The sequence below is a fragment of the Urocitellus parryii genome, chromosome 6, assembly GCF_045843805.1.
Source record: "Urocitellus parryii isolate mUroPar1 chromosome 6, mUroPar1.hap1, whole genome shotgun sequence".
In the NCBI taxonomy this organism is placed as follows: domain Eukaryota; kingdom Metazoa; phylum Chordata; class Mammalia; order Rodentia; family Sciuridae; genus Urocitellus; species Urocitellus parryii.
The window spans coordinates 8,805,498-8,949,676 of NC_135536.1; the positions used below are offsets into that span (position 1 = coordinate 8,805,498).

The window sequence follows — 144,179 nt, forward strand, 5'->3', positions numbered from 1 at the left end:
GCCCCCGGTGACATGACAGCAGCACACGGTGGCAGGAACTCTGCAAGGGAGTGGCTGTGCCCCACTCCTGTGCTCTGTGGAGCTTTCCTGATGCCGCTTGGAAAGCCGCACACTCATTTTCCTGGGGCTGTCACTGCTCCAACCTCATTTGGATTCTTATTTTTAGAATTGCCACTGGAGTCCATTTGTAAGCCATAGAATGGTTTTGTTTTTATAGCAATGCATTGTTTTTGATCCCAAGTGCTATATTCCTCAGCACAAATGCCCATTTTGTTGCTAGATTTGGCTCCAAAGAATTTGGAACTATTCCAAGCATTAAATATACCCTCAAAGGTTGATGATGGCCACTTCACTGAGCATGTACAAAGAAATGCGCTCTTGTAGAAGGAGGAGACACCTCAACCTGCTGCCTTTCTCACCCCTGGCCAGGGAAAAGGCACCTCTATCAGACAGGTCAGCTGCCAGGACACACTGGACTACTCTGGGCAGACAACTGGCTAGAAGGCCAACAACCTGTGTGTCCATAAATTGGCTTTGTCCCCATGTCTGCTTTGAACTTTCAGCCAATTTATCCCCTCTCATCCCAACATGTCTATACTTCAAACTGGTGTCGCACCAGGCCAGCCAGAGGAGCCTGACACCCCAAGGTTTGGATTACGGTGAGGAGGAGGGTCGCTTACCTTGGTAAACGATGTATTTATGAAGTCACAAACAACAGGAGCTGGGGCTGGGGCTCGGGGCAGAGTGCTTGACTAGCATGTGTGAGGCACTGGGTTCGATCCTCAGCACCACATAAAAAATAAATAAATAAAATAAAGATATTGTGTTTATCTATAACTAAAAAAAAATATGTGTGTGCTTAAAAAGAAAGATACAAACAACATGGAATGCTTATCTTAAAATATCTGACCATTAATTAAAAGACACACCTTATGAAAAAAAGCAAAGGCCGAATGTTTTCTCTGATAAGAGGATGATAAACCATAAAGTAGGGGGGTGTGGGATGAGTGGAGGAACTTCTGATGGGCCAAAGGGAGGGTGGGGAGGGGAGGCGGCATGAGGATAGGAAAGTCAGTGGAATGAGACAGACGTCATTACCCTACTACATGTATGATTGCACAAATGGTGTGAGCCTACTTTGTGTACAACCAGAAGTGAAAAATTGTGCTCCATTTGTGTACAAGAAAACAAAGAGCATTCATTCTGCTGTCATGTATAACTGATTAGAAGAAAGAAAGAATAAACTTTTAAAATCATAAGACTTAAAAAAAAAAAAGACACACCTTATATCCAGTCAACACCAGAAAGGTGTATTCCTGTTAAAAGTGATTACAAAATCCTTTCCTTGAAAGGAGCATGATCTGAACCCAGATGGGGACTAGGGACAAAGAGCCCGTTTCATGCCCAGCGTGCCAGCCACAGCTTCTCTTCCAGGCTCTGTGCATCTGTCCTCACACAGGGGAGCCTCCCCCCACCGGAGACTGGTGTGAAGCCCCCACCCAGAGGCCTGGCCCCAGGAGGAGATGGACTACGCTGCCCAGCCAGCACTCAAAATCACATGCTGTGAACTATTGGAAACAGACCCCCAGGGCCACACAGGGCACCCGAGAGGAGGACTGGCATTTCTAGGTGGGAATTGCAGATCGAGGCTCCACGGGGGGAGGTTGGGGGTTCCTACTCCTGAGGGCAATCAGGGCACCTGGCTGCCCTGCTTTCCACGGGTGCTGGCGAGCACTGTGACACTGTCACTCACTAAGAAAAGTCACTTCCCAAAATACCATACGCTGCAGGTAAATGGAAGAAAGGTCAGAATGATGTCGGCTTGCGTGTTATAAACCACTTCGCACATAAAAATTGCCTAATTACTGGAGGATACGGAAGAGGATCTAGCACTCTGTGAGCAGCTAACCCTCAGGCTGGCTTCGATGGGGCCACGTCTTGGAGCAGCTTAACCCATCAGCTCTCAGGCTTGCTTAGCTGCCGAGAAAATGCCAAAATTCTATATGCCCCCAGCCCTGCCGCATTGTTACGTAGAAAGCAATCTGTAAAAACAGCATGAAAACATCATATGTATTTGAATCTTTGTATTCATTTCATACTTAAGTAATGTGACTAATCATTGTTTTTTTACCCTTTGTCCTTGGATTTTCATTATGAAGATTCAAAAGGTATGAATTTCATCTATTAGGTTTGGGAGCATACATAGTATGTTATTTGAATGAATTAAATTTTGTTGACGTCTTTCTGCTCAGCCAGATTCTGAAATAACGTGGGCAAGCCTCGCATCGGCCATCATCTGTTTATTTTGCTTGGTATCTAATCTCTGTGCCCCCAAATCTACAAATGGGGTTATTACTCCCCCAAATCCCTTTCAAAGCAACATAGTTCATTAAAAATTCACTTTTTTTTTTTGGCTGAGTTTTCATTATATTGTAGGTATCAAGGACCAAGTTGGACCCAATATTTCTATGAGCTTGTTGAAAAATACAAGGGACAGATATATAGTTGTAAAAATGGCCATTTGTAGATATGAAACAGGGAGAGAATGGGAAGGACAGCTAAGCCAGACAGTAACATCAGGGGAGGCTTCCCAGAGAGAGCCGTGCAAGACTCCTACATCAATAGGAGTTAGCAAGGTGGAAAGAGGAGAGGCTGCCGGGTAGAGGGGGTGCCACATGTGAGGACATGGGGCTTGACAGCGGCGGCAGCTCATCTGCAGAGGGGCAAGCAGCTCTGGAATGTGCATGCCGGACAGGCATTCTGAGCGGCAAGACCATTGCTTCCAGCTGGTTTTCTGGGCAATGGATGTGGGACCTTCCTGAATCTTCCTTCTTTTTATGGAAACCCTCAGGGTATGATTGTAAATCCAGGTCATTAAGTTTATACCTTTGTTTTAGGTAATAGGCAATATTAGAGAGAACACATAAGCCAAGGTAACAGGTTCCTAGAGACACAGAGGAAAGTTAAGGGACTGAGAGAGCAACGAGACCATGTCTCTGAGTGTGTGTGTGTGTGTGTGTGTGTGTGTGTGTGCGCACCCTAGGGGACATCTGGGATAGCTCTTGGGTCGTTTATTGAGGTAGAGGGTTCACTAGTGACAGTGATTACATGACTTAGGAAGAAAACCTCAGAAACAAGAGCTACTTCATCAAAAAGGAATAATAATTACAGAGCAGACACTGAGTTGTGTACATCCCAGGAATTGCCTGGATGCTGGTCACAAAAGCAAGGATACCCCCAAGATCCTGCCTGCTCATAGGAAGGAAATGACTATAACTATGGTGTGGAGGGAACCACTTTGATCTCTTGAGGTCCTGCAAAAATATTGCTTCCTTGTGAACCTCACCCACCAAATATATAATGCAAATATCACCCGGTACGTTCCCTTCACTGGAGTTCCTTAAGCGTGTAGTTTCCTTGCACTGTTTTCTAAATTTCCAATACTCCCATTTCCCCAAAGATAACAGAAATATATCAACCAGAACTCTTCCCAAAAGTCAATCACACAAGAGAAATTCCTTATCAAATGCACTGATCATGCCAACACAGAGGTTCCCACTTAATCAGCCTTTTCATTGGTGCAATAGCTTCTGTGACTACAGACACGGAGGGCATGGGCCCAATGCCGATGAAATTATGGCCCTAGTTGGGAAAATTCGATTCACTTAGGATGTAACAGCATACACCAGAAGGGAGCCAATAGCCTGAGACACACGTGCAGAATGGGAGACCAGTCTCCAGAACTTTACTGAGCATTTAATCATTGGCTCACCCTTCCATCCAATATCCTATGTCTACCAAGCACCTTGCAGGTGCCAGAAGCTGTGGGGATTCCAGGGAGAGAAAGAAGTATGTTTCTTGCCACTAAAGAGCAAGCTGTGAAGACATGACTACAGTACGGGGGCTCAGCCTCAGAGGGCTACACCTGCACTGTGCAGGATTGAGAGGAAGAGTGGTACCACCTGCCCTTCCTTAAGAGCACCATGGGGCCCCCTGGGCAGGCTTCAAGGAGGTGGAGCATTTTATCCAGACCTGGAAGGACGGGGAGGAATTGCATACACCTCCAATTCTCAGGGGGTGAGTCTGGGACTCTCATGTGCCCCCAGTCTAGATGCTTATGCTCTTGTGCCACCTTAGCACTGGAGTCACCCACAGAAGACCTGCAGACTTCAAAACGTATGGGAGCTGCTTGTGCTGAGAAGAGCCATGGACTCGCTGTGGTGGACCTTAGCTGGATTCCAGATCTGCTATTGGCTTAGTGACCTAGAAGTGACAATGACCACCCAGATGCTCCTGCAGGACTGGGGGACCCTCCTCCCAGCTGCTCCCAGCACCAGTGGCTGGTAGCTGTGGAGAGCTGCCCACAGTGTGAAACAGCCGCCTGACCCTGGGGCAGCCTGTATCTTATAGTCCACGGGGAGTGAGGGGAGAAACTTCAGCCAGGTGTCTCCAGCGCTTCCTAGGACTGCCTGAGGCTTTTCTTGTGACGGCTGCAGAGTTGAACAACTTCCCTGCCTGGTCCTGCTTGCCTCACCCCCACCTGCAGCTGGCAGCCCAGCTGGTAGAAGCGGACACCATGCCCCTTTCCCCACTCTGCACCCACTGACATCAAGCTCACGGGAGAATTTACACCAGGAACCAGGAGCCCCCCCACCCCCACCCCCACCCCATGGCTGTCAATTGCAAAGCCTTTTCAGGAAACCTCCTGGTCACAAGACTCCTTTGTGTCTCAGAATCTATTTCTCAGGGACGAACTCAAGACAATTGGTGACTTTAGGAGGGGTACATCTGCAAACCAGTCAGGCCACTGACTTTGGGCATTTCAACTAATCTCACCCAGCCTGTTTCCTCATCATAAAATGAAGCGCTTGGTCTAGACCTTTGAGTTTGGGGCTGTGCTACATGGAGCTCTTGAGGGCCCAGGGTGTCTTAAGGTCATGAAAAGGATGTCAGATCCCTGAGAGGTCTGAGACCTGAGTACTAGAGCCTCATCTACAAAATGGGGACAGTCTCAGGTTGTGAGACATCCAAGACCACTGACCAGAGAGCTCCTAGCAACACCAGCCTACAGGAAGCTCCGCAAAGGAATGTCAGGTTGGACAGTGCTCCTGGACAGCGTCCCAGGAAAGCAGTCGTCACTCACCCACAGCCTAGGGCCTCAAACACGTGTCAGGCGATGACAGGAAACAGCCGAGACCGCAGAACACAGCATGGAGATAATCACCGACCAATCCAAACCCAAGATCTTCACTCCCATTTCTTCTTCTCTGTTAGCGCCATAAACAGAAGACAGTCGGAGAATTCTAGGAGAGGTTTTCAATGGCCAAATGGTCTGTTGGAGCCACGTCTTTAGAACTGCATTTTGCTTCCACCACTAGGCTACCTGCTACTGCCTAGGAAAGTGTCTGCCTTGGGCTGTGCAGGGCCCTGGTGCTTCACAGCAGAGATCACGGTGTCCTACCTCCCTTTGTCCAGCCACAGTCAAGGCTAATTGTTACTGTGGAGTGGTTGCGGCTGTGCTTCTCCCTAGCAGAGGGCAATGGAGAGGACGTCTGGTAGCACAAGACACAGCACCATACCTCCCCTGGAAGCAGATGAAAGCCACTGTCTTTGACATTCTGTCGAGATCCTCCCTGATTCCCAAACTACGTGTTCAGGAATATAATCTGAGACGTTGCTACTGCGTGGCTGCTCGGCAGTGTAGTTCCTGAGCTCTGTCTCATAGTATCTGAAAATTAGCAGCTGCTGTGTCTCAGGTGGGGCTTAGCAAGTAGAAATGCAGGATGCCCAGCTGAATTTGAATTTCAGATAAATAAGGATAATGATTTTAGTATAAACATATCCTTGGCAATATTTGGAGCATATTTTTGCTAAAATTCAAATTTAACTGGACATCTGCTATGGTTACAATGTTACAATGTTTGTGTCCTTTCAAAATTCATGTTGAAACATAATCCTCACTGTGGTGGTATTCAGAGGTGCTGTCTTTTGGGAAGTGATCATGTCTTGAGGGATCCACCCTAGTGAAAGGGATTGAATGTCCATTTCAAAAGCGGCTTCAGAAACCCTTTTGGGGTTGTCCAGTCTGTGAGAGGCACGGGGTTTGATTCTCAGCACCACATATAAATAAATAAAATAAAGGTCCATTGACAAATAAAAAATATTTTAAAAGAGAGAGAGAGATCCTGCCCTTTTGCCTTCCTGCCATGGGAGGACAATTGGTGGCTTTGGGAGGGATACATCTGCAACAAGAAGGCAACATCTTAGAAGCACAGAACTAGCCCTCACCCCATGTGGAATCGGCCAGCACCCTGATCTTGTATTCCCAGCCTCCAAAACCATGAGAAACAGACTTCCAGTACTCACTTAAATCTTACCCAGTCTAAGGTAAGTTATAGCAGCAGAAATGGACTTAGGCAGCATCTTATATTTTATCTGGCAATCCTAACTCTATGGACTTCCAGAAATAAAAAAATGCAAGAAAAATTGGTGAAGTTCCAATTGAAGCAGCTTTAGCCATTTCTTATATTTCTTATTCTGTGTTCTGAGGGCATCACTGCAAGTCATCTCCTCTTGTCAACTCTAGCCTCTCTAGTAGAAGGTCACAGTTGAGAGGAATATGGGAACATGCTAATGAAGGAGACCCAAACGCAACGTGTGGCCCAGGACTTGCCCTGCAGCTATAGACCGAGATCCCAACAGTTTCCTGCCTTCCTGGACCAAAGGCAAGAGCACAAAAGCAGGGCCCATCCAAAAGGCTCTATTTCTGTTGACTGTAGTACAATGGGATCACAGCTCACCTGTCCACCAAGACTTACAGCCATGGGGGTTACTGAATGAGAAAGTCCACTAGTCATCAAACAACCCTTCCGCAAGCTACAAGGAAATTCAAGTCTCATACTGAACATTTGTGCCATTTAGGCCATGATCTGACGTCAACACTTGACTGTGGTTTCTGACTTCCTATTGCAGAGGTGAGAAGCCACTCGCATTGGCCACCAAGTCGCTCTGGTTCTCCTGCTGCAGCCAGGGTCACAGAACACTGAAGAGAAGCATATCTCTGGTTTTTTTTTTGTTGTTTGGTAAGATTTTATTTTTTTAAGAACAGTTTTGAGTTTGTAGCAGAACTGAGAGGAAGGAATAGAGTAGGGTTTATTATTGGTGTTATGCATTCCATAGGTTTGAACAAATGGGTGACTTATTTCCACCATTATATTACCATCCTTGTGATTTTTATAGTACTGAGATTTCAGGACCCTGTGACTGCAGCATGACTTAGCCCATGCTAACTAATGCAATCAAGGCTGAAATATTTGGGTGGTTGGTGCAGGGCCCAGAGTGTGCAACTGTCATGTTACTCACAAAGATTACAGCTGCAGGGATTTGTAAAACTGAGGATTTTGAGTGATAATGATCTGTCAATGGAACCCCTTTGCTTTGTTTAAATAAAGTTACACTCTCTTTAGTCCTCCTTAGTACTAGCAAAGTAAACATATAGCAGGGCGGGTGGGGGAGGGAGAAAGAGAAAAGAAAGAAAACTTGTTGTAACAAATGTGTCACTTTGGTAGGGAATATTGAGGATGGAGAGACTGTGTGTATAGTGACAGGGCAGTGGCTGTAGGCAACTCTGTAGGCTCCAGAACCAGGGTTGGGCTCTGATGCTATTGTACAGCTCATTAACTGTGATTCTGGGCAAGCCACTTGACCTCTTTAAGCATGAGATTCCTGGGAAGTCACAGCTCTCTTGTTATGAAGATTAAATGAGACAATACCTACCAAATGGCACAGCAGCTAGCCACAGTGAGCACTCAACAAGTTAATATTAATAATTTTATTTTATTATTAATAAAAGATGGTGGTTCTAACATAAGAATTCCCACAATGCATTTAGCAATCTCCACTTGAAGTTTCCAGAGGTGAGGAGTTTATAGCCTTGGGGTCTGCTGGTTTCATTTGGACTTAAATTGCTATCAGTCATTGCTTGTGTTGGGCCATCTCCCTTTAACTTCCACTTCATTGGGCCTAGTTCTGCCTTCTCCATTGACTCAGAAAAGTCTTATTCTTGTTTCACTTGACAGATTTTCAAATACTCAAAGACACTGACCTTCTCCACCGTGCTCCCCATGATCACCTCTGCCCTCCTCTCCAGATTAAATGATCCATTTTCTATTTCCTCATGTAACATGGTTCTTAACTATGCCCCATGCTGACCCCCTCATTTGGAAGCACCTCAGTTTTTCCAGGCCCATGTAAATGGGACACCAATATGAGAGGTCTGTGGGTGCCAAAAGGAGTGAGTCTGCTGGGTGGCCTCCAGTGCCACTGCCCTCAGTTGACCTGGCCTAGGAGGGTGTCCAACTCCAGCCTCCTGCTCCTTCCCCACTTTGCTGTTTTGCTTGTCTCCTGCCTGTTCGTGGGCAACTGACCTTTTTCCATTAAAATATTTTGATTTAATTTGCTACTTTCCATCATATTCTAACCATTCATTCATTCCACATGCATTTCTCTGACTCCAACCATGGGGCTGACACTGTGCTTCATACTAAGGCTAAAAAGATCTAGACAAGAGATCTGAGGGCTGCTGAGACGGCAGGCCACTGGTGACTCCTCTGGGTGAGCTGCACCAGCCGGCTGACTTCACCTAAGGGCACTGTGTCCACGTGCTTCCACTTTCCCCAGGCCCCTTTGCTTTGTTTAAATAAAGTTACACTCTCTTTAGTCCTCCTTAGTACTAGCAAAGTAAACATATAGCGGGGCGGGGTGGGGTGGGGGAGGGAGAAAGAGAAAAGAAAGAAAACTTAAAAAGTGAAGAAAGAAGAAAAAGATTGAGCATAGCATTATCTACTGAAATAATTTCATGCTACGGTGGAACACTGACATTTGAAGAGGAGTACAACACTTGACCATTTCACGTCTCTGGAATTTTCCACAATCATTCAGAATTCCCCAACAGTGCCTCTGCCACCACCCACTAGCACATTCTAGCTGTCCCCTGGCGTGCACTGGTCAATGCTTGGACACTTGGATTTTTGAAGTGTGAGATTGTTCCTCTGAACTCCACACTTCTCTTGAGCCTTGAGCATGCCTTAAGGAAGAATTTTCCTTATTAGGAGAACTGAAACAAACACGGAAATAGTCCTGCCTGTTCTTTCATCTGCAACATGAACACAGAGCCTGGCAGAGTACGAATCCAATCAATATGTTAAATGAGAAAATTTTCTGCAAAAGTAGAGAGGATGTAGGCAACTGACCTACAAAGCAGAGGAAGTCCTTGAAGCACCCCCTACCCTGAGCAGCTCAGGATTCCACTTTCCTCTGGGAGCTGGGAAGGAGGTGGAGGGTTGAAGATGAGGAGGCCCCTCTACTACTCAGCATAAATATACTTATATACTTAAGAGCATAAATAAATAAATAAATATAAATGGTGAAGGATAAATATGAATAGCTCAAAAATTAAAAATAAAAATAGTGAGGGTTTCAAAACATGGCGCCAAAAGTTCCACTAGGATCGTACTAATATGAAGCAGAGAAACTAGAAAAGAGGAAGAAACCCAGGAGCAGCTCCTCATACCAACAAGCACAGCACTCTGGTCTTTGAGGGCCATTGAGTCAACACCACATGGTGTGACAATCTGAATGACCTCCTTCCTCAGGGCTCAGCCTGCCACCACTCTTGGCACTCTGGAGCCTCCTGTCCAGGGCTGCAGGGAGATTCTGGAAAGTGAACAATGAAGCCCCATTGCTCCCTTGAGTCTCACTCTCCAAGGCACCTCCCTCCTGTTGGCAGTCCTACGTGATACGGCTTCCGCGGAGCTCACCCTTCATTTCCTTCGCTCTATCCTTTGTCTGTCTCGCTCCAGCCACACCATTCTCCATGTTCCTCCAACACACCAAGCTCAGGCTTCCCACTTGCTTTTGCCTCTATCCAGACTGCTTTCCTCCTCCCCTCCTCCAGGCCTCAGCTGTAACCTCACCTCCTGGGAGAGATGTCCCCTGGGCACCCTAACAGAGTGTCTACCATCCAAAAGACAGTCTTCAGCTTCATCTTTCTGTTTTATATTCTTTGTACTTGTCACTGTCTGGAATTGTATTTATATATTTCTTATCTTTTTTCCCTTACCAGATTATAAGTTCCATAGAGTACAAATCTTATCTTTCATATTCACTACAGTATCTCTGGAGTTTAGAGCAGAGCCTGGGACAAAGTAAGTCTTCATTATTTGATAAAACTATTGAGTTCCCAGGACAACAAATGACAAGAAGTCTCACCAAATCACATCACGATGAAATATTATAGCACCGAATATAACAAAAGGCTCCTAAGAGTCTCAGAACAAAAAACAGAATCAGAATGGATGAGATTTTCCCCTCAGCAACATTAAAGGCTAGAAAATAATGAGTATTTGACATCTTAGAAAATCTGAAGAAGATAACTTCCAACATATGGTTCTATACCTAGCCAAACTATCTATCCAGATGTAAAGGTGGATCAAAGATATTTTCAAACATATTAAGACTAAAAAACAAAAACAACAACAAAATTCTTCCCATTCACGGCTTTAAAGAAGATTTTGAGGTGTTCTGGTGCAGAGCAGGAAAGAAATCAAGGAGGAAGCTTTGATAACCAGGAACGGGAGATATGACACCGCAGGGTGGTCAAGAGAGTTCAGAATCATGTCAAGGAGGAATGCTAGGTAAAGATGTGTGCTGAACCCAGAAACTTTTTGACTTTGGAGGGAACGAGGAAGAAGGTTCCAGAAGAGTGTCCCCCAATTAAAAGAGAAGAAAAATGAAACTGAAAGCTACTGGTGGTATTCTAATGGATCTGGCAAAATATTTGCAAATAATAAAATATGTGCAGAAAACTTAGAAGTAATAAAAAATGAGTGAGATAACTTAATTCCAGAAGAGGACTTTACAAAAAAATGGAAAATATATCACAGTGCACTAAAATAAATAGGATCTACCAGGTCAAAATAATTTAACTCCAGATTATTGATTTATCTAAAAAATTTCAGTACATAATTGTGCTGAAAGGATGGAAAACAGAGTATAAAGAGAGCCAAATTCCTATCTACATAGCAAGACCTCAATACTAAATTGATAGTGGAAAAAAAAAGTAATTTTGTAGAAAGCTATTTAATGATGTAGAAAAATTTCAAGCTATGTAAAGTTAAAAATAATATCAGAAAATACATATATTATAATCCTCTTTATAAATGCATATATGCATGCAAAAAAAATGACAGTGAATTCGTCAATGTCCTGGGATGCAAGGTCAAGGCAAATAACTTAGTCCCATATTTTTAAGCTAACAATGAACCTGTGGAAAACAAAATTAAACACACAATATATTTACAATTACTTCAAAGAAAATTAAATACTTAGATATACACTTAATAAAAATAAGTACAAGATTGGAATATTGAAACTTAACAGAATACTGATGAAAGAAATCAATTAAAAGCCAAATAAATTGTCACATATATGTTCAAGGATTAGGAGAGTCAACATGTAAAGATATCAATTCTCCCATAATTGATTTGTCATTTTAATGCTATTTCTATCAAAATACCACCAAGGTTGTTTTGTTTTGTTTTTAGTAGATATAAATAAGCTTATTCTAAATTTTACACAGAAAGACAAAAGTTCTAGAACAGCTAAAACAAACTTAAAACTCAAAAGTGGAAAGAATCAGTCTAATGTGAAGACTTACTATATTGATATTTTAAAAGTGTGAAATTGGCAGAAAGGTGGACACATAGAAGAGAATGGAAATCCCCAAAAAAGACTCATTTATAAATATTTCTAAGTAATTTTTTTTATAAAGGTGCAAAATCAATTCAACAGAGAAAGAAAAGCTTTTCAGAACATTGTCCTGCAAGAACTGGACACCCATAGGTAGGAAACTAAACTTTGACTTAACAAGAGATAAAAATCTTTTGTAAGGAAGTCGACCAGTTCAGGATGAAAGACCCTAAGACAACCACATGGCAGGGAGCAGGTTACCTCTTGTGCACTGATTCAAATTGGCTCTCATTCCAGCCCACTGGCAAAGCCCAAACCCATAGCTTCCCCAGTGCAACCCATTAGCCCTCGCCCCTCCTTGTCTGCAGGTTGCACTGCCTGCCAGGACCAGTGGGCACTCCACAGGCTCAACTTAGAAATGTGAAAAGTTAGCGCCCAAAGACGGGTCCTTAGGTGCATTTCACATGCTCTTAGGAAGAGCCTGCATAATAAAGAGTGCCAGTCACCCTGAGCTCTGGCCAGCTTAGTGATGCACCAAGTGATTCTCCCCTCTTCCCTGCTATTCCACCCTGTCTCTCACTTCTTCCGGGGACTACATTCACAAGTAAACTACATACATGCCTTTGTCTCAGGCTCAGTTTTCAGAAGATCCTGGGTTAAAAGATGACACTCTTCTAGAAATAAATAGCCACCCAAGGAGTTGGGGAAAAAATAAATAAATGACAGCTCCAAGTGACCTCCCCTCACACACAGACTCAGAACTCCCCATCAACTGGTTAAAGGTTTACTTTTTCATATCAAGATAGCCAAAGATTACCAGGCATTTGAGAAAACCAACTAAAATTGAAGGCAAGACCAAAACAGGACCAGCCACCATAGCACACACCTGCAATCCCAGAGACCCTGAAGCCTGAAGCAATAAGATTACAAGTTTTCAGCAACTTACCAAGACCCTGCCTTAAAATCAAAAACAATAAAAAGGTCAGGGGATGTAACTCAGTTATAGAATGTTCAAACCCCAGTACTACAAAATAAATAGACAAAACAAACAACAACAACAAAACAAAGACCAAAACAAATAGCATAACTTGGAAAAATAGAAACTATGAGGGACAATGAGGCTTTAAAAATTATAACAAAAATTCTTAAGAGATATAAGAAGAACCTGCATCTGTGAACTAAGATCAGGATGATTTTTTTTTTTTTAATAATGGGGATTGAACCAAAAGTGCTTTACCACCAAGCTACATCCCCAGCCCTTTTTAATTTTTATTTTGAGACAGGGTCTTTCTAAGTTGCAGAGGCTGGTCTACTTGCAATCCTCCTGCCTTAGCCTCCCAAAGTAGCTGGGATTACAGGTGTGTACTACCATACCAGATAGAAAATTTTTTTTTTAAAAAAAGAAAAATTAAAAGGGGTGAGGATATAGCTCAGTTGGTAGAGTGCTTGCCTCGCATGCACAAGGCCCTGGGTTCAATTCCCAGCACCATTAAAAAAAAAAAAAAAACCAAAACAAAGAGTTCCTAGAAATTAAAAAACATGATGTCAGGGAAAAAAGTCTTCAGTCCAAAGATCTAGAAGAGGACATTAAGGAAACTTCCCAAGAAGTAGTGCAAATGAGACAAAAGAGAAAATGTATAGAAGTTCCAGAGAGAACAAAGAAAAGGGAAGAAATCAACAAAATCTTCTGACAACAATTCCCAGGACATGTTTTCTGATTAATAGGATGTTCCCATCAACATATCTTTGCAAAACTGAGGTCATTTGGGAAAAAAAGAAAGCCCTTCAAACATCAGGAAAAAAAAATAAGCCATGCGCAAAGACCAGAAATCAGAATGGTTCCAAGTCTGCTCAACAACAGTAATGGAACCAGAGATAGTAAGCAATGCCATCAAAATTCTTAAGTGAAATTATTTCCAAATTAATAATTCTATACAAGTCAAACTATCAATCAAGAGGAAAGGAGGGACAAAGACATTTTCATATAAACAAGATTTCAAAAAAATTGTACCTCCCACACAACTTTTCCTTAAGCAAGTAATGGTGGATGTGCTCCCAGATGAAGAGGGTAAAGCAACAAGTGCACACCAGATCAGGAAGCAAGTAACCCAGCATGGGAGAAGCACAAGGCCAGGGGGAAGAGTAGGGGCGTCCCATGAAGACCACCGTGCAGATGTGCAGCAGGCAACCGCTGTAGGCCAGCGGGGCTTGGGAGACCGGTGCCTGCCTGGGTAGGCTTGAGTCGGTCACTTCCCTCTGGATTCCACTTAGAGGTGAAGCCAAAGTATCTTCCATTGATGGAAGTAATTAAGAAATCTTCAAAGGTAATGTACAATTGAGACCAAATATATTCCCTCCCTTTATGAGTTAACGTTCACATCTGGCGTTTGAACCCATAGCTTGGTGAGAAGCTCTATTAGTCGGTGTTCTCTAGAACAGAACCAATAGGCTGCAAAGCAGGAGAAACCAGTAGCTCTAAGAAGCTGGAGCCTCGGAACTGGAAGGACCAATGATCCCAGACTAGGAACAAAGGCTGGAAGCTCCCTGGAGTCTCTGGTCAGAGTCCATTTTGGAAGAGTGAAGGAGTTGGAGTCTGACGACCTCAGAAGATCACAGAAGTGACTGAAGCACCACTTAGAGCTGTGTCTGCTGCCACTTCCTCATTCTGCCACCTTTTGTTTCAACCAGGCCCCCACCAAGTGAACTGTGCTGCCCATATGTAGGTGGGTCTCCCCCTCAGTTTGTTGTCCCATGTGCTAATCATTCCTAGAAACACCCTCACTGACACACCCAGAATCTTCTTAATCTTACCCCCCATCTCTTAATCCAATTGACAATTCTGATTAGCCATCACAGAGACTTTATCTCAATAAATTGCAACATAGAAGCTATAGGGACATTAATTCCCTCTCTCAGGCCATTATTTTGGGCTCCTTGTTGCAGAGGTTCTGCCCATGCTTGGCTGACTCCAAGTCAGAAACACCATGGGAGAAGGGTGTGATGAAGAGAGATGTGGGAGACAGAGAGACTGAGATAGGGAGTAGGGGACCCCACTGCCTACAATTGCCATCCAATAGTCCATTCAAATTATTAATTCATCAAATGGACTAATCCACTGATGAGGTCCCAGCTCTCCTAGTCCAATCTTTTCCCCTCCAAACATTTCTGCATTGCCTGACACGTGAGCTCTTTGGGGAGTGAACTAGATTAGAATTTAATTTTTCCCAAGATTCTTTTAGTTTTTTAACACAATATGGTCTTATTTTCTACCCAGATTTCTTGGAGGTCCATGATCTTCAGTATAAGATCTTTCACTACTTACCTTTGTCCCTTTTGATTTTTGTGTTCTGTATTGAGAAAACAAAACTTTCCTAAAGATCAGTTAAAAATGAGGCAGGGGTAGGTGAGGGTTAACTGCACTTGGAGCCCAAAACCCTTATCAACTAGAGGGGCCTTTTAAAAACCCAGCAAAGTGGTTGCTGCTTCAGTCTGCAGAGAAGCCATCAAGCCTGACCTCTCAGAGAGTCTGCGACCTGATTTCCAAAGTCAGTTCTATTTTTATCAAAGGCCAATTAGTTACACATACATTTTTAATAATGTATTAATTTCACTTCATATAATCTAACAGTGAATTAAATGGCCTCTTTTGCCCTTTTCCATCAGCTTCTGGTATAGAACAAAAATCACCACAGAGACCTTCCAGCATTTTTGGTCCTTTGTTAAGACATGTGAAGCCCTTTCTCTACCTGTGTCAGGGAAGCCACATTCTGGCTGGCAGTGCCTCAGCCCTCTGGCGAAGGCTGCAGAAGCAAATGGGATGAAAGATGCTGTGTCACTGTGGGCAACTACATGTGTTTTAATCGGAAATACAACGTAATGAATGTTTGGGTTTCTCTAGAATTACTTCCACTCAGGTGTTGTCTGCCCAGTGGCCTTCTGTAGGGAAGACACTTCAGGTAAGGCTGAGGTGGCTCTGGGGATGAGGGACAGCTAATGGGAAGAATGGTCAAATACAGGGAGATTAAAATCACTCAGACCAGTGTGGCACTTTAGAAACTGTAGGGTTTAATTACAATTCCTGGTTGTCTTCTGGATGGGCCAGCAAAGGACATGATTTGGAGTGGTTGTTTTCTTCTGTACATTTTGAAGCAGAAGAATGATTCATTTCAAAGCCGGATGGTGGCAAAACGGAGCCCTCTGTGGAGGGAGCCTGTTCGGACTCAGCTGAGCCAGGTGAGGGGATGTCTTTGCCTTAAGTTTTGCTCAACATCTTCATTCCCAGGGTTCTCTCAGTTGGAAGATGAAATGTAAACAGCACACACCCTGTGCCCCTCTGATCTGACAGTCTGTATCACAAATCATAAAAATGTGTGAAATTGAGTCTTTTTAAAAAAGTGGAAACCTGACCCAGTGTTCTAACTTGGAGAGAGGATGACTCAGCACAGAAACTGAACTCCCGGTAAACCGACTCGCCCATCATGGGCATGTCAAAATGGGCTTCTGGATTCAGCTGTAACAATGGGGACTATCAATTAGGCAATGAGCGCTCTGAGCCCATGTGCTGGCTCTGCTACAATTTTTTTTTTTTTTTTAATGTCTGGCAGAATGTTTTACAAACTGAACCCAGCAAGACTACAATCCTACCAGAAGGTGCCTCAGATGGTTTTGCTAATAATTTTGATCAGCTGAAATGGAGAAAAACATCATTTCAATTATTCACTTTTCAACAACCGTCAATTTTAATTTGGAATATTAAAGGCCTCTTTCTTCCTCCCTTTATCACCATCAACCAACTAAATCGAAACCCAAAAGCACCCTCAGAGAAAGGAAAAAGGGGCAGGCAGTGACATTTTTGAGTATGGCAGCATGCTAAAAATCTTGTTCACCTGCGTTTCTCACCACTGTGAAGGTGGGTTCCGCCTATGTGTAACTTGTGGATGGAAAGTAAGTAGGTTCCTTTAGGAACTCGGGGGAGGCTGGCACTGCTACTGCTGCAGAGATGCAAGTGTGAGCCACCATATATTGGCTTTTGTTTTAATAGCCTTTTAACCAACTTTGTTAATGGACTGAATGCAATTTAGATATGGAACTTGGCTAAAACGTAGCTTCAATTGGCTATTAAAATTTAAGAGCCAACTAAGATAGCTAATTACAAAAAAAGCTCCAGTGATAATGCTGAGCAGAATTAGTAATAGCAAATGACAGTCTGTCTAGTCTTATTCCCATAGGGAAAGAAACTCTTAACTGAGAAGTCAACCAGACAATGTGCAACGAACCTAATTGCATTACTGGTATTATGGCATACAAATCTGGCAGCTCGCTGGGACAAAACAGGGAGGAAAGTCTGTCAAACTCAAGTCAGAAAGCAACTGACCCTCTTTTACATAGCGGTTAGAGCAGATTTCAGGATATTTTCTTTTTACTGAGTTGATGGGCAAATGCTCTTTTACTGAGGAACATTCCTATAAAAGCCTAGTGGGGAGGAAGGGACAAGGAGGGAGGAAACAGACCTTCCAGGACGCACATTGCTGAAGGATGCTTCACCTGGCAGAGTCCCATTCTCCCTTGGGATATTTAGGTCTAAAAGAGGCAACAATAAATATCTGACTGCTAAAAAGTTGAGCTTAAAGGGAAAATGTTCTGCTCCTTTGCTTCGTTACAGATGCCCTCATCATGGCATGGCGAGTGCAGCCAAGCTCTCCTGTGAAGATTTAGCGTGCATGGTGGCCACTTTGAATCGAGGTACTGGAGTCTTTTAACATTCCCTCGTCAAGTGTCTCCCTGCTGTGCCTGTAAATGTCAGTCCAGTTTTTTCACGGCTGTGCGCACAGATTAGAAACAGCAGGAGAGCTGGGAGCATGACTACAATACCAGTAAGGACACTTGTCTTCCTGGCACTGCTCAAGTGATTCTTGGAATGCAGGGCCCTGCTGTTTTCTAATATTTACACACAACTGGAGTCATCAAGAGCAGTAAATGCAGTCTAAAGGCAGCTCGATTCTTTTGTGTTAGGGACTTTACATTCAAATAGGGATATCAACAATAACACCAAAAAAAAAAAAAAACCCTCCCATTTTAAAGTTTCATATTTCCCCTCAATTTTGTCACTAAAAGACCAACCAGGTATTATCATGACTGTTCACTTAGCTTGACCCTCCCTTCCAAACACTTTCTATGTGCATCACACAGTTCATTGGGAACAGCAGGTGTTTGGGATTCTTGACCTCAAATTGTGTTTTTGTAGGCTGTGGTTTCTCTGACCTCTACAGGAACAAGACAGGGTCTTGGAAACCATTTTGATGTCATTTCAGCCACCTGTGTTTGCTGAACATTTTGCCTGACATATCTAAGACTTACTTTGAGAGTGCAGCATCCAGAACATAGCTTCATTCAAAAGCCTGCTTCAGAACTCAGAAAAAGGGGAAAACTCACCACAACTGTGTATAAGAAATGTCTAAAGGACCCTTCTGCAGATTATAAATGGTTGGGTAAATTATGTATTTTTGTCACAAGCTTTTAGATATCTGCCAAGGATTGTACTTGAAACTTGGGCTGCCAGGGGTTGGGGGGTGACACAGAGCCCAGATATATACCTTTGCAACTCAATGTCAAGCAGACCAAGATGGGGACATTTCCCCAGTTGAACTGACTCCTGTTAGCACCAAAATATTCTACACCAGTTAATGTAATAATAAAAATAAAAATAATGATGTAATAAATGAAGACAAGAGAACGGAGTTTGTGTAGGCTTTTGTGGGGGCTGCATGTCTAGAACATGAGAAGTCTTTGTAGAGATCTTCAAGACACACCTCGTGTGCCATCCCTCTCTCTGGCATCTCCTTCACCTTTCAAACACCTCCAGGGACATCAATCTATAGCCAGCCCTAAGTGTGCAATGGATACTGTGGATGAAGAGCTTTCTGTGCTTTGTGTGCTGGTGCTAGGGCCCAGTTACCTCCAGAAAAGATCAAAAAGTAAACTATTACTCTCTACTTTCTTTACAGGCAACTTAATAGAATCAATATGTACTTCCCGATTGTAACTTCCCCTGGGCAGTCACTGTCCTAGGACTTCCCAGTCCTCAGGGTTAAGAGGCCCTTTAGTTAATATACTCTTAAGCACTAGCCCATATGGGTGTGATTTCTGTAGTAGTGGTGAGACCATAAGTGAATTTCTTCTTTTGTGATTTCTGTTAATGCAGTTTGGATAATAAATGGGTCCCTTATAGGGAAAGCCTGAGGAAGTATGCTGGGCCTCTTGGATCTGAGGATTATACCATGGACTATCATGAATTTCTGTACTCATTTTTGGTCAAGTGGAGGTCAGAGAGAATATTAAGCACAGCAATTTTTCCCATTTTAAAGAAACAATTGCCCAAGTGTTAAAAGCTGCTTGTTTTACTCACTTGTAATCACCCTTCACTACAGTTCACCTTACCACCCCTTCTACTCTGGATTCACTCCTCAACTTCCTGTTTTTGTATGATAAGCACAAGCATTATCTTACAGATCACCCCCACTCATATTTCTGATATTTCAGAATACCATTCTAATTACGATCAAACTTAGATAAGTTGTGAGGCTCTATTTTTTTTAATTTATTTAATTTTTTGGTACTGGGGACTGAACTCGGGCACTTAACCACTGAGACACGTCTCTGGCCTTTTTTATTATTATTAAAATTTGAGTCAGGGTCTAAGTTGCTTAGGGCCTTGCTAAATTGCTGAGGCTGGCCTCAAACTTCTAATCCTCCTGTGTCGGCCACCCAAGTCACTGGGCTCATAGGTGTGTGCCATAGCACCTGGTATAAGGGCTGTATTTATAAAGACCTTTTTACAGCATTTCTTCTTTAGTGTGCCTTGTATATCTCTGTATCATAGAGCTCAATGAATGAGGGGGCTCAGAATAACCCATGGATCTTTAAAAAAAATTTACAAAAATTTTATCCATACAACTACTATACTATAAAAACTTATAAAGCTAGAAACTAAGGTAGGAATAACCTAGCCAAAGGGCAAGAGTGTGATTTTTGTAGTAGTGGTGAGGCCATAAATGAATTTCTTCATTGTGATTTTTGTTAATGCAATTTGGATAATAAATAATAAAGTAAATGGCCTTAGTTAAATCAGTGTGGTACTGGCCCAATGAAATGAAACAGTCCAAAAACAAACCCTGATAGAACTCAGGATGAACACAGCAGGCACCACGAGCCAGTATGCAGGAGGGTGGGGCAGATGGTTTATTCCTGCAGTACTGGTTTGCTCCTTTCCATGTGAGCCTTACCTCATGGCATACACACACCAAAATAAATTCCACACAGGCTGCAAAATTAGAATTGTTAGAACAAAAAGTCTAAAAAAAGTCACAGTAAATATTTCTGATTTCAGGATAGAAAATATTTTAAAATGGTGGCAAAATTATGATGAAAAGATCAATAGATTAAAGCCATAAAACTAATCTTCATGCTGGGTGCAGTGGCGCATGCCTTTAATCCCAGGGTCTCAGGAGGCTGAGACAGGAGAATCACAAGTTCAAAGCCAGCCTCAGCAATGGTGAGGCACTAAGCAACTCAGTGAGACCCTATCTCTAAATAAAAATACAAAATAGGTCCGGGGATGGAGCTCAGGGTCCAAGTGCCCTTGGGTTCAATCCCTGGCACCAAATAAATAAATACTAATCTTTATAAAAACTAAAACCATATCCAAGAGGAAATAAATAGGAAAAAATAAGTCAGCAACAAATAGGACAAAGGGTTAATTAAGGTCATTATCATATAAACAGTATACTAACACAACAAGGAAAAAAAATAGAATGATGGGGCTGGGAGTGTAGCTCAGTGGAAGAGCACTTGCCTAGCACATAGGTGTGAGGCACTGGGTTCGATCCTCAGCACCACATAAAAATAAATAAATAAAAGAAAGGTATTGTGTCCATCTACAACTAAAAATAAAAGTTAAAAAAAAGAAAACCTCTAAAAAAATTTACAAAAATTTTTGTAATGTCTAGTATATAAATAAAGAATCGTTCAGGTTCACTAGCAATCTAACAAAATTTACCTTATCAAATAAAAATAACAATGTCTTAGTTCGATCTGGTATAACAAAGTATCAGATTTGATGATTTAAACAACAGACATTGCTTTCTCACAGTTCTAGACACCGGGAAATCCAAGTTCAAAGTACCAGCAGATTTACTCTTGAGGAGGGCCATATCCTGGTTTTTGCAGATGGCCATGTGTTGAAGAGAGATCATCTGTCTTCTGTGGGCACTAATCCCTAGAGGGGCCCTGCCCTCATGACTCAATAGGCTCCACCTCCTATTACCATCACCTGGGAATCAGCCTTAAACATGAATTTGGGGAGGACACAAACATTCAGTCCACAGCACTTAAGATAAAACGTAAGTTTTAGGCTCTCCAATTTACTGGTCAAGGCATTAACGGATAGACTTTTATAAAATAATTTGAGAACATGTATCCATTTCAGTCTTTGACCCAGCAGTTTACTTTTTTAAATCTAAGGAAATATTCATACATGTTAACAAAGATTTCTACCCAATTTTGTTCAAGAATTATTTATAATGTATCAAAAATGAAAATAACTTCAATGTTAAATATTAGGGAAACAGTCATGAAAGCATCATACACCCATGAGAAAAAAAATAAAACATAGAAGATATATTCATAAAGCATCTGTAACTACATGAAAAGTATTTCATGTTAGTTTTAAAAAGCAGAATATTAGCTTTACATAAAGTATTTAAAGTAGATAAAGTGTATAGAAAAGTTTAGAAGAAAATGTGTCAAAATACTGACAACACTAACAGTGGTTGCCTGTGGGTGGTAGTAAAGCTGTTTTGCCTCTTGACACTTGTCTATATGTTTTCAACGTTCTACGACAACCACAGATTGTTAACACACCATGATAATCAGAAGAATACAGAACACTGAAAATAGGATTTTAAAGAATAAGAACGCTCAATGGCATATAGATAGATTATACACCAACACATAAATTACTTATATTTCAACACTAATTTACTGTTATGGAACTTAGGTCTTTAGATGCACACTTAATTAATTCAAAGAAATGATCAGGGTTTTATAGCTCTGCTGTACTGGCATTTTGTCTTCAGAAACACAAAGAAGAACTGTTGAAGCTACTTTACACTGGGCTTTAGTTAGTTATCAAAGACTTATCAGCTGCTTTCTAGAAAACACACAGCACACATAAATTCTATCATGTGGGACAAGAGTTTGGAACAGGTGCTGATCCTCAACAGACTAGAAAACATCAGCTCACTAAGGACCCAAGAAAATGGCAGAGAAAGCAGGACACAGTGGTGTTATGACAGGTTAGAATATGGAGGCTAGACTGCGGGGGGGGGGGGGCACGGGGCAAAAATAGAAATCCACTTCTTAGAAAGAAAATAAAAATAATGCAGGATATTGGGGGTGGGGGGAGAACTAAAAAACTGAAAAGGGCAAGGAAAAACGCTTACCACTGAATGCCAAGTAAGTTGCTTGGCCACTTCTTAAAAATAAAGGGTGGAGGAAAATCCAGTGCACAGTAGGGAATAAAAGAATAGCAGAACAGGGGCTGTGGCTGATACATCAAACTGGCTAGCATGGATAGTAGTTTTGCATTAACTTCTGTAGCCCTGCCAATACAGTAACATTCGAGAAAATGTCAGCACTTGTTTAAAACAATATGTGATGAAATATTTGTTTTCTTAATGTTTAACCAACACGTTTTGCTATGTTTTTGTGTTTTGAAAAATAAAAAGGGCTACAGCATATATACAAAAACACATCACACACATTTTATCCTATTTTAAGCATCAATGTGTTTAAAACAGAACTTGAGAGTTGATTTAGGTGTTACGAATAAACTTGGGCCCATAACACTGAACAGTACTAAAATTCAACATTCTACAGGAAGTAGGACTCCCTGCCCAAAATTTAATTCTCTCTTCTGTAAAGACACATAACTCGATACCTTTGAGAGGCATTAAAAAATTGATTTTAAAAAACTGTGCAGATCTGTTTTGCATTGAAAAATATCTGCCCATTATAGGGACAAATACTTCACATGACAACTTCACATGACAGTTCTACACTGGAGAACCAAAAGTTATTGTCTTTGTGTTGGTTCAGTTTCTCAAACTTGGTACACCTTGAAAATTTTTGGTATGCCGTACCCCACCTGTATTATTACAAACTTATTATGTTTCTATATCAATTCACTTTTTAAAAACTCAAATATCTATTTTAGGCTTGTCCTAAGCTATAGAGAAATCAACACCTTAATGTGCCAGTAATATTTTGAATACTTGTTAAAATACTTCAACATTTAAATAAGACTGCGTCCACATACTACTTTAAAACACTGAATATGCTACAGGTGATAAGGTGTTCTACCCACTGGAGAATATGTCTGATCCCAATTTTCTAACAAAGTAAACTTTGAGAACTATATCTTGGAATTATTCATAAATATTAAAATTCTGAGGTTCTGTTCCCAAGACAAGTTAAATATTCTAGACCTTAAAATCTCTAATCACTGAAATTTTATAGTGCTTGGTTTGATGTACAAATATCATTTGCTGCACAAATAAAACTTGTTAAGAAAATCATCTCCTGTGAATGAATATATCCAGTAGACAGGAGTTCCTTAAAGGCAACCAGGCTCTACACAATCTGTGACAGTGTCCCATGTGATCATTTATCCCATTTTCTTGTCAGACGGCTTACATACTCATACCATTCTTCTATAATCTAATTTTCAAATATGTGCATTTTCTCTCTCATAAATACAACTGTGCCTACTGCACGTTTTTATAGCCCTTGCCCTTGTGTGCACCTCATGTCTCATACAGCAGGTGCTCAATAAACATTATGGAGAACAACAACAACTAAAATCAATACAAACCACACCTTACCACCACAAAAAAAAAAAAAAAAAAAAATTTATGCCAAGCAAATAATGAGACCTTTATTTTAAATTTTCCTTAAAAATGAAGACTCCAACAAACATTTCTGTCCACTCTGAGAAATGCACATGATTAGAAAAGTGTATTTTCATGGTAATTTTTCTTCTATGTACTCTAAAACTTCATGCACACAGAGACTGAGATAGCTTAAAGAGCAAACCTGAAGATTTTGGAATTTCATAAACTAGTCTTTAATAAACTGTACAAGGGTTCATTTTAATTAAAAAAAAAGTTTGTTTTTCAAAGACATAGGTATTTAATTATTATTCCCACCCCTCAACACTCCCATGAAAATAAAATTTAAAACAGAAAAGGAGAAAAAAAGTCAAATGAAAAGGGAAAAAAAGTTGGTTCACTGCATTTGATTTACTTCTGGACTTTCTTTCTGGTTCTTGAACCTTGAAGAGAAATCAAAGAAATTTGAATCATTAATTTATATAAGCAAAAGAACAAACGTACAAATACTTCTATCTACAGCTATTAATACTTTAAAATCTAATCGACTCTGATGATCGGTTTGTGGATGAAATCTCCACAAAAGGTACTACTCAACATCATAAAAATCTTACAAAATTATGTTAATTCTTTTAATATGTCAAAAAATATGCTAGCAAAGTCTATCTGCATTAAGAACTCCTACTGGTAAAAACACATCCAACTTACATTGGTACTAAAATAGTTCTCCCCCAAATTTAAAATACTGACCCCAAATGTAAATAAACTACAGCAACAAACACCCACTGCCTAGGGGTAAGTGAGAAGGTGAAGCATGCCAGGGATTTGGGGTTTAAAGTTTCACTTGTGTTCTTTAAGCACCAGACTAGGTTAGAATAAAAACCTTTCCCACTGGGAATCAAGTGGGAATCACACGGCTCCCAGTCAAGTGGTTTCCTAGACAAGCATCATCTTTGATGCTGTTCTAAGTCTCCAGTGACAATCCCTGGCCCTCCACCCCAGCTGAAAGAAACAGGGCTGCTGGAGGCTTGCTGCAGCCAGGCCACACTGCCTAGTGCTGCCATTTCCTTCCCAGGCCTCCTACTTCTCCCTAAACAGAGCAATGGCACCAGAGCGAGGCATAGCCTTGCAATTCCTAATTTATCAGTGAACACTTTGAACTGCAAAGAGATCTACATTTCTTTTCTGAAAAGGACACAACATGTTCTAGTCTGGGACAAAATTTCTACCATGTATATAATAATAGTCTCTTACTATTAAAGGTTTTCTTACTGTGGGTTTATTTACTTACTTAACTGGAAGATCAATTTAAAAAGTAACATGTTACTTCAGCAAGTTACAGTTTATTCAATTACCATACATTTCAATTACAGCAAACTTTAAATTTATATAAATTACCCTTTTTCTTGTCACTTAAAATACACAGTGTTTGAATTAAGAACTTGAGATTTTTTTTCTTAAGTTTTTGTGATATAGCCTTCTATTAAAATTACACCACAGCAGATTTTTAGGTTTGTATTTCAAGAATTTTTAAGTTAATTTTACATCAAAACTTGGAAGTATTCTGGTTGCGAGATTGACAAAATGTCACAAAAATCAAGGTCAATTGATTAATCAATACAAATCAATTAAAAAATTTCCATAAATTTTGAATTTATGGGCATATTACAAAGAACAATACAGCTATATCCAAATAGCACTATTCTCATTAATGTCCTAATTTGACATTTTGCTCTTAAATATTACTGCTTACCAGCTTCGGTCTAAAGTTTCTCCCAGCAAATCAAAATGCTATTGCTACCCTGAATTTATTATGTAATTAGTATGAAGCACCTTGGAGACTCTGTTGTATTATTAATTCAACATTTTCCCTAATACTCAATTCTGATTGTTACAGAATAGTCTGTTTTCTTTTCTCTTTAAGTTAAAACATAATTATTTTCATAATACACTATTAATGACGATAGGTCATAAGATCTGTGTAAAATCTGATATTTGAAAAATAACATATGTTAGTTTAGAATACTCTTCTATAATTGTATAATTAAGACAGTAAAAAAAACAAGTGGGAAACTTCTTCGTAGGGTGCCTTTAAAAACATGTATTTCTTGACCAGTCATTCCTTCCCGAAAAATCTCAGGAATGGATAAAAACCCATGATAATTCAAAAATAACACCAAGAGTAATTTCCATTTCATGAACAGGAGGGACATGGTATACTAGCCATAAATATCATGGTTACATTAACTAATTTTTAGTACAATTCTAAAATATTGGCATGGTTTTGAAATGCCAGAATATGCACTTTTTTTTTTAAGGTTTATCATTCTGTAAATGGGGAAAATTACTTGCAGCAAATAACCAAATTTTCTCAATTGGTAAAAATTATGCCTTGCATAAAAATAAAAGGATTAGAGGCCTCTGTTCTTCTTGAAAACCACCCCATCACCCCTCTCTTTTTCTGAGAAAGCCCCCACAATGCCCGTGCGGAAAGCTTTCAGAGTACGTTCTTACACAATGGACCTCCAGCTATTCAAAATGAGCTTAGGTGTATCAAGAAAATTATACATGTTTTTAAAATGGTCTAAATAGATATTAAAGGAAAGTTGCTCCCATTTTGCTAGGCACAGCATTCTGAAAGATCACACAGTGAGAAAAATCTCTTACCATATTGTAAACCATAAATTGTGTTTGAAAATAAAATTGTTAATGAAGAAACTGACATTTCTAAAGCTGCTGTTAGAGGTACCTATTCTTGAAACACGATTACGACACAAAATCTTAAAGCCCTAAAACACAAAATTCACTGAATTGTATTATATATTTCTTCAAAAATTTTTTTAAAAAATCAAACAGACTTACTCCTTCAAGTTACATTAAACTGAGAATACACACACACACACACACACACACACACACGCACGTTTATTTATATGAGCCTATAACTTTTTTTTCCTTCTTTTTGCTCAAAAGCAATCACATTTTACCATTCCAAATAATATTTCTCTTAAATGAGTATTTTTAAAGTAAAATACCTTGACTTGCACTTTAGGCGAAAAATGAATTACAACGGGAAAATTTTTAAAAAATTAAATAAAGCAATTCAGAGTTTATATGAATAAGGGGAAATTTGAACATTTTTTATTATCTTAAGTTATATAAAAAAATCTAAACTGGGCTGGGGATATGGCTCAAGTGGTAGCGCGCTCGCCTGGTGTGCGTGCGGCCCGGGTTCTATCCTCAGCACCACATACCAACAAAGATGTTGTGTCCGCCGAGAACTAGAAAATAAATGTTGGAAAATTCTCTCTCTCTCTCTCTCTCTCTCTCTCTCTCTCAAAAAAAAAAAAAAAATCTAAACTGTTCTCCTTAAATTATCTATGAGTCTAGTCTCTTTTCTCATTAATAAAATAAAAATATTAATATATTTTCTTATAGGAAAAACTATCAATGTGAGGAACTTATATTAAAATTTCAGGCACTAAAAACATTTTTCATATTTTACTAGAATTTAAAATCACTTATCTATCAAAACAAATACCTCTGGTGCTCATTAAGCCAAGTTCAGGTAACAATGGCCTGCAGGCGGTTAAGAGAAGCCTGAGTCTTCCCACTCCGCCTGCAAGCCTAGGTCTTACTGGGCAGCAGCCTTAACTAGAAAAATGCACCCTTCCTAAACCAAAAACACCAGTCTTAAAATGTAAGGGATTTTGAAAAGTAAGCATATTACCCTATCTTTATCAGTGCTCCTTAACTTGGTTCTCACTCACTGTCACAGGGGCTGCTGCTAGCCTCTAGCTGAGACAGGCTTCCATAAGTTGCTCCTTGGGGCGCCTCACTTCCTAACAACAAAATGAACAAGACAGGGGAGGAGGGAGGAAAAACAACAAATAACAGAAAAAAAGGGGGACTACTTCAAAACCTTTAGCCTCCAGAGTGAAGTTATAGACTGCCTCCTCAGATACCTCATGGTTCTCAGTTAATGCAGATATGCAGATAGGCTCTAAGCACAACATATAATAAAGAATATGTTTAAAAAAATCAATCAGGACAAAGATGACTCTCTCTGAAAGTTGAATATTTTGCTTTCCATACACAGACACCAGGGAAACTATCAAAGGGAAAAGTAAAATCCATCACTGCCTTAAGTCAATGGGACATTTATACTATAATGAATTTTTTTACCAAAAATAAGCCTTTGCATTAGAAATCAAGAAATAGTCCAGAATCAACAAATAATAAAAAGGTAATGAGATAGGAGATAAATCTTGAAAAAAAAGTTTTTCTGGGCAGAACTGACTCTCTTCCTCCCTTACTCAGGCAAACATCTCTCCTGAAACCTGAAGCACACTGACTGCACATGTGAGACAAAGTCCACTGAGTCCTGCCCTTGCATATGCTGCTCTGCGAATGTCATTTCTGGAGGTACTCCATTATCAGAAGTGCCTTCAGCCCAGTTTATCAGCCACCTAAGAAATGACTTCAGACCTTGCCTTTTGCCTCAAGGGCTTTGAAAGCTGACAATGTAATGCTTCTTCCTTGCCTCCTAACTTGAGAGAGAATTGGCAGGCTTCATGGGGACTAACCAGGCAACTCATCAAGAAGTTTGCAAGTGTGCTAAGCCAGTACTGACTCCTGACCTTCACTTTTCTCTCCAGGTATGTGGATCAGTGGGAGGGAGTGGAAGTTACTGGTCAGAGAGTTAAAAGAGTTCTGGCCTCTACCTCCTGCCCTTTCACAACAGTTCTGCCATTTAATTGCTTGGTGCCAACTCCCAGTCCCAACTTTATGACCAATGTTAAGAATAATAAGATAATGTGTGCATAGAAGACACTGTGATACGTGCTATGCAAATATAAGATTTATATATTTTGTAATAAAATCAAAATGTTATATAACCCAAATAACGCATCTTTGTGCCTAATATAGAAGGTATGCAAAACTGTTCAACTTACGGGTTTGTGCGGCCTCCTCTGTCTGTATATTTGAGCATTCCATATCTTCAACACTAGATTCAGTGCTTTCCTCTATTTCTTTCTTTCTCTTCTTACATATAAAAATAGAGAGATGCAGTCTGATTAACTAGTAAATATACAAACCTATCATAAATTAGTATTTACATGAATGTATTTCAGTGTGGCTATGTCAAAACATGGGAAGAATCTTTATAATTTCAGGGTAGTTATTACTTAAGAGAAGGAATGGGAAGTGGAACAAAAGGGGAGTAAGAGAACTTCCGGCTACACAGTCTGGATGACGGAAATACTTGTTCTAGCCACCTCAAAGTTTTCATATTTAATATAGTTCACCGTTGAAAGCTATGTTTGACCATCAGGATGATCAAAGAAACTCACTTTCAAAATGAAACGTTTTACAAATTTGCTGTCACCACTCAGGCCAATGATAGTCATGCTTTTCACTTTCAGATGTGGCAGGGGTAGGTAGCTACTTGAAAATGGAAGAATACACACCTTACCTCATATTTTGTGTCAGAGGTTACACAACACCAATACTGGTGATAAAATCATACTCATGAATCAATAATGACAAACTTCTAATAAATTCTCTTTTTTAGAGTACTTTTTATTAAAAGTTTAAATATGAAGGTCCTAAGCTTTACTGTGAATGAACAACCTTAAAAGTATGAAGCTTTCCTAAACTTTCAAAAACCACTATTCATCTTCCAGGTTGGGTGTTACTTAGGAGTGTTACCATCCATTCTTCCCAAATATTCATCCAATTTCCTCTTATTACATTCTATCATTAAAACATTTTTAGCTAATCCAGATCTATGTCAAGCTTTTAAGTTACTTAATATCTCTCTATATAATTAACAAGGGACATTTGTCATGAGTATAAAATGTATTTTTTATAACTTTGTCCCATGTAGTTTCAAATTTAAATGAGTAAAAATCCAAATTTTAATTCAGAGCTTCTGTAGGTTACTTAAAATAAGTTTGTACCATTTAGGAAATTATCTGATATGTCCCAAATTTCAGAGAATCACGATGCACCAGAATGTCCTCACTTATATTTCCTAACAATTAATATGAAGTTAGACTCCCTCTCAGAGCGTTCCTTGCTGCAGGCCATTTTGTATATCGCTATAAAACAAGACAATACCTGCTGACAGCACATTGTTCTGTCTCCTAATGGCAACAGTGGGTTCTTTTCCACAGAGAACTATATGAGAAAGCTGAACTCTATTCAAGCTACATCATCTTAAACCCCACAAATGGTCAGAACTGTTATTATCTAGGTATTACAATTAATCCCACTGTTTCAAAACATGCTTAAGGTGGCTGTGGAAAAAGATCAGAACTCAGAGACACCCACCATGTCCCTAAAGAAAATTCTTCACAGATACAAAAACAACAACTTGACTAATCTTAAACTTTAAAAGGCATTCATTTAGCCGATTTGTATATGGAGGTATTGTTTCTCAAAAATAGCTCTAAGAGTGGCTATAACTTCACATAACTGATGAGAGAAGGAGAGAGTGCCTTACATCTTTCTTTTCCAAAGTGTTGCTTCATGATTACCATCTAAACCCTGCTGGGCTGAACAGATTGGTTCGATAATTACATACAATAACTGCAGTGGGCAGGTAACCCTCGGCTGGCACAGGGCAGCTCCCCCGTGAGAACTTCCATATGCAAGCTGCACTGATGGAGTGCATTAGGTGCATCCTGCCTGCCGGTGCACAGGCCTGATTAACGCCAGCCAAGACTCCAAGGTTAGCATGTCAGCAGATTTGTGATGCATTAGGCAGGAATAAACACAGACACTTTTGTTCGTTCAGACCAAAATTAAGGAGGAATATTTCAGTACTATATTGCTTTCCACACAAGAGAGAATGCATTTTCCAGTTTGGGGAGGGCAGATTTTTAAATACTCATTATAAAGGGAGCTATCCAATATTTTCTACCCAAGAACCTAGAGCATTCATCTTATTTTCAAGCTTATTTAATAAAAAGGAGCTTTCTTAATCTCCGAGCAGGTAAATTACACAGGAATGAAAATCAGACAGTATTCAACTAACAAAAGGAACACCTGTGCTTCAAGACTGGATCTACATTTTGGCCAGGTATCGCCTGCCCAACTTTTCTGATAACATATGTAACATTGATAGCAAGAACCAATGGTAAAAGACCAATGGAAAAGGCCAAAGTTCTTCAAGTTTAATAGTATTTAAGTATGTTATTCATTTTATAAGGCAATGAGTAAAATTCCAAAAACTTGCTGTAGGCTTTCTTCCGAGTATCCCCAAATGCCTCTTTTCATGATGTGTCACCATGCTTAGGTTTCCAGTAGTACACAATATTGTTCCCTTCAAATGGAAGAACAGCTTCACAAAGTGACTATACCAATCTCTGATTCTGTCAGGCCTCAAAAGTGCTTTTACTTGCATGAATAAATGAAACCAAAACATTGTATGATACATAAGAATCACTTATAAAATACACTCAGAATAGGGTATTTTGGGAACATCATATCGTTAAAATTAGGTTTATTTCAAAGGGCATTAATATACATATTACACATTATATTTCTGAGTATACAAATATTCTAGGTTAAAATTTAGTTAATTAGGAGCTTCTCACTTCCCATTTAGAAAAAGGAAGAGAAGCCAGCTAAATAAATTTAGACTGATAATGTACTGATGGTCTCAACACTGACTGGAGACCAATAAATCTGTTTCAATGGAAAAAAGAACAAAAATCTTCAAAAACAACCCCCCAGACCAATTCTCTGCTTCCCAAGTCAAGCACCAAAAGATTACCTCCAAATGCTCTTGGTACAAGTCTATCAGACCCACAGCTACATCCAAAGGAGACTTGAGTGCCCTGGCAGTGTTGTTGGGATTCCCCTCCCCTTATTCCAAAATCATACATATTTATTTTTATAACAGAATTGACAACCTAATATTTATAAATGTTTGGTATTGCACATGTGTTAAAGAACTCTGAATATAAATTATGTGACGGCTCTAATTATTTAATCTTATTTGATTAAGTCCATTTGAAATCATCATGCAAATATAGACAATTTACAAATTATTACTATATTCCTTAATAATAACTAAAAATAGGATATTCATTGCCCAAAAGTATCTGAAAACAGTGAAAATACAGGTTGTATTTTCGATGAAGGGAAAAGCAAATCCATGATTTAAAACACAATATTTACAAACTAGAAGATTTAGTTAAAGTCCACTGGACAGACAGGAAAAACTGGGGAAAGAAGAAAGCCAGAGGAAATTTGCTCAGAGTTTCTTAGTTGGCGGTGGCAAAAAGACTAGAACTCAGAGCTCCCTATGCTTTCCACAGAGCTATGCTGCCTCCCTATGTGACTTTTTAGTATGGAGCAGCAGTTTCTCATTGTTGTGACTTCAATGCATTTTTTCCAAACAGGTACAGTGCACAGATGTGTGTACTTCTTGATGATCTTCACACCTCTCTGTAGAATCTTCCTCCTATGTATGGCTCTTCTTGGGAAAGGACTGTTTTGCTCATTTTTCTAATCCTTGCTGAACTTAGCACAGGTTTGATACATAAATATCCATGGATCTTTACCCACAGAGCAACTAGTCAACTAGTGTTTTAATAAAGAGATGATTTCAATATCTTACCCTGAATCTCACAAAAATTGTTATTATTTGAATGAACATTAAATAATTACAGATATGTTATAAGAAATGCATGGAGAGATTAAATATAATTATAAGATATAAAAAGATGCTAAGCAGGTTAGGAAATAAGTGACTTATAAAGAAGGACATGTGAATTTGAAGAATAATCTAAACATTTTGCTAGAAAGCATTGAAGTGCTTTGCTCTTTTAAATGAGCTCAGTGATGAAGACTGAAATATTAAAAATTTTCTTCCAAAATAGTACTGATCTCCTTCTGAACACAGGCAAAGAGTACAATGTAATCCCACTTACATAAAATTTCATTCTGTGAGTATCAATCCATGTATAAATGGACCCATACATGGCTTCATAGTCAACCCTTGATTTTGTTTGTTTCATTCGTTGTTTGTTTACATTTAGATCTTTGTCCTGGCAACACTTTTAGTTATCGACTCTGGAGGTGGGAAGAGAAAATGTAACTCAAGTAATGTGCTAACTATTAGCATTTCTGGGGAAAAGAGTTTAGTACTTGAACTAATAAAGAAAGTTGATATTCTAAACTTTGTTGTAAGTTTAGAATATCAACTTTCTTTATTAGTTCACCCTATCTCACTCTTTAATACCATGAAGAATTTACTATAATTATCTGAAAATTGTACACCAAAAATTACCACTAATCCATATGAGAGCAGCTAAAAGTACAGATGCATTTGTAAAGTCTTTCAGAACAAGTAAATGAGAAGACACGTGGGTGGCTGTCGAACTGCCTGGTCCCTCCATGGATGAAACACTGGTTAGTAGGAGCACTGTTTTCACATGCAGTCATAACTTGCCCACCTCTTCTCTTAAGGCCTACTGTATTCCTTTAGTTTGGCCAACTGATAGAGAAAGCTGCTTCAGAGCCTCCTGAACTTGTTCTGGTGTTAAGGAGCACAAAAGCTGAGAAAATACCATGCCTCGATTGCATGACCTACAGAAGAGTGCCAGGCAGCAGAATGTACTCTCATCAAAATTTCATATAACAGCAACCACAACCTAGAAAGATTTTCCAGCAACACTTCTGAAACCAGTAAATCCAACTATTGGTAACAATGGCCTTTTCACATCACAAGGACCATGCAACTTCAACATGAGCAAACTTATGGTAGTTTAACAAGCTAAAAGATGTTTCTAGAGATTCAATGAATCAAGCTCTAGAAGACTAATTTGTCAGAATCAACAGGACATCTATTCGTCACACCACTGATGTCAAAAACTGAGTGAAATTAAGATGTTTTAAGGACAATTTATGGAGAAAGGCAAATGGGTAGCTAGCTAGCTATGTCTTCATTACCTTTAGGATTATGCTTAAAACCAAGTACTTTAGAAGAGATGGGGGTGGGGTGGATTTTTAAGTATCTTGAGTTTCTATGACCCCCCCAAAATGCTCTATGAATATATATGAATGTATAGTAATATTGCATGACCCAGGGCAAGTCACTTGGCCTCTTCTGAGACTTGGCTTCATCATTCTGAATGGGTGTGTCTCATGTGGAAGCTACAAAGTATACATAACCCTTGCTGAGTTTAGCATAGTGTTTGACACATAACTACCTACATATATTTTAAGAAAGCATAGAATAATTTAAGTCCTGACAGAACATAGAGTACTACACAAATGCTCAGCCAACAACCTAAAGTTTAAAGTGTTGATGTCCTATTACCAGTACCAATTCCTCTGGAGAATATCCAAAATAAGAATTAATAAAAATAAGGTGTTGAAAGCTAAACCAAGGAAGCTAATATTTATATGGAAAAATACTTCAATGAAAACCTAACAGTATACGGTAGTGGGAATTTAAATGATCTCAAGTCATTTGTGAACAAGATTCTTAGAAAACATAGGTTTATAGTAGAATTACTATTTTTAAAGAGACTGACTGATCTTCCTTCAATAAATCCATGTCTCCCAAACACCTAGTCCTTAAACACACAGGCAGAAGACAGCAGACAGAAAATCTGCCTTGTGTCAACTGCTAGTATCCTTTACCAATCAACAGCTTCAGGAGGAACTCCATTAATTTGACACATGCTTTTAACTTAAGTAAGATGGAGCTACACTTTGGAGTCTTTATTTCACAGTAATCACCATTTTCTCTTTCATTGCAAAATCAACCTTTACCAATTCATAGTCATTTACTATCTAAAATGATCTACAGCACATATGCTCACCAAGCAAAAGGTAAGCTGAGCTTCATTCATATGTATCTGATACCTACTTCATAAACTGGACATTTAAGAATACACAATCTTAGTTCTAAAGATGGTGTTAAAAGAGATTCAAATAAACAAATTCCATGTGTTATTTTCTTATCATCAAGAAACCAGAAAGATGAGAAAACTTAAATGTGGGTAAAATAATTATTACCACAGTAATAATGTAGTTAACATTTGCTGCACACCTAGTAAGTGCCTGCTGCGGCTCTAAGCACTTAGTACACCCCTTCTAATCCTCATAACAATCTTAAAGGCAAAACAGAAAATCTCCACACATACACAAAAAAAAATCTTTAAAATCATCCCTCATTAAAGACACAGAAATGTTTAACATTCCCTAAGAACTTGCCATAGTATCAAAGAAACATGGATTCATTTTATATTGAGCATATCTTATAAATGCATTCCCTTCATTACTTCAACAAATAAATCCCCCATCCCGTGAAACATTTAAGGCATTTGTATGATACAAAATTTCTTTCTATACTCTCTTATAGCAAGGTACTTATTATACACAAACATCAAAACAGAGCATGTGTATATCATTGCTTACACAGAAAAAATGGTCAATGAGGCTGTTAATCAAAACTACATTAACAGGTTCACAGGCATTCCAAATTCAGCTCTAGAATGCAGTACTAAAACTAGTCAATCAACAAAAAATATGATCAAATAATAGACAAATATCTGGGAAATCAAAGAGTCAAAAAAGATACTTAACTCTAACAGAGAATTAATCTCTATAACGAGAGTCAATATAAAAAGCTTATAATTGCTATTCTCCAAGAGACTCAGACCATTACAATAGTAAAACAATAAGATGAGGTGCAAAGAAAGTAACAGTTTCCTTAAAATATGACTGGAAGGGAAGTTGGGAATGTAGCTCAGTGGTAAAGCATGCTCCAGGACAGGGGATGGAATTTCAATACCCCAAAGAAAAAAATATATATGACTGAAAACAAGGATGGATGAAATGAGTGAGTTAGAGGAAGCCCACAGACCCACCCAGAACAAGGTTAAGGACAGAAAAGAAAAATCTGAAGAAGAGTCAGGAGATGCGGAGGAGAGAGCTAGCTTCCACAGTTCCCAAGCTCCTCCAGCCGGAGGTCCTTGGAAGGGAGATAAAAGAAAAGAAAGCACGTACACACATGCCAAGGTCAAGTTTGCAAGAGTTTAAAGATGGGTATTAAGTGTTTAGACACGAAGGGGCCACCAGGTATCAGGAAAGATATGAAATACACACTATTGTGAAATTCAAAATGCCAGGACAGAGAGAAAATGAGAGATTCAACACTAGAAAAAAAAAAAAAACAGGAATCCAACAAGAAACAGAACCAACAAAACTGGATGCTAAAAGGTAACAAAGCAATTTCTTCAAAAATAAGAACTCTATACATGGCCAAATAACTCAACTAGAACAAATACAGACAGGATTTGAAAAGTTACCACTCAAAAGTTCTTTTAAAAAACTTACTTGAGGGCTGGGGTTATGGCTCAGAGGTAGACTGCTTGCCTACCATGCATGAGGCACTGGGTTTGATCCTCAGCACCACATAAAAATAAAAAAAGATTCTGTGTCCACCTATAACTAAATATAAATATTTTTTAAAAAAACTTACTTGAACATATACTCTGAAAACTGATTCCAAGGGAAGGGACAAAACAAGAAAAAAAGTTGGTAACAAAAATATCAGTAAGACTCATCAACTTAATGATACACAGCATACAAAAAAACAAAAACTACAACTAAAATCTCAGACAACTCTAATGAGAAATGGTTGTGAGGAGTTAAGAGAATTCATTCTTGTGGAAAAAAGACTCAGACTCTAAATGATCACACAAAAGTTAAAATGTTTTAAAAAAGAAATGACTGAGGACATTTGGGGGATAACATTTCACAGCTTCCTCCCACCTAAAGCCTGAAGAAATGTACCCAAAATAACCACTAAATATTTCAGAAATATTTCAGCTACAAGCAGAAGTGGAAGAACTTCACAGCTCAACCTTTGAAGGTGATGACCAAGCAGTTTGCCAGCGCCTTCCAGGAAGCTTCAGGGAACAAAATATGAGTGAACACCATTCACAAGTCGTCCACCAGTGCCTCTCAATTAGAAGGCAAAAAGTTAGCCAGCTTGGAAAACAAGACTTTGAAAAGCCCCTGAAAAAAGGAGATACTCCTTACTCCCACAGACCCACCAAGAGCAAGACCATAGATTCTGCTTTCCTCCTTCAGCAGAAAAGTCTGGATAAAGAAAGCGAAATAACAGAAATCATTATAGACTAATTATCTTCAACAATAATCAGGGAATCATCAGATAACAAAAAGAAAAAGAAAGAAAACATAAAGAACTAAAGCCATGAGGCGATATGGTAATGTGGGTTACTAAAAATGACCCAAGTTAATGACTCAAAATTTTGCCTCTTAACTAGGAAGAGAATGGAAGCAACTAAGGGTGGGCTGACCAAACAGTCTGGCAATGGCTCACCAGATCCTCCTCAAACACACACCCTTAGACAAATAAAACAAATTAACAATACTGAGTCCTCAAATCAAAACTGTTAGGTAAAAAGAAAAATAGTCTCATAAGATGGGAAAGCCCAAGATTAACAAATTCAATAACCTGGCAAATCCAGATAAAACTTCCTGTTCAATATGAATAAGATCAAAAGAAAAAGCATGCCAATGACATCAGAGCACCAAAGGACAAAAAGAACTCTCTGGCATGCAAACAACTACTGAAGGCTCCACCCTGAAAGAAAATGTCACCCTCCAAAAGGAAGGATAGTTTATAAAATGCATCAAAAGCTAAAAAGATGGAAGAAATGACTTTTTAAAATAGGAGAACAAAGGCATAAGGAGGAAACTGTAGAGTGGAACAAAAAACAGTCATCATCACAGTACTCACATGTTAGAAACAGGAAAAACAGCAGAACCAGCGGATGCTGAACGACACAAAGGAAAGGCTTGAATTAATCCCAGAAACTCAGAAGAAATAATAATTAGGCTGTTAGAAGAAGATAGAGATGGATGATGTGTAGGATGCCTCCAGACATAGAAAAAACACAAACACAACTGAGATAAATGAAAGAACATCTAAATAAAGATAGGGTCAGCCATGTTCACAGAAGAGAGCTCTGCTGCTAGACAAGTCAGTACACACATGTGATACTGCTGACTCAGGAGGCTGAGGCAGGAGGACCACAATTTCAAGACCAGTCCAGGCAACTTAGCGAGGCCCTGTCTCAAAAAAATAAAAGGGGCTGAGGATGTGGCTTAGTGGTAGAATGCCCCTGGGTTTCATCTCCAGTTCTACGTGCGTGTGCCCACATACACACACAGTTTCATACATGCACACCCAAAAGAATACTATAAAGGAGACAGTTCTTATCAAATAGATCTATAGTCATAATCTGATTCTAAAATTCATCTGTAAATGCAAAGGGACCAAGAATGGCAAAGACAATCTTAAAGAACAACAAAGTTAGAGGACTTACGCCAGCAGATATAATCATGAAGCCAGTAGTTCAAACAAGTAATGGCACTAGCACAAAGAACAATAAGCAGGCCCATGTGCAGAAGGGGGTATCCAGAAATAAGTCCCAAACCTACAGCCACCTGAGTGCCCACTGCAGTGGTCTTTTGGATAAGTGGTTCAGGCTGGGGGTTGGGAGAGACACATACTAACTCATACCATGCACAAAAAATCAATTTCTATTAAATTATAGACCTAAATGTGATGAGTAAAATCATCTTCATGATCTTGAGGTAGACATAATTTCACTAAGTAGAATACAAAAAGCACTAAACAAAAAGACTGATTAACTGGGCTTCATTAAAATGAAAAACTTATTTATCAAAAGGCACCATATTAAAAGAATGAAGAGATAAACCACATACTAAAAGATAGTGTTGTACATGTAGTACATACATACCAAGTACCTGACTTTGACAAATTAAAAGAAAAAATTTTTAAAGGGGAAAAGAATCACAATGCACTTCACCAAAAAAGGGATGATAAAGGTCAGTAAGCATATGAAAAGGTGCTCAAAAATCAATATTCTTCAATGAAATTAGCTTAAAACTATATAAAAGTCAGTTTACACGTTAAAATGGGTAAACTGAAGTATAATGCTATAGCTAGTGTCAGTGAGCAACTGGAACTCTCATAGATTTCTGATGGTAGTATAAACTGAGAGCAGCTTTGGAAAAACTACTTGGCAGTATCCACTAAAAAAACTGAACATAAATAAACCGTATGCCTCAGAAATCCACTACATATATACCCAATGTGAAATACATACATATGTTTCCCAAAATAAATTATAATAATGTTTGTTTTAAGTTGGCTTTTGTGTGACTGTGACCAAAATACCCAATAAGAACAGCTTAGGGGAGGAAAAGTTTATTTTGGGCTCATGGTTTCAGAGGTCTCAGTCCACAGACGGCTGACTCCACTGACCTGGGCCCAAGGTGAGGCAGCACATCATGAGAAAAGGACCCAGATGAGGAAAGCCGCTCAGCTCATAGTAAAGTCAGAAAGCAGGAAAGAGGCACATAGGCAAGTGGGCAGGAAAGATGCACACTTTCAGTGGAAGGCTGCTGCTCTATTCAAATCTTTGTACCCTGCTCCAGGCTGAGCACCAGCAGAGGTTTAACTGACAATAGTTGATAAGTTTTAAGAGAAACTGAGAAAAAGGACAACTAGTACAATACAATTGAAAAAAAAATTAAAAATGGGAAGTAAAATGAGGGACAGGAAAGAAGATATGTGTAGATCATTCATAGGGATAATATATACTGTCAGAAATTGAAAAAATAAAATACAAATTTCAGGGCCATACTCTAGATCTACTAAAAAATTCCCTAGGGATAAAAGTCAAGCGAGTCCAATCAACAGCCCTTTCTTTTGAGTTGGGTAAGCAACTTAGTCAAAACCCTAGAAGAAAACAGCTAATGGAGTTATTAGCATTCTTTTAACTTGCTGAGTTCTTTCCAGTAAATTAAGCCATTCTTAGTCCAGATAGGAGAGGGAGTCCAGTAAATTAAGCCATTCTTTAAGGATGGACCACACATTATTGACCTGGGCAGGCCTAGAGACTTAGCTCAGATCAGGTACATAATTTAGGCAATCTACAATGACTACTGAATGTTCATTTAAGAGTGCACACTAACTCCAATAACTGCTGCAATGTACATTCTAATGAAAGTGTTTAGTTCTAATCAACAATGAAAATCTTTGGGCTTTGTACTTTTTAAGGGCAGATTTATACTTGGCCTCTTTCTTTTTCAGCCTTGTACCATTCCAAAGTTCTGGGCTTTAAATAAAACTCTTTAGCTACTAGAAAGAACATATTTTCCCAAGTACACAAATTTCTTATTTAACTGCAGTTTGCACATACATTTCACCATAAAAGAACATGGTTGCAAGATTCAAAAGAAACCTTGCTTTATTCCATTATTAATTTATTCCTAAAAATTGTACCATAAAAGATATCTCTAGTAACCCTACAAGAAATATATATTTATTTAAACTTACCCCTTTCAAAGAGAGACTTCTGATAAACACAAAGTATATATACTTTTTACTTCCAACAATTATGACAAAGGAAAAGAGGGAGCAAATATACTAATTATAAGAATTAATAGTGTTTCTAGTATAAAGCACCATTTTTAGTTTTGAGTCTCCTGGAAACCAGAGCAAAAAAAGACAACTGAATTATAGGCCTTACAAAAAAGAGACAGAGTACTAGTTTCTCAGAGAAAGCTTCCCCCCCTCCCCCCCAGGGAGATGCCAACTTTTCCATCAGTGCAACACTGCTTTCATTTGTTTTAGTGGGGGCATTTACAATTTATTATAAGAAAATGTTTTCAGAAAGAAAGAAAAAAAGAAAGGAGGGAGGGTGTGGGGGCATGCAGGCAGGCTGGCTTTTTAGAAAGTTGTATCATCAGACCATTTCATCTCACAAATGAAAAGAGAAAAAGTGAGAACTAGTTAACTAACTTCAGTTGCATGGATATCAAGCAGTTCCATGATCTTATCTAAACTAATCTTAACCTGTAATAATATCTTTTTGCTATATAGAATAGCCTTGGGTCAGAAATGGGTATTGAAAGGGGTGGGGCACGGAGAGAAACAGTAAGCTAATGAAGTAAACCTCCTCATAGTTCAATTTGGCATACTTTTTTTTTTCCTGCCTTAAATGAAGCTTTAAACATGTAGGAGATGGTCCAACAGGGAATTTCCAGACCTGTGAACCACCTAAGGACACAAGAGAATTATAAGGTCACAGAAAACAAATTTTATCCAGCATGTAGATTCAAACAACAGGGATTTGCAAAGGAAGGAGGAGTTACTCTAGACAAGTCTCACTGTAGGAGAGATCTTCTCAATCAGCAACAGTTTAGAAAACAACACTATAGATATATAAATATTATATAAATATTAATGCAATCATATAAATATTAATGCAAAGAAATCTGTCCTAATCAATAAAATGCATGTTTAAACATGTGTGCAACAATAAGTTTACTATCTTAATGAAAAATTTCACTCAAGATTTCCACTTTACCCTCTTCATTTCAATCCTGAATCTGGCTTTCAGGCCATTTGTAGACCACAAATATGGAGTAAATGCAATTAAGACAAATTTATGAAGGAAGAAGAAAAAAATGTACACATATGACAACACACATGCATATAATTCCAGACTCTATAATATAAAGTTACCAAAAAAGAGACCAGCTATTTGCCAAAGAAAGTAAAATTCATGAACCAATTTTGAAATCCCTATTTCTTTTTTAAGTTAAAGGCTTAGGAAAACCTTTTAGTAGGCTGCTTCTGATTTTAAAAGAGAGGAAAATTTTTCAAGCTTTTTTCTAATAGTTTGGAGTCTGAAATTACCAGAGGAATGTATTAAGATTTATAGAATTAACAAGAGTAAAAACAGCCAATAATTTGAAAAAATATTTTTCTTCTAAATGTAGTTTCCATTTCCTTATTTAAAAAAAAAAAGCTAATTGATTTTACTAAATAATTTCAGATAATGAAGAAAGTAAGGTTATCAATAAATAACCAACAGTATCAAAAATTAACCAACAGTAAATTAATAACAATGCACACCTATAAAATCTAAATTTTTAAGTGCTATCAAGAGCTCTTTACATGCTTATGTAATGATTCTATGATAGCAGGTTATTATTTCTTCATATTTCCAAAAAGTAATCCCCTTATATGCAGATACACTCAACGTTTCTTTAAAGAGCAAAACAATGTTAAAATGGTAGACATACCAAAACTAAAAAAAAATGAAGTTTTTGGGCTGGGGATGTGGCCCAAGTGGTAGCATGGTTGCCTGGCATGCGCACAGCCCTAGGTTCGATCCTCAGCACCACATACAAATAAAATAAAGATGCTATGTCCGCCAAAAACTAAACAATAAATATTTAAAAATTCTCTCTCTAAAAAAAAAAAAGGAAGTTTTCAGCCAGGTGTGGTGGCACACGCCTATAATCCCAGTGGCTAATCCCAGCAAAAGCAAGGCACTAACTAAGCAACTCAGTGAGACCCTGGCTCTAATAAAATACAAAACAGGGCTGGGGATGTGGCTCAGTGGCAAGTGCCCCTGAGTTCAATCCCTGTTACAAAAAAAGAAGAAAGGTAAGAAGGAAAATTTTAAAAAAGGAAGTTATGCCAACTTTCAAATGGTAAACACTTTTCCTCTACCCATTAATAAGATCAACCCTAAGGGAAGACTTGAGAAAAAATAACACATAAATCATTAATTTAGTGCTCCATCAATATCCCACTGCCAGACACCAGCATCTCAAGTTAAAATCATTTTAGATATTTAATAACTTGCTACTGGACATGAGAAATACATAAATATTTATTTTTCTACAATCCTGCACGTACTGTTATGTTGTCATAAAAAGAGTTTTCCTTTGTATACTGGTGATAAACACTTAATTGCCAAACAATCAGTTATTTTCTTCATTTAGCTACTGTTTTGCTTTCCTAAAAATCAGTATTCATTGCAATTATAATCAGAAGAAGCCTGAAGGATAAGTTAATAACAAAATTCACCTTTGTTGCTGTTTTTGCTTTCAAACCTCCATTCTCCACAACACTGAGGTCCAGCTTGCCATCATCCTTACTTCCTATAGCTTTTAGTCCTTGCAAAAGTATATCACGTAAATTTTGATAAAGAGGTTTTTCTGTATAGTCCAGTAATTTCACAGTTTCCATGTATTTAGCAATTTCACCTGAAATAACACAACCATTTCTAACTTTTAATCACAAATATGACATACTTATCTCTTACTCCTAAGAAAATGATTCACGATTATGGTAAAATCAAAATGCAAGCATACGACACATTGTTAAGATATGAATTTGTTAATCATTTGTCCAGCGAAAGTATGTTTTTTCAATTCAGGAATTGTCAGGCAAAATAAAAACATTTTTAATTGTGAAAAATAACAAAAGAGAACATAGACTTAAAATTTAAATATGCATAACATAACTGTAGTTTTCAGCTTTAGAAAAAAAAAAAAACCTAGAATAAAATTCTGGAACTAAAATGTCCTTAAGTACAAGTATCACAGCCAATATTTTTTGGCCATGGAAACCAATATTACTATAAAATAGAGCAGCATTCTTTGTGTTAATAAAAAATAAAACACACCAAAAGCAATTAAAGAAAGGAACAAGAAGACCCAGTTTTTCCATAAAAATCAGCTTCTGGTTTTTCTGCACACTGTGGCAGAACCTTATCATAAGAATAAATCCTAGAAGATCAGCATTGTTCAATATCCAAATTCCTTCCAGGGCTAATGGCACACACACAGTTCTTTCCCCTGACCCACAGACCCACATATTCCCTGCCTCACATGCTGGTTCTTAGATATGTAATTGTCCCCTCAAATCCCAATAAATTCAAATTGAAACTCCTAACCTAACCCTAAAACCTATTCCCTGCAGTTTCCCCTGTTACTGAGAATTCCATCCTGGTTGAGGCCAAAATCCGTTTTTCTTAAATCTCCTCCTCTTCTTCTTCCATTCCACATCAATTCATGGAGGCATTCTGTCAGTGGTACACAGACACACTCACTAATTCCAATACTGGAACGCCCGGGGGCCAGGTACTCTGTGTAGATACTTGGGACACAACAAGAAAAAATCCCAAACTTCCACTTTTTTAATCTGAAAAAAGGGATCTACAAAACACCTAAAACAAACATCACTGGGTCTAGCAAAATACTGAAAATTTTCCCTGAGAAAAATGAAAAATGAAAAAGATCTAATTTTACTACTTCTATTTAGCATTACTGAAAAAAATCATACATTTTTTTAACCAATACAGTAAGGAAAGAAAAGAAACAGAAGGCATAATGAGCAAAATAAAAAATATAAGTCTTTAGCTGCAAACAACATGACAGTACATGTAAAAGAAACTCCTACAGAATCTAAATTTTAAAAAAAATCTAAAAAAAAAAAAACCTACTAGAATTGGTGAATTTAGCAAAGTCACAGAGACAAGGTAAATATATTATAAAACCCATTCTATTTGTACATCCATAAAAAATCAGTTGAAAAACAAAAATTTTAAAACATACCCCTTAAAATAACATTCCAAAACATCAAATGCCTAACATAAATGCAATGAAATATGAGCAAGATATTTTTGTAGGAAAAAGCTATAAAACCCCATCAAGAGAACTGTAGGAACAAATTTAATGGATATATTCCCCATATTAGTCAAATGGAGGACTCACCATTACTACAAAGATGTCATTGTTACCCAAACTGATCTAAAAAATCAATTCAGTCCCAAAGCTCTAGCAAGCTTAGTGCATGATGTACATATGTAGAATTGACAAGGTGATTCTAAAATTTATTAACTAAAATGCAAAGTGCCAAGAATAGCAAAGTCAAGTTTAAAGAAAAATAGTGCAAGAGGATTTAAACTACCAGATTTCACCAGATGCCAAGATGTAAGATAAAACTACAATAATTAAGAGTGTAGCTCAAAAACAGACAAAAAAACAAATGAAAGAAAAAGTTCAGAAATAGATTTATTCCTGATTTATAAGAAAGTGGCATCAGAGGGAAAGAGCAGTCTTTTTAAGAAAGACTGCTGGGTAAACTCCATACCAACCTGGAGGTGGAGAAAAAAAAAGTGACCTCTTATAGAATACACAGAAGTCAACTGCAGGTAGACAACATACCTCTATGTGTATGCAATTGGCAATCTGTAACTGTTGAAAGTTAGAAATGACCTAATAGTAGAACATATAAATAACGGTATATAAACATAATGGAATACTACATAGAAATGAAAATGAACAACTACTCTTCAACATGCAACAATGAGGATAAATTTCACAAATGAAGCACTAAGTGAAAGAAAAAGGATATTAACAGAACTAAAGCTAATTTCATGAGGGCAGGACTTGTATCTATTTCATTCAGTGTATGATTCCATTTCTATAAATCTCAGAAACAAATCTTTGGTGTCAGAAGTGAAGCCAATGAGGATAGGTTAACTGGTTGGAGGCCCAAAGGGTAATTCTGGGAAAACCATATTATATCTGATGTGGGTGGTAGTCTGCAATGTTAAATAGCATAAATAAATAGGACAGACATTTCTCTGAAGAGGAGGACAACTGAGCAAAGGCCAGAAAAGACTTCTGTATATATGATGTGAGAGAGAGAAAAAGAGAGAACGAGCACACTTGTCCCTCCTCCACTGCCACTTCCCTTGCTTTGATTACTATAGCCTCAGAATCTGCACCTCTATAGTGTGTCACAACAGAAGCCAGAAATTTCCCTTGAAGTCAATATCACTATTTCTCCAAACCTTACACTCTTGCTCAAAAAAGGACATATTTCTCAAATCCACTTGGCATCATGTCCCTTCTGCCTAGAACACTAACTTTTCCTCAGCCTTCCACAGAGCTTACTTCCTTACTTCCTCTGACAACTGCTGAAATGTCCCCCATTCAGTAAGGCTATTCCTGATCTCTTTATGCAAAATTTCTATCCTCCTCCCCACTTTATTACCTCTCACATCTCTACATCCTAATCCTATTCTCTGTTTTCTTATTGTTCCAGAGTACTGACTTGAGTATGATAAAATTCATTTACTTGTTTACTATCACTCCCAACTAGAATGTGAGCTCCACAAGGGCAGGGTTTTATTCTGTTTTGCTCAATGATGCATATCCCAGTGCCTAGAACAGTCCCTACAACAAAGCCTCAATGAATACCAGCTGAACAAGTGAGTGAAATTGCTTCTTTTCCTCAAAGCACTGAATAATTCAATGGAGCACGAATATTCACTTGCAGCTCACCTCTGAAAAGGGAAAGTGCTTTTTTAGGCGAGCAGGCTCAGTACAATGTCCCCACTTAAAACACCTATATGCTTCCAATAGAAGGCACTTCACAACACCATGCCTTCTTCTTTCCAGAAAAACAAAACATTTAAGAAGGCTTTTCCTACCTGGCTTGTTTTTCTCAGGAAAACATTTCTCCATCAAATCTGAAATATTTTCTCTGTATCTGTTAAAAATTAAAGAATGGGTCATTGTTTGAAGCTTGAAGTCACAGAATATTGTTAAGAGTTAGTAACAGTAACGAGCACATAAAACAACATTGAACTACATCCTAAATACTCTCACAGGCATTCTTCTAAAATAAATTGAAGTCCAAGAAACTTTCCTGTTAAATAAGTACTTTCTTACTTCCAGATTAGTATCACTTAAAACTACAGTTCCAATTGAGAGATTCTGACCAAGAACATTTGCCCTATCATGCTTCCACCCCCCAAAATAACTCAATTTGTTCTTTACCTAATTTTGGAATCTCTAACATAGTTAGGATCTTTCAAATTATCCTCCCAGGGGAGTTGGCCACTAAGCCACTGAATCATGCAATAACCAAGTATTTCCAAATCACCACGTCTTGATGGGGCTACAAACACAAAAGAAGAAAATTAAGCATAATAAAATAACTTTTATTTCAAATATGTGTGTGTCTATAGACACCTATATTATGTACTATATATGTATATATAATATGTATTATATAAAAACATGTATATTATATATACATATATACATATATGTATAATACATATAGTGCAATAAGGTAAAACAAGTATTACTGACAAACCCTAGGATTTCAAACTAAGTCTATACATGGAGGAAATAAACTATAAAACAATGACACATTTAATATTGTCTTTGGAAAGCCTGAAGATACTAAAAATGTTAAGAACTGGGTGTTTGAGACTCTCCAGTGTTCGACATAGAAAATATAAATGACTGCAGAAGAAATAAGCTTAATCGGTGACAAAATAAAAGCTACCTGTTCTAATATTGTAGCTGAATAAGAAACTTACAGACATTAGAAAAGAAAACAAACCAATATTTCAATTAAAGCTATTTAAAACCAAAAAGAAATCTTCACTGTAATGAAATGAACCACCTTGCCACTGCAACATTCTTGGACATCTTGGAAGGATAGGACATGAGAGGGAAGAGAACGCATGAGGGCCATGTTATATAACTGTAGGAGTCTAACCTCTGCCCTCTATCCCCATCCCATTCTGCCTCTTTAATTCTTATCTCCCTGTTTATATTTATGCATAATTAAGACTCATGTAGGAATTCTGTTGAAAATATTAGCAGCGTATTTCTCAATCAAATACCGAGGACATACCCACGCCATTGTGTGCATCAATGCTGGTGAATTCAAGAGTGCCATCATGACATCTTTTGGGGTCCTCTTTGTATTCTTTATGAACTCCTTCTGGACAGTACCGATAAGCAAGGCCATAATCTACCAAGTAAACCTATAAATTTCCAAGTACCAAGACAAATTAAAGCCAAAATCATTGTAACTATACTACTTTGCTGTACAGAAATAAAATACTTCATTTGAGGGTGCATTCACCTACAAGGACAAACTACAGCACCACAAACAGGTTAGAAGCAAAATGCACACGATAACAAATATTCAATTCTGAAAGGCTTTCAAAAAAAAAAAAAAACACCTTTTTGCAGTTCTGAGTACCAAACCCAGGTCCTTGTGCATGCTAGGCAAGTTACTCTGCCTTGGAGCCACACATCCAGCTCAAGATTTTTTTTTTTTTTTAATAAAAATGTTAAATGATATGTCGCCATGGTCCAGAGTATTACTTGACTTTGTATACTTTTTAATGTATGTACTAAACTTGTAACCAATCTTGTCTCCTCAATTTACCAACTCTTATAAATCTTATTTTATCCTATAGAGAGGTTAAAACAAAATTGAGCACAAAGTCAATCATCAATACATGTGGCAATACAACTAGCACTTCCCAGAAAGAAAAGCACACAGAGCATAAGACTGCTAACAGAACAGATAGATACAAGTTATCTTCTATTCCTATTACTTCACTCATAAAATAATCAAATATGAATTTACTTCATAAAAATGGTTCAAGGATCCTAATAAAGATCATTAAGAACTTTTAGATAAGGCCCTTATCTACATTTAAATACTGTATATTAAAGCAAGTCTTCATAATTTAAGCTAAATCTGAATACCACATACACACATATCTGGGGGCAGATACATGTGGATCTGAGTAGCACATAAGACTACATATTTGGCTGTCTTCTATCCTATAGCCATATATTACATCTCTAATTCTGGGTAACTATTACAAATATATGCATGCAGGCAAAACAGGAAACTGAAGTAAAATATACAAAGATAGATCTAATACTGAAAGAATAATCTCTGAAAGATAACAGAGCTACAAAATATTTCCACATAAACAAAAGCAGCATGCTTTAGTCAAGTGCAACTAATGTAAGTTGCATTTTTATCATATTATACAAGTCCACACTACTTTAATTAATGGAATCCTTACTGCTCTGGTTCTTGGCTATTTTATTTTCAAGAGAGAAGCATCTTAAATGAGATGGCTAGAAAGAGTTGGACTAATTCTGAGACTGCTTTTAAGATCTGTGAGTCAAACTATAGCAACTTTCTTCTGTTAAGCGACCCTTATGCCCACCACCACTGATGTGGGAGTGGAGGGGAGCAAACATACAAGATAATGGTAAAAAGAGAGCCAAAGCAAAAGCAAAATGAAGCAAGAGGGAATTAAAACAAGGTTTGAAAGAAAAAAAAAGAATGACATAAAATACTAACAAATGATTGCAATAATCAAAGTACCCAATATATTTAGAATGTTTAAATCTTCTATATGTATCAAGCTAAGAAATGAGAATTAAGGGCCAACTATGAGTGTCAACTAAAGCTCACTTTTATCAAAATTATGGAAGATACAAGAAAATTATATAGATTCTTCTACTCCAACTAAACTGATCCCCCAAAAAAGGTATAATAACACTAGCTTTTCTCCTTGCCTTAAACAGTAAAATATCACAAAGAGAATGTAATAATTTAAAAAACGCACATTTAAATTCCAAACACTAAGGGTATACAAATTTAGACAGCTCAGATATTTCTGTAAACCAATTGATTTGAATAATCAACATGTTAAAGACCAAATTTTCCAAGTAACAGAACACTTACATTTGATGGATTTCTTGAACAAAGGAAATAAAAAAAGTGACAAAGCAGACAGGCAAACATAATTCATTGGTGTACTATATAATTTTAAGCTTCCACCCCCAAACAGCTATTTGAAATTCATTTTGTATCACAAGTACTTCTTCTGAATATTATTTAGGGCAAAATAGCCAACTTGATCAAGTGCCAACAAATTGCATCAAAAATGTAGAATGTTAACTAGATAAAAGTGTCAAGAAGAAATATTATTATTACCTTTTTACTTCAAAAAGTAAAACTTCTGCATGGGTTCAAGAGTTCAAAGCAACCATATTTGTTTTCAAATAATACATTTTAAACAGGAGAAACTAAAGTTCCAAAGCTACCTGGTCAGGATTCTTGTAGCTCAGAAGAAGATTTGAGGCCTTAATATCTCCATGTACATACTCATGCTCATGAATATATTCCAGAATATCCAGCTATGGAAAATATCATACAAAATAAATTAATGCAGTACCTAACACAACCAGCAGAGGACCAAACTTCAACACACAGTTAATACAGCCTTTGCTTTATTAAAAAAATGATTTTTTAAAAAAAACATGAAGAATGTAGCTCACATACAATTCTTAAGCTTAGCTTCAAGACCGTTTTCCGAGAAAATCTTTTGGCATTTGCTTCATATATTTTCTGAAGGTCACTCCCAAAGCGATCCATTATCATAAACCTGTAACTGAAAGTCAAACAAGAAAAGTCAATGAAGAAAATATAACTCAGGAAAACCATACTTTGCACTGAGAACTCTGCTTTCAAAGTAATTTTTTCAAGGAAATATAGAGTAAGACAGTAGTCTAAAAATGAAACAAAGAAATATATACAAACATTTGAAATATTTCTCTCAACCACAAATCTCAACTAGTTAGAAGAGATAATATTTAATTTAAGATAATGCCCACAAAGAGAATCCACCAGATTCATCTATAGCAAAAATAAAACAAAATAATAAAAGCACTAATTATTCTCATAGTTAGTATTAATTTATGTTCCTAGATAATAGCTTCATTCTTTTGACTATTTTCTCTATTTTAAGGTACATTTCAGCAGCACTAATAATCTATATCATGATCATCAACAGATGCTATAATAGAAACATAAAATGTCTAAATGGTATAAACGGATGGTACATTAAAAACTTATTGGCTGAGATTTACAGAAGAAGAAATATCCAGGAAAAATATGACGATTTTTAGTTTTGCAAGAAACCAATCATGTCACCTTGGGCAAGTAACATTACTTCCTTAGGCCACAACTTCTACAGACATAAAATGAAGTATTGAAAACTCACCCTTTCTAAGGTCTGTTATAGCTTTCCAATTCTAAGATTCGGTATGTACTGAAAAACATTACTGCTTTGCAGAAGCTTTCCAATTTCTAACTTGTCTAGTTAAATCATTCAAAAAAATCAATAAATACCAAGACCACACTCAAAATGTATCCAGCTATCTTCCAATAGGGTAGGATTACGAATCATCATCCTCCCAAGAGCCAGTGTATGCTGGATGCCTGGAGTGAGCACAGCACTGCTCTGAGCACTTCAGCCTGGCCCCATCCATAAGGCAGATACTCTGGTCACCCCATCTGTCCTCCAGCAGTTAACCACTATATCCACAGTACAAAATAAACAGCACTAGAAGACAAAAATCCCACTTAAATGTTGTAGGCTTCTATATTAGAAATACAACATGAATTTAAAAGGGAAGGAAGAGCTAACTAACATTAAAAGACAACACACCAAATTTATCAAAAAAAAAAATCAGGATTCTCTCCATTTTTGAACTGGAAGAGAATTAAAGATCTTCTTGTCTATGTATCTTTTAATAAACAAAATAACATATGGAGTGAAGTAATACATCCAAAGTCATACAATTAATTAGTGGCAACAGGTATTCATTCCTGTAAGATTTCCTGGTATCCTGAAATAATAGAGGGAACAGTGATTTTGACTTTCTGATTTCTTTTGTATAACAGGGTTTGAAAAGTTGAGATGAGATTAGGACACATGTACATTTTTGCTTTAACAAATAAGTGATGGGTGTAATATTATAATAACATATATATAACAAAAATACAAACTTCTGCTGACAGTCTGAAAGAGGGTTAAAACACAGTCACTTGATGCAACATTGGTTCTATTAACAAATCATATCAAATAGGTCTTTGTCTTTATCCACAGATCACCCCATCACTATTCCAAACAATCCCTAATCTCACCATTTCTAAATTATAAATATCAACTGAAGCATGATTCTAGAAAGACAATTCTATCTATCACAAAGTAGTAAAATAAAGGTTATTTCTGAAGAACTCCTTTAAAGTAAAACCTTTCATGTATTTTCTTCTGGGGAGTTGGATGTGACAATTCAAGTAATGGGAAAATATAGATCAGTATAAATGATTTCATAATGATAGCAGCTACGTTTTTACAATCTTAACACTGTTCTAAGCTCTCTATGTGTATTAATTTAAATAAGCTACAGGGAAAAGTGATGATTTGGGGCAGGAGAGGTGGTTAGAAGAATAACCTTACTATTTTTTTTAAACTGTTGATAGACCTATAATAGTTATTTTTAAGAGCTTCCATCTAAGAAGTAAATCAAAACCTCACCCATGATTCTAGCACGAGTCATGTACTCAGTTTATAAAACAAATAGGCTGAGGTAAGGTGTCCCATCCCCCACCCCCACACACACCATTTGTGAACAGTGAGCTAACACAGGCAGGAATGTGCCTGGTTCCAGTCCCTACACTCTGGCACTTCTGAAGTTCTCTTCCAGCTTCCTTGCCAACAGCTTATGCCAGCCTATGACCCACCGTGTCTCTCTGGCTCTGGTCACCTCAAGGCAAACTTGTTCTATCAAAACCACAGATAATGTTACATGTGATATCAGGGAGCTCCCACACTCCCCAGAAATGGATGATTGCCAAGAGCTGCCCCTGCTCTATCTTTTCTAATGGCACCAATTTGGTCCACACAACCATGTGTTACACCAAGTCAATACCTGTGACCACCTTGCCCCTCCCAGTGCCTAGTAAGAGAGTAAGCACTAACAAAAGCCTGACAAGAAAATGTAAGAGGAATTCTGCCACAGAACTCCAGGGAAGGTTTCTAGAAAAGAGAAATTCAGGAGATGATGGTATCATTTTCTGCCATTAGGTCTGTGTCTAGAAGTGGGACATCCACCCTGAGGCCATACAATGGAGAACTACAGCCAAGGCAAAATAGGAAGACAAGATACCTGGGCCCCAGGTGATTAAGATGGCTGAGTCAAAGTTTTCCTTTCCTTGTAACTAAGAGCATTCTAACCAATATACCCAGTTCCAATCACTCATGTGAATATTTAAAAGGCACCAATTATTCATCAAAGTATTAGGAGTTTTCTCCAACTCAGCTATGCCAACAACATTCTATTCTCTCAATTCCTAAAATATCTTGAGACAAAGTCACAATTTAGCACTTAACTGTTCTTGAAATGTTTCATGCATTTTGTTTTCTATCATCAACTTTTAAAACTGAAGCCTTCATAAAGAATAAGACTCTAATTTCCCATGGTCAGATATTATATCCAACATGAAATACCAAATGGAATCCTAAGGGCTCTCTTTTGCCTCAAGAATGTAGTGGTATGCATGTGTTTATTTCAAAGGGAGGGAAATGCAGGGCCCTTTGGGCTTTGTTCCCTTTGTCAGGTTTCAGCTAATTGATATTGCTCCATAGAAGTAGTTAAATTAGAGAGGCACACCCGTTCTAACAGAGTATCAGTCTGCTGTTATGTAAAGCAGAAGGTAGAGATAACAGCTTATTCTTCTTATTCGCTGACACACTCTTACCTACTGACATTGTTGGATGCTCAATACATAATTCTTGACTAAACCAAATGGACAGAAAATGCTCAAAAGAGGGAAAAGAAAAGCAAACCATGCAGTTTTTACCTTTTTCCATTTTTATCATGTAGGCCAGATCCCCAATACTTAGGAACACCAAGGTACTTCATTTTATGGGTACGAACCCATTTCTGAACTGTAAGTTAAAACAGAGGCTTGTGATTACAACTACTATACACATAATAATTTTTTTTAAAAAATAACTAAAAAAGTAGGATGTACTTACACAAGACTTCATCTTTATTCATAAAAGAAGAAAAGTACAGTATAACCAAAAACAAAAAGTACAAAGCATTTTTATTAGCCTACAAAATTGTTACCTAAATTGCTTTTAAAGTGAAAAACCTGCAAAAAGCAACTGTATTTCAGTTGTATTTCAACTCTGGCTATGTTTACTTGTTTCCACAGGACAACATGCCCTCTAGCCCAATCTGTAAGTTTGGTTTTCTTCCCTCAGTCATTAGATCTCTTCCTCAATCAGCAAACACAAATCTAGGAGATATAGTAGCTTTTTGGTAGCTTTTCTTTGTTCCTATTGTAAGTTTTGGATTCTTAGAGGGGAGGAGTTAAGATAGAAGGAAGCAGAGCAGCTGGAAGAAGTTCTAATCTTGACTCAGACACTCTCTGTTCTATCTCACCAATTATGCAACCCCCCCAGGTTATGCTCTACAGAATTTAGAAAAATACTCAAAAAGATTTGGAGATTCTTGAGTCTAACTCACAGATTAGAGTTACTGCTAAATTTTTTAACAATATTCCTTAAATCATACTTTATTCTATATATCATCAGTAAAATCTTATAACAAACCTATTAAGAAATCCGAATCATTTCATACAAGTCTCATTTAAATGAAATTTATTTATAAAGCAAAAATTACCAAGGGTCAAAAGATGTAATGCTCTAGTCTTAGATTACACAAAATAATAAAATGGGATTGGTCATTTTAAAAGTATTAATATATGTATATTGTATTTCTTACTTTGCTCTGGTTTAGCAGCTCGCTGGTAAAATTTCAATTCAGTAAAAAGAGGTCCATTGTCACTAGGTTCCTTAAAATATAAGACTTAATTAGTACCAGTACTAGTTAAAATTATTGAGTTATTTACAGTGAACTTTCAACACAGACTAATAAATTAATTTCTTTCAAAACACTGTAATTCTCATACTTAGATTTATAACTGTTTAAAGATTAAGCCCAACTATTTAAGAATCTTTTTGATACTCTCAGAATAGTCCATAACTTATATATCTCTCAAGTTCCATTTTCAAAACCAATAAAATATACAAAACCAGATACACAGCTCAGTCTTTGCAGAAGTTTAAGAAAAACGTTTAAACTAATTTTCATCTTTATTAAGCTTTCCCTTAAGCAAAGACTAGCAACCATGTTAACTGTATCACCAAGGGGCTACAAGATATTTCTGAGATTTAATAAAATCTCAATACCTGATTTAACCAATTAATGGCAAACTCCCACTCTTCTGCTGTTTCTCATCACAGTTTGTTCCAGTGTATCAGAACTAGAAGAAACAGACCTTAGCATTCTGGAACTCCAAAGCAAGCGAACACTGTCCACTGAACTGTATACTTTCCTTTCTGACACAGATTCCCATTATTTTCCAAACCAAGGAGCCCTACAACTTATTTCCCATATAATAATTTAATGTCTAAAAGAAAATGGGGCTTAGTGACAATTTTCTACCAACTTACTGAACTGCATTCATTTCATATTTTAAGGGACATCAACAAATAAAATTACTATCAAAGAGGCATACATTCACAAAAAGGTATTCTGAACAACAAGAAATAATAGCTGGGAAGGAGTTTTGCCTTGTTAAATAAATATGGAAGGGTGAGAAACAGAATTTTATGGACTTCTTAAATTGTGAATTTTTACTCATTTAGTATTTACTTAGTGTTTTGAAATTTTCTTATTTATTATCTAACTTATTGAGAATTGGGGAAAAGTTTAAAAGCAGTGAAACCTTCAAATAAGGAAGTAAACATTTCCAAATTAATTTGAGAGTTGCTCTTCTTTAGGAGGTATGAAGAAAATTATTTTGGATGGAATAGCTGCATAGCTTTAGTTCAAGGTTCAACTGAGCAGTAAGAGACCTCATAAATGAGGCCCATCATCTTAACTGACAGAAAACATGTGAAAATATATACAACTGTTTTTTTCCCCCACTCAAAAACCCTCAACTGACACAGAAGTTCATTTTGCTCCATGAGATTTAAATAAAACCACACTTATACATACAGTGTCTTATCCTGGATTTTTGTAATTCAAAAAATAGAAATCCCTAGTTAAAGTACTTACAGGAAGACTGCCAATCTAGAGTCAAGCAGTACCAGTTATGAATGAGTATAACAGCAAAGGGGCAACCTGTGTAACAGCTTTCCTCTTCTGTCAAGGTAAGTATACTTGCCAGCCCAGCCTTGGAAGAGTGGTTCACATGGGCTTGGCATGGCATCAACTCCTTAGAAACATATCAACATACTGAACCAATCAACATATTGAAGTTCGAGGATACAATCCCTAAATTGCCTACTCAACACCTCAAGTTTTTCCATAACCTGTGCCTCCTTCTCTAACGTAATGGTAGCTGGAGAGACATGTATAATGTTGCAAGGCAATGACGGAGTAAGAGTCACAGAATCAGTGTAAGAAATAAAGAAAAGGAAATAAAGAGAAGGAATTTTGGTTAACTTTTGGAATTGTTCAATAATATAATTCAGGTTTGTAAGGGGTTTTCCTAAGACAAATCCTGGCTTATTACCATTAGTATAAAATTTTTGATTTATTCAGTTTCAACCTATGTCATATCAACTTTAATTTTCAAGTTTTCCTTCAGGCAATAATTTATTAAACTTATAATAATGAGAATCAACCATATAAATCAGGCCATTATAATGAAAGCCCCACTACAATGAAGGTTCTTTGAGCTCATTTCATACTTTTTTCTAATCCAATAAGCTTCCATTATAACAAAATAAAGGAGCTACTTCCTTGGCACTGCATTCTAGCCAAAGCTAGCTATTTCTGTTGGAGAAAATACCTTAACTCATAACTAAATTTTTATTAACATATTTCAAATCTAAAATACTTTGCCAACTCTATAATAGCCAAGATTTAGAAAAGAAATTGGGACTGACATTTTAACTAGAATATCACTAAACGTTTCTTTAAGACTTCTAAGTGTCAAAATGAAGATGACAACAGAAAAAAAATTAAAATGTGATATATTTCAATGGCACCATCTAAAATGAACTGGCTGCCATTTAAAAATGAAGCTGTACAAAGTTTCTATTCCTACCAAAAAATTATGACATATGAATTGAAAATTCAGGTCATTTCTCATAACGTCAGCAAGGAAAATCAAACATCAGTCTGCAAACTTCTTTCTAAACAACTTTGAAGTACAGATTTCTGTCAGTTCACACTGGTAAAAGACTGTGATACAATGAACTATTATGTTACATGATCCAAAAACCTAATCTCCACCTCCAGTTCTGCTACTGGCATGAGTACAAAGGGTGAGTACAATTCAAAAAACTAATTTCTTGTTGTCTTTGTTAGCAAAAAAAAAAAGAAAAAGAGAATTTCTTTTTTTGCATTATCCAATTTATTATCAATCTGCCATTTCTCTCTGCCCATTTACTTTCCTGAAACAAAATAGAATATATGTTATCTAGAAGCAAAGAATACAAGCTTCTATCCTTGGTGATTCAACATCACCATGTCACAGCTGTTTTCACAAGTCATGGATGAAGGCCCTAAATACAACAGATCTTCACTGGATAGAAGGGAGAACATTATTTCCAGCATGTGCCTAAACATCTACCTTAAATATATATGTCTTCACTTCACTCCAATAATAAATACGAAAAATGTGTACATTAACTACTTAGAGTTCTTTTCACGAGCAAATACATCAGCAGTAACAAGTCTTCTACATTAAGGTGGAAACCCACAACAGAAGCACAGGGTACCCTACCTGCAAGCCCCTACTTGCCTAGAAAATGATCAAAAAACAAGAATAAAAATATGTGTGCAAACATGATTACACTTAAAATAATTCAGGTGTTCTGTGTGCCAGATTCTACAGTGGTTCTCAACTTTGATGCACAAAAGAATCACATGGGAGCTTTACTAAAAATACCAATAACCAAACCCTCCAATCAGAGATTCTGATTATACTGTACAACCAGGATTGCAAGCCACTGTTTAACATATTATCACATTAAGTGTAACTTCAAAATAAAAATCAATTTCCCTTTATTTCTTAAATGACATTTGTAAGAATTTTCTCAAGACAAAATACATGCTTTTTTTGGAAATGTGAAAACATTTTGATATATTTTCTTCATATACAGTCATTTTTTAAACAATTTTTATACTATATAGTACATGCAAACAGAGTTTTGTATCCTACTGTTTAGTAATCATTAAATTTCCCCAGTAAGTACTACACATTCTCTGAAAAGATGAACTTTGGGATAGAGTGTGGCTGAGTATTAGAACACTTGCCTGGCATGTAATGGCAGTCCTGGGTTCTGCCCTAACATTACCAAAAAAGAACAACAAACAGAAAACATGATCTTTAACAGTCCCTAATATCAGAATGAAAATTTCTCAATAAATATTCTGACTTTAATACTAGAAAGACCTGGGCTGGGGATGTGGCTCAAGCGGTAGCGCGCTCGCCTGGCATGCGTGCGGCCTGGGTTCGATCCTCAGCACCACATACCAACAAAGATGTTGTGTCCGCCGATAACTGAAAAATAAATATTAAAAAAAAATACTAGAAAGACCTGATACTCATTATATTGTCTATATTTAATGATTCATTTCAACTTTGAATACTATATAAAGCTACAAGAAGGTCAATTATGAATGCGCCTATTTGAAAAAAAGTGAATGGTATCAAGAAGTTTAGAATAGGGCTGGGGAAATGGAATCAGTGGTTAAGCACCTCTGGGTTCAATCCCTGTACAAAAAAAAAAAAAAAAGTTGAGACTAAATGAACAGAAAGAACTGTTAAAAAGGTGGTAGAAAAATTAAGGTTAAAAATATTTAAAATAAATAAAATAACCTTTTAAGGACTGTATACAAAAAAGAAAGTAAAATAAGGACCTCATTAGCAAATAACTTAAAATCTAGTTAGGGAAATAAACACATATAAAAATCTAAAAACAACTAGTGGTATAAGAAGGATATCACAAGCTTGGCATGGTGGCACACGATTTGATCCCAGTGGTTAGGGAGGCTGAGATAACAGGATCTCGTTCAAAGCCAGCCTCAGCAAAAGCGAGGTGCTAAGCACCTCAGTGAGATCCTGTCTCTTAATAAAATACAAAATAGGGCTGGGGATGTATGTGGCTCAGTGGTCAGGTGCCCCTGAGTTCAATCCCTAGTCCCCCTTCCACCAAAAAAAGAAGAAGGATATCACAGGTGAAATTGTAAAATAAATGTTAATACAATGAGTGATATAAGAGTTTAAGGGAGTTCTGAAAATTCAAGTATCAGGAGAAAAAGAAGCAAATAGCTATTACTAAATTTCCCTTTTAAAGGGGAAAAAAAATCAATAACACTGCTTCAGTTATCAATTCTTTCAGGATTTCAAACTATAACACTGAAAAAGTTATTAAAATATTAAATACAAAAGAAGAATCAACTGAATATTTATTACTGTCCTTATTACAAACAGAAAGCAATAAGGGTCAATGGAAACAGAACTAAATGAGAAAACAGGAGACGCAAAGAACTAAAATAGGTTTGATAACAGCCTTATAAAGACATGTAATTTGTTCCCCTCCAGTACAAAGAAAATATGTTTTCTATCCATTCTTCCCCTTAACCATATAAATTTAAGAGAGAGTAAAAGAAAAATTACACTGAATAACAACAATATTTATTTTCTGAAGAGCAGGGTATTGGCGATTTAACACAGGGATGCTTTACCTGAGTTACATCCCTACATTCCACATTTTTATTTTGAGATAGGGTCTCACTAAATTGTTTAGGGCCCTGCTAAATTGCTGAGGCTGGCCCTGAACTTGGAATCCTCCTGCCTCAGCCCCCAAACCACTGGGATTACAGGCGTGCGCTACCACACCTGGCAACTACTGAAATAATTCAAATTATTCATAATAAATATAATTTTAAGATAAACATAACAAAATCTCAGGTAACTTCAGAAGAAAAAAAAAACATGTTTATATTCTACTTCCTTCTAAGAGACAGAGACCATTTCACAAATAAACCAGCCAAGAGTGTCCGAAGTAACCAGATCATTTGAACCTCGTGACTATGAGAAGTAATAAGAGGGCTTATTTCTCACAATGAAAACCTTTAGAAGATCCTATAAAGAAATTAATCTTGCCCATAGATTTAATATCTTAATTTGCTGTGTCAAAGACAAATGTAGATAATATTCTGCAATTCCATGCAAATGATCCCATTTAATGTTAAAATTTTTAGTTCCTTGGACTCAGCAGCAAGCTGAATCATTCAAAAAGAAATGTTATTCCAAAGTGAGAAAGAAGAAAACTCTAAAATGAAAGAGCATCAAGAAAGGGAAAATGGTAGGAAAACAAAGCACTGACACTAAACTTTAATCATTTCACCCGTTTCTGGGCACAAGGGAGAAATAAGCAGGACCCAATTAGCCTCCCACTGTAAACAAAAACAAATACAGGAAATCACCAGTTTCAGAAATTAGACAAAGAGTAGTTCAGGACCATGACCTCTAAAAGACAGAAGTGAAGTATGTTCCATGCCAACCTTAGTTTTTTTCTTGGAGGCACTTAGAATAAAAAGGAGACCAAAACCCACTCTCGTGGTCCTAATTCCCAAGCCCAGCAATGAGATTAGAGAACTCTAAATTTACTCCTTGATCCACTTTGAGTTTTGTGTAGGGTAAGAGACAGGTTCAATTTCATTCTACTAAATATGGAAGAGCAAAAAATAAAATCAATAATCAATAAATGGGGTGGTATCAAACTAAAAGCTTCCACATAGCAAAGGAACCAATCAAGGACATGAAGAGACGTAAAGAGAGAGCCTACAGAATGGGAGAAAATCTTTACCACCAGCACCTCAAACAGAGCAAAAATCTCTAGGATATACAAATAACTCAAAAAACTTAACATCAAAAAAAATAATAATAATAACCCAATCAATAAATGAGCAAAGAAACTGAACAGGCACTTAACAGAAGAAATACAAATGGTCAAAAAAATATGAAAAAAAACGTTCAGCATCTCTAGCAATTAAAGAAATGCAAATCAAAACTACACTGAGGGCTCAGCAGTATAGCACTCACCTAGCATGTGCGGGGCACTGGGTTCGATCCTCAGCACCACATAAAAATAAAGGTATTGTGTCCAACTACAACTAAAACAAAACATTAAAAAAAAAAAAACTACACTGAGATTCCATCTGACCCCAGTCAGAATGACAATTATCAAGAATACAAGTAACAATAAACATTGGGAGAATGTGGGGGGAAAGGATACCAATTTGCTGATGGGACTGCAAAATGGTTCAACCACTCTGGAAAGCAGTTTCGAAATTACTCAGAAATCTTGGAATGGAACCACCATTTGACCCAGTTGTTCCACTCCTCAGTATATAACCAAAGAACTTAAAATCCACTTACTACAATGGTGCAGCCTCATCAGTGTTTATAGCAGCTCAATTCACAATAGCCAAGCTATGGAACCAATATATATTCAGAATGCAATATTACTCAGCCATAAAGAAGAATGAAATGATGGCATTTGCCAGTAAATGGATGGAACTGGAGACTATCATGGTAAGTGAAATAAGCCAATCCACCCAATCCAAAGGACAAATGTTCTCTTTGCTATGTAGATGCTAACCCACAATAAGGGAGGGAAAGATTAGCCATTCATTGGACCAAACAAAGAGGAATGAAGAGAAGGAAGGAGGCATGACAACAGGAAAGACAGTAGAATGAATTGAACATATCTTTCCTATCCTCATATATAAATACATGACCAAAGTAAATCCACATCATGTACAACCAGAATAATGGGATCCTAACTGGAACAAGTTATGCTTATTCTCTGTATGTATAACACTTCAAAATATACTGTCATGTAAAAAAAAAAATTATAAAAAAAAGAGAAAATTCTAAATTTAGAAATACTGGGGGGGGCGGAATTTAAAGACTAGTATCTCTTATGAAAAAAGACACAAAAATCCTTAACAAAATATTATCAAAGCAATTTCAGCAATAGGTAAAAAGCATAATACAATTTGACTGGGCAGGGTATGTGTTAAAAATGCAAAGTTAATTCTATACTCAATTATCATCAATGTAATTGCCACAGAATAAAGGAGAAAATTGTATGATCCATCTCAAAAGATGCAAAAAAGCAATCAGAAAATGAACGAGCAAACTGGGGGAAAATATTTACAAACATATATCTACAGGACTTATATCTAGAATAACTTTCTTTTTATTCAATTAAAAAAATAGCAAAAACAACCCAGCTACTAAAAAAAAAAAGTAAAAGAAGCATGGGAAAAGAGTGGAGAAAGCACTCCATACACAAAAAATACATATGGATGGCTATTAAGTAAAATGAAAAGTCCTCAAAAATATTAGTCATGAAGTAATTGCAAATTGAAGCCAAAGTGAGACATGGATGCACATCCACTATAATGGCTAAAACCCAAGCCAACCTGACAAGGACAATACTAAACTAGAGAGAATGAACAATCAGAATCCTCATGCATTACTGATAGATGTGCAAAATGGCACAATCACTTTGGAAATCTGTCAAATACTGTTATAAATCTGAACATGTGACCCCTATAAACCAGTAATTCAAATTTTAAGCATTTATACAAGAGAAATAAAACTATATCCATAAAAACACTTGTACAAGTGTATTTATAGAAGCTTATTCATAGTAACCCAAAGCTGGAATCAACCCAATTGTGTATCAACAAAAAAATAAAAGGGAATGAATGACTGATACACCAACAATATATGTGACCTTTAAAATATTATATTAAGCACAAGCGGTATATATTGCATAATTCCATTTATGTAACATTCAGAATAGGAATAACTAAACCATGGCAAAAAATCTCAGACAAGTCCTTGCCTCAAAGAGTTTTGGGAAGTAGAGATTTAACTGGCAAAGGACATGAGGAATCTTTTTGCAGGGGTGGACATGTTAATAGGATTAAGAGTTAAACAGTTACACACTCATTTCCAGAAATCTTTGAACTATTTTATATCCACATATTTCCCTGTAAAAATTATAACTCAATTAAAAATATATATAAAAAAATCACTTAAACAATTCTGTTCTGTTGGGAAAACATATAACCAAAGCAGCACCCCAAAGAAATACCCCAACATGGCGTCTAACGACCCTCTTTCTCCTCTTTGTTTCTTTCACTGGCGCAAAACGTTCCCGACGGCGCCACCGTTCAAACCCTGCTAGTGGGACGCCTTAGCCCCAATTAGAATTAACTTCTTGGGCTCCAAAACTGACATACGGAAGAGCTTGCCAATAAATGGGCGACCTGTTATCTACCTCAGCCCTGCGACCTCTCCTTAGACCTATATAAACACACAGCCTTTTGTAATAAAGTGGAACCTCTTTGGTGATCTGTGTCGTGTGGTGCGGCGTCTTCCAGTGTTGCCGAAACCCGGGAGACAGCGTGCTCGACAAACTGAACCCGTCTCTGCCACCACCATCACCAACAACACATTTTGCCCTTGTCGGTCTTTTTGGGCGCAGGCTTCCTGAACTCACCACTGATTGGGTCTAGGTAAGGTTCCCCCTGCCCAGCTCGCCAACTCCCTTCAGGTTAGCACTCTCCTGACGCCCAGTAGGGAGGAGGGAATGCACTCCACTAAGACCTTCACTGGTCGCAGTGGACCCTCTGGCAACCCACTTCCCTTTGGGGTGTGAGGCTTCCAGGTTTACAGGAGAGAGGCTCCCTGGTCTCTTCCTCCCCCCGCCAGAGCTGTGTTCAGCCCGGAGCTGAACTTCTGCTGGGGCTCTGTCTTTCCTTCCTTGACTTTCTCTCCTTTCGGTGGGAAAATTTTCCTGACGTCAGGTGGCTAGCAGCCTGGACCTTACAGGGTCACACAGACTGCACTTCGTCAGTGACGACCGAGCTGTGCCCTCTGTGCCTACTCGCAGAGGACTGGTCACTTTGGGGACGCCCACATGATCCTCCATCTGCTCTACGCTTCGAGGAAGCTCCTACGGCCTGGGTTAATTCTTTTTCTCCCTCTGCTGTCCCTTCCTCCACTATGAGAGCCTCCCCATCTATACCAGAAACCTCACCACTCAAGTGTCTCCTTAAGAATTTGGCTACTCTCTCTCTCCCTGGACCTCAAGCCCAAAATTCTTATCAGATTCTGTACCCAAGACTGGCCCACATATCTGCTACATAATGACAATCATTGGCCTCCAGAAGGCTCGTTAGATCCAAATTTCCTCTGGGACCTTTTAACTATTGCCGCCACCTGAAAGGGGAGAGTTCCCAGGCTTCCCCGTCCTGCCTTCTGCTCTCTGTTCCCAACCTTCCCCTCTGCGCCCTGCCTGTGCACTTCCCCTCCTCTTCCTCTGCGTCCCCTCCCTCTCCCTGTTGCAGCCGCCACCGCTGCCCTGCCTGCGCAGTTCCCCCTCCTTTTCCTCCCATCCGTGTCCCCTCCCTGCTGCCGTGGCCTTGTCTGTGCGCTTCTAGTCTGCCTGGCCACCAGACACGTGCGCTGGTGCTCCACCTTCCCGGTGCGGCGGGTGAAACGGGCCGGCAGTGCGCCCTCGGCGGCTTGGAGAGGCCTCGGGATCCCACGTCAGCAAGCCGAAGTCCTTCACCTTCATTGTGGCACAGCAGCTTTTGCATGAGACCCTGACTAGCGAGTCTTTCTTTCCTTGTCGCCCGGTTCCAACAGGCAGGCACAATGGGTCCCACCTGGCTGCAATGGGCAGGATCTCCGTATCTCTCCAAGCCTCTCCCCCTCCCCCCACTCTGCTCACTTCTTCTACTGATAAGCCCTTTCCCCCCCTACTCACGCCTCTCTTCTCCTGCCACTGCTTCACTGATCCCTCTTATCAGATAACTCACAGTTCCTTTGTTCTGTCACGGAAGTAGCTGGTGCTGAAGGGGTAGTCCAAGTGCACGTCCCATAACTGAACCTAACTGGGACTGCATGCAAGCAGTTTCTAATAAGGTAGTTAACTTTGATAAACTGAAGGACATTACCCAGAACCCTGATGAAAATCCATCCTTATTTCTCAACCGCCTTACAGAGGCCCTAACCAAATACATTAAGCTAGATCTTGAGTCTCCCATCAGGGCTACAGTGTTAGCAACCCATTTCATTACTCAATTGGCTCGAGATATTAAAAAAACAAGCTGAGGAGGACTATCAGACCCCTATCTGAGATCTGGTGAAAATGGCTTTTAAAGCAGGCTCCATTGCAGAAAAGAAGGTAACACCCCAAACAACCCTTGACAGTAGCCCTGAGGCCTACATCTCCAGCAAAAGTTTCAGAGGGGAACCAGCATTCCTCTCCACCAGAGACTTGCCTCAAATATGGATACGAAGATCACTGGGCTCGCAAATGCCCAAACCCACGGCCTCCTTCCAGGCCATGCCCCACCTGTAAGCAGACAGGACATTGGAAGATTGACTGCCTCTGGCTGGCCCTTCATCGGTGCCTCTACACAGGGGGTATGACTAGTCAGGCAGTCCCCTCTCCTGAACTTTTGGGGTTTGCAGAAGACTGAAGAAGCCCAGATTCAAAGACGCTCTCAGCCCTCTCCAAGCCCAGGGTAATGCTCCAGGCAGCGGGTAAGTCCATAACCTTCCTTGTGGACACGGGGGGTACCTATTCTGTCTTGCCTGCCCATTCTAGGCCTCTGTTTCCTTCCCAGGTCTCAGTTATGGGGATTGATAACAAACCCTTCTCCCCAAACAGAACTGTAAAGCTGGCCTGTGCCCTGGAGGGACACCCATTCACTCACTATTCTGGTCATTCCATCCTGTCAGTTCCTTTCCTAGGCAGAGATGTTCTCCAATTATTAGGAGCCACCCTCCAATTACACCCCAAGAATACTACCACCCATCTCCTTTGGCCTTTAACTCTTACCCTCTCTAATGACCTGACAGTACCTACTGTGCCTCTGCCCCCTGACCCCTAGGTCTGAGACATCTCCATGCTGGTTATTGCCTCCCACCACAAGCCAGTCCATACCCAGCTGAAACACCAAACTAAACTTGCTTGTGTTCCCAATTTCCTATCTCCAAAACCCATAGGGAGGGATTTAAGCCCATTATACACCAGTTGCTGGCCCAGGGACTCCTTATTCCTAGTGACTCCCCCTGCAACACCCCCATACTGCCGGTGCGCAAACCCTCTGGAACCTATCGCTTAGTCCAGGAACACCGCCTAATTAATGAGACAGTTATTCCCGTCCACTTGGTTTCCAACCCTCATGCTTTTCTTTCTCATATCCCCCTTTGACCATTCACTTTACTGTCCTGGATCTTAAAGCTGGCTTCTTTACAGTGCCTCTGCATCCTGACTCTTATTACCTCTTTGCCTTCACATGGGAAGACCTTATATTCTTTAGGTTTCAACAGCTGACATGGACAGGCCTACCCCAAGGCTTCAGGGACAGTCTGTACCACTTTGGTCAGGCCTTGACCCAGGATCTAACTGTTTGTAATTTGGGGATAGCACTCTCTTACAGTTGGATAGAAGCCTTCCCTCCTGCAGGAAAACTGCTGACACCATCAGAAAATGCTGACACTGTTGCCTCCATCCTCATTGAGCAGGTCATTCCTAGGTTTGAACTTCCTACCTCCATCCAGTCAGACAACAGTCCAGCCTTCACTTCTCAGATTGTTTAACTAGTTTCCAAAGGCCTTAACAGCACTTGGAGGCCCCACATCCCCCACTGACCCCAATCCTTGGGTAAGGTTGAGAGGCCTAATGGCATTCTCAAGGATCATCTCACTAAACTTGCTTGAACTCAGACTGTTCTGGCCCAATCTTTTGCCATTGGCCCTCACCCAAATTCGGACAACCCCTAGAGCCCCCTCAGGCCTTAGCCCCTTTGAGCTGTTCTATGGATGCCTTTCTTAATCAACTAAAACTTTCCTGTCACTCCTCCCCCCCCCTTGTATCCCACCTGCCCTATCTCATGCTTCTATACAAACTCCTAAGAGAACACGCACACTGGTGTCTTCCTGCACCATCTGTTACTTCTGTTCCAGCACAATCGGGAATTAAATCGGACCCTCTTCAACCGGGTGATGCAGTCTTACTTCGAGAGCTACATTCTCAGTCGTTGAAACCTCACCGGACAGGACCCCATATAGTCATATTTCCACCATGCTGGGGCCCACAAAACCCAAAGTTTCTCGCCAACCCTCTCCTATTACTAATCATTAATCTCTCTCAAGCTTCTATCCCAACCCACAGATGGCGCCTCTACATCCAAGCGACATGGCAACAGGATGGCACCATCCGCTCTCAGTATATGGGCCAAGGCAATTGGCCTTTCACTGACTGTAATCGGGCCCTTAATGTTACTGGATTCAACTGGGCCACCTCATCCCATTTATGTTCAGCAATGCTATGCTTCATACCAGATCAAACTGAGGAGTCCTGTTGAAGCCATATCACCAGGAGGCCGCCCCACCTGCTGATGACAAGACTATCCCAGAGGAGCCTTAAGAGTCATCTTCTAGACCTCCCCTTTACTCCTGCTCTCCACATCCTAACTATCCTCTAAAGCTTCGCCTGTCTCGTGTAACCGCCCATACTCCACCATGATACTTGGAGATTCAAAGTCAGAGAGAGATATGTCCTTGTTACACTCGTCTAGTTTCTTCAGTCGATTGCGCCCCTACGGGATGTAATGCATCCATCTTCCTTCCCCTCTCCTCCCAGAATTCTGAACTTTTAAAAATAGCCACTAGGCCTTACCTTTGCTTCTTATATGATCAGACAGAGGATTACTGCAAATGATGGCCCGAAACCTATGGGGGATGCCCCTACTGGTCATGTAACGTTCATAACCCACATGCATGCATCGGGGATTCCTGCGTTGGAAATTTGAGATTGATGGGGGGGGGGGGGGGTGGCGGCTATCAATTGGCTATCACTGACCCTAACCATCCACGCTGGACTTCTAGGGTAAATGCTTCCTTCTACTGTGACATATCCTCTCCCACCCACTGTGGCTCCATCTCCATCTCCCGAGAGCTTCAACCCTCCCAGCCCTCAGTAGCTATAATCTCTACTGACATAAAGCATTCCGAACAGCAGTTGTTAGACTCCATACAGGATCCATATGAGCCTAATGTCGGGAGTCTACCACAGTATTCATGGCTACGACTACTAACTGAAACTGTAACCTTCTTAAATCTAACCCTCCCCGCCATCACACCAACTGATTGCTACTTATGCGCCTCTCTGACTCGACCTTTGCTTGCAGCAGTTCCCTTGAACTTCTGGGCTTCTGACCTCTCAAATTTCCTCCACTCCATCTGCCCGCCGTTCTCTCCGAACCCTCTCACCCGACACTCCATTAGGGGAGCCCGAGGAGTCTCACCATACTGTGATTCCCCAGCACTGCCTCCTGGGCTTGGGTGTCTCCCAGTCAAAGTTTTGCCGCTCTAACATCACCTTTAACTTCGCCCTCTATGCACCACCTGGCTCATTCTTCTGGTGTAATGGTTCTCTCATCACCATCTTATTCACCAACACCTCTACCCCATGTATACTGGTGACGCTTGTCCCACAATTGACTCTCTATACCCCAGCTGAAGTGCAGGTCCTCTTGTCTCCCCCAGTGCGGAATAAGCGGGCTGCTTCCCTTCCAATACTGGTGGGTCTCTCACTGGCTGTATCTGAGGTGGAACTCTAGGACACTCCTTATGGGCTGTACAGGACATAAGTTCTAAACTTGAACAAGTGCTCACTTCTACGGCAGAATCTCTAGCATCTTTACAAAGGTAGGTCACATCCTTGGCTCAAGTTACTCTTCAAAATCGACAAGCTATAGACTTACTCACAGCCGAAAAAGGTGGAACCTGTCTTTTCTTGAGGGAAGAATGCTGTTACTACATCAATGAATCAGGCCTTGTGGAAACTAATGTAATTCAAGCTCACCGACTTGGCTACCTCTTTGAAAAATCCACCAAACCAAAACCCATTTGCCACCTTCTTTTTAGCCTACTTCCAATCGTGGCTGTTGCCTCTTTTAGGGCCCATATGTCTTCTTTTCCTGATGTGTCTGTTCCTGCCCTGTCTGCTTCACTTCCTACAGGGCCAATTACGGAAGATCTCTAACCAAACTTTCAACCAGCTTCTGCTTAGGTACTATCAGCCTCGGCCCAGTGAACCCCCAACATCTTCAAGAGAACAGCTCACTCATTGCTGAAGCTCACTACCAGGCGTGATGGAAGGCATCGGACATTGGACAGTGGGAGACAACGAGCTCGGAGAAACTCTTAATCTGCCATCCTGGATTCTTGAGCCTTTAGGTCCTTTTAAGCCTCCTCATGGCCCTTGGCATCTTCTCTGTCAGTCCCTCGACATGGAACTTCTGCCAAAAACTGACGTTTGCTTTAATTTTTTATCTTTATCCTGCTTTTGTTTGCTCTGATCTTCTTCAGGTGCTGGTGACGCCATGTCAAGGCAACGCTTCCAATATTTCCTAGAGTCTCTGTTACAGGACCAGTGGCTGATACCAACTATTTCCTCCATCCAGGACTGGTTCGATGCCATCCACGACTTGTGGTTTCAGGGAACTTTCATAGACTTCACCCCTACGGAAGTAGCTGTCTATAGCCACTGGGTTTTATTTCTGGTTGCCATGATATCCCCAGACCTGCCCCCCCCCAACATTCCTCCACTTCCTCTTCTAGGCCCTACGCCGCCCCCGCACAGCCAGAAGCAGCCAGATCTGACTAACGACGCCCCAATTCCTAAAACAAAAAGGGAGGAATGTTGGGAAAACATATAACGGCAGCAGCACCCCAGAGAAATACCCCAACATGGAATCTAACGACCCTCTTTCTCCTCTTTGTTTCTTTCACTGGCGCAAAACGTTCCCGACGGCGCCACCGTTCAAACCCTGCTAGTGGGATGCCTTAGCCCCAATTAGAATTAACTTCTTGGGCTCCAAAACTGACATACGGAAGAGCTTGCCTATAAAAGGGCGACCTGTTATCTACCTCAGCCCTGCGACCTCTCCTTAGACCTATATAAACACACACCCTTTTGTAATAAAATGGGAACCTCTTTCGTGATCTGTGTTATGTGGTGCGGCATCTTCCAGTCTTACACGTTCCAAAAAAGCTGGGTGAAACAAAAACTAAGTGAAACAAAAACTGAGTGAAACAAAAACGAAAAACTTTCAAGTAATTCTAACTCATGAGTTGTGAAGCCTTTAGGAAAAACAGGGAGTTATATATTAATTTCCCCAAATAACATATTCTGCTGACTCTTATGTTTAACAAAAACATGTTTTTCACATGTATTAAAGAACTCTGGGGGTCAGGCACAGAAGCTGAGGTTCCTGGAGGCTCCAGAGGCTGAGGTCCTATGCAACTCAGTAAAACCCTGTCTCTAAATAAAATACAAAACAGGGATAGGGATGTGTGTGGCTCAGTGGTCGAGTGCCCCCGAGTTCAACTGCTGGTACCAAAGAAAAATAAAACACCCTGGGGGAGGGGACAAACATTGGTAAGTAAAAAGGTGGATAATTGATTTAAAAAAAAAAAAAAAAGTCATCTTTTTAGTTCATAAATTTGTAAATTGACCTGGTTATTCATAGCGTGCTTATTATGTAAGATGAGATGTTGTCAATCCTTACACACTAATTTTGACATTAGCATATCAGAGAAAGGCCAACAATCATAAATAATTTAATTTACTGAGCTGAACAAGGAAGGGAAGAAAATCAGGAATAAGTCAAAAGAAAAAAATATTAACCAAGTAGAAGTCCAGAAATAAATGCAAAATATAATAAAATTACATTAAATCAGTAATGTAAATATTAAATGCATCTCACCTAATCCAAACAGATAAAATGAAAAGACTGAGCTGAATATTTTTACTCCACAGCTGCATATTTCTACACTTTTATTCACTTAACCCCAAATACCAGTACCACTCTAATTCAAAACAGGCCAGAAGGACTTCTTGAGCACAAATTACTTCAAATTGTAAAGCTTCTTTTGTTTCTCATAAAACATTTACAAAACGTTATTTAAAATGTAATACATTACGGTTTAATTAATTATACTTATCAAAAAGGAAGTTTTACAAAATAAATATTATGTTAACTTCAGTTAAGCAAAGAAAAATATTAGCTGAAACATTTTCTTACCACTTTTACCACACAGGGTGCATCACTGCCAACCGATTTTGAAGAATTTCTATCAGCTGTTTAAAAAAATTAAATAATATCAGAACAAGTAACATTATTATAAATATTATACCAATATTTAGATCTATATATCTGTAACCCCTTGATAGAGTAAGTTTCAGTTCCCAAATATGTGTTTCAGGATATTATCACAGCACATTTCGTCAATTTTAGGACTGTTCCATGTTTTAACATGTCTGAAACTAGAACACATCTTACAAACTCTGGTTTCTAGAATTTGATCAATTTAATTGCAGGAGACTCCAAGTTTACGTTAAATATTTCTTTAACTCAAAAGTATTCATGGCCTTTGACATTCTGACATGCATTGTGAATTCCCTGAAGAATAACTGATATAATTTTTAAATTTTAATAAACTATGAAATCTGTTTATAAGGAACATCTGAAAGGTATGAAAATAGGGAACTGAAGTTCAAAAACTCCTAATTTGGGAAAAACTCATCCAGATCAATACTTAAGGACGTACCGGAACTTTTAACTGCCATCCAAAATAATTTTAACATAACTGTCTTTTTATTTCATGCAAATAAAGAAGTACTGTTTTCTTAGAATACTGAGATAAGCATATAACATTGCCCATATTCTCACTATTTACCAAATACCTCTTAAATGCCAGTTTCTAGAAAATAGGGATTTAGAAAAGATTCAGATAACAAATAAGTATGTTTGAAGGCAGTAGGTACCAGGGGAAAAATTAAGCCAGCAAAGAAGGGAGGCAGAGTTACAGTGTAGAAGAGACCTTGTGGACAGCACTACTCAAGCACTGGTCTCAAGGGATCCAGGGAGTGAGCCTAGAGTACAGAGGGAAATGAACTCTAGGCAGACCAGCACAAAGGACTAGATGTGGGAGCATGCTGGACAAGTTTGTAACTAGGAGAGAAGAAATAAGGAGGTTAGAAAAGTGACAAGAGACATCAGAAAAGCAGCAGGGTTTAACAGGTAACACCAGGGTTTTGAGAAGGGGACTGGCAAGATCAGACTCATTTTGGTGAACAGGGGGCAAAAGCAGAATCTGGCAGATCAATGAGCAAGAAGTAATAGTACTCCAAGGGAGAAAAGAGTGACCAGTGTGAAAAACAAGAGAAGGTATTGATAATTGGTCAGACTGACCACACATTCTAAAGAGAGCCAACAGGATTCGTTGATAGATTGAAGGTAAAGGTTTAAGAGAGAAAAATGGAGGTATAGATGCCTCCATGATTTTGGCCTAAGCAACTGGAAAGAGGAAGTCGCTAATATGGAGAAAACTGCAGAAGGAACTCATTCTTTGGAGTATCTTAAGTTGCAAATGTTTATTAAACATCCAAGTTCAGAGAGATGTTAAAAGGCAGTTGGATATTTAAATCTTCAGTTCAGGAGAACAGCCTAAGTAGGGAAAATATATTTGAGAGTTATCAACACAGATACACTATTTATTTAAAGCTCTGAGACTGGAAGAGATCCCCTAGGGAATGAGTGTAGAAAGAGGAAAGAAGGAATTCTAGGACTGAACCCTAAGGCACTCTCACATTAGAAGCTGATGAGATGAAGAGGAACAGGCAATGGAAAACAAGAAACTACAAATCAGCTGGAAAGCAGCAGTGTTTAGAAGGGCTGCAGCTAAAATACTTCAGACTAAAGAAGAAAGACCAACTGATAAAAATGGCTATTATGGGCAGATGAAGAGGTTGAGCTCCTTGAGGAACAGTCCCAGGGAATGTCACTTGGATATTAAATTAGTAATAATGCAGGTTCAGAGTTTTTAACAGAATATTAAAATGAAGATAGCATCCCAATAATACTAGATAATTCAGATGAGGAAAGGTGGGAAGGAAAGCAAGCACAATAATTCACTCAAACAGTACGAAGTGCAAAATATGCCAGGCACAAGGAAAATAAGAGCTGTCCTCGTCAAGAAGTACCTGTTTATTCTGGAATTTAAAAAAGTAATTTCAAGGCATGTGGAAACTATTAAGCAAGGGTAAACACAAGGGAAACATAAACATATAGTACCTGTTCTACACTTAGCTCTGAGGAGCAAGGTGCATCATATAAAGTTTTCAATGAGATATGTGCATTTCCATGTTTCTCTGAAGCATTATATACAGTTGCCAAGACATAGAAACAACCTAAATGTCCATCAAGGGGAAGAATAGATAAATATGTGGCATATAACAGATAACAGTGTTATGGTTTGGATTTTTAAGTGTCCCCAAGGGCTCATCTGTTAAAGGCTTGGTCACTAGCTGATGGGGCTTATTAGGAGCTAGTGGAACCTTTCAGGAGGTGGGTCCTAAGTGGAGGAAATGGGTTATCCAGCACATGTCCTTAAATGAGCTGTTGGGACCCTGGTCCTGTCCTCTCTCTGCTTTCTTTCCATCATGAGGTGAGCAGCTTGGCCCTGCCACATGCTCCATGCCATGACATTATCACATTGGCAATTTTATTTTAACTATATGTTGAAATTATTTATGTTGGATGTATTGGTTAAACAAAATAAATTAGTAAGTTAAAAAAAAAAGGCAGCAGCAACATATTCACAGATTAGAGACAAAGGGCAGACGGATGGCTGAAGCATAGATTTAAGGAAACAAAAGGGGTAAAAACAAACATATATAGGGTCCTGTATGCCATTCTTAAAAAAAAAAAAAAAAAAAAGCCTGGCTCTTTAAGGGCACTGGAGATCACTAAAGAGATTTAAACAGAATGATCAAATGATCTGATTGGCATATTAGGCCACTCAGGCCACACTGTGAACAATGGGATGCAAGGAGGCCAGGACTAGATGAGAAGAAAGAATCTCCGTGTCAGTGTGAGTCCAGAACAGATGAGATAATGGCCTAACCTAGGGTACTGGCAGGAAAGAAGGAGAGAAACAGATGGATTTGAGAAGTCACAGTTAAAGCAATAGGAGTAGATAAGGTACTAGAAAAATTAATGAGGGAATATGCAAGAACATCTTCCCAGTATCTAGCTTAACATATTTCATTTATTCAGATAATCCTCTCCTAATCATGACATGATCAGAAAATAAAATATGATATAAATTTAAGACATGTCTATGGGACATCCATCTAGGGACTTGTTGTAGGCCACTGGCCATGGGCCTGAATATAGGAGATCAAGCCCTAGGTTATAGATGAAAGATATGGAAATCAAAAATAAAGAGAAGTAACAAAAGCCATGAAATCTAATAAGATCAGTCTGAGAGAATACACAGAGGGATAAGTGAGACAAGGAAGGAGAGCTGAAGAACATATGAGTACTTAAAAAGAAGACAAAGCACAGCCAGAAGAAGAAAACAAGGGGGGAAGGTATAGTATACCATGAAGACAATGGAAGCATTTTTTTTTGGGGGGGGGGAGAAAAGATATACAGTATCAAATGCTACAGAGGAAAAAAAATGAAATTTCCAAGGCAATCTATTAATTTCATGAATAGACACTGAAAATGATCTTGAATATGGTGTTTCAATGTATAAGTGGGTACAAAGAGATGAACTAGAGGCAGCCATATTCAAGCAAATCTATTCTTTTTAAATTAGTCAACCCAGGTTTACAAAAGCAAAGTTTTACCACATAGTGATATAAAACCATTGATGTTAAAAAATAACACTAGATAGCACCTGTTAATAATACAAACAAAACATTTAACACACATGCAGAGCAAGTCTCAAATTTGCAAAAGGTTATAAAATAAAGCAAGTTAATAGAAAAAGGGTCTACTTGTTTAGAGACAAGTTGCCATTAACAAGTCAAAAATCCACATATCCTGCAGTAGAGACAACTTACATATAATCTACCCATTTCTCCTAAACCACATGGCTAATATATAGCTGCTACTTCTTCAGAGTTTATGAAGACTTTCTCCTGAAGTCAAATACAGCCTAATTCAGTGGAATGGGTATGACTCTAAACAAGATCAAGGAATCAATACCTATTTTCCCAAAGACAAGTTTCCCCTGCCTATATGAATCTTATACAATGTATACGATATAGAAAAACACCAATTTTGAAGCTATGTTTTATGAAGACAGGCCAAGAGACTGCAACTGACCAACTGCAGCCCACTGATGGCAGAGGAAGTTAAGGTAGGACCTCTCTTGAGTAAGAGCAGCTGCTATTTTACCTGTGCTGTGGTTCTCAAACTTTAAACACACTGCTGGGCCCTCTCCTACAGTGTTGAATGCACAGGTCTGGAGTAGGGCCTAAGAATTTGCAGTTCTAACAAGTTTCCAGGTGATTCTCATCTATGCTACACTATTAGCTTGAAAGAAAAAAAAAAAAAGGTTGCATGGCTAAAAGTACAATTTCATAAACTTCCATGGAGAAATTAATAAACAGTTAAATAACTAAATTGAGATGAGGTGGGATAACAACAACAAATGGAAAATTTAAAGAGAAATATCAAAAGCTAATACAAAAATGCTTTGTTAATTCAACCCCTACTAATATTCTTGGTGAAGCAGAAAGCTTTACAAATACTCAGGTAAAATATTTTTTAAAATCAATAATTTAACCTACAGAATTTCTAGGTTCTAAATGTATCTCCAAAAATTTCAATGAAAGTACTTTAATTAGTGGTACATTTGATCAAGCCCAATATGCAGTTTCCAGGTCATTCTCCTAATTCCATTACACTGATTATTTGGGTTGTGCAGGTATGGAAAAATCCACACCTGTAAAAGACATGTAAAATTTGTCAAAGAGAGAATAAATTCTACTTGGGTAGAAATGGGGGAGAAAAGAAGTATATAGCTTTGAGTCTCAAGACATTAAAATTGTATAAAATACCTTAAAAATCAAAGCCATAGTGCACACTAGTGATAGTATGACATATATTTTATCCTCTTTTTCCACTGTGATTAAATGAGCAATCTTCTACTCTTGTGTCAGAGATGCATTTTTGCTTAATCATACAATATTAAGTTGACTGCAGATTATTAGGAACATCCAATAATAGCTCATAAATGAGAAACCATTTTGATAAGAAAGCACATAAATCTTTGGATTGATGATTAGAAGTAGTCATACACTTACCAAGATATATACAGCCAAAGCCACCTTGGCCAATGGGTAATCCTAGTTTCCATTCCTTTTTTGACATGTCAGTTATTATCTCCCCAGCTGCAAATTGTTCTGCAAGACGTCTCTTTGCAGGGCCCTGTCTTACAGCCTGAGCTGCTTTCACACGAGGCATTTTTCACTGTAAGACAGAACAAAGCAACACTCATAATTATAATCTCAGTAGTGTTCAAAACATTTTTCCTAAAGGAAAGCTTCTGTGCAGAGAGGTTGTTCGAATTCCTACTTATCCCAACACTTAAGTTAAGGACATCTGCTAATTCTGATTTATAATGGCTCAAATTCAATTTCATTATCTCTTAGCTTGGATAGGAGAGTATAAATAAAATGATCTATGAAATTACTTTCAAGGAAAATATTTAGTTTTAAGTTTCAATTACATATCATCTACAATTAAAATGCTATTTTTAAAAAATCGTTCCATGAAGTTTAGGGGAAAGGTGCACCAAATAGAATGCACACATTATACCAATGCCATGAGTAGTTTATAAAGGTTAACACTGATGTGACAGGTACACAATACTATTGTATTATGAAAACAAAATACAATTAAATACAACAGGCCCTTAGGAGAGCACTTAGGACACTAGATTAGATGCTTTAAGTAGATCTCATTCATTCTCAAAACTCTGAAGACCACATTATCACCTCCATTTAAGAGAGGAGGGAATTCAGGCTCAAGGTTAACCCTGAGCCTGGTGGTTGCAGCAGCGCAGCTGTTTAATCTCCTTGAATTCCCCCCAACAGCAGACAGGACAACATAAAAGCAAAACTCCAAACCCACGGATAACAAAACGGGGGGCAATATCTCTATCTCCAAAAACCCAGAATTTGAGCAGGTAAGATAAACCAGGCTGGACTACACAACTCTCCAAAGTAACCAGCCAGGCTCCACTCAAGCTAAAGAGAAAACGCTGAGGATACAATCCAAAGTAGCATCATGAGGATAATACAAGGTTCTAATAAAAGTGCATCTGGGTATTAGCCTCCACATTTTAGAAGACTACACAAAAACAAATAGAGAGGGACCTCTAGAAATAATTCAAAGTCCAACTAAAACTAACTGTACATAAAGAAAACTACTTGTATACAAATCTCAGCAACTGAAAGGAATCAAGGTCTAGTCCCACACAAAATTGATAGTAAGGGGAAAAAAGAACAAAGAAAATATCCTTTCAGAAAAACACTTCTTCCCAGAAAATTAAAAGCTATAAATGTTTCAAATCAAGGTAAATAAAAATTATATACAAAGATTAACAAGAATCATTATTAGAAAAACTCATAAATTAAGTGGCAGAAAAAAAGTAATTAAAAATAAAAGGAGGAAAACTGGAAATCCATATGCAACAAAATGAAATTGAATCCCTTTCTCTCACCATGCACAAAAGTTAACTCAAAATGGATCAAGGAGCTTGATATTAAATCAGAGACGCGGCATTTGATAGAAGAAAAAGTTTGCTATGATCTACATACTGTGGGGTCGGGCTCCAAATTCCTCAATAGGACACCCATAGCGCAAGAGTTAACAACTAGAATCAACAAATGGGACTTACTCAAACTAAAAAGTTTTTTCTCAGCAAAAGAAACAATAAGAGAGGTAAACAGGGAGCCTACATCCTGGGAACAAATCTTTACTCCTCACACTTCAGATAGAGCCCTAATATCCAGAGTATACAAAGAACTCAAAAAATTAGACAATAAGATAACAAATAACCCAATCAACAAATGGGCTAAGGACCTGAACAGACACTTCTCAGAGGAGGACATACAATCAATCAATAAGTACATGAAAAAATGCTCACCATCGCTAGCAGTCAGAGAAATGCAAATCAAAACCACCCTAAGATACCATCTCACTCCAGTAAGATTGGCAGCCATTAGGAAGTCCAACAACAACAAGTGCTGGAGAGGATATACATGGGGAAAAGGGTACACTTGTTCATTGTTGGTGGGACTGCAAATTGGTGCAGCCAATTTGGAAAGCAGTATGGAGATTTCTTGGAAAGTTGGGAATGGAACCACCATTTGACCCAGCTATTCCCCTTCTCGGTCTATTCCCTAAAGACCTAATAAGAGCTTGTTACAGGGACACTGCTACATCGATGTTCATAGCAGCACAATTCACGATAGCAAGATTGTGGAACCAGCCTAGATGCCCTTCAATAGATGAATGGATAAAAAAAATGTGGCATTTATACACAATGGAGTATTACTCTGAATTAAGAAACAACAAAATCATAGAATTTGGAGGGAAATGGATGGCATTGGAGCAGATTATGCTAAGTGAAGCTAGCCAATCCTTAAAAAACAAATGCCAAATGACTTCATTGATATAAGGGGAATAACTAAGGACAGGGTAGGGACGAAGAGCTAGAGAAGAAGATTAACATTAAACAGGGATGAGAGGTGGGAGGGAAAGGGAGAGAGAAGGGAAATTGCATGAAAATGAAAGTTGATCCTCAGGGTTATACAAAATTACATATAAGAGGAAAGGAGGGGTAAGAGAAGAATAATACAAGTGGAAGAAATGATTTACAGTAGAGGGGGTAGAGAGAGAAGAGGGGAGGGGAGGGGAGGGGAGGGGAGTGGAGGGGGGATAGTAGAGAATAGGATAGACAGCTGAATACATCAGACACTAGAATGGCAATATGTAAATCAATGGAAGTGTAACTGATGTGATACAGCAATCTGTATACGGGGTAAAAATGGGAGTTCATAACCCACTTGAATCAAACTGTGAAATATGATATATTAAGAACTGTGTAATGTTTTGAACTACCAACAATAAAAAAAATAAATAAATAAAAGGAGTTAGGTGTACATCTCAGTGGCAGAACCTCAGGTTCTACCCCCAACACCAAAAAAGAAAAAGAAAAATAGATTCAGAAATAAAGACTAAATTAGAAGGCAAGCAGGCTGAAAAGAAAAATACTTTAGGCTTAAGAGAAACAGCAAAAAGGAAAAAAAAAAACTCAGAAAGGGCAAAAAAGATGAGAAAGTGGTTTTTTTGGTTTGGTTGGGTAGTACTGGGGATGGATTCTAGAGGTGTTCTACCTCTGATCTACATCTCCAGCCCCTTTATTTATTTATTTGTTTGTCTGTCTAGTTTTGAAACAGGCTCTAAGTTGCCAAGGCTGGGTTCAAACTTGGGGTGTCCTGCTTCTGCTTCCTGAATCGCTAGGATTACAGGTGTATGCCACAATATCCAGCCAATGAAAATGTTTCATGTGAAAAATCAAGAATTCATAAAATAAAGAAAACCAATACATATAATAGGGAAAATCAAAGTACAAATATTGTGAAATGTTACTAACAGGGAAAAAGGTAACAAGAATCTAATACAGAACAAGTCTCAGATATCCAAAAGCACTAAGGAAACATCAATATCACTGCACACTAAATTAATAAATATGCATACATATACATGTGTAGAACTGAAACGAAAAAAGGGTTACAAAGGAGAGAATGGAGTACATAAAATGGGCTTATATCCAAACAATGCAGACATATTCCAACTATAAAAAGTGGGAGAATATATATATAAAAGCAGCAACTTTCCAGTAATCATACTGTAGTGATACTTGCTTTTGTTAACTAAAGTTACTGTGTCCATAAATGTGGAATGATGAAAATAAGTAAAATAGCCCCTCACTAATCCTTTCAGTTATCCAAGGATGAACAAGGTTTAAAAATATTAAATGGAAAATTCCAGAAATAAACAATTCATCCATTTTAAACTCCATGCCTTTCTGAGTAGCACGATGAAATCTTGAGTCATACCACTCTGCTCAGACCTACACGTTTCATCTTTTTATCCACTGTGTCCGTGCTGCATACCCTCAGCACCCATTAGTCATAGCAGTCATCTTGGTTATCACCATGGACTGTCACAATAATGCAATGCTTTTGTCCAAGCAAAAAAGGTGAGCAGTAGTAGCCTAAGACCACTTCATAATGTCCAAATCACTTCATTTCATCAGATAGGCACCACAGGAAGAATAAGTGTAGTACAATAATGTTTTGAGAAAGAGACACACATAACTTATTAAAGTATAATTATAATTCTGCCACTGTTATAATTTTTTATTGGCCTTTATTTTGTTTATTTATTTATACTCCATGCTGAGAATCAAACCCAGTGCCTCACACATGCCAAGCAAGCATTCTACCACTGAGCCACAGTTCCAGCTCCATAACTGTGGGGTTTTTTTTAATACTTATTTTTTATTTATTTATTTTTATGTGGTGCTGAGGATTGAACCCAGGGCCTTGCATGTGCAAGGCGAGCACTCTACCACTGAGCCGCAACCCCAGCCCCTTCATAACTGTTTTATATTAATAGTTATTGTTGTTAATCTCTTACTCTTAATTTTATGACAGGTATGTATATAAAAGAAAATACATAGTATACACAGTATATCTGTGGTTTCAGGCATCCACTGGGGATCTTGGAATGATTTCCCCTGTGAATAAAGGGAGACTACTGTAATAAGTAACATTCTTATTCTATTATCCTTGGTGTCTTTAAAAATCACAATTCAAATTTGGAAGAAAGGAGATATAAATGAGAAAAAAGGAGAAGTACATTAAAAATGCTGTACTTGAAAATACATTTAGGGCTGGGGATGTGGTACCGCTCAAGCAGTAGCGCACTCGCCTGGCATGTGTGCGGCCCAGGTTCGATCCTCAGCACCACATACAAACAAGGATGTTGTGTCTGCCGAAAACTAAAAATAAATAAATAAATATTTAAAAAATTTCTGAAAAAAGAAAATAGATTTAATTTATAAGACAGTTCATCTTTTACAAAAAGTACACACATACATATGTATACGAAACTTTGCACTCCCTATCCCTATTCACAAAAAAGTTTAGATATAATGAGCAACCCAGAAAGAACAAACATCCTGGTGGTGAACTGTAAAGAAAACTGTTTCCATTAGAAGAAACTAGGTTTCTTTAATAATTGATTCCAGTTCTGGAGCTGAAAATCTCTAAGAGAAGCTTAGGACATCTTGTAATACTAAATGGCAAGAAAGTTATCAAAAACCACCAGGGTTTATATAAAATAGTCTAAGGAGACAGTTTCAAAGATACTCCAACTGAGGGGAAAATTTGAGTCAGTAAAAATAATAATCACAATGCATTTAAACACATAAAATGGATATATCCAAGAGTTCACAAAAGAAATCCTAATGAATAAATTTTAAGAGAATAACAGGAAACCAATTCATTATAAAAACTGGCAAAGTGAGAAAAATCAAGGTTTTATCCTCTTTCATGCATGAATTGTACCACTGGGTAAGCAAATAGAAGATGAAGAAAAATTTCTCTTTAAGAAATATTTCAGCTAATAAAAAAGAATGGTTTTAGATTAGTACCATTTTCCCCAATTCCATCTCCTAATGAATTAATGGATCCGGGCAATAAGCACTGGTAGCAACTACCATGGAAATAAGAGGGAGATCCACTTGTCTCCTGATTCACACCACCACCCATAAAGCAATTACACCAAAACATAAACCAAAACCAAACAGAACTTAAATCTGATCAAGCCTACTAATTTACAAGATACGACGAGAAGAACATGATAAATTAATATAGGAATGTGATCAGTAAACTCCTGTGGGAATCCTGAAGCACATACAATTTTCAACAAATGAAGGAGGAACCAGAATACGGAAGAAGGAAACTGGACTTTAAAAAACTTAAAATATCTAAAACAAAAGAAAAAGCAGATAAATTTAAACCACAGTACTTAGGGGATGCAAGTTAACAATGAAAATAAGAAAGCGGTTATCATAAAAGATAGACTTTACTTGGGGTAAACATGTGGAAATTGTGACTAGGATGGGGGATGTGGCAGGCAAAGTTTTATTTCTTGATTAAGATGGTGCTCATGAGACCACCTTGAAAGATACATTCATTAAACCTGTTTGCTTGACAAAGTTTTCCGTATTGTATATAATTTTAAACATTAAAAAACTACTCCTCCTATAATTAACAATCACTAAGGGATCAAAACTGGAAACCTTTTTATACTCAGTAAGCTCATCCCATTCCCAGTCAACAAAAAGAAAAAAGACTTCTAAGCAAAATCTGTACTTCATTTCCTGTGAACTGTGTTCATTTTCTTTCAGATTGTTATTCTCGATTTTTGTTGATAGGCAATTCTTATATATTACGTATTAAAGAAATTACTTCTTTGTATTGCAAGTAATATTCCCAACTTATTTTTTCACATTGTTTATTTTTAGCTTTTGGATTTTATGACACTCTCAGAAAGACCTCCTCTGTTTAAAAAAAAAAAAAACTTTTAATGGCTCTCATGTTTTCTTTTATTATTTTATGGTATATATTTTGCTGGTAAAATTTGGATCTGTCTGTATTTATTTTGGTATGAGGTAGGAAACCAGCTTTTTCCAAATGGTTATTCAATTTTGTTCTTCTTTTTCTCACTTCTCATACACATCAGGGGAACCCACAGTGCTCAAGGAATTTAAATATACCATAGAAACCCAAGAAAACCAAGCACAAAAAAATATTCACATAAAAGTGACTGGCAGGAGACAGGGCATGGGGAAGGAACCACCCCTTATGACTTTCAGCTCCTCCAAGGACACTCAACATTCTACCTGAAGCCCCTTCCTTCAAGGGAAAACTGGGTCATCCTGTGGTTAAAGGGGGAAATGTAGAAGACCACAAAAGGAATTCAAGATGAAGGAAAAGTCTTCCAAAGATCTTCAGTCCATGCAATAGCCCAGGAACTGACCTAAAGTTAACTTATTATTAGTTAGCATATCATTAGCATTGCAGTTTGCTTCCCTCTGTGTGGGGGGTGAGGGGACACTTATGCATGGGTAATAAAGAAGAAATTATGCCAGGTTTTGTTGTCAATCAAGGAGTCAATCAACCCCAGATCCACCCCAGGAAAAGGTGGAAGAACTAACACTGCCCAAATAAAATCCAAAATCCAAAAGTAAAAGTGAGCTCCACTGTGTAGATGGGACCCCAAGTTACTTTGCAGCTCAATCCATCTACTCTCACAGAGTGTTTTCTCTCAATATCAATAAACCTCTATCTTGCTTCTTAACCTCTCAGTTCTTGCTCAATTCTTGGCTCAGGACACAAAGATCCTGGACCCAAGACCCCCTAGGGGACCCTGGCCTTGCTACAGGAACAAAAGTATTAACATATAGTTCCTAGCTAATTGATATCTTTGCAAAAATCAAAGAATGAAAAACATCAATAATATTTGAAACTAACTTTGTCCTTGGGTTAAAAGCATACTCACACTTAAGTTAGCTCCACATGAATGTTAAGGAATCACTGACATATACTCTGTGGCTTAGACAAAAAGAAGTCACTATGACACAGAAATATTTCTTTAAAATGTACCTAGATGAAACTCCTACATGTGGCTCCTAAGGAAAAAAGATGTGGAGGACTCTCTTCTGCTGCTCCCTATAATCTCAGGATGACCTCAGGCAACCAATAGCCATGTCAGTGCTCAGGGGCCGCTTCTCATGGGTGCAAGAGGCTCAATGACAATGTATTAGTAAACAAGCATTTACTCAACATCTTGTCTCTTCAAAGTGTTGAGAGTCATAAAAAAAAATGTTAAAAAATGCAGTTGGTATACCACATATTTGTAGAGGGCATTTCAACATAACTGTTCCTAGAGGGAAAAAAAATTATATTTGGTGATGATGATTCTTTAATGTGCTTCTGGGTTATTTCTATTTGTTAACATTTTATTTAGAAACAAAATTCATATAAGACTGATCTATAGATTAATTGTCTTCTGTCATACTTAGGTATTAATATGCTCACTTCACAAAAAATTTCTGTAAGCTTTTCTTCTTTTAACACAATCTAAAATATCAAAACAGCATTTAAATATCTATTCCTTAAAGATTTTTTTAAAGACATCAACTGTGAAAGTCTGACAATACCAAGTGTTGGTAGAAGGTAGAACAACTGGGACTCTCTTACATTCTTTACCATTTCAACCATTTTGAAAAATGCATTTGACAGTAGTTAAATTAACTGACCTAGCAATTCTTCTATGTATATACCTAGGACAAATGAAAATATGTCCATCAAAAGACAAGTACAAGAATAATAGCAGCTTTTATCACAATTGCCACAAACCGGGAACCCACATATCCATTAACAAGAAAGCAAATATAACACAATGGATTAACCTCCCAAACACTATGTTGAGGGGGAAAAAAAGCCAGACAAGAAGAAATACTATATGGTTTCATTTATGTGAATTTCAATAAAAACAAACCTGATCACTGGTGACAGAAATCAAACAGCGGATACTTTTTCGGGAGGAAATGACTTAAGAGTTGGAAGAAGACATCATGAGGATGGCACCTCAGGATCTGGCAATGCTTTAAAGCCAGCCTTGATGATACTTAAACTGTATGTTTACTTCCTAAAAGTTAATCAAACTTGTGATTTATTGTGATTTATTTCACTCTATTTATGCAAAATTAATAGTAAATTACACAAACCATGAGTTATAACAGGGTTCACTCAAAAGACAGAAAACATAAGTAATTTAAACAGAATCTAATATAAAAATTATTAATTTATAAAAGGTGGTCAACCACTAAAGGGAATAAAAAACAATTTTAAGGAATATTGGAATAGAAAATGGAGGCAAACGGTTACTATTTCAAAGGCTAAGTGAAAGTACCCAAGAGAGTACTCTTCATTGGAGTGGTTGTGGCAATACCCTGCTGGGTGGTAGAGTTTTCTGGAGTACTGGTAAGCTGGAAGCTGGTCCATTGGAGAGTACTGGTGGGAGCAATAAGCTGCCTACTGCAGTGCTAAAAATACTCACAGTAGAGAAAGCACTGCTGGCAGCTGGACCTTGAGAGAGAGAAAAATGAACAAATGAAGGAAAAAGACACAACAACAGCAAGAGAAGCCCCTTCCTCTCCTATGTCTTGCAGTGACCCCCTCTCACCTTCTACCAACAAAACCTAACATTACTCCAGAAAAGAGAAAATATTTACAGGGTCTAGCTCAAGTATTAAACAGAACAAAGAAGGGAAAAACTGGAGTTGAGAGGCCATAAATTGATAACTGCACACATGTATAGAATGATATTCTTTTATATATGAATACACACTAATACAATAACAATATACGACATTGTGATATCATAACATTGCCTAACGTCCTTTTCTGTCAATACTCTCATGTTCTTCCAAACAAAAGCTTAGTAGTGTGCCTCTCAAGGGATGCACTTACTTTGGAGAACAGGATTCTGCAAGCTTTGTCTGGGATCTGTGTCTACACCTGAGTGTCCCTTTCAATATCCTCCCATACTTCTGGTTGACCTCACTACTCTGGAAGTGCCTCTTATTTTCTAGTTAAGGACTATTATAAGAAGCCTACTAGTTTCTGAGAATATGAAATCTGTTGTATCTCAATCTCCTTGTTCCTTTTCAGATAATTTCTGAAAGGGGAATTATTTAAAATCAAATCCCTGCTCTCAAAAGTAAGATAAGCATAAGTCCTTGCCTTAGTAGTTAACGAGTGTTCTAAAATACTAATTTGAATTAAACAATTGCATTAGTACATTCCAGACTTCTTCTAATAATGAAACCAATATCTTCATTAAGGTTTCCATTAAAGAATACACTGGAGGGTACAACCCATAACCAAATTAAATCTTTCTGCATTAATTTCAGCCAACTTCACTCAAATCTACTATTATAGTAGCCAATGCAACAGAGAGGTTTCGAAGGAAAGAAAAAAGCTTTATCACATAATCCATTACATAATCTGACTGCTTCTTTTCCCTTTGATACTAACTGGAATGCAGATGCAACTGAAAAGCACATCAAGATGCAAATCAATACTGCCCTTTGCTGAAATCACTCACTGGTATATTCCATATTAGCATATTCACCAAAATTTAATTGTAAACAGAGTAATTATGGTACTAAAGTTATTAAATACACAAAGCAAGCTTGGAACTATACATATTCAAATAGAATTTCAGTGGCAGATCAACTTTTATATCTGAAACAATAGCCTAATTAATAGTCAGCTCTGATGATAAAATGGTCCTCTGTTTTTCAGATAACATTCCAAAAAAGTTCTGCTATGAATATTAAAACAAAGTTTTGTGAATAGATTTTAAAATTTCAATAGCTATATTTATCATAATATGGTACTGTATTTAGACAACTGGCATTTTTTCAAGTTCTAGATTCAAATTTGGAATTTTTTTTTAATCTGCTGAGAGGGGCAGGGTGGGGGAGAAGCTTGAATGGATCACAACAATGATACTAAGACACTTAATGAGCTCTTTGAATTCCTCATACCTATGCTGGGAAATTACAATGCTGTATAAAGCTCATTATACATTGCATAACTACTCAAAGTTTCCCTATAATAGGTATGCATATAAGCTCCTTTATTGGGTCATATATTTTTATGAAATTTTCTTTAAAGTCTCAAACTTCTCTTATGTTTCATACTATACAGAAAGACACTGATTCAAGGATAATTTAGGACAAGCTGGACTACTCTTCATTCCACTAACATGGTACCAACACATTACCTCTACTCTTTGGCCTTTTCTTCCTTATACCACTCCCCACCCAAAAACATTTATTAAAACCTTTCCCATGCCAAAAAACCTATCTCTTCCTTGGTCAGCTATGACCTTTGAAGTATTGTTCACCTCTTCTTGCATATGAGAAAGGTTCACTATAAATTTATGGGCGGCCTGGATACAAAAATTGTCTTATTCACAATACATTATACTTTGTAGGAACTCCATAAATTTCTTTTCTATAACTAAGAGGCAAAATGGTTAAGTCTGTTTTTAATCCAAGTCCCTGATGCCTAACTTTATGCTGATATCACCCAACTACAGAGGACACTGCCACTGCTTTTAAGCTAAGCAATCACTCCCTGTGATTATGTTATTTATTCTTCTTCAAAACTGTAATTCTCTTCCTAGCTCATAACTCTTAACAGATGATATAAATCCTAGTTTTGAAAGAAAACAGGCTGGGACAGTGGCAAACACCTGTAATCCCTCCCTTTTCTTTCCAAGAATCAAATCTACATGCCACTTGCACCCACTTCAAGTCCAACTTAGCATCCAATCCTAGCTTCCTTCTCTCCTATCACTATGTAAAAAAGCTATTCTCCTATGGAACATCAGGTCCTTCACCTCATATTCTATCCTCTCCAACCTTCTCAAGATTTATACTATTAATTCACCCTTTCTCATATAATCAGTGTCTACCACAATTGCATCCTTCATATCAGTTTTGAAAAGTGCCTCAAGGCTCTCTGATAAAAAATTTAAAAATAAAAAATGTTTAATCCCCCTCCATTAGCATCCTTTATTTTCCTTTTCAATGCCAAATGTCTCAGTAATCATCTGTACTTGCTAAAATTTCCTTTTTGCTCACATACTCAATTCATGCCACCGGGACTCCATTTACATGACTCCACTCTAACAACTCTTGCTAAGTTCATGACTGGCCACCACGTTATAAAATCCAGATGACATTTTCAATCCTTTCTTATTTACTTGCCCAATTGCACTCAACACTGTTGCTTCATTCTTCTTTTCTTGAAACAAACTCTTCCTTTTGCTTTGATTACATTTTCCACTCAGGTTATTCACAGTTCTAGATAATTTGTGTGTACAAGTAACAGCTTATTCTTTCAAAAAGCTTGCTGTCCTCTGTGAAATATAATTTTCCAGAACTGTACCAAAGGTAGAAGCATGCCTGGCCAACAAAGAGGAAGGATGCCAGTGTGGCCAGGGTGAAATGAGCAAGAGAGGAGTCAGAGGTGAAATGAGGGGGCTAGCAGAGCCTTGAAGGCCACTGATGGGACTCAGACTTTGGCAAAAGGTAAACCTACCTTCTACAAAGTTTTGGAACATATTATACTTGCATTTTAATTTGCAATGTTTCATTAAGAACATCTAAGTCAAGAATTTTCCCACTGACTTATTTCTTACCAAAGCTTTTACATTTTTTTATATTTTTCAATAACATGTATAAGTTCATTCTCAAAATACATTCCATCTATAAAATGAACTATATAAGCTTGAATCCAAAATTCTCAATACTTCATAGTATCTGTGTCAAAAAGTCATCTCAGGGTAGGAATGGGTTTATAATAGATCAAATTCATCCCTGAAAAGTAGATGATGGAGCTGGTTGCTGTGGCACACACCTTTAATCGAGAGTGAGTTAGGAGGACCGCACATTCCAGACCAACCCTTGCAACTTGATGAGACCCTATCTCAAAACAAATAGGAAAGGGAGGGTTGGGAATGTAGCCCAGTGGTAGAGCACCCCTGGGTTCATCACCAGTGCCACCAAAAAAAAAAAAAAGAAAAAAGTAGAGGATAGACTAAGCCTTATTTTTCTTTACATTTTATTAACTGAGCAGTGCCATTAGACTGAACAATTTGCATCTTTGGTCTGGTGCAGGGGTGGGGGTGGGGGTGGAGGTGGAGGTAGGAGTACCTTGAGGAGTGAACTCACAGGCTCTTTACCATCTAGCTAACTAGCTTCCTTCTCTCATTTACATAAAATTACCCTAGGAAATTTTATTTTTTTTATTTTGAGACAGTTTCTCATTAAGTTGCTTAGGGCCTTGATAAGTTGCTGAGACTGGCTTGGAACCTTCATTGATCCTCCTGCTTCTCCCTGCCTCCCAAGTAGCTAGGATTACAGGCATGCACCATCACTCCCAGATGCAAACTTTTTCACAAAAATAAAACATTTTTACCATACTATGCCACTTAACTTAAAATAAAAATATCAAGTCCCATAAAATTCTATGTTATTACTATGTATACTGCTTACTTCATTAACTCATTTGCTCAATAAATATTTATTGACAGCGTACTGTGTCCAGCACTATTCTAGAAGACAGGGATAAAACATCATATGAAGCAGACAGAAAGTCCTAGCCTTGTGGAGCTTATATTTTATTCACAAGAGAAAGATAAATTTTAAAAATTAAAACATGTAAAACTTCCAAGTGTAATAAGAGCTAAAAGGGGGGAGGGGGGAAGCAGGGACAAGGAGTTGGGGCATATGGGGAAGGGGGATGGAATTTAAAATAAGGTCTGACAAACCTGACAAGAAAGTGATATTTAAGCAAAAAAAATAAATAAAGTGAGAACAGATAGCCATGTCAATGATCTGGAGAAAGCATCTCACATATAGGCAGGGGCAGGGGCACGTGCAAAGGCAGGAACATGTCCATCTTGTTCTCAGACAAGGCACTTCGCAGCTGGAGAACTACCCAAGAGAGAGAAATGGCTAATGTAAATGGGCACAGGGTGGAGAATATGTCCCACCCATGGGCCACTGTAAGGACTTAAACTTTAGTTCTGAATGAGATTGGAAATCATTGAAAGGTCCTGAAAACAGAAGTACCATGCTCTGACTTGTATTTGAAAAGTATCACTAAGGTTGAAGCATCAAACATAGACTACAAAGTGGCAAGGCAGAAATAGCTAACAGTTGTTAAAATAGTATTGCTAATGCAATAAGCACTGAATGCATTGAGTAATAAAATATCAATTTTTTAAATAACTGTACTGACTGAGCCACTAAATGGAAGAGGTACAAAATAACTTAAGAGTGTTTTTTTTTATTTTGTTTTGTTTTGAACTTTATCCAAGCTGCCCTCCCCTCCAAAAAAATAAAATAAAATAAATCTACAGTGCCAAGTAGAAACAATTGATCTTAGTGACAGATGGTCTAGGAAGCACGCTTATCATCTCTTAACTCTACATTTCCTAAGCTTTCTCTTTATAACAGTTTAGTTCACCAGGAAATTAAACACTTGAACCCATCTATTCCCAAGGCATTTATAAAATACCTCCATGGTATGTGCAGGAATCTGTGAGGGGCTGAAAATTCAAAGAAAAATAAAATGCAACCTTTGGTCTGCACTGAGCTTCATGCATTCACACAGTTATAATTTAAAATTATTCCACCAGCTTCAAATATCAATAAAAACTCTTCCAGGTAAACAATGTTTCGAATGCTTTGACAAAACTATTAAGACAGTGAACAGTTGTAAACATCTAAAAAATTAAACTGTATCAGGCTCGCAGAGGTGGGAAAGTGCCTCTTTCAATGATCCAAGTTTTTAAGATATCAAAGAGTCATGAAACTAATGCTTCCTCTTTTCAATGAATGTCAGGAAGTTCTGAGCAAAATTATAAAGTTGCTTACATAAGTACTCATCATCTAAATCTAAGGCAATAACTGTAATCTTGGCTTGGCTATATATCAATTAGCAGTAGAACTCTGGAATAATAATGACCCCATCCCACAACAGCCCCAGCATCTGTATATCTTAATGCTTCAGGGGACAATGAAGCACAGACTAGACCATTGGCCTAGATATTCGGGTACATATTCCTTTCTCCATTAAGTCATTCATATGCAGTGTAAATACTCTGTTATCTCCATGTCTACTGTCTTTGAAGATTTTAATAAAATCTGGGCAAAAATATAAATTAGTGAACAAATGATTCAGGAGGAGCCCAAAACAAGGCTTTACCCATCCCTAGACCAAAATGACTCATTTGTATTTCAAACTTATTTGGGATTAAGAATAATTACATGTTTTGGTGCAAATGGCTTCCAGCCAAACTATAGTAAGTCAAAGAATAAAATCAACAGAGATAATCGGTCAACAAAGAACTTCATCACCTCTTTCACTAAATTACATCAGGAACAATTTGAAAGCAATACATCTAAAGACAATCCTCTCACAAATGAGAAATGAGTCAGCTAATTGGAGGTTGACTAATGCATTTGATTAGTGCTAAGAAATCATCTGAAAAGTAAAACACAGAATTCTCAGTTTATACAGCCACTTCCCAGTAACGCAAAAAGTCTTCATCTAATTTCTTCTTTTTGTTCCCACAATTCTACATTTGTGACAATACTGTAAGAATATCCAATAAGGATAGAAAATATGTTTTTTAAAAAAATAACTTATTACCAATACCATTTGACATAAAAATCTGGGGCAGAGGAAAGGTAATGGACCTTCCTCTGGGTTTCTGTTAGGAATACCAACTCAATTCCTGGTTTCACTCAGAGAACCATGCCTATCAATATGACAGATACTCACAGCTATATGATACCTTTTGAAACTATAACCATGCAATTATCAAAATATAACACAACAAACCATGAAAATGCAGAAATGAACCTCCAGAGATAATGAACCCATAAATTTATAGATTTATTCCTAAAAAACATTAAGCTAAACTCAAACTGTGACACAATCTTTAGCAGCAATTGTCACACTAGTCATGTTTTCACACCTAAGCTGGAAAGAGCTAGGTGAAGACTCACGCTTCAAACTCAAAAAAAAAAAAAAAAAAAAAGAGCGAATATAATCAAAGAAAGAAATTTTCCTAGTGACATTTTTTTACTTGTATTAAGAAAGTAATTAACATTAGACTACAAAATTTTCAGTAGAGTAAAATGCTTAAAATATAGTACTAGACGTGCTTACTCAAATTTTATTTTCTTAAATGATTTTTTTTAAAGTTCTAAAAAGGTTTTACCAACTGCAGAACAAATTTTTAACTGAGAACAAACACTATGTTCATTTCCAAACACAAGCCCAAGTCACCTCACTGCCACCATTCCCCCATCTCCCAGAAGGAATGGATTCTGTAAAATCTACACATAATTCTGACTTTTTATGCTGTGGGTAGAAGATTTATGCCTGAGTTCAAAAAGATATCCCAGAACCAATAGTGAAGACACCAGAGTAACATTCAACTATTTCTAAAAGATTAGAAACTCACTGCACTATTGATGCAAGACAGTCAGACATTTTTAAAATAGGAGCAAGCCTAAGGATGTCACCTTTAAAGGGAAGAGATACCTGGCTCCTAACCCTGACTCCAGGGCAAAAGCTAAAAGAAATGCTTCTTTATGTAAGGCAATACCAAAACTCCTCTAAAACTAGAAAATTTGAACTGTTTTACATAACATTTGAGAGTACTCAAAAATTTTGTAAATAACAGATTTTTCATTAACTCTTATGGGAGGGGAGGGCAAAATTAACCACCAAATTTTGTTTACAATTAATTCTCTAAGTGTTCACTTTTAAATCATGATACCTACTGAACAACATTTTTCCTAAATTACTCTTGAGGCAGAGTTCTAGGGGAGATTATTACTAATATACTGAGAAAACTATGATGACCAAATAACGTAAGCATATAAACATCCTATTACAGCATGAAAACACGAAAAAGCTTTAGAGTCTCAGAAGTTTTTCCAAGCAACACATAAGCCATAAAGAAAATTGATAAACTGACAAAAAAAAAATTGAAATTCTACACAGATTTTTAAAAATGCACCATGAACAAACTCAAAAGACAATGAAAAATAGAAGAGCTTCTCTACTTTGGATATTGTGAGCATAAGACAAAAGGCTAATTTTCTATTATTTAAAAAAATCCTTGAAATGATAAGGAAAATAAGATAAAAGTCTAATGAAAAAAAAAAAGGAAAATGGCAGACCGGCAAATTCACAGAAAAAAAGAAATATAAATGGTTTTTAAAAGTAAGCTTCTTATTATAGGAATTTCCAAATGCTTACAAGTTACAAAGTGATACAATGAGTACCCATATATATATCACTCTATTTCAAAAATGAAACACATGGTCAATTTGTTTCATTTATCCCAATCCACTACTTCCTCCTAAGATTATTTTAAAGCAAGCTCCAGACACCACAACATTACAAATAAAAATGCTTTCAACAGGTACTTTTTAAAATATATCTATTTTACATCATTGCCTTAGAAAATTAACAATTCCTAATAAGGTTCAAATCTCCCCTAACTACCTCAAAATATATCTTCTTACATGCTGATCTCCAAACAAGACCCTAAAACTAGTCACTGCATATGGCTGATCTGTCTTTGACTCTCTTCGCAAATGCCACCTCCCTATTTGTTTTTCTTCTTGTCATTTGCCTGTAAAATTTCCCACATTTTGAATTTTGCTGATTGTAGCCCTATAATCATTTAATATTTTTTGTTATTGATATTGTTGCTCAAATTGTTCTACCTCTGGTGTCCTTCAGCCAAAGACCACCAGGAATATACACAGTGAGGAATAATGGAGCATCTGAGTAAGAGGATGGTAGAATCTATTCCAGGATTTGGGCATCGCTTTGGTAATTTGGAAAAGGTTTTAGGAAAAACCTTTGGATATTGTGAGAAAGTGGGACAATTCTATAACTGAGTATCTCAATTAATCTGATCTATGCTGGGATACACTAAAAGAAAGACAAAGCAGCCATTAATGAAGAAGAAAATCGCACATTCAGGCTAAGTACTCTGTAGGCAGCACACTGACTTTAGTTTTGGTTTTGTCTATGCTTTGCCTCATTTTATCATGACCTGAGAGAAAACTTGTCCAAGGTATTCTGTGAGACTCATCATGTTTACCAGGAGAAAACATGGCCTCACTGAGTGCAGGCCAGCTTCTGAACGGCAGGGCTGGTTTTCTCTTTTTTCCTTTCTCACCAAAAACAGAACCCCTTTGTGTTGTCACTGTGTCCTTTTGAGAGGACCAAAAGTCTTAAAAATGTTTCCTTGCTTTCCACTGCAAGATGTTCCAGATTACTCCTATTCACTTTCCTGTTCCAAACCTAAAATCAGCTACTCCTCCAAGGGGCCTTGTTTCCTTTCAATTGAAATCACTATTTGGAAACCAAAATCCAGTCCCAAGATAGTCACTATTCCCAGATTGTCATTACAACCTGGAGTGAGCTACAAGAATTCTTTATCAGGAAAACTATATCACTATACTGGCATTTCCTTTTCAAATTTAGGATTACAGGATTTTGGGATAATTTGATTTCATATTTGCAACTCTTTTCTCTTGTTAAAAATCTTAGTTCCTATTAATGTTAGTCTAAATACATAATAATTTTTTCTTTAAATTTTTAAAATTTTATAAAACATTTGTTTCCAAAGCACAAAACAACAAAACATGTGTCAGGAGCACAACTACTATTTCTTCTCTCCTTATTCTTTCTCTTTCTCCACAGTAGCTGTTTTTTAGTTTTTGGTTTATACTTCCTGTTTTCTCTTTATAGATATCAAATAAAAGACATTTATCCGCATCCCCCACTACCTAGAAAACAGGTCAAATATGATACATCTTGTCCTACACCATGATTTCTTTCACTAACAACACAGCTTGCAAATAAATTGGCTCAGCTTCATCCATTAATAAAATGCAAATTAAAATTATTAAACTGACTTTTTTCTGCCACATATTAGCCAAATTCAAAGAGTCAGAAAATGCACTGTATGGGCTGGGGATGTGGCTCAAGCTGTAGCGCGCTCGCCTAGCATGCACAGGGCGCTGGGTTCCATACTCAGCATCACATAAAAATAAAATAAAGATGTTGTGTCCACCGAAAACTAAAAAATAAATATTAAAAAAAATTCTCTCTCTCTCTCTCTCCCTCTCTCTCTCTCTCTCTCTCTCTCTCTCTCTTTAAAAAAGAAAGAAAGAAAGAAAATCCACTGGGTTAGTTAGAGTATGAAAGAGAAAAAAAAAAGCATATCAATTTGGCATTATCTATCAGAATTTAAAACGCATATTCACCCTTCAGCTCACCAAGTCCACTTTTAGTGGTTTATCCTGCTGCACAAGATGGAATGCCTGCCTGGATATTTACTGCAACAATGTATACAGTAACAGAAGACAAGAAACATCCTTAACTTAGATCAAGAGGGGAATTATTAAATCAATGATGGTATAACCACAGAATAGAATATCATGCAATTTTTAAAATGAAGTAGATCTACATATATCAATATGAAATACTCTACAAGATATATTGCTAAGGGAAAAATGTAAGAAAGAACCGTGTATTTGAATATGCCTATGCACATAAAAATAAAGAAATCTCTTTAGATTCATATGATACAAATAATTTTATATATATATATAACTGGCACCCGGAAAAGTTGCACAACCATGACAAAACACACACACACACACACACACACACACACACACACACGGCTGACTGCTAGAAACCTATGTAATTAATTAGTAACAGGCAATGCCTTAGGGGTAAGAGGCTTACTTTTCATTTTTTACCTTTTTATGAAACTTTTTAAATTTATTATTTGTGGTACATAGTATTAACTTTTTGATTAAGATATTTTTAAAAAAATTCTTCATAAATAATTAAAAGAACTTGATTACACAAAATGTCAAAGTAATGCTTTCCAATGTTCTTAGTTTGGAATCTGCCAGTGCTTCTGTAATATCAGGTTCAGTACAAGTTGGCCCTACCAATTGCCTCAAGTAACACTACAATTAACTGTGTAGAAAAACAACTCTCAGTACCTTCATTTGCAGACAGATCATGCCTGAATGTTTTGATGGTGAAGACTAGTCAGTCTTTAAAGAACAATACAGCTTGTACTCTTCAAAGAATAATACATCTCTAAAAGACCAGTAACTGAAAATGAACACCGACATGAAGTTCTTACGTTAATACAATGATTTATTTTTGCTCAATTATGAATGACTGAATCTATACCAGAAACCATTTAATCACTAATTATAACATACAACACTTACATATAAATGAAATGTAATACATTATTGTTAGGCATCTATGTAGCAGGCTGTACATTAATTTAAACATTATCTCAATTTTTTACAGTAACTTTGCGTTATTATACTGACTGTACACAGAAGGAAACTGTCCATAAGGGAAACTGAATAATTTGTCCATGGCCTCACAACCACTAAACAGCAAGGCCAAAGTTCAAAATATATGTATGCAAAGTATAATTTTTGCAAAAATACCCTTTTCCTAATTAAAAAACACACATATTGTAAACAGATCATTTGCAAAACTAAAAGTCTTAAGGTGGTAAAATATTTGCTTTAATTACTAATAATACAGCCAAAATTATAATTGCTATAGAGTATAAGAAATAAAACAAATATTTTCACATTATTATAAACACATATCTCACAGCCTAACTCTACTAAGTAAAATTAGTATGACTTTTAAAGATTAAAAGAACAAAAGCAATAAATCACTGAAATAAGTCTTCAAAAATATGTTTTAAGTTGCTTTTTAAAATGGGTTAGCCAGGCGTGGTGGCATATGCCTATAGTCCCAGCTACTAGGAACCCTAAGGCAGGAGGATCACTTAAGTCCACAAGTTGAGACCAGATTGGGCAACAGACACTCCATGTTGAAGTGTGTGTGTGTGTGTGTGTGTGTGTGTGTGTGTGTATACAAAATCAGTTTGAAAAAACTTGATATTATAAACCACTGCAGGATATGGGGGAGGGGGGTTAGAAAATATTACATATAAAAATAGTGCATTTAATGAGACTATCTTCTTGGTTCCAGTGCAAAACCCTGAAGATTCTAAAGTCAGTTTCTTCTGTAATATCAGCATCTGAATGATGGCATTTTTGTTAACACTTTTTACTAAATGGTCCAGACAAAATCAACTACTCAACAATCTAATCTGCCTACATGAAAAAGAAGTAAGATAAAAGTCTCAGCACTGGGGCACGTTAAGAGCACTGAGCATACACATCCCTGTATGCATTTCACAGCACTAAAGACACTGTATTGCCACTGGCAGTATATCTGTCAGTCTCTTTTGACATATTTTGTCAGAATCTGGAAATCGGGAATCCTGTCTTACTCACCTTGGTATCTCTTGAGTCTAACATGATGAGAAACAAACGGATATTTCCTAAGAATGGTCTGAATTAAAGTCATGGTCCAGGTCCACCTCCTATGAATTCAGACAAGACCCAACTTCTCCAGGTCTTTTTTCTTAACCTGTAAAATGAGAAGCTTAGATTACAGTCCAAGCCAGGCATTTTACCGGTTTGTAGGGAAAGGTATAGTTCATTTTAGAACCGGTAGGAACACAAAGGATGTACATTTTCTAATCTAAAATAATCTACAATCCCATATGTTGCCAATGGAAGGTTTGGGAATTCTTTTAACCCTCCTGCTCACTATAGAATGACAACTCCCTGAACACAATAGAAGAAAAAATAAAGAAAAAAATGTTTTGAGTTAAAGATAAATCAAAGTGAACATCAAAGGTTAATGAATTCAATAATAAAAATAATTCAATTTTTAAATGGGCAAAAAGGATTTGGATAGACATTTCCCCAACAGAGATAAGCAAATGGCCAATAAGAACCAAAAAGATTCAAACTCATGAGTCATTAGGGAAATAGAAATCAAAAACAGGAGATACTACTTCATACCCAGGTATAAACAAAAAGGCAGACAATAAATAACAAGTATTAGTAGCATCTGTAAAGATCAGAATCCTTTACACATTATTAGTGAGAATGTCAAATGCTGCAGCCCACTTTGAAAAACACTTCATTAGTTCCCAAAAGTTGAACCCAGCGTTATGAAAATACACATCTAAACAACAATTCGTACTCAAAAGTTCATAGCAGCATTATTTACAATAGCCAAAAAATGTAAGCAACCCAGCTTTCCTTCAGCTGGGTAAATAAAATATGATATATCCATACAATGGAATATTATTCAGCAGTAAAAAGAAATTAAGTCCCAATATATGGTAGAACATGAATAATCTTAAGAATATGTTAAATTAAAGAAGCCAACCATAAAGGATCACAAAGTGTATAATTCCAATTATAAAAAATTTCCAGGATAAATTTATAGATAAAAATCAGAAAGTGGATTCTTAGGAATGTAAACAGGGATAAATGGATGGTGACTGCTAATGGGTAGGGGTTTCTTTTAGCACTGATGAAAATATTCTGAATTTCATTATAGTGATCACAAGCCTGTGGATATACTAAAAACCACTGAACTGAAACTCTTTAATAAATAAATTGTATGATATGTGAGTTACATCTCAAACTTTTTTTTTAAGTCAATGAAAGGAAAAATGTAATATCAAGAATAACAAAGGAAGGAACACCAGCTACACTAAGTAGTACCATTCTTTGGAAACCAATCTAGACCTATTGAAAGAAAGTAAGAAGTCACCACAAAGCAGGATGCTAAGAACACAAAAGCAGCAGCAAATGGTAGATTTTCTGTTATTCATCTGGCTCCTGACTTACCCTTCTCAAGGACCTAGCATGCAAACCTGATACAGAAATTTATAAGGTATGCCACTTTCCAGGAGCAAATGTTAAAGATGGGAGAGAGAATTTGTCAAGATTAGAGCTCATTGATCATGAATGACTTCTGCTTATTCATGAACTCCACATTTCGTCTATGATTCTTATAAGTTCAAATAAGAAACTAAAGGAAACAAAAAAATAAAATGAACAGCATGTACAATGACTTTCAAAAATGAAACTGGTGTCCTCATTCATAAATTGCTAACACAGAATGATGAGCTCTTCCTAACAAAGGACAAGAGTACATGTGCCAGTAAGATGAAAAGAAGATGCCTGAACAGAGATTAGTCAACATGTCCTTCATAAGCCACTAAGATATGGATGCGTATTCATACCAAGATAATATAAACCTGAGAAATATCATAAATACATTAGAAAATAGAATTCAGATACAAGATTCTAACAAGTCTCAATAATACTGCAAAACTAGGTACAATGATCTAGCAAATCCAAGTCAGAGTGAAATCAGAAAACATTCCATCCAAATTCTTCAATTTACAGATGAAGCTGAGGCCAGAGGGATTTAATAACATACCCAAATTCAGAAGGCTCAGTAAAGGTAACTGAAAGCTGAAAATAAAAGAATCCTAACTCCCAGGCTGTGTCTACCTGGCCCAATGCAACCTGCTACACTTGTACAGATTAACTGTGTAAATTAAAAAGAAAGAAAGAAAGAAAAAACAAAATCCTGACCCCTACTTTACACCAAAGTCAATTCTAGAATTCCTAGAAACTTATACCTAAAAGTGAAAGACAAAATATAAAGCATCTAGAAACAAGTGAATATTTTCATAACCATGAGGTAGCAAAAACTTAAGTGAAACACTAAAAGCACTAACCATAAAGGAAAAGATTAATTTCAGTTCATCATAAACACATCACAAGAGTAAAACGGTAAGCCACATAAAAGAGGGCTTTAGAATTCACATATTCAACAAAAGATTGTATTCAGAATTTACATAAAGTCTAACATTTTGATATGAAAAAGGACAGAAAACCTGAATTGTTTAAAAAGGTGGGGGGGGCAAAAGCTGAATACTTTTCAACAGTGGAAATATAAATGGCTAACAAATACATGAAACAAGGTGCTCAAATCATAAATCATGAGGAAATGTTAATGAAAATCACACTGAGATCTTCTATGCAACTGTTAATATGGTTTTAAAAGGGTTTTTAAAATTGCTTAGCTGACAGTTTCAAGTAGAGGCGAGGCTTAAGAGCAATTGAAATTCTTTATGTTGGGAGGAATATAAACTGGTACAACCACTTGGGAAAACTGGCAATATCTATCAGTATCTATTAAAGCAAAAGATATTACAGCATACACTATGATCAGCTGTTCTACTCCTAGATATACACCCAACTAAAACTAATATGTGTACCAAAGACATCAACATACTATAATTACTTTAAAAATGTTACCAAAACTATTAAGTAGAATTATTCATAATTATCCAAGTATTAACTATTTCAATATCTATCTGTAATAGAATGGATAAATCCTGGTATATAATTTGTGGTGGTTTTAAAAAACGGCCACAAATTCTTTGGTACAACTTCCTAATGCTGGGCAGTCTATGTTCTCTTTCCTTGAATCCAGGCAGGCTGTGTCTATTTCAATCAAGAGTGTGACACAAGTGACCTTATGACTCTGAAGCCAAATCATCAGGAAGATACCTCTGGGAACTCAGCCAACATGCTGTGAAAAGCATGGCCTCATGGCCCCCATGAAGGTTACTCCAGTCAACAAACCTGGATGATCCTGGTCTTCAAGACATCCCAGTCAAGATATTAGAAACAGGAGTGATGGAGCCTCTAACTCATTCTAGACCCCAACCATTGTAGAGCAATGACAAGCCATCCCTGCCAAGAATTCATGAGCATGACAAAATGTTTTTTACACCACTAAATTTGGAGTGGTATGTCATGCAGTAATCAGTAACAAAAGTTCGTGTGTTTGGCAGTAACTGATGACCAGACTACAAAAATAACATGGGTAAATCTCAGACAGAACGATGAATGGTAGGAATCTTGCAAGATTAGGACAAAGTATATATTACTCCATTTACATGAGTTCAGAACCAGACAAAAGTAATCTATAGTTAAGAAGTCAGAACAGTGGTTACCTTGGTGGAAGTTTCACTGGAAAGGAGCACAACAGAGGTGTCTGGGTGCTAGAATAATCAGTATCTTGATCTGGGTAGTGATTATTATAGTGTTGAGTTTGCATTTTTTTGTTATACTTCAAAAAATGTTTTAATCAGAAGAATCTGGTAATCAAATAGATGCAAATGTGTGAGGAAGAAATGAAGAATGACTCCAAGCCTCCAGGCACGGAGACTAGGTACTGTCATTAACTCAATAGTTACACAATTGTGGCAAATAAATACAGGAGCGAAAAGCAGCAATCATGTCCTGTTCATTTTGTATTCCACTATCTACCAGTCCTTAATCCAAGTCATTCCAAGATACTCCTCTCATTTTCATCCTACCTCTATGACCACCCCTTCTTGGTGACCTACATTGCCTCCTCTCTGTCCAGTTGCCTTTTTGATTTCAGGACTTTCCACCCAGGCTTCTCTCCTCAATTCTCTTTTCAATCTGCATACCTAAACACGTGGATATTCTTTTATCCCCCATAATTCCAATCTCAGCTGATACAACTTCCATAATTCCAAACTCAGCTGATGACATCATCACATACTTGTTCTTTTAAGCTACAAATTTCTAATTTGATCAGGAACCAGGATTCCAAAATATCTTAAAAAGTTGAGTTAGGCCCAGCACAGTGGTGTACGCCTGTAATCCCAGTGGCTCAGGAGACTGAGGCAAGAGGATTAAAAGTTCAAAGCCAGCCTCAGCAAAAGCAAGGCACTAAGCAATTCAGTGAGACACTATCTCTAAATAAAATACAAAATAGGGCTGGGGTTGTGGCTCAGTGATTGACTGTCACTGAGTATAATCCCCAGTAACCTCCCCCAAAGAAAAATTGAAATTAGCCAAATCCATTAAAAATAAATTTAAGATCATAAATATAAGGTCCCATGCCTGTGACCTAAAACTAATGCAGAACAGCAGGATGAAGAGACGACTTAGTCAGGCTTTATTCAAGTCTAGGCTCAATATATGGTATGGTCATCCAAATAATGTAGCTGATATTAATAAAAATACAATATGTAGAAAAAGGAAGGCATTACTTTCCCCAGAGTAACAGAAGAAAAGTGCAATATCTAGAATAAGAGATGCAACTCCATTTTTTTTAATATCAAGTCATGCATGAAGTACTGTTCTCAATTCTAAGCACTATAACTTAAAAATGGAATTTTAGGGCTGGGGATGTGGCTCAAGCGGTAACGCACTTGCCTGGCATGCACGGGGTGCTGGGTTCGATCCTCAGGACCACATAAAAATAAAATAAATATGTTGTGTCCACAGAAAACTGAAAAATAAATATTTAAAAAAATTCTCTCTCTCTTCTCTCTCTCTCTCTTTAAAAAAAAAATGGAATTTTAAAATATAGAAAGCCACCAGTGTGGTGAACCAACATAAAACCATGTCATGTAAGGAATAGCTAATGAACTGAAGATGTTTCACCTCAGAAAGATTGAGAACACTTGATGACTTTTCACATATTCAAAAGGATGTTACATGGAGGGGGATTCAGCTTGTTGTATGTGTTTCTAAAAGACAGAAGAGAGTAGAAAGAATAAGATTTGACGATAAGAACTTTATCAAAAATCTATCAAAACTTTAATAAAGAAAGATAGGCTGTCTCTAGAACAAGTAATAAAGAAAGATAGGCTGTCTCTAGAACAAGGGTTCTCAACTAGGGATGACTCTGTCCCCTGGCCACTAGACATTCTACAATGCAAACAATCCCCAACAACAAAGAACAACACCTCTAAAATGTCAACTGTTTAAGGGTTGAAAAACTCTGCCCTACATGTAGTAAGTTTCCTTCACTGGAGTTCTCTGTCATTGTATATAAATATACCAGCCAATCTCTAGATGATGTCCAATAAATGATTTTCAAGGATGGAGAGAACAAGTCACAAAAAGACATTGTTCTGCATAACTCCGGAGCTACAGAAAATCACCTTCAGGTATGTTAAGGTGATAATGATGATGGTGACATTTACTGTAGGTCAAACATTACACCAAGGTCTTCCTCTACATACTTCATGGCTAATTCTCACAACTTTATAAAATACATATTATTTTACCTTGATTTGATGTTAAGCTAGACTACCCTAATATCACATAGCAGTCAATAAATGAGCTCTAATCTACCTGATTCCAATCACATATATCACGACACAAGGCATAAAAATTAAGTGACTTTCAAAGCTTTCACACTCCAGAAAAGAAAAGAAAAAATATATTACAGAAGTGTCCGGACAAAGTCTAAACAGGTTTATACTCATTGCAAACCTAGTTGGCTAGGAAAAATAGGATTATCTGAAGTAGTCCTCTGATGAAGGAGAGAACAATTATCCTGATTGTCCCCAACTGCCTACTTCTATAAGAGCCAAGAAGCTCTATATACTCATGGAATCTCAGTCAGAGCTGGGATTAATGATGACATCCCTTTATCCATAGGCGTGAAAGCTCAGGATGGACAGACGTTTGAACATCCCCGACTGGGAATCCTGCCCTTAACAAATACACTAGATGCAGATACATGGTTTCTTGGCTGCCTATACTCACGCCCATCTGTCAGGATGGCAGTGTGCCTGCTCACATGTTGGTCAAACTGTCACTAGGGCATAGGTGCCAAGCAATGATAGTTTTAAATGGGCAGCTTGCATAGCACTGTAAGAGCTTGCTCTTCATAGGGGGAAAAAAAAGAAAAACAACTCTGTCTGATAATACTGAAGGGCTGCAATCACAAACGAAATATTCTTGATCAACCTCAACATTTAAGTAGAAAAGAGATCTGGACCAATAGAAAAGAGTCAGACTAAGGAAGTTAAGCAAAAAGGTATTTTTGAAACTCAATTGAGTTGTCACAATAAAGCTTTTCATATCACCCTTTCACGAATGTAAATCATCATAACCTTTTATACAGGAAAGCCCTTTGCTCACCAAATTACTGTCTTTAAATGGATGCTATTTTTCCATGATCTAAACAAAAAAGTAAAAATGCATTCATTTCTAGTAGTTTGTTTAACATTATATAAGTTTCATTTGTTAGCTGGTTATTTTTTAAATGGAATGTCTTTTTTTAAAATATATCTATTTATTTTTATGTGGCGCTGAGGATGGAACCAGGGCCTCATGCATGCAAAGCAAGGGCTCTACCACTGAGCTACAACCCCAGCCCCAAGGTAATCTTTTAAATGCCTAAAAGAAAGCAGAAAACACATGAAATTTCCACAGATGAAGTGGGGGCAATGGGGATGGGAGTACAACTTATATGAGAAAAGAAATCAAGAACTAAAACAGATGATAAGAAAACAAAAACCAAGTATTTTAAGTCACAAATTAAAACACTGAGACTCAAGGGCAAAACTATTAATACTATCAGGTCCCTTTCACTGAAAGCAGAATGTTCCTAAACCACATCTAGGTTACCATTCTATCTTAAAGCCCTTTTGGATCACTGGCATTATGTATCTAATTTCTTTCCTGTCTGGAAATTCTTCCCTAAGACTTATACCCTAGTACTGCAATTTTAGCCATTTTTTCTTATTCATTCCTCAGTGATTTTTGAAGAACAGCTGGTCATCATCATCCTCTGAATAGTTCTTCATGAAAGTATCAGGACATACTGATTAAAGAACCCCTGAGTTCCTTCTTCGCCATAATAAATAAATCTGATAAATAAATCTGATTCCAAAAATTCTCATTGAACCAATTTATCAACTCTTTCTTATCATTTCAGCTGCTCAACTCCTGAACCCTTTTCAGACTTGACAAAAAAATGTCATCCACATCAACAATAAGTTAGCTGAAACTACTCTTCTTCACATATATACAACTTACTAAAAGTAGCATTGATAATGAAGTCCAGCAGAATTCTCAGTGTCCATCACTGAAGAAGGGGCAAAAGTCTAAAACACACCATTAAATTACCCTTTGCTATAAGTTTGGATAAGAACCCCAAAGATCCTTGTGTTAAAATAGGGAGCTTTGATCACACAGTGTAGTGCTACTGGGATGTGGTGAAGCTTTAGAAAGTAGTCTAGTAAAAGGAAGTTAGGTCATTTCCTTGCACCTATGAAGGAAATACTGGTACCCTACCTCTGCTTCCTGAAAGCCACGAGGTGAGCAGCTTTCTGCACCATACACTCCCTCCACGATATATATATACTGTCTCACCACAGGCCCAAAAGTAACAGGGCTAACTATGAATTGAAACCTCTGAAACTTCGAGCCAAATAAACCTTTCCTCCTTTTGTTGATTACTTCAGGTCAGAGTGATAAAAAGCTGACTAACACAGCCTTCTAGGACATACTAGTGAAGCGACCTCACTTTTTTAGCTTTTTGGTAGACCTTTGTAACACAAAGTCAAGAGTCATGGTTACATCCTACTCTTCCTAACAACATATTATGGCCATATATGTCCCTAAAACAACTTCTCTTAAATACCAATTGTACCATATCATTTTCCTGCTCAAAAACATACAGTTAACTCTGTAGCAGCCAATGAAACTGATTATAAACTCTTCAAACTAGCTAGCAATTCCTTTACGCATAAACAAATTATCCTTCCTTAAACTCCCTACTCCCCTTAATTCACGATTCCCCAAGTCAGATCTTACTTATTTTCTCTAGGACATGTCTTTGCTCATGCTATCCTCTAAAATGTCTTCCCATTTTTTTTCAAGATTCAAGTCATGTCATGTCATATCTTCAGAAATCTATATTCACATTTACTTAATTGCTCATTCATCTCCTCCTTTCTTCACTTTGGTACTCAGTGTACAATGTATTTTTTGATCATGGTTTAAAAAAAATTTTTTTGATCATGGTTTAAAAAAAATGTTTAATGGAAAAAAGGTACTCTTTTCAACAAATGTCTCTGGAATAGCTAGACATCTATAGACAAAAAGTAAAAGAAACAAGATCTAAACCTCATATCCTGTGCAAAAATTAACTCAAAATGAACCATAGATATAAAAATAAAACATAAAATGATTAAACACAAGAAAACAAGAGAACATTCTCCTAACTTAGGGTTAGGCAGAAAGTTTTGAGACATGCATGGCACCAAAAACAATCCATATACTGATAAACTGAACTTCATCAAAGTTAAAAACTTTTATGCTATGAAAGATACCATAAGAGAATGAAAATACATGCCAGAGACTGAAAGAACACATTTACAAACCAAATATTTAGCAAAGGGTTATACAAAATATACAGAATTCTAAACACAGCAATAAGAAATCAATTACAAAATGGGAAAAATACTTAAACAGAACAAAGAAGATATGAATAGCAAATAAACACATGACAATTAGCCATTAGGGAAGTGCAAATGAAAGTCTTGGTGATTACTACACACACACACACACACACACACACACACACACACACAAAACATAACCAATAACAAACAATGGCATCAATGTGGGGAAACTGGATCTCATATTACAGTGATGACAGAACTGTAAAATGACACAGCTATGCTGGAAGTCTGGAAGTTCCTTAAATTAAACATACACTTACCATACAACCCAACAGTAGCACAGCTGGGCATTTATCCTAAAAAAATGACAACTTATATTCACACAAAAACCAGTATATAAATGCTCATAGAATTACAAACAATGCTTTATTTGTAATCACCCAAAACTGTAAACAACCCACATCTTTCAATGAGAAATGTGGTAGTCATATAATGGACTAATTACAATTACCAAAACAGTGATGAAATCTAGGACACTGACCTTGCTGTAGTATGAGTAATTAAACTATTCATCCAAGATGCATTTTTAGATTTTTTATGTGTGTGTATAGTCCTATGACCTTTTATCTTCTGTATACATTCATGTAACCACCACCACAATCAGGATACAGGGCTTTTCTATCATCCCAAAGAAATCCATCTCAATAAACATTGACCTGGTCTTCATTTTTATAATGATAACATTAAATACTATATAAATGGAATTGCTGGCCTCCAGGAGAGGCAGGCACTTTTAGGAACTAGTTCCTATACTTATGGGAAGTGGGAGCTGTTGCCCCATTAAAGATTATTAATACACCTTCAAAGTTCTTTTACTTTTGTTTTCAGCTAAGGTTCTTTGCAGAAACTTACAAGGAATGAGTCAATTTTACCCAGTCACTGACTCAATTTTAGGTGCCCTAAACTTTGCTCATTATAATACCAATTTCTCAGCACAGAGAAAGTCCTTATGACCATTTTTTTTTTTTTTGGAGGGGGGTGAGGGGAGAGACATGTGATTACCACGTCCAAATGCCCATGCACAGGAATGTGTTTATCTCTGTATTTAAGGATGAATCTTCCCTATATGAGTAAGTTTCCCCAATAAAAACATCTGGCTTTGTTCTGAGAGAACATTAATTTGCACACAAACTCCACTGCTCACCTTACTTGCTACAAGAAATAAACCCAGACTGGGGATATAGTTCAGCTGGTAGAGTGCTTGCCTTGCATGCACAAGGCCTTGGGTCCAATCTCCAACACCACAAAAAAAAAAAAAAAAGAGAGAGAGAAAGAAACCCCTCTCTTCTCCTTTATCTTCTGGTTGATTATTGGCTTTGCACTCATTCCATTCTGCTGAGGAATCATATAATCATAGATCCTTTGAAGATTGTTTTTATTTCACTTTTTCCTCTTTTTTCCTGCAAGCCCATAAACTCCATCCAAATTGGTGCATCTATCAAGAGATCATTTACTTTTGTTGATGAGAGTTGTTCTGCTATTAGGGTTATGCCACATTTTATTTAACTATTCACCCAAAGAAGAATATGTGGGCTGTTTCTGGTTTGGGGCTAGTATGAAGTTTTTGTATAAACACAAGTTTTTAATTTTTCCAGATAAATGCCCAGCAGTACACTTGCTAGGTCATATGTTAAAAGTATGCCTAACTTTTTGAGGAACTGCCAATCTAATTTCAAGAATGACTATACCTATACATTTAGATTCCCATGTTACACATGAGAGGTAATATAATAGTCATGATTTCTAACATTTTTTCCATAAGCCTAAAAAAACTAGATCGTCTCCTAAATTTTATAACCTTAAAATTTTTTAAAACAGAAATTTTTAAAAATTTTTTTCTGGTTCCCAGATACTTTTTATGACCTCTACAGGTAATTTACAATTTATGATATTTGTATAAAATTTATAATTATAATAATCTGTACATTGATAGCTATGGTCATATAGCAAACTGCAAAAAAAAAAAAAAAAAGGTGAAGTACATTTAAGCCCATAGTAGAAACAGTAAACATTCTTCTTCCAGTCTATGAAGACTAAAACTTCAACAGCACTTTCTAGTACTTAGTATTGTGAAATGTGATCCCAATGCATTAATATATAATCATCAAAAGATGATACACATATGAGTTCCGCTGACACATGGTAAACAATTTGAGAAAAAAAAACCTGAAATACAGTGTAGTTATCTTGGCTATGAGATAAAACTAACAATTATATAATGCAGTCTGGGTTCTTAAAACAAGGAGCTAAGTCTAGCGCAGACATAGTGGCTCACATGCAAACAGTAGGTATACTGGCAGTCCACAAGGAGAAAATTAGCACAAAAAAAAAATTATAAGACTTCAAAAAAGGTCTTATAATAGGATGGTAACTGTCTTCAGTTCAATTCTTATTTTTAGCTCTTTGTGCAACCATTATGTTCCTGATACTGAGTTGTATTAAGATGAATGTTTCCTTCCAATGTTAAGTATATTTACTTTAAATACATATAACATTCTTGAATCTCAAAATAATTACTTTGCAATTCAATTATATCTTCACATTTAATGTGCAACTTACTGGTAAACATTTTAGTGTATGTTTTTGTTGGGGTTTTTTTATTTGTTTGTTTGGTACTGGGGATTGAACCCAGGGGCACTTAACCACTGAGCCAAATTCCTGGCCCTTTTTTTGTATTTTATTTTGAGACAGGGTCTCACTGAGTGGCTTAGGGCTCGCTAGTTGCTGAGGCTGGCTTTGAAATCACAATCCTCCTTCCTCGACCTCTTGAGCCACTGGGATTACAGGCATGTGCCACCAGGCCCAGCCTAAAATATGTTTAATGATCATCCCAAAATATGCCAGTGTAAAGAGTGTTTATCTTAATTTTGAAATCCGAGAACACTGGTTCTCATTCTTTAGGGTTAAACCCACTGAGAGATAGGAGTTATTTCAAGGACTCATCAAAATCCATGGACAGTCATGTGCCACACAGTGACATTTCTGTCAATGGATTACACAAATGAAGCAGTCCCATAAGACTGCATCACCTTGGGCTGGGGTTAAGGCTCAACGGTAGAGCACTCACCTAGCAAATGTGAGGCCCTGGGTTCAATCCTCAGCACCACATAAAAATAAATAAAATAAAGGTATTGTGTACAACTAAAGGTACAACTAAAAAATAGATATTTAAAAAAAAAAGTGACGTGGTAGCAGTCAGTTTGTATCAATACTACAATATTCACACATCACTAAACGATATATTTCTCATTTCTCAAATCATCTCTCTGTTGTGCAGTGAGTCATGACTATACTTACCTGAACACCAAATAAAAAATATCGTTCACAAAAAAAAAAATTGTTTTCAAAGTTGACAAAAAGATGCTATGAGTAATAAAATTCTTAACAAATTTACTGAAGAATGTTAGTAAAAGTAGTTTCTTGCCATCTGTACTTAGTGATGAATATTAAAAACCTAATATTAGTATAACTGGGGAGGATACTACATACCTCTATAGAAATTTTTTTTTAATGCTGCCTGTATGTCATCCAGAACAAGGATGTGTATAGTTTTGAGCACAAAGATTTGAAGCAGCATTGGGAGAGATGGAGCAAGAGTAATTGAGAAAGCACATGAAATTACTTCAAAACATCAGCCTCAGAATATGGAGCACTTAAATCATCATTCAGGAGTCAAGGTGGGTCAGGATCCAATGGCATAACCTTCTTCACCTCCTTATAATGGCAAGTAGGAAGAGTCACAGAAACTTTGGTTGAAAAGACCAAATATAGAGTACAAATACATACTGGTTAGCACCTAGCAAAATGCTTTGGAGGCATTTATAATCTTTCTAAATTAATCTTGCATTCCTATAAAAAATTCCACATTTTCTACATTTCACCAATACTGTAGTTTTTCAAATGTGCCTTATACATTCACCAGCTGAGTGTATGCCAGATGTTAAATAACTAAAGTCAAAAAGAACAGTCTACATTAATTTAAAACAAAGAAAATTTGCTTCAACAAAACAGGACAAGAATAGACTTTGCACCTAACGCAATTCCTGGTAAATGGTAGGCAGGTGATCTCTAGTGAATAAATGAATCCACTTTTTTCTCACTCTGAAAAATAACCTCAGCAAGTATACAAAACATCCAACCAGTCTGAAGAATATTCTCCAGTCCTATTCAGTTACCAATAATTTTCAGAACCCATCAAGACCAATTTTCAGGAAAGCCTCGCTCACTCACACAAAGCAGCAGCATTAATTCCCATAAGGCTCACTGCCTGATATGTGCAGATAAGAGCATTTGCACATTTGCATAAATTCAGGAGTCATCCTTTTTTCATTTGATGTAAGGTAAATTTCAAAGCTTTGCTGCATTTCCAAATTTTTATTTTTTCAAATAAAAGACATTTTAAAGTTTTATTTTCTAATCAAAATCCTATTCATAGTATATCTTATTAGGGATGCTTTAAAGGGAAAAAAAGTTGTCAAAATTAAAATCTTGCTTCTCTTTTCCTAGACATCTGGGACAGTTACTTTATTACTATTTCACATTAGTTCTCAAACTTTAAAAAAAAAAAAAAAAGTTGGCCTGTTTCCTTTAAGAAATTTAATTTTAGGGTCTGTCGACATTTTGAATGCATTACTGTTATTTTTAAAATATACATTCGCATACTGGAATAAAACTTAGCATAAGCTTCCCATATAACCATTTCCTGGGCACTTACTAACTTAGTATATGCCAGGCTCCATGCTTAACACATTACTCCATTATCTCATTTGTTTAACAAATATCCTCTCATAATTTCTGCAGCACTGAGCATAACAAGAAGGCATTACACTACAAAACTGATATTTGTACTGTATACTGGTACTGTACTAAATTGACAGTAATGCCTAACACAAGCTTATTGTTATTAAATTCTACTTCTGCTACTGTATCTGATCAGCCATGCTAAGATGCACAAATACCATCTGTGGTAGCATCAACACAACCGAGAAAAGCTATTATTAAATGATAGAGTACTTAAGTTACATTCCCTTCTACAACATAGGTAGCAGACAAACACAATCTTATCTACCCATAAATTTAATTCCAGTTAGTACATATCATTTTGAATGGCAAAACAAAACCCGCATAAAATGACTATGTAAAGAACTCTTGGGGCTGGCGCGGTAGCTCAGTGGCAGAACGGTTAGGTTCGATCCTTAGCACAACAAATAAAATAAAGGTATTCGGTCCATCTACAACTACAAAAAAATTAAAATTAGAAAAACTCTTGCTTCTGAAATTATTTTAAAATTGTAGATATGCTCAGCATGTCATGAACAGCACGATGCCTTTATTCTGAACTCTTAAAAATAAATGCTGCCCTTCAACGTTTTTCAGTCTTTTTTTTTTTAATTTCAGACTCAACAGATGGACAAATCCAGTCCAAAAAAAAAAAAAAAAAACTGAAACACATAATTAATGAGGCTCTTCAACAGTCCCCTAAATTTAACCCCACGATTCTCCCAGGAGCAAAACTGGTATTTCCAAGTTGTTCCATAAAATGGAAATGGGACACCACCCTCCTCACCGCCGCCGCGGGGGAAGAGTCCAGAAAAACGGGTGATTTGAAAGAAAAGATGTTAAAAGGGGTTAAAAAAAAAAAAAAAAAAGAATGGGTGGCCTCAAACTAGCGTCTCTGTCACTGCGACTGTCTGTCCCGAACTACCTTGTGGGGAAAACGAGGTGCAGCCCTGGAACGTAAAGGGTGGCGCCCCGTCAACTAGAGACCCGAGGGGGAAGCGTCAGGACGACCGTAAAAACCGCGGGCGCCGGCGCGGGCTCAGCCCCGCGCGGCAGGAAGCCGAGCAGAAGCGGCGGCCTCGGCCTGGACCGGGAAGGCCCCAGGTCCGGGTCACCCCGCCCGCGGCGGCCTGGCCAGGACCGGGAAGGCCCCTACGAACGCGCACGCCGGCGCCGCGCGGCCGTCCCGTTCCCCTCCAGACCCGGCCGCGGCCTGGCCCGCCCGGCGGGACGCGGCACCATCGCGCACACGGGGCCGGGTTCACCGCCGCCCGGCCCGGCGGCCGTGCAGGGCTGAGTGTGCCCCGAGCGCTGGCGGCCGCGAGGGAGGCCAGGAAGGCGTGAACGCCGGTGCTGGCTGAGGCGGCCGCCGATGCCCTCGCCGTCCCACCCGGCGGCCCGCCTCCGGGCCCCGGCTCGGTGCGCGAACCCTAGGACCGCACCGTCCGCGGCCTCCCTACCCCGAGCCGCAGACCCGTCGCCTTCGGCCCAGTACGAACTTCCCGCCGCTGTCGCCGACTCGCAACTCGGCGGCGACGCCGGCCCCTCTACACCCGGCAGTACGGAGCCTTCCCATTGGCTCTGAGCGACGGAGGAGGCGGGGCGAGGGGTACGCGGCGGGACGGGGGTGGGGCGGTGTTTTCCCCGTCTCCCTTGCATGCCGGGAGCTGTGGTCCACGCGCCCGCTGCATGCTGGGAATTGGAGTCTTGGAGGCAAAGTAGGGCGCCGTCCCTCCGGCCCCTAGGGCTTCTGGGAAGTGTGGTTCACAGTTTCTGACTCCGACCTTCTGAACACACTGAACTATCACTGGTAGGGACCATAGTACATGTGGCCGGTGTTCAGAGTTATTGAGTGTATTGACAGAGCATAGGATGAAAAAGAAGACCTATGTCCCCATTGGCTGAGTGCCCTGCACACTCGAATTTGCCTTTGACTGTCTATGGAAGAAACCACATGCAGTTCAAATTCTAGCCCTTCCATTTTAGAGCTTTGCAACCTAAGGGAAGTTACTTAACCTCTGTGAGCCTTGGCTTCCTGGTTTTGTCAGGATTAAATGAGACAATGTATAGGCAATAGTTTGCACTTGGTGCTCAATAAATATGAGAGGGCCTTACTATTATTATTCTGCTCACCTGTTGCCTGGTGTCTAAATTCTGTCTTTCAAAGTCTGTTTCAGTGTATACCTAATCCTTTGCAAAATTTCAGATGTAATTTCCTTGTACAAGTTTGCCTTGTATTTATAATCACTTGTCTAAGTCTGCATATCCACACAAGCTTTTTGCAGACTGGGGTGCTGTTTTAGGTCAAAATCACAAGACCATACGCAAAGGGAGATTTACAATGAAGCATGAGTGTCAGGACCTCTCTTTCATGATATGTTTCAAAGCCCTGGGAAGAACCTTAACTGTGTTTATACATCACTTTGGAGAATTTTTTGGTATGATTTTCTTAAAATTGCATGAGCTTCAGTCCCCACAAAACCTGTAATCACTGTCCATTGGACAGTGCAGCATCGCACTGATGTCTTAACATTTGCCCCTCTAGATACCTCGCCTCACCAGATTCTCCCCATCCTGCCCTCTGCCCACGGAGGCTACTCCCTACAAACCACTTCAAGATCCCTGTGCTCCCTGGCTTCTGTTGTGTTCAGCCAGTGGGGAACCCCACAGAGGACTGGAAGGAAAGCTAAGGGTTGGTTAATGGGTTCCCCCTGATTTCTTCTGTCCCAGGCGCCTCCAGTTGGTCTTAGCCAAAGGTCACTGCTCCCTGCCTGCCCCACCTCCAGTTTGCAGGATCAGCCCTCCCTTTGAGCTTCAGATCTGGAGGTGGTGACACCATGTCTTGCTGAGCCACAGTCATGACTGCATCCTCCTGGTTCCTACCCCACACCTCTTTAAACAGTCTTATTACAGATAAACCCTGTTCAAATGATCCTATTTCAAATGTGTCATCTGCTTTCTACTGAGAACCTGACAGAAACACATGCAGAAGGAGGGCACTCGATGAATATTTGTCAGCAAAGAGGTCTCAAGATTCACACATCTCATGAGTGTGGAATCCCCCAGCAAGACTCTGTGGCCAGAATCCATTCAGTGAAAGACACTCTGTGCGCGTAGACACACATACACACACACACACACACACACACACATGCTAAGAAGACTTGGAATAGGATTTATCTGTTACAGTGTGACCATGTTCCCTGAACCTCACTGTAGACCTGCAGAAGAAAGGTCCTTCCTTCCACACTGGGTTAACAATTGGCTGGCCTTAAAGCACAATTAAATCAACCACAGTGAGTGAAGTGTTCCAAGGTGAGAATAGACTGTATTTATTCTGGAGCTCATGGCTCTGGCACCTCAGTAGGATGGCTTACTGCTCAACGCTTCTTAAACACAGCACATTTCAAGGTAGTTGCCAACACCTCCAACACCACCCACACATACAGAGACCTCCTATCAGGGCAGAGCCCACAGGACCCCAGTCCGAGCTGCTGTTGCAGAGGAAGTGTGTCTGAAATGCTGCAGACAGGAACACCCTCAGCACTTTGTTAAGCATTGATAGCTTCATATCAAAGTCAAGGTTATGCAGAAGATTGACCAGTCAGGATGCTCTGTGGGTTGGGCTTTTGGAATTGAGAATTGAACCAGAGAAGAAGGGACATGAGTACAATCCTGCCATGTGTTCATAAATACCTGGACAGTCATACTCAGCACCTCCTGCGAGCTGGGGATTGGACTAACCTAGGGATACTGGTTTAACAAGTATTTAAGGAGGCCATGCTACCTGTTAGGTGCTGTATTTTTTCACATGCATTATCTCCCCAATTCCTGAAAGGAAGAAAATGTCTCAAAGAATTTAAACAATTCCAGGTCCTCTGCTTCACCTTCTAAGTGTGTTTTTCACGGCCCCTTTATACCCAGCTTCATGTGCTACATGAGGACAGTTCTTCTAGATGAACCATTTCGGCACAGTGGTGGAGACTTGTAGAGAACTCTGGCAGAGATGGATAGGGGGAGTCCTGGTTAAGAAGTCACCAAAGATGATCAGAGCAACTCAGAAGTGGGCCAGGCTCCGTAAATAACAGTCTTCCAGCTGCCCAGCAAAAGCAGACCGAGCTTAAAATCCATCTGTGGAATCTGCATTGATCTGCCACACGGTCAGGCCCAGAAGGGTGGGAGCCCTGCCACCCTGACAGCCCCAGCAGGCTGGCTCCGAGAAGTACACATGGTACAAGACACGCAGGGAAAGCACCTGGAGGTTGGTATGCTTACCCCGGGGCAGAAACTCAATCCCTGAAGTTCAAACAGGCAAGAGAGTGGTTAGGAAGCAGCACACCCTGGCAGGCTGCCCAGCTGGCAGGGCTCCACCTTGGAGTCAGTTTGTGAGTCCTTGTCCTCGTTTTCATCTGTAGAATGGGAACAATTGCTTCCTCAAACTGAGGAGAGCTTTGATCTATCTAGGGCGAAGGCATTAAGGTGTCCTCGCAGCTCAACAAGAATCTGAGGGAGGAAGGAAATGAGAGAGGAGTGAGGAACCGATGAGTTCAGGGGTCCCTGGCTGCTACTGACCCAGCCCCTTTGTTTTTAAGCACTTACCATGTGGCAGGGGTGGTGTCCTGACCCATGTATAATCCTGTGGGAAAGCCAGGTATGTCCACAAATTCTAGTAACTAAGATTTTTATGAGAACTTATCACATTCTTAGAAAACTGTCTCATGTAACCCTGCAAGATAGGTAATACAACCCTGGTGTCCAGAGAAAGAGACCAAGCTCCCGAGCAATGAACTGATCGGCTCAAGGTCACACGACTAGTAACCAGAATATCGACTATCTGCTGTAAATGCAGCTGGATGTCAATCACAACTGCTGATGCTGGAAAATGTGACAAGGTCAGAGCTAAGTGGAGGCCCGGGACTCTGTGCGGTGCTGCAGTGTTCTAGCTAGAGTCTGCTGGCTAGCCCTGCCCTTCAGTGATTAAGCCCCTGTATTAAATCCCTTTGAGCTTAAAATACCTGTTGTGGTTACTGTGTCCTGCAGTAACCTTTGACTGTCTGATACAGAGAGAAACAGACCCAGATAAATGCAATCTCTCATCACTTCTAAGACGCAGGCTTTTCACATTTAAATCTCTCCAATATCAGGATAAGTCTTGCAATCCATCGCCTATGATAATTGGCAGTGGTTTTATAGCTTCTTTATTAGTAGCACACAAAATAATGGGACTTTTGACACTTGATGAAGCTTTAGATTTGATGAAGTCCTAGGATACCTGGCGCTTGCTAAAACAGAAACTCTCTCCAGATCCTCTGCTCCCACTTCATTTCCACTTCCCACATTGTATCTGGTGCTCCCAAACTCCAATGGGACCTTGCCTCCCTTATCCTGCTTCACACTTTTTGAAGGTGAAAACAATGTCCTTAGAGAAAGAAGCGTGATGGGACGCAGGTTTTGGGAATGAGGCAGACCTGGGTCTGGAACCCTAATTGCTGTGTGATCCTGTATAAATTATTAACCTTGCTGAGGCCCCCTCTCATCTGTGAATGAGCGTAGCTGTTGGGATTCAATGAGATACACTTTTAAATCGTGGCCCTCGGAAGTCACTCATGAAAGACACTCTGCTCCCTTCTTGTCTTCCTGCACTTCACGGGGTGTGCTTCTCACACCACTCCATCTCCAGGAGCCACCCTGCAAGCAGCTGTCATCATTTATTGTCGGTGGCTAGACACAGACTCAAGTCTAATATACATACGTGTTCATATCCAGCTGCCAAGTTGCAAACTGGGAAAGGAAGGAGAGCTTTTTCAAAAACAAAAGCAAATGGTTGCTTTTATTTTTGCAACTATCCAGCTCTTGTCATGTTTTGATTTCAGGGCTGCTCCAAGATTCGGGGACAAAAGGCACTATATATAAGCATTATTGTGAGACTCAAAGGGGCTCTGAGCAAAACAAAGTCCTTTTATTACAAGAGAATCGAAGAGACTTGTTGCCAAATATAGCTACGGCGTAGAAAATGCATTTTTCTCTTTTCCACACATCACCATCACCACTACCACGCTGCAGCTAGGTCCTTTCCCTGCCAATAAACTCTAACAAAATACTTTTAAGTGATAACAGATAATACATTTTCGCTGTGACCATGTGCCAGGTGTGGTCCTAAGTGCAGGGTCGTATCTCACTGGATCTTCTGGCAACACTTCGAGGTAAGGCACTTTACTGGCCCATTTTACAGGTGAGGAAATTGAGTCTCGGAGAACTTAGGCCACAGACCCAAAGAGATACAGCTAATAAGGAGTGGAGCCAGGATTCGAAATCAGCTGTATGATCTCGGAGATCAGGGTCCTCCTCCGTAACGCAGGGCAGATGGGATTGCGTGGCAAAGGAGGACGTGTGCTCCCTGATCTGCAGGAACCTACCAAGTGCTCACAGGGTACCTTTGAGCGAGGGCCCAATGGTAGCTACCCAGTGGCACAGAGGCAGGAGAATCGTAGGGAGCCAAGGTTCTCTGGGGAGACAGGGCTCTGAGCGAGGCTTTTTTGGTTCCCCCCATTTCAGCTAAGAAAGGCACTGTAGCTCCTTGCCTCAGAGGAGAAATGACACAGGAAAGGGGACAAAGATGGCACATGCACATCTGAGGAGAGAAAAGAGGGTGTGACTCGTGTGCTCTTGTGTCCCTAAGAAGGGCCCTGGGCGTACCCACCCCAGGAGCCTCCCAGACAGAGCCGGAGACAGAGCCCACACGGGACGGTCGGACAGGGACTCAGCCTGTGAGGTTCCCTCTCGTCTCCTGGCTCTGGAACATGCTCTTCCACAGGCGCTGATTCCACGGTGCCCAGGCCAACTTGGGCCAACTCACTGCTCCCCATTCATGCGCGAGAGTCCTGTCCCCAATGCCTCCAAATGTGACTGTATTTAGACAGTCCTTGATAGGTGACTAAATGACATCACATGAGTAGGCCCTAATCAAATGTGACTAGTGCTTTTACAGGAGGCGGGGGGGGGGGGGGGGGTGGCGGGGGGGGGTGGTGGGGGGGGGTGGGGGGGGTGGGTGGGGGTGGGGGGGGTGGCTCCGTGGCCGCACACCTGCCTGGCACGCACGAGCCCCTTGTTCAGTTCCCAACCCTGGGGATGGGGGGACAAGAGGAGACTGGGACACAGACCCACACAGAGGCAGGCCACCTGAAGACACAGGAACAGAGAAACCAGCCCTGTTGAACCTTGATCTTGGCCTCCAGCCTCTAGCACTGGGCGGACACGGAGCTCCCTTGTTTCGGTCCCCGGGTGGGTATTTTGCAGTGGCAGCCCTGGCAAACCACGCACCAGAACTCAGCCCCACAGCAGCCTGGCTCTGTCCTGGGCAGTGCCAGCTCCTGACACTGGCTCCTCCTCCTCTCCTGACGCCAGGGCTCTGCATCTCTATCTCACACCAGCATTCGCAGCAACCTGTTCCTGACCCAGGTCAGGAATCCTTTTTCTCCGTCCCTCAGATGGAGGGAGACTTCTATGAAGCAGAAATTAGGAAGGAAAAGAGCGATGTGGGACAACTGCCGTTAAAAAAATATTAAATCAACTGACAAAGTTCCTAGGAAAATGGCAAACAGGGACAGGATGAACCCGTGTGGCTCTGTAGCCCAGAAGGCCTGGGAGGACACTGGCACCCACCATCCACCCTGAAAGGCAGGCGCAAACCCAGCAGCCAGCAGGAGGGAAACAGCACCTCGGCTGGGGCTCTGGCTAGCGCTGGGCTTTGTCCCCCAAGGTTCATGTGCTGGAAGTTTGGTCCCCAGTGTGGTGATATGAAGAGGTGGTGGGACCTCCAGGAGGCGGGGCCTGGCAGTAGGTCCCCAGGTCAGCAGGGGCATGTCCTGCAAGGGACTGGTGGAGTTCTCCTGGGACCCAGAGTTAGTTCTCAAAGGGAGTTGGTGTGGAGGAGGAGCCTGGCCTCCTCCCATTCCCTGGCTTCCTGTCTTGTGATTGACCTCTTCTTCCCTCTCCTGCTCCCATCATCATGATATCATCTGCCACAAAGTGATGCAGCTAAGGGGCTCTTGATCAGCACCATGCTGTTTGGAATTTCAGCCTCCAAAACTGTGAGCTAAATAGACTTCATTTCTTTACAAATTTCTTTATAAGTTACTCAGCCTCGGGTATTTTGTTATAGTAGCAGAAAGCGGGTTAATACAGCTAATTAGTGACAGTGGAATTTTATACCCAAGACTGTAGGACTCCTGGTACCTCCACACTGCCTACTAAAACCGGATAAGAGCACATTTTTTTTCTCTCTTTCTGCACAAATGTGTCTGGCTAATACCAGGAGAGAGTGAATAATCAGCAAGTTGATAAGTTGCACTCACTTCAAGCAAACAGGTCAATTGTTATTTTGCTTCTCACAGGTGTGGCTTGATTGCAGACCATTAGTGACCGTTAATAAAAGAAACCCAGGTTGCAATTCACAAGTATGTCTAGATTTCCCAAGACTTGCTTTTCACACCAGGGAGCTGAGCTCAGCCGATATTTTCATGATCTAACACCTGCAACAGAGGCAGAAAGCGTGATTTAATTGAGGTAATTTATCACTGGGTATTTAAATACAAACCAAAGGATTGTGTGCGATCTTGATCATTCTTTCCCACAATTGTCATTGGTCGTAGATTAACACTGAGATAAGTCTCAGATGTTTTGAAAATCTGTTAAGTAGAAGAGGTTTGGGGTACCTCTGCTGGTTTGGCCTGGAGTTTATTCATTTACTATTAAATGATTATTTACTGAGCACCTACTAGGCCCCAGACTTGGTGCCAGGTCTTAGGATAGCAATAACTAAGAAAAGACTGCTGTACAGAAGAGGCCACGCTCTGAGCAGGGGATGTACATAGACTGACAGTTATAGTACAGGAGATGATCAAGTTAAGAGGCATCTTAACTCTTCCCACCCTCTAGTTTCTGTGAGGAAAATTCCATTCCACACAACAGGGGAAGCTATTGGAAAGGAAGTCCACCACATTTCCTACTCACTCCTCCCAAGTAAGAAGAGGTGACTCGTCGGGTTGATAAAACTAAGAGAAAGAACCCAGCATGGGGCTGCATGCTGTACTCAGTCTTCACCTTGTGGTCATGTGAGTTAAGGTGAGATGGAAGGAGGTGCATGTGATAGGCCTCATAACACAACTACTATGGAGCTTCTGATGATACACCCAGAGGAGGAAGATCCTAGATCTTTAAGCCATAGCAACATTGGACAGGTAGCATATACAGTGTGGATACTGTGATAAAATCCTAGATCTTTGAGCCATAGCAACATTGGATGGGTAGCATATACAGTGTAGATACTGTGGTAGAGATATGATTCACATCCTAGGGGGGACAGAGCAGGATGGCTACAGATTTTATCACGACATGCAGCCCACAATTTAAAACTTACAGATTGTTTGGTTCTGAAATTTTCCATTCTAAATTCTCAGAAAATGGTGGACCACGAGTAACTGAAGCTTCAGAAAGCAAACCATGAGTAAAGAGGACTACTGTATCTATGTCTTCACTTCTTCTCCTGCCATACTTTAACCCTCTCTCCTAAAGCATCTGCCTCCTTCACAGCCCACAGTTTTCTCTAGGGAAGTCCCCTGATGACCACATGTCCCTGGATTGGTCACAATTCCCACAACTCAGTTCTCACCTTCCTGGCCTGCAGCAGTCACCACAGTTGACATTCTTTTCTTAAAGCTCCTTCTTCTCCTGGCCTCTCTAACACCACTCTGCCCTCGTTCCCTTTCCTTCTCTGAAAATCCCTTTGCAGTGTCTTTTGCTAACCCTGCTTCTTTGGCTCCAATTTCTCCATTGTCAAGGTTCTTTGTGTTTGGATCTTTACGTTCAACCTACCCAGAGTTCAGAGGATAGTGACAGAAACTTGGCGTCTAGTTGGTGCGCTGGAAACGGGAACCGTCATCCAAGAGAACAGATGAGCTAAGCTCAGGAGTGAACGCAGAGTGAGAAGAAATCCGACTGGATCCAGGGAACTGAGAGAACACGGAGCAGGATAAAGGGAGACCGAGAACAGCAACCAAACAACAATAAAACCAAACGGGCATGCCAAAGTCCACCTGCAGAAAAGTCAAAGACAAATAAACGCTCTGGAAAGAAGCCAGAAGAAAAATACGCCTTACCTGTCAACGAGCAAATACGAGAATCACAATAAACTTCTGTTCCCAAACCTTGTAACAGAGTCAGAAGGCTGAGCATCTAAGTCACCAAAAGAAAAAAAAAAAAGAATAATAAAGCGACCTAGAATTTTGTATCCTGTGAAATTATTCTTTAAAAAAAAATAAAAAGAGGAAAATAAAATAAATTAAAAACTAAAATCCTTGGCTGATTAATGAATTGCATGTACAGGAACAAGACTTCAAGGAGCCCAAGGGGGACCCAGCCCCTGGAATGCTGAAAGAACCCAGCCCAGGTTTCCACAGCTGCCTGCTGCAAGGTGCTGAGTTTGGAGTGAGTGAGAAGAGCCAGCTAAAGAGACATTTTAGACCTTCCCTAGAAACTCAAAATCAAGACCATGACCCCAGAGGAAAGGCTACATTCACATTCTAAGAAACAGAGACCCAAGATGTCAAGCAGCTCACCTCAGGCTTCGGGTGGGCTCCGGAGCCCCAGCCCACCCCTCACCCACTGCATCAGCACCCCTCTCCTGGCACCCTGCATCCTTCCTCTGAAGCACTCACTACCAAATCTCAAACATGATCCCCCACGCAGTCATTTGTCCTCTGCAGTAGGCTGAAGATTCACAGGGAGAGTCCTTGCCCAGTGCCTGACACATAACGCACATCCACTAAATACCCGTTGAATGAATGAATGCTTTGGTATGGCTCACTTACCAAAGCCATACCATGATATTCTTCTTATTATTAGTAAAAAAATATCATTTAAAATGCATTCCTGCATCCGATTCCCCTCCCCTCCTTGTGATCCCGGAGGGAATTAAATCACCAAAAATCACTCTGGTTTGCAGCCGGGTTTATTTGCACATATCCGTAACCCCCTACTTTTAAGCAAGATCAGGAATTTCTAAGTGTGATATGAATGACTCAGTATTGTGATTAATCGGCTCAGTAGGGAAAATTTCCACGGGTAATCAGACTGAACATCAAGGTAGGGCACACACTGAGCGTGGATGTGGGGAGGGGAAAGAGGGAGAGAGAAAGACAGAGATAAGAATTCTTCTGTAGCCACAAAGGCAGTTTGAGTCCATGCTGCAGAACTTGGGAAATTTCTGTCTTATCATAAAGTTGAAGCGGCAGTTGCATTAGTTTCCTGGGGCTGCTGCAACCAATTGCATAAACTGTGTGAGCTTTACAACACCGGAAATCCTCTTACAGCTTTGGAGGAACCAAGGTAGAGGCTCCAGAGGAAGAGGCTTCCAGCCTCTCCCAGCTTCAGAGGGCCCCTGGTGTTCCCCGTGAGGGGCTGCGTGGCTCCAAGTTCTGCCTCTTTCTTCACATGGTCTTTGTCTCTGTGGGTCTCAAGTCTCCCTTTCCTTTCTCTTTTAAGGAGACCAGTCATTAGATTCAGGGTCCACTCTAATTCCAGGGCGAGCTCAACCCAGGATCCTTTGTTACATCCACAATGACTTTATTTTCAAATAAAATCCCACTCACAGAAGTCAGAACGTGGACATGACTTTTTAAAGGACGCTCCAAACCCGATCTGAGTTACAGCAGTGGTGGATGCCGCTGCTGTAATTCCCTTTCATGAAATCGGAGCTAGGGGGCTGGGGATGTGGCTCAAGGGGTGGCGCGCTCGCCTGGCATGCGTGTGGCCCCGGGTTTGATCCTCAGCACCACATACAAGACAAAGATGTTGTGTTCACCGATAAGTAAAAAATAAATATTAAAAAAAAAAAAAAAAAGAAATCAGAGCTAGGAGGCAGCACTGCTCCTGCCCCCAGGTGTGGCCCAGCTTTCTCCTGATCTCCCAAATTGGAGACTGCTGTGGCCCAAGCTCAGCAGTGTGCATCATTTTGTCCTCATAGCCACTCTTCTCTCCAAGGAAATCAGAGGCCCAAAGAGGTTCAATCAGCACTGGAGGTCAGACAAAGAAGAACTGAGGTAGGAATCCAGTTCTTCTCCAAACCCAGGATATGGCCATCTTATGCTGCCTGAAACTCTCTCATTATTACAGCTACTGCATTCTCTGAATGCATTGTCAAAATACAAACACTGCCCGAGAGAGGTTACCTAAGCCTTCCTGGAGACCTGACTCTAGAAGACCACCTTCTAGAACAAGAGAGACTCAGGGGTGTACAGGTGGGAGGGGCAATAAGGAGGCACATTAATATGAAGGGACATTTACAAACTGATGTACAGAGAGGTAAAGTGATTTGACCAAGAGTATACAGCAAATCAATGTCATCATCAGAAATCAGACTGCGACGACGGGACTCCACATATGGAAACTCAGAGCGTCTGCCAACTTGAAAGACCCTAAACTGGCCACACCAAGAGGCTGACATCAACAGAAGCAAGTTTAAATAGCAAAGCCTCAGCCAGACTCTGCGGAGAGACTCCCTCCAGTCATAGCCCTTCAGGGCTGCGGAGTTCAGAGAATAGTTAAAGTACATGGAATTGGGTGTAAGAGTCCTGAATTTTGGTAGCAGACAAGTTACTAATGACTCCAGTGACTTTGGGCAAGTCACTTCCAGGCTCTGAGCCTCAGTATCCCCAACTTCAAGCAGAGAGGTTGGATTTAAAAACCTCAAAAGTGCCTCCAGTGCTTCTAGAGCTCGCATCAGCCTTGGGATGCAGGATGGAGATAGTTCCACCCCCGCGGACATCTGTTGTTTCCTTACCAGCACCCGACTTTTCCAGGTGGGCCCATCACCCATGACTTTGACCTACAGTTGAAAGGGGCTGACCACTTCTGCTCTGGGGTGAGCATGTGACCAAGGGCTAGCCAATCAGTGCAGTCTGCAACCTGAAGATGTCGACTGGTTCAGGGATAGACAGTGTGATGCCCTCTGAACCAATGGTATTCAATCCAGGGGATTTTGTCAAAAACTGGGAGAAAGAAGTTCTCTTTCTGCTGACATTGGTGAAGCAGCGAGAATCCCAGCATGTGAGGAATGGGGCAGCATGATTTTGAAGACAGAAGGAAACCAAGTCCTGGAAGCATTGACCTTGCCGGAGCATCTGCTTGCAAGCTGGCTTAAATTCGGAACACACATGCTCCTGAGATTTTAGTTGCACGGGTCTTAAGCCATTATAGTTGTTTTTTTTCCCTTTCACTTAAAGCACTTTAAGTTATCACTTCAACTGAAAGTTTCCCGATGGATACAAAAGCCCTCATTTTGAGGATGAGAAAATGGAAACCTAGCTTTTCCCTGAAATCTGGTGGCTGGAAGTGCCTCAAATCTCATCCAGTACAGTTCCCACTGTTTACAGATGAAGACACTGGTGTCCACAGATGAGAAGTGACTTGCAGTGTGCACACAACACACACACACACACGCACACACACAGCAGTGGGAGGCGTCTTATTACAGCACTGAGAAACTCTGTTTATCATCAAACATTTCATACTTCCTATTACCCGGGAGAGAATTATTATCTAGCTGGTGCGGCGAGATGCTCTTTCCCATAATGGAATTTTACTCTGGAAGTGTATTTTGGTATTAAAAGGTTCCACTTTATAATGTCGATGGTTCAATCTGTGATCTAAAAGGCACTTAAACGCTTTGAACAAGCGGCATAAAAAGCTTTTACTGCAAAAGCCTTGTTGGATCTTCCAATTTTGCCATTGATCCTTTTCCCCTGAAGGCGGCTCTGGAAGCGGCCCATGCAGTAGCTCATCCCTGGTGGGGTTGGATCTCCAGTGGGCCAGGAAGAGGCCCTGTGGCGGCTGCACTTTTTGTACCCATTGGCAGGTATCGGAACATTCTCGATGGACTATAGAAGACCTCTATAGGCACAGCCCCCTGAGCAAAGATGTTGGAGCCACCTGGGTAGCTCACACAAGCTGAATTCCAAGGCCCTTCACTATTTCCAGTGTGAATCCTCGGCCAGGCCTCCTCACGTATGAAATAGTTCAATAATACCAGCGCCTGTGGTTCTTGTGAGGGATCCGTCAGTTAATCACCGTTGCTGAGGCCTGATCAGTGAGGGTGCTCAGTGCACATAGGGTCCCTGTGCCTGCTTGTCATACGTCTTCAGTGACTGAGGGGTTCGGGTGCCTCTGAGAGCAGTGGTCGAGGAGGAAGAGCCCTACACTTGGGGCCAGGAGGCCACTGATCTCTCCCACCCTCCACTGCATCCTTCTAAAGGGGCATCTGACTATGTCACAGATTTCATAGTCACTTGTGCTGTCCATGGACCAGAAAGGCTGTCTGTAGTGTGGACTCCATGGGACTCTTCAGCTCAGTCACCTGCTGTGGAACAGAGGATTTGGTTAGCATTTCTTGGTCATGTCATTGACCCACCCTTTGCCAATAGCTGAGGGCCAGAGATGTTTGATGCACTGCCTAGGCAGTAGGTGCCATAGACAGGAGTGTCCCATGAAAGAGTCTATGAGCAAAGCAGCATTGAGGAGCCACAGTGATTAAACAACATTCCCAGAGCATGTGCCATGGCCCAGAGGTCCCACCAGTATCCCAAAGTGAAGAAAGTGCGGGAAACGTACATCCTGTGCCTTCTGCCAGGGATCCCCACCAATATGTTGAACTCTGAGGGTCAAAGGGGAAAATCAATCTGGTTGGACCTCAGACTTCTCAAACTTATTTCACCTAGCACAGCCTTCCCCTGGGTGACACCTATCACCATCCACAGGGCTAAAGGAAGGCAGAGCATACTTAAGAGACCAGGGCTACAAGATTCCAGAAGCTCAAGTGGAGTTTCTGAGCGATTGCTTACCTCTGCTGTTCCTGCTGACATCTCCTAGGCTAGCACTGGGGCAATCCAATATGAAGCCATTCCCTCGGCCACAGCGCTCACTGCTCCAAAATGATTCTTTCACGCATGCACACACCCACAGTATCCAAAGCAGTCCACGTCCGTGTATGCAGAGAGAACCCGTGCAAGAATATGGCAGCTGGCTACAAGGAAGTCAGAGTCCAAAAGGGAAGACAGACATGTGGACTCAAGCGTGAAAAGGTCTGTATTTCAAGATGCACCTTGTGAGGGTAGGTGGGGTGGGAGGAAGCCTTCTTCTAAAGGTGGGTTGCAAGCCCAAGGACACAAGGAAGACGGAAGGCAATGAAAGCAGCACATGTAAAGACCGAGAGGAAGGTGGCACATTTCTGGAATTGTAAGTATTTAGACTGGAGAGTAGGGATAAGGAGAAAGGAGGGGAAAGGTAAGTAGGAGCCAGGCCAAGGGACTTCAGAGGCCACTGGAGAAATGACAGTGTGTGTGTGTGTGTGTGTGTGTGTGTGTGTGTAGGTGCACTCGCATGCCTTGCTGTGAGGTGGGGGGTGACGTGGCTAGACGTGTGGCTGAGAGCAGCATCCTAAGCCCCTGTGGAGTTGGCCTGGGGAGACCGGCTGGAGCAGCTGATCATGGTTAATAGCAGGATGTGCTTTGAGAGGTTTAAGATGCCTATAAATTTCTCCTCCATCTCCTTTTATCGGGGCTGGCCTTAGTAATTTTTTTAGGCCAACAGAATGTGGAGCAGAGACCCTGTGTGACTCCCAAGCCTGAGTCAGACACCCTTGCAGTTTCTACCTGGTCTTCTTTAAACACTCTCTCCTGGGGGAGCCAGCTGTCCCATTCTGGAGTCTGCCCTCAAGGAAGCTCAAGCCAGCCACACGAAGAGGCTTGTGTTGAGAGAGAGAGAGAGATTCCAGAGGCCACTGAAGAAATGAATGTATGTGTACGTGTGTGCGTAGTGCACTTACAGGGCTTGGTGTGAGGTGGAGGGGGTGACATGGTCCTACCAGCTGTCCTAGCTGTCCCAGCCGATTGTCAGACATGTTGGTGTCTGGGTAATGGGGTGTTAGTGAACACAACGTGGAGAAGAATTGAGGTGCTGGCAACCAGAGCCCAGGTCCAGTAATACAGCCCCAGGGGAGAGGCCAGGCTTCTCCACTCCTTCAGGCCAAACCCAACCAGGCCCAGCCATGGTGCCCAGAGCACCGTTGTCCTGCAGGTCCTGCCCCCATAGCATTGAGCCTATGATAAAGTGGCACTCTTGTTTTATGCCACTGGCTCTGTGGACGGCTTGTAACACTGCAAAAGACAAACAGAATACTTGACAAGCCCAAGGCACCCAGTCTACTGAAAATACCATGTGTTATGAGTAGTCCCCCTAAAGCTCATGTATGAGACAATGCAAGAATATCAGAGGTGAAATAATCAGATTACGAGAGGAGAGTTATGACTAATCAATGGATTTATCTGCTGATGTGGATTAACAGGGTGGTAACTGAAGGCAGGTAGGGTGTGGCTGGAGGTGGAGGGTCACTAGGGGCATGTCTCTGGTCAGCAGAGCTCTTTCTGCTTCCTAAGTGCCACGTCCTGAGCTGCTTTCCTCCACCAGGATGCTCTGCCTCACCCTGGACCAGAGCTATGGGGTCGGCCATCTGTGGACTGAGCCCTCTGAACCCCTGAGCCAAATAGACTTTCCTTCTCTAATCGTCTCTCCAGGTCTTTGGTGTCAGCAACAACAACAACAAAAACTGACTAAAACATCATGTGAAAGAAAGTTTGCATTAATGGCTGCAGAGCATCCTTGGGGGAGAAGAGCTCTGGAGGTGGTACATTGTCACTGTGTCCTCTGCCCTAGCTGGTGTCACTGTAGAGCCACCATTCTGAGAGCTTGGAAGCACCCCAGGAGAAAACAGAGACTCGAAATGGAGAACCTCGTTAGTAGATGGGCTTTGTTAATTAATGAGAATTGAGTCTAATTCCAGGAGCCCAATGACAAGAAAGCATTAGCAGAGTTCCCTTCCCACAGCAGGACCAACTCTGCGGTGGTTTCTTATGTTCCTGAGTCAGATCAAAGCTGCCACAGCCTTGCCAGCCAAAGCCTGCCTTTGGGGAAGGCGTGGGGAGCTCCAAGCCATTCATCGCCCCCCCAGGGTTCAAGGTCTGCCTTGAGTATCCAAAGGCAAAGCCCAGCCTCACCTTTGCCTCTGTTAGAAGTGGGGACTTGAGAGAGGAACACAAGGCCTGCTCTGTGAACAGATACCTGCGCTCATGAAAGTCTCAGAACCTGTCTCTGCAACATGATCTGCTTCATCTGTCCTGAGGGGTGTTAAGAGACCAGGTGGGAATTTAACTTGCAAAGTGTCCCCAACTCCAGCAGAAGGAGCCTAAAGGGCTGTTAGAGATTGAATTGTGCCTTCCCAAATTCACGTTAGAGTCCTGACCTTCACTGCCTTGTTGGGAATTAGAGTGATTGTAGGTATAATTTGTTTAGATGAGGTCCTACTGAGAAAAATGCAAGTCCAAGATGACGGGTCTTTTTATTAAAAGGAGAAATTTGGACCCATAAACCCACACACACAAGGACACCTTGTAGAGATGGGAGCTCTGCTGCCACAAGCCAAGGAGCTACCAGAAGCTCAGAGAAGCCAACACAGCCTCTTGTCTGGCACCTTCAGAGCGTAGCTGGGCACACACCTTGACCTCAGACTTCCAGCCTCCAGACCTGTGAGACGAAGTTTCATGAGACGCTAACACAGGGTTTATTTGTTAACAACATGCATTCCTCGGGCCCCCTACAGGGGTGGATAAGAGTCTTTGCACCCAAGGGCCTTCCTGAGAGGAACTCGTCACAGAGCGTTATCGACTGGGGTCCCCAAAGCCAGATGTTGGAGTCCTAACCCCAGCGCTCAGAATGTGCATTTGCATTTGGAGACAGAACCTTTGTAGAGGTTAGTAAGTTAAAAGGAGTCCATTAGCTCGGGCTCTAATCCAATGTGACTGTGACCTTATAAGGAGAGGAGGCTAGGATACAGATACGCACCCAGGAATGACTGTGAAGGCAGAGCAAGGAGATGCCATCTACAGGCTAGAGAGAGTGTCTCAGAGAAAACCCACCCCGCGACACCTGACCTCAGATTCCAGCTCCAGAGTGAGGGAGAATACATTTCTGTTCAGGCCCCCACCTCTGGCTCTTGATGACAGCAGCCCGAGCCAACCAAGGCGCCAAACAACATGCCAGGTTCAGGATGAATGCTGCCTGGGGAGGGTGCGCCTCACCCAGCCTGGGGGTGGGGGCTTCTGAGATGAGACAGCTGAGATCCAGGGAACCCCAGGGCTGAAAGAGACAAGTTTGCCATTCCCCAATCCAAGAGCACCTCTGCCATGGTCACCTCGGGGTCTCGGCCTCCCACTCACTCACACTCGCAGGACAAGCCAAGAGTCCTCTCTCCACACAGAGTTTCCATGAATGGAAGAGCGGCTGAGGGCGCTGGAGCAGGTCAGCGAGGCCTTCTGTGGCTTCGCGGTTCCTCATGAGCTCCAGCGGGCAGGGAGGGTCACATTTTGACTGAACCCAGGAGGGTCTAACTGGAAAGGGGCACCTAGGTTCTCCAAAATCACTCACAGAACTGAAATGAGAACAGAACTAGAGGCCAGCCCAGCCCATTCTACATCCTAGTCTCCTCTCCTTGCAAGGACACAGTCACATTGAATTAGGGCCCAACTTAATCGCCTCTGTAAAGGCTCCATCTCCAAACGCAAACACATCCTGGGCACTGGGGTTCGCACTTCCACTGTGGCTTCCGGGGCCCATTCCTGGGGCCATGGGTCCTCGAGGTAGCCTTGAGTGTTTGCAGAGCTCCTGTAGAAAGCTGTGATCCCCCTTCACACACACACACACACACACACACACACACACACCGCGACCTATTCCTTCACATTTGGGTTTGGGCCAACTAAACAACTCTGCCCACCTGTGGCCCATGCAATGGGCCAGGGTGGGCAGCCATCATACAAAATGGCAGCCAGTTTGGCATCTGAGCCAACGATTTTGAATTGAGAAGATGGAGAAAGAGCTCATGAAAGCCTGAGACTGAGAGTGAGACTCACAAACACAGATGCACACACACACACACACACACACACACACAGAATCCCGAAGGCCTTTGTCCCTGGTTCTAGCTAGAAAGTTCACCTGGCAGTTGAGGATTCTTTTATCGCTGCCTGCAATCCCCTTGGCTTCTCCAAGGAAGAATACTAAAGATGCCCCCACCGGGTGCCCCCGTGGGCTATTTCACAACGACACAGTGAGAAATAAGGGAAATCTTGGCAAACTTTAAAGAAAACAGTTAATTGCCACTGACATTCTCTCTAGTTGCACAAGCAAGCCCTGGGTCTAATCACACGCATTATTGTAATCAGCCTGCCAATCACATTTTGGAATATTTCATTTTTGACATAATTACAGTAGAATACCCACAACCCATCAATAATATGGATAAGGCAAGATTGATATTGTGTTTCCAAATGGGACCTGACAAAGCCACCGGGGCTTTTGTTCGGGAAGAAAGGCAGGAGGGGTGGCATGTCCCCCTTGCTTTGAGACGGAGTGAGGGAGACTGTCTGGAACGTCACTCACAGGAGGCGGGGGAACCTCGCGTCGGAACCGTAATTGGGAATTTTCAATTATTCAAGCCTCATATAGGTTATTCTTATGGAGCCACAAATTCAGAGTGAATGCTATAACCTGGGGCCTTTGTACTTACACGGTTTTGTGAAATGGAGGCCGATGGTGAATTGCTCTTTTATGTTAATTTACCTCATTTTACTTATTAGTTCCTTGCTGTAGATCAGTGTATTTGTGTGTACTAGTCTCAGAAGTAAAACATGCACATACACACACACACACACACAAAGAAACAGTACAGTTTGGACTTTTGGCTTCTCCAGGTAGGTCAGCTGTGACCGCCCCCTCCAACCCTCCTGCTCCTCTTTCAGGTCAGCAACCCGGTGGGGCAGGTTGCAGACAGGCCAAAGAAAGTGCCTGGAGACTGTGTGTGATTTACGTGAAGAATGCTTACAAGAGTTCAGAGACTGCTCCAAGAAGAGTTCAGTGGGGACAGACTGACAGGTAGCACCTCTGCTCCCCTCAGGGGCTCTCCCAGCAGCACCTCCTCTCCCTTGCAGTGTGGATGAGTGACGCAGCCCTTCCACAGTGCCCTCTGTTCTGTGTCCATCCCCTCTGAGGGACCTGTTTTGTGTCTTGGGCTACAGAAACAGTGACATTATCAGCAGTAGCATGCTTCGTTTGTGTGACCAGCGTCCCAAGGAGCAACTGTTCTGGCAAACATGCAAGAAAGTAGCTTTGTACAGATGACCCGAACCCGCCCTAGGTCCCAGTGTGCACGAGGAAGCCCTTGTCCTTGGGGATATCGTGTATCTGGACATTCTGGCCCCAGCCTTGCTCTTGACTAGACTAAATTTTGGGGAACAGAAAGGGGGCATCCAAGGACATAGTGTTTTACTGTCCCCCTTTTCTTTAAGGATGATCCACCCCCACACCCTTTGTCTTTCATTTCTAGATAGAGCTTTGCCATTGTTCCCAACGGGGAGAATTAAGAGCAGCAGACAGATCCTCCGACAGGTTGTTCAAAGAAGGACTTTTATTTTTGCACATCGAGCTCTGTTATTTTTGGAGAACTGCCCCCCCCCATCCACTTAGTTGGTGCTGAGGGTGGAAGGGAGAGGAGGAAGCTCAGCTGTGAGCAGAGCATGACCTTCCTCAAGCTTCATTTCTAGAAGCATGGCTTACTGAGGGCCCAAAGGTGCCGTGTTGGACAGCAGAGGGGAGCTGCTCAAAAGGGAAGCCTCAAGGGTCGAGGGAGTAGAGGGGCCAGCAGGGTGGATCTGGAGCAGCAGTACCTCAGAGGGCGCCCACAGGGTCTAATACCTGCCCTCAGAGCCCCTTCTTAGCAAGGCCAGGCCTCCTGCAAATTGTCACTGGCCCACAGGGCAGAAGTCACCGACAGGCCTGGTGGGCACAGAGCGGGGCCAGCGATACCATCCGGGGCCCACAAAAATGTTTAGCTGTCTTTCAGAATTAGAGGAAAAGAAGTGAGCTTTTAGGTCACAGATATTGTATTAATATGCAATAATAGTTTGTCTTTATACTAATGCACTCATCAAATATCATTTTTAATACTAAGATTTTTAAATATAGTAAAATACACATAAAATGCTCCATCTGAATCATTTTTAAGTACTCGATTCAGTAATGGTAAGTACATTCACATTGTGGTCCAGCCAATCTCTACAACTTTATTAATCTTGCCAGAAGGGAACTGCACCCACTAAACACTGACACACATCCCATTCCTCCTCTCCTGGCCCCTGGAGGTTTCCATTCTACTTCCTGTCCCCATGAATTTGACCACCCTCAGGGTCTTCTGTAAGTGAAAGCATCCAGTATCTTTGTGACTGGTCCATTTCATGCAGCATGAAGTCCTCAAGGCTGATCCATGCTGTGACATGCGTCAAGGCTGGATCCTATCCTGTTGTATGGAAAAACCACAGTTTGTTTATCCATCCATCTATTATGGACATTTGAGTGGCTTCCCCCTTTTGGCTATTGTGAATAAGACCACCATGAACATGGGCCTACAAATGCTTGCTTGAGTCCCTGCTAGCCATTCCTTTGGGTAGATAGTCAGAAGTAGATCATATGGTAATTATTATTGAAATATTTTGAGAAACCTCCTACTGTTTTCCATTTCCACCGGTAGAAGACAGGGGCTCCAATGTCTCCACATCCTCTTCGGACTTATTATTGTCTGGGTTTTGGTTCGGTTTAGTCTGGTTGCTTTGGTAGCAGTCATCCTAACAGGTGTGAGGCAGAATTTTAAGATTTTGCACAGAAGAACAAGTCCCCAAAGGCAAGAGAGCCTGAGGCTCCTGAGAGTCAGGGTGTGTCCTGCTGGCCTTCATCAAGCTAGCTGAGGTGGCTCTCCTGGCCTCTAAGCTCCCCAGCCTCTGAGTCTCCACATCCAGGTGGCCAGCATACACCAGCAGGTGCCACAGAGGTTGCATGGGCTGATTCCAGTGCCCAAGCATTGAGAAGACCCTCGCTCCCGCACCCCCCAGAGGTGATCCCATTTAGCTCTGTATTAGTCCCCTGTGGCCACTGAAACAAATGACCACAAACCGGGGACTCTAAACAACAGAAGTTCATCCTCCCAGAGTTCTGGAGACCAGAACTCTGAAATCAGCACCACTGCAAAACCCAGGTCTCCCAAGGAGAATCTGCCTTTGGGACTCTCCAGGTGGCTCTGCCAGGTGGCTGCCAGCTTTCCCTGGCTGGTGACTGCATCCCTCCAACCTCAGCCTCTGTGGTCCCATTGCCTTCCCCTCTCGGGGTGTGCCAATCTCCCACCTCTCTCTTGTAAGGATTCATGTGATTGCTTACCAGGAAATCTAGGAGAATGACCTTCCCATTTTAGGGCACTTAATTTTATCATATCTGCAAACCCTTTTTCCAATTAAGGTAATATGCAGAGGTTTCAGGAATTGGCACTTAATGTCTCTGGAGGCCCCTCTTTAGCCTATCACAGGTCCCTCACACAATCCTATCAGGCACATCTCTGCTTCAGAAGCATGAAGCTGTGACCAAGGAGGACAGGGGCTGACTGACAATGTGTGAGGTCATCTGCCCGCATTTGGTGGTGTAGTTAGTGCACCTGATTCTTGAGACAGGCTTCTTCGTGGGGCTCCCCAAGGACCACCCACAGCCTTTAGGGCTGTAGCTCTGCCTCCCACCTCTTCAATCCCTGGATCCTCAGGTCTTAGGGAGTTAGAGACCTGCGACTCAGGACAGCGGGCCTCATAGAACGCCAGGACTTCCTTCGCCACGATGGTAGGGGAGGATTCGTTACTTGGTTAAGGAATATTTTCTGAAATAAAAGCAAATGCACTGAGCACTGCACACCTGTGATCCCAGCCACCTAAGATGCTGAGGCAGGAGGGTTGCAAATTTGAGGCCAGTCTCAGCAACTTAGCAAGATCTGGTCTCAAAATAAAATTAAAAGGACTGGGCATGTTGCTCAGTGGTACAGCATCCCTGGATTCAGTTCCCAGTACTGAGAAAAAAAAAATCAAAAATGTTTTTCACATTAAGCAGTATGACAGATTGAATTGTGTCACCCCACCCAGATTTGTACCCTCAGCACCTGTGGATGAGACCTTACCTGGAAATAGAGTCATTGCGGATGTAATTAGTTAAGACAAAGTTATGTTGGAGTCGGGTGGTCCCCCAACCAATATGACTGTGTCCTGATAAAGGCGGGGTTCAGACACAGACAGAACACAGGAAGAAGCTGTGTGCAGGCTGGAGCTCCTCTCCACAAGCCAGGAGCTACCCGGAGCTCAGAAAGAGGCCTGGAGCAGACCCTTTCCTGGTGCCCTTGGGGGAAGTAGGGTCCTGAGGATGCTTTGAATGCAGACTTCCAGAACTGTGAGAGAATCAGACCCTACTGTTCTGCACCACCCAATTGTGGTTCTCTGTAATAGCAGCCCCAGAGAACTAATAAAGCCATATGCAATTTAACAACCAGCGCATCCTCTGAGAAACATGTCATTAGGCAATCTCATCATTTTGCAAATGCCACTGAGTTCGATTATAATGACCTCCATGATATTAGTCCATGGCTTGACATGGGGTCTTTCTTTTTTCCTGTTTTTCTTTCTTGCAATGCTGGGACTGAACACAGGGCCTTGTGCTTGCTAGTTGGCGTGGCCTCTTGATGTAATCAGGAGGTGAGGAAAACCCGTCTCTGAGGCTGTGGGCAGCATCTCACTGCCCACTGTTTTATGGCCATCTCTTCATATCCAAAACGACAACACAGAGTAAAGGAGAGGCAATACGCAAACCAGTAACAGTACTTAGCCTCCTTATCAAGTGTCACGCGCCGCACACAACTGGCAGGGCCGTCCACTTGGTTACACCAGCATCCCCACAAAACCCGTGAGGAGTGGGTTTTGCTAAGATGTCGCCATGGCCGTGATGTCATTAGGTGATGGGGATTTCCCAGCTCCCTTCTAGTGTCATGGGACCCCGTCACACACGCAGTCTGTTGTGAACAGAAAAGTCATTATGGGGCTCATGGCTGCATGCCAGGGTTCGACAGGTCACTGAACTGACCACTCCCTGCTGTCCTCCATTCCTGATCAGTCTAGACTGGCCCACTACGAGGCTGGAAGAGGACATCTTGGCCCCTCAACAAAGCGCCCTCCTGGGGCCTTCCACCCCAGTGGAACCCACCTGGGGTCTTATGGGAAGCCTCACATGACAGGGCCCAGGGAAGAGGAAGAGGAAGAAAGGAAGGGGGAGGAGAGGGGGAGGAGGCCTCATCTGCCCTGCGGGCTCCTGTGCCTCCTTTCCACGACCTCTTTTCTCATTCATTCATGAGCCTTTGTGATGTGCCTTCCTGGGGGTGCCCTCTGCTCCTGGGGAACATTCTAGGCCACCTCCATGTTGCCACACAGAAGTTCAAGTCCCAAGGGTGCCTCATGGCCTGACCTCTTTGCCTTCCAATTCTTCACCTTCTTCCCTGCCTTGAGACCCTCACCACGCCCCATTCAATTTTCGATCGAAAGAAAAGTGCTGCTTCTTGCCCGTCTTTTGCCCCAAGGCTCCCACCACATCAGAACCAGTTTCTTTCCTCTTTCTTAGTTACATGCTCTGTTCGCTTTCTTTTTTTTCTGATTATAAAATTTTAGCTTGAACCATATGTAATTACCACTGTGTACGAGAAAACTGGTGTCCTACATTTCATAGAGACCCACCTATTTGACTCCACCTACAGCAGACAAAGTGTGGAAAATACCCACCAAAAGTATAAAGGCAAAAGCAAAAAATCACCTGTCTCCGAGGTGATGGAGGGCCACTGTGTAGTGCAGCCTTTTCATTCCCTTCCTCTTTTCCCCTCTGATACATACTGCCAGAGCACCTCAACGCACAAGCAAGCACAGTGGAGGTTTCCAGAGCACGGAACCCTCCCTTCACTGAGCACAACGGTGAGCAGGCCTTCACACCTGTGCACAGACAGGAGCTGATGCCCCATCAAGACACCCAGGAGGCAGTGACGCTGTTGACCCTGATTGACAAGGAATATTGTATGTGCAGTTTCGTGCCCACTCTGCTCACTTCATGATTGTCACGTGCCATTAAAAACTCCTCAGTGCTGGCCTTGGTGGCACACGCCTGTAATCCCAGCAGCTTGGGAGGTTGAGGCAGAAGGATCGCAGTTTCAAAGCCAGCCTCAGCTTATCGAGGCTGTAAGCAACCCTGTGAGACCCTCTCTCAAAGTTTGAATATTAAAAGGACTGGGATGTGGCTCAGTGGTTGAGCACCCCTGGGTTCAGTCCATGGGACCAAAAAAAAAATTATTGAAGCCATATTATCCATAAGTACGTGCTATGGATCAGAAAACTTTTGCTAAGGAACAGACAGTTACTACTTCAGGCTTTGTGAGACAAACAGTCTCTGTTGCAGTAAGGACATCCCTGGATACTTGCAGAGGATTTGCTCTAGGACCCTTGTGGATACCAAAATCTGGAGAGAGTCAAGTCCCCTCTATAAAGTGCACATGCTCCATATACTTTAAATAGTTTCCAAATTACTGATAATACCTGATACAATGCAAATATCACATAGCAGTTGTTATGCTGCCCAGTTAGAGAATAATAAGAAAGCCATGTCTGTGTTTAATGCAGACATAATTTTTGAATTTTTCAAATGTTTTCCATCTGCTTCTGGTTGAACCGTGGATGTGGAATCCTCAGGTATGGAGGGCTGACTGTCCCCAACTCTGCTCTTGTGTTGAGAAGGAGCCAGGGCCAAGGTGTGAGGGAGCGGGCGTGGCTGCCTCCCACTCAAAACTCATTAACCAAACAGGTCTCCAGATCACAGGGGGCAGCTTGCAAAAGCCTGCCCTATAATTTAGACGATTTTTTTTTCATATCATTGGACATTTGGTCTTCATATAATTTTTAACATGAAAATGTGGATTTTGATCAAGTTAAATCCATCCTGCTTTTCCTTTGGCTTTGCTTTCCTTGCCTGAAGACCAGAAGCTCTGTCCTTTTGTGATTCAGTGCTGGTCTCTGTGGTCTCTGTGTGGGCCTTTAACACTCACCCCTTCCACTGTCCTGGATGTCTTGTCATTGAGCATGAGGACAGCTTTCATCCCGAGAGCACTTTCGACTCTAAGCTGTGTAGAGTTGGAACAAGGAAGAGTCATCAACCCATCTCTTCCATGGGCTTCACTGGGCATGTACATATGGCCCATGCCTCCTGCCACCAACATCCCTAGGAATTAAAGGAGAAAGAATGTTTTAGCAATGAAAAGAGAACGACTCCATAAAATTCTGGACACAAAAAAAAGAGAGTAGTGCCGCTTGCTGGGCCCTGATGCCAGGAATATGTCTCCAAATGTATGTGCTCACCATGACAGGGGAACGGCAATGAAGACGAATGAGAGGCACAACTTGTAAATGATAAGAAAAGTAATAACGGGCTTCCCCAGGAAAGGTGGAGGGAGACGGGACAGCACCAACCACAGAAGCTGGAAAGCCCAAGAGAATGTGAGGGGAAATAAACGTGAATGCATTAAATTCTTATATTAAAATTCAGAGGCTTAGGTGAGGTTTGTTTCGTTTTGTCTTGTTTTGTTTAAGTCTAGACGTGTCACTTATAGGAGTCAGGACTGAAAAATGACATGAAAAGACTGAAAGTAAAGGCACCAGAAAATATGCAGCAGCTATAGGGAAAGGGAGTAGTTCTGTTCCCTAAAATCAAATGGGAAACAGGAAGAAGTAATATTTCCCCCTGATAGAATGTATGATTTACAAAGTGTGTCAGCTATGAAACTTCTGCACATAACATGATTTGAAATTTTTAGTTACCAAAAAAGGCAGGAATAAAGCAGAAAATCTACTCATTCAAAATCATAATAGAAGTCTTTAATATATATGTCTCAAAAATAAGTAGATCAGGGGCTGGGGTTATGGCTCAGAAGGAGAACGCTCGCCTAGCGTGAGGCACTGGGTTCAATCCTCAGCACCACATAAAAATAAAATAAAGGTATTGTGTCTACCTATAACTAAAAAGTAAATATTAAAAAATAAGTAAATTAAATAGAGGAAGAAATATATAGAAATACACAGATGACTTAAACATATGTAATAAGCGTGATATAATAGAAACACAGAATACAAGTCACAATTAGCCAACACAATACAATTCAGAGAATTCATATTCTTTGAAAAGCATACATATTTTTATTATGGAATAGTCATAAAATCTGATCATAAAGTAGACTAGATAGAAGGGCTTAAAAAAAGGAAGAAGAAATTATACAAGCCACTTTTCTGACCAGAGTTCACTAATTTGAGGTGTTAACAATTAGGACAGCTAAATAAAGTCTATCTGCCTCAAAATATTAACATGCCTTTCTAAATAACTCATCGGTTAAAGAGAAAAGCAAACCAAAATTAAAAACTATTTAGCTGGGCACAGTGGCACTCACCTGTAATCCCAACTGCTTGGGAGGCTGAGACAGGAGGATTGTAAGTTCAAAGCCAGCCTCAGCAAAAGCAAGGCACGAAGCAACTCAGAGAGACCCTGTCTCTAAATAAAATACAAAATAGGTCTGGGGATGGGGCTCAGTGGTCGAGTGGCCCTGAGTTCAATTGCTCTAACCGTGCCCCCCTCCAAAAAAAAAAAAAAAAAAAACTGTTTAGACATGCACAGTAATGAGAGCATTAGGTAATGAGAGCCCTGGTCTGCAGCCAAAATAATACTCAGAGGAAAACCTGTAGCCTACACTGTCTCTTTGAAAACAGGAAAGACGGAAACTTTAATGAACCTGAAGATAGTAGAAGGAAGAAATTAATGAACATAAGGCAGAAATGCGAAATAGGGGCACAGCAGACAGACAACTGGTCAATGCACGCACTTGAAGGAGCCGTGGAGGGGACGTTCTTTTGGCGGGAGCTCCGCCACCGAGTCACTGAAGACTTCTGGAGCCCCCCTGTGTCCTCAAGGGGGCATAGGGTGGCAGAGGTGGGGAGACAGTTAATAAGCAAGCTAGTGCAATCTAAACGTGTCAACGACGACAAACCACATAAAGGGGAACAAAGCAAGAGGGGAGGAGACACAAGCCCGGGTGGGGCGGTTTGCAGGTCTCAACAGCACAGGCAAGAAGAACTCCTGAGCAGGAACATTCTGGTAAAGCCCAAAGACCCTGGAGGGTCGAGCCACAAAGACAGCGGGGAAGAGCAATCCCCGCAGAGGGAACAGCAGGTGCAGGTGCCCGGATGGAGAGGCATCCCTCGTGTGTTTGCAAAGAAGTCAGGAAAAGAGACGCTGGGAGAGGAGAAGCCGGTAGGGAGGAGAGAAACAAATCCGTAACAGAAATGAGAAAGATGCATCACTACACAGAGATGTTTCAAAAGATAGTATCTCCTACATTTATATTCTAATAATTTGAAAATCCAGGTGACGAAGATAATTTTCTACAAAAAAAAGTATTACCTTAAAAAGAAACAGAAACTCATAGACCAATAATCAGAGATGTTATAAAGCAGTGGCTTGTATTAACTACATGTAGACTCAGTAGTCAGAGCAACAAACAAACAGACAAAACCTATGGCTCCAACCAAAGAGAAGATGAATTCCTCTAAACCACTCAGAGGTTGGTGCAGCGGCTTCACCCGTGACAGAGGCTGCTCCTGCTTCATGCATCTGCCCTCCCAGCTTGTCCCCCACGTCTGGCCCCCAGGCTCCCCTTCCAGCAGCAACGGAGGGGAGAAGGAGAACACTCCTTGGAGGCCTCGTGCCAGAGACTGCAAAGGAACCTCACCCACATACCCAGTCTGAGCTCTGAAGCCTTCACAGCCTGCACTTGGAAAGATGGCCACAGCTCGCCCCAGGGAAGCTAGGAAAGGTGTCTTGTTCCAGGCATTTGTATCCAGCTACAAACTGTGGGTTCTCTTATCTTAGAAAAAAAGGAAAGAATTGTTATTATGCACAATTAGCAGTTTCTACCACCATCACCAAAGACCTCTCCCTAAGACAATCGCCCTGCCAGATGTGTTTAGGAACAAACGCATTTTCTCCCAGCCTTTCAAACAATGATTTCAGATATATCCATCAGTATAGAACACGGAACAGGGCAAGAAGCTTCCCAGTTCATCCTTTCGGCTTGGTATAGCCCTGATACTAAAAACCAGATTAAAGAACACTACACATCAGTGTCATTTATCAACTCAGAAAGCGAATAAAGTGTGACCAATGGTCTGTTAAGGGAATCAGGTCACTTGGAGTGGAGACCAATCCCAGGAACATTCATGGGATCCCACCTTAGGAAATGCACATCATTCACAGAGTAAAGGGGGAAACTCACGTGGACCCCTCAGAAGGTGCTGGGGATATGGGATATGGTAAAACCAAGCATCTAACCCAGCTTTAGAAACAAACTGCTCGTTAGGTAGAAACAGAAGGACCTTTATTTAAGTTGATAAAGAGCGCTCCAACAGAGACTGCTGTTGTGCAGCTGGGCCGAACCCCCAGGTGAGCTGGGTCTGTGGCCACTGACTTGGAGACTAGCTCCCCGGCCTCCTGCAGCCAGGTGTGGCCAGGTGATGAAGGTCAAGCCCGGGACTGTGAGCGAAGGTGAAGGACGTGACGCCTACGATGGCCGTGGCACAGTTCTAAGGAGGAAGCCTGTTGCCCTGGGCCTCTAGCTGCCCCAAGAGCAGAGCTCCCTGGGCTGCTTGCCAGGCTCCCGCTGAGCACGCTCACCTGAGAAGGAAATTAGCAAAGTGAGTGCCTCTTTGATTTAGCTGGGGTATTTTTGAAGTTTATTCATCCCAACTAGTCCTCTAATTCAATAGTCACCAGAGATCACCACAAATACAGTTTCCCATGGAGACCCATTAGAAGCACCCTCGCTCTAGTCAGGAACAGGAAAAGGATATTTGTTCTCATTGTCTTTGCTATCCAACATTTCATGGGCCGTCCTAGCCAAAACAATAAGGTGAGAAATAAAATAAGTATTAGAAAGAAGGATATTAAAAATTTCCATTATGGGCAGACATTCCTCCTGAAGAAGTACTAGAAATTATAAGAGATTTCAATCTTATTCACCAGAAGCCAAACAAATGTGTAGAAATAGATTTTAGAAGAAATGTACATATATTATTTGAGGGAAAAAATAAAAACTCAATCTTTTCTCAATGATATAAGAAGTCCTGGGGGTGGGGGTGGTCAGGAACACACTGTTTTTAGGTGGTATCAACTGCTACAGATGTCAGAGTTCCCCAAATTAACCTACATGTTATGTGATCCCCAACTTTTTTCTATAAATTTGGTAAGTTTGTTCCCAAGTCCATCTGTATAAGAAAATACACGGGGCTGGGGTTGTGGCTAGTGGTAGAGCACTCACCTAGCATGTGTGAGGCCCTGGGTTCGACCCTCAGCACCACATAAAAATAAAGGCATTATATTGTGTCCGTCTACACCAAAAAAATCAAAAAATAAAATAAACAAGTAAAATAAAAGTATTGTGTCCAACTACAACTAAAAAATAAATATTAAAAAAAAAAAGCATGAGAAACTGGGTTTGATCCTCAGCCCCACATAAAAATAAAATAAAGATATTGTGTCCAACTATTACTAAAAAAAAATAATGTCTTAAAAAAAGAAAGTACAGAAGAATCTAAGGAAAATAAAAGTATCAAACATCTTAAACATTACTATATGGCTAAAGCCATATAGTACCAACAGAAACAGAAAAGTAGATCAATAAAATGAGAGTACAAGCCCTTGTATAAATGACAATTCTGTTTGTGGTAAAGATGGCCTCTGAGCATATCTGTTCGATAAATGACCTTGGGATGGTTGGCTGTCCATCAGAAGTAATTTTACAACCTCACCTCATTCCATACACACAGTAGAGTCTAGTTAAAACCAAGAGCTACAATATGATATGTCATGAGCTTTGTAATGTTGTGAACAACCAATAAAAAAAAAAAAAAAAAAAAAACCAAGAGCTACGAGTAAAATTTTAGACTACAACAGTGTGTAGATAAAACAGAGGAGGACATTTTTCAGAACGCCAAGAGGGCAAAACCTCTCCAAGCAAGATGCAAAACAAAGACACGGGAACCTCCCCCTCTGCCCCACAACCTGGCCCCCAGCTGGTCCTGAACATTTCAGGTGGGCTTCGGCCTCAGGGCTCAGCACTCACTGGTCCCCAGGCCAGGGCAGTCTTGCTCTAAGCCTCTGTGTCAGTGTTGACCTGCTCGGAAGCCTGTCCTGATACATTTTTTAAAACAGGCTCTAAAAGCAATGTGGGCCTCTTGCATTTGGAAATATTGAATAGGTTAGTTTTTGTTTTGTTCTGGTACCAAGGATTGAACCCAGGGGTGCTTTACTACTAAACCATATCCCCAGGTCTTTTTTAGTATTTTATTTTGAGACCATGTCTCACTAAGTTGCTTAGAACCTCGCCAAGTTGCTGAGACTCCAACTTATGGCCCTCCTGCCTCAGTCTCCCAAGTCACTGGGATAATGTTAAGTCATTATTTCAAAACCGCAAATAAAACTCTGGGTCTTTTTGAAGTAAAGACCAAGGATTTATTCTGGCCAGGGCCAAGGGAGAAGAAAGCAGACATTTCTGCAGCCCAAGACACAGAGCATTTGTGGGGGGCTGCTTAAAAGCCAAAAAAAAAAATGTGAAGGAAAAGGGGCAGGGGAAACTAATACAATTATAGGACATGTTTCACGGGTAGAAAAAGAAAAAGGTGAACTTTTCTCAGAAAGTTTCTCAGCACGTGCTCAGGAAGCAGGCCAGCGTCTGTTCTATGAATTATAGAAGCTGTGGTCAGGGGGCAAGAGGGTGAGGGTGTCAGCTTCTGTGCAGTGGGCTCTTACAGGAAGGGGGCCAACTCCCCTGCGTAGGGTGAGATGTCTGAGCAGAAGGGGCAGCCTGACTTTACATTCAAATCAGCCCCTAACAGTCACAGGCACATACCACTATGCCGGAATCTTCTAACAGATTGGTTTGTCTAACAACCAGCCTCTTTCCTGAAGCCTCTCTATAACCTGTGCTTGAATGCTTCCAGGGTCAAGGAAAACATCATCCACTGGGAGACTCTGTTCTTCAAGTCCATCTACCAATCCTTCATGCACGCTCCTCTCCCTCCATCCAACTACCCATCCATCCATCCATCCACAGCTGCCCTCTCATCTTCCTTTCCATCCATCCATTCACTATCCTTCATCCATCTATCCACCCATCTCTACTACCCATCCATCCTTCCATCCATCCATTTTCCCACCCGCCCATTCATTCATGGGTCCACAGCCCCATTACACAAACACTTGTAGGGTATGTGTTATGCACCAGGCATGGTGGTAGGCACTGGGGCTTTTGAATTAAATATATCATGGTGGGCCTGCCAAGGAACTCAGGCTCAGACTGTAAACAAATAATAGTAACAGACTGTGACAAGAGCTATAATGGAATTCCCTTTAAATTTCTGTGGAAGGATGGAGGTAACAACTTCTGGGGTGTCAGAAAGATCCCAGCAGAGATGACATTTTAGCTAGGGGCTGAAGAGTAGGGGAGAGGGAAGGCATTGCAGCCAGAAGAAATAGAAACTGGATGAGGACCTGTGCCTGCAGGACAGGTTCCCAACATCGAAAATAGATCTGCAGGTGGGGCAAGGGGGTGGGGCACAGGAGGAGGGCGTGTGGCAGGAAAAGGAGCATCAGGCAGGGCCTGGAGAGTGGCAAGATGTGAAACGGAGGACCATGTACGCCCCGCTTGAGCTGAGTTTTGGTGAACGGTTATTCTCTAGAAATTTCCGTTAAAAAAATATGCAAAGAATCCCCATGATGTTCTTACATTAATCTGTGCTGCTGGCTTGGGCTTAGATGCAGCTTTGCAGAATATATTTTTTTAAAGTTTCATTATGCCACTGTACATCAAAATAGGCCAATATAAATTATAATACAGTCATGCCAATAGGACTTGCAAACACAATATTTTAAGTTTATATTGCATTCCAAGACCCATAAAAATTATTCCGAATGGCTGTTTGCTTTTTGAAGCCAAATGAAAAGGTATTTGCAATTTGATTATTAACAAATCAAATCACTGATATGATATTGGATTCGGTACATCTCAAACTGACTGAGAGTGAAAAAATCCTCAGTGGTCAATTATGTAGCATGGCTGGTTTATAGTTTCCTGTGTGTCATTAAAGTATAAGCAACACAGCCAACTCCTATTTTATTTTGATTTATTTTAACCATTTCCCTGCTCTGAGAATTTCTCTCTAGCCTGCCCCCACGCATTGGAGCATTTCTCTGGGTAATGCCTGTGTGGATAGCACTGGGGTGACCAAGGGAATAGAACAATCTAGATGAAGGAGCAGGGAAGGAAGGAAGGGATGGAAGGACTTGTCACATGATTGAATGAAGGTCCACCATTTATAGTGGACACCACATTTGAAGAATTAGAAGCTTAAGTACTGTGCTGCTTTCCTAGTGGGAAGAACACTGGTTTTCTGGCTTCTAGCATCCAGCTCCTCTTATTTTTGATATTGTTTTGTTCTTTTGCTCTGTATTTTTGACCAAAGTCAAAGTCCCTTTTCTTTAGAGGTATTCAGAAGTCTTCGAGGACAATCAATAGAGAAACCAACATGCCCTCCAGTAAAACTGGTCGTGCACTCAAGCTTCCTGCACAGGGTCTCTGGTCTCCTGCAGGCTCAGGGAGCTCCTTCCACTGAGGACCTCTGCTTGCCCCAGAGGACAAGACTCTCTGAGAGTCTCCTCCCAGTTTTTTGAGCTGAGACCTCCATTTCTGCAACCCTCATATGACCTCAACTCTGCCAGTGTGCGTACCTAGGAGAAAGCCTGAAAGTCTCCTGGAAGGACGTATCCTTCTGCCCTCTGATGGGGGAAACTTGGGTTTGGTTCCTCTCCATAGTGAGAAGACTTGGGTTTGGGCAAGTCATGCCTGTTGCTCTGCTCAGCGTTTAAGCTATCTCCAGATGGCTGCTGGTGCTACTGGCCACCCCTTCTGGGGGACACTGATGACAGCATCCACAGGCTCCCCTATCTGTTCTCAAACTC

General features: G+C 39.9%; 1 protein-coding gene across 3 annotated transcripts; it reads right to left on the minus strand.

Annotated features, from left to right (window-relative positions):
* Window positions 1-23,777: 23,777 nt before the first annotated feature.
* Vrk1 (VRK serine/threonine kinase 1) lies at window positions 23,778-111,615 on the minus strand. 3 transcript variants are annotated; one of them, XM_026399421.2, is made up of 14 exons: window positions 111,536-111,612; window positions 96,403-96,538; window positions 75,584-75,749; window positions 70,506-70,561; window positions 54,072-54,141; window positions 53,140-53,227; window positions 49,774-49,882; window positions 49,536-49,628; window positions 47,305-47,437; window positions 46,434-46,554; window positions 46,085-46,143; window positions 42,667-42,845; window positions 28,649-28,739; window positions 23,778-24,136 (listed from the first exon to the last, which is right to left on the minus strand). In XM_026399421.2, exons 3-14 carry the CDS (start codon window positions 75,741-75,743, stop codon window positions 24,105-24,107), a joined length of 1,191 nt encoding a protein of 396 aa, XP_026255206.1. In that variant the 5' UTR covers window positions 75,744-75,749; window positions 96,403-96,538; window positions 111,536-111,612; the 3' UTR covers window positions 23,778-24,104. The 3 variants fall into 3 exon arrangements, with proteins under 3 accessions (XP_026255206.1, XP_026255207.1, XP_026255205.1); XM_026399422.2 differs by lacking the exon at window positions 96,403-96,538 and having other exon boundaries at window positions 28,649-28,736; window positions 111,536-111,615; XM_026399420.2 differs by lacking the exon at window positions 96,403-96,538 and having other exon boundaries at window positions 111,536-111,615.
* Between the last annotated feature and the right edge of the window lie 32,564 nt (window positions 111,616-144,179).

What these genes read in the sequence shown, in the direction of transcription:
- Vrk1 (XM_026399420.2), bottom strand. Translation starts at nt 75,743, where the DNA reads ATGCCTCGTGTGAAAGCAGCTCAGGCTGTAAGACAGGGCCCTGCAAAG. An exon ending in TGAAGCTAAGCTTAAGAATT is followed by an intron (nt 49,629 to 49,773) that starts GTATGTGAGCTA and finishes TATTTTCCATAG; the next exon opens with CTGGATATTCTGGAATATAT. An exon ending in TCCTGAGAAAAACAAGCCAG is followed by an intron (nt 42,846 to 46,084) that starts GTAGGAAAAGCC and finishes GTGTTATTTCAG; the next exon opens with GTGAAATTGCTAAATACATG.